Below are 144,179 nucleotides of genomic sequence, written 5' to 3' on the forward strand. Positions count from 1 at the left end.
TTCTGATCCCAATTTTCTGATGGTTTATCTCACTGATCCTAATGCTCTGTAGTATATGTCTAGGCATGTTCGAAAGCATCTCATACTCTGCTCATTGTTGGCTACCATTGCATTTGTGTCATTTGCAAACATTTGAGTACAAAGTTATTTGCCACTGGGGAGGGTGTTAACCCATGACAGACATTGAGACGTACTATGTTTTACGTCATTAATTTAAATATTCTGAGTCATGGGCCGGGCTTGTCGGCACCATATGTTAAGGATAAAAGGATTGGGTGATCGCCGATGAGAAGCGCACCTTGAATATCAGCAGGGTAAGGGTTAGGATCGGCCGGCCATGTATGGGCGCCCATGTGTGAACGGCCAAGTCACCTATAAGAGTCAAATGTAACCCTAAAACCCTCATTCTCATGTGTTGTGAATACAAGAGTGCTCTTGCCTTATCTCCTTGGTTTCCTTCTCCTGCGTGTGAGAGAGAGAGAGAGAGAGAGAGAGTGAGAGAGCGATCGAGCACTGTGTAGCGGCACGGCGGCGGTGGAGAGGCGGTAGAGCGACGACGGCGGCTCTTTCACTGCGACGCGGGAATCCTTCAAGGCGGCGGTTGAGCGGTGAGTGACACACCTTTTGCATTCTGTTTGAGCTTGCTTCCCTGGTTGTATGCTTGTAGCCATTCGTGGCTCGCATACGGTGTTCGGTAAGTCCCCAGCTCTACGACCTGTGCGGCAAAAGCGCATATTTTTGGCGCCGCTGCCGGGGAGATGCCCTGCACCAAGCTCCAGTTTGCAGCTCGGGCTGCTGCGTGAAGTTTAATTTACACTATAGGAAAGCGACTGTGTGTTTGTTGTTGAGGTGTTTTCGTGTTTTGCAATCTGTTTCTGCAATTTGTCTTCTGTATTTCTGTTTCTTTTGTTATTTTTTCGCTCCGCGTGTGGGCGTGCATTCTGTTAGCTGGTTTTCTGCGTGCGAGGGGGGATTTCTGAATCCCCAGGCCTGGCGCTGTGTGCGAACTGCGCCGCGGCAAAGTCTGAACCCCAAAAAGAAACCCTAGAAAACTTATCCCAAACAAAAAAGGAAAAAAAATGAAAAAATAATAAAAATAATAAAAATTAATTTTTTTAAAAGAAAAAAACCAAACGTGTGGAGAGGAAAGATTTTTCAATTGGAAAAAAATTTTGAAAAGAAAAAACCCCCAATTGACCCTGACCCCGGCCTCGATCTCGGTCTTTTGATATATATATATATATAGGAGAGTGAGCCTCCATAGCTTTCTGTCAAGTGAGAGCTTATGGAAAGTTGTGCCCTATATGTAGCCCACTCCCCAAGGAGTAAAGTGAGCATGTGGGATAAAGCCCTCACCCTTTCCTCCACAAGCAAATAGGCTTTCGCCCCTTCCCCCACAAGGAAACGGACTGTTTTGAGGACCACGAGAGCTCCGGATAGGCAAACACTAGGACCCTTTGAACGATACGCTCGTTTCAAGCTATCACACGCCCTAGTCCAAGTTCGACCGTAAGTAAGGGGGTCAAAAACAGGTTAAAAACAATACAAAAACAAGTAAAAACGGGGTGTGAAACACCTAAGAAACCACTTGTGTGGACTTCAAGGGTAGTTACCAACGCCGTAGAGTACCCACGTCACATGCATCTACGCTCTGGTCGGGTACTAGAGCCTGAGCCACTAGAAAGCGTTTCAGTTTAGGCAGGCTCACACCATCCCTCCACGTTGGCATCTTGGCCTTCGGCTGGAACCCAAGGGAATGCAACCCAAGATCCACGAATAGTGGATAGTGACTCGTCCTCTGACTCAGAAGCCATGGAAGGGCACCTTACCAAGAACCCTGGGGAGACAAGCCAAAACATGCCAGTTTGGGCTCCACAACCCGGATCTAGCATGTTTAGTCGTCTAATAAAGACCTTTAGTAGAGCTACACGCTCTGAACATGCGACAAGCGAAGTAAATGAAGAAGGAGGGGTAGTGGATTCGCCATTCACATCTCATGTAGACCCTACCTTCCCAAAGAGTGTCCATGTGGATATTCTACCCACTTCGTTTAATGAGGGCCCTACTGAGCTACCACCTTCCGACGCGCCTCCTAAAGTAGAGGTCCCTAGAAGCCAATCCATAAGAAGTGACATTGCGTCCACTTCAAGAGAACCGTTTGGCACACCAAGTCTGGATGGGATATTTCTCAATGAAAATTGCCAATATGATCTACACACAGAGACTCTAACTGACCTATACACGGGCTACACATACCATGTAGGTTGGTTAGAAGTCCTACGATCTACATCTAGCACCACTAATCTAGAGGAGCAACAACAAATGATATGTGAGGTTATTCATAGAATTATTCAAATTGAGAGGCAAAATAGGGGAGTGAACTTAGGTTCCACTGGCCCTATGAGATTTTTGGATACAGGCAAGGCCAAACAACCAACCCTATCACAATTGGAGACTCCCTCGATGAGTCCCATAGACCCTTCATATGTTGTTTCGCATGGAGTCTCAATGCAGGTTGAGCCCACGAGCAGTAACTTTAGCTTCCCAACCTTGGCTCAACTTTCCATTAAGGAATCCACACTGCCTACCCCAATGATGAGCGCCGCTACCTAGTGGAACAGTACATACAACAGTGCGTGCCAGTGCCTATCAACCATATGTGCCTATCGCTACTCATGCTCATGTAGCTCCTACGCCTCTTAGTATGCCAATGGCGTATGCTCCACGAACGCTTTATCATAACCATTATCCAAGAGGAGCTAGGCCTAGTCACATATCATATCCTACGTCATTTGCCAACATACTTAGACCAACGCCAACTCCTATCAGCCAGGCTATCCCAGAAGTACCTCCACCAGCTATGCCTGCTCACCTAGGTGATCTCGCAGCGTTCGCTCAAACGATCGGACGATCTATTGCGGAAAACATGCGGGGTATACCTGAGAGAGAACCTAGAAGCAAGGCAGTACAAGTGGCTAAGCTCACTCAAAACTTCAGTGGTAACGAGGATGTTAGGAAGCACATTGAAGTCTTTGAACACATGTGTGATTCCTTGGAAGAGAACAATGAGCTGCATAAGTGTAAAGCCTTAGGCTTAACCTTGAGTGGGAAGGTCGGAGATTGGTATCGAACCTTAAGGGTTGAAGAGCGCACTCACTACCCCACTCTCAAGAGATTGTTCTTGAAAGAATACATACGTGAGGGTGTGCTTTGGGGAGTAGCATCTCAACTCCAAAAAGCTGAACGCGAGGAAGGGGAGTCAGTGAGAGACTTTATAAGTCGATTGAAGTATCTAAATTCTCGCTGCACTCCCGATGAGCGCTTCAATAATAACCAACTGCTCGATAGATTCATCCGAGGATTGCGCCACGAGGACATATACAATGGCCTAGTCATTAGAGGTCTTACAACGTGGGAAGCCAATGCAATCCAGTTAGAAGACAACTTGATGATTGCAGGTAAAAAGGTGTCTTCGGAGACAAAATCCGTTAGTTCGCAAGTATCTGGGCACGAGCCAATGACGGTGAAACCTATTGCCAAGGAGCCCAAGATATCTGAAATGTCTGTGATGACCGACCTTACTAAGGCTCTCCAAGAATACTTTAGGGGTAATCGAGTTCCTCAGAATAGCCATATGTACCCAAGGAGAGAGCAACAATGGTGTTTGGTTTGCTTAGGACCACATAGCACGAGTGAATGTCCCACATTCAGAGTCAAATTCAATGGGAATTGCAATGCATGTGGTAAGTATGGCCATCAATCTAAAGATTGCCTAGTACTTAAGCGAATGTTGGCAAATCAGGCACCACTAGCCTGGTCAAACACACCTCAAGTACCTACGCTAATGCCTGCACAACTTGTCGAGCAACCGTCACAGTAAATAGTTCCAAGGAATCCGAATGTAGTCCAGTCTGTGCCGTTACCACCGCCAGTGCTAGGACCACAACCTCCACATCCAAGGATTACTCCTATAAACCAGATGGGTTGTGAGTCACATAGTGCGTGTGGGGATTATGAAGAGGAGATAGACCCCACTGCTCCATATGGGATTGATACGTTTGAAATGATTCCCCAGTACTACATGGAGGATCATTTCAGGCAAGTCAAGCCTGTATATCAAGCGGCTGCTCTAGCCACCACAAGAGGGCAAAACCTTAATACCATGGCAAGGAGACCACCTCTTCAATGCTACGATTGTGGTGGACCGCATCGTGTAGCGGAGTGTCCTAATAGGCTACAGAAGATCGCTACTCAGATGCAACCAAATCAAGGGAGCACATCGGGAATGCCGGTACTTACATGTAATCGTTGTGGCATAGATCATTTGATCGCTCAATGTCCACATAATCCTAATGCACCCAAGATTACGCCATTGAATTTGGTTGAGGTCACCAACCACGCACGAGGAACCATACCTGTTGTACCCGCGAATGTAGTTACACGGTCAATGCTTCAAAATCAAAACTACATTCTCGAAGAGAGGGATACTGCATCAATCGCTCAGGAAAAGAAAAAGAAAACACGGCGGAAGAGATCGCTTAATGCCACGAGTTCCAAGCCTAGTTCAAAGACTAACATAGGGACAGGAGACGACCCCGTGTATATGAATGATCCTGAAGATGATTCTGATTCAATAGAAACCATGGGGACCAAAGCCACTACCTTAAGGGAGGAACCAAAACGGGAGCTCAATGAAGGCGAGTACATAAATAAGGGGAAACAGAAGGAAACTTCCTCGGTCCCACAACCAAGTCAGTTAATGCCCTCTCGACCACCCAAACTGACTGAGACTCCCCAAGACAAGCCTTGTGGGCCAAAAACCCTTAAGAAAAAGATTGGAACTTACCCAAACCCAGTTGAGGAGATTGAACAAGTGCAACACTTAAGGGGTTTGGTGGAAGAAACACAAAGAGAACTGGAGCCAAACCCGAGAAAAATCAAAATTCCAGACACAGTGTTTCCTACGCAAGTTTAGTCTCACAGGAACCATAAACCGTTAGCTATACCTAGTATCATTCGGGAAGAAAGTGAGGATAGGACATCAGGAAGTGGGCAAACACCCTTTTTTCTTGAAAGAATGTTTAGTGAGGGAATGCCTGACCCCATCGAAGAGGAAGTGATTCCATCTTCGCCAGTCCCTAGTCAAGGGGCGATATCTCGAAAAGTACCGTTGAATGTGTCCAAGCTAATGGATTTCATGTCCTCTGAAATCAGAACCACGATCATATCCAAATTATACGGAGATCCTGAGCTATTCTTAGCTCTTCGGGCATTTCTCAATGGAGAACTAAAGGCGGGGCTGCCACAATTTGCAAATATGGATAGACCCGACACGCTTCAAGATGAAGGGGAACATTGGGATCTACAACCCAACCTAGATGAAAACTCGATCGTGGAAATACCTGTTAACAAGTTGGGACAGTACTTTGAAGGGGATGAATCTAATGCCACCCTCCCCATTACTACCAAGGGATTAACTCTAAAGGGAATCCTTGATGGTGGTGCTGGCGTGAGCATTGTGACTAAAAACTGTTGGGAATCTATGGGAAGACCTCACCTTGAAGTCACAAACATAGTGGTTAAGATGGCAAACGGAACCATAGCTAAACCTATTGGAATGTTAAGGGACCTTAAGATCAAGGTCCTGGGATACAAGGTAAAACATACCTTCATTGTAATGGATTTCTCCAAGCATCCTATGTCATATCAAATGATCTTAGGACGTCCTTTCATGAGGGAAGCACAAATGGTGCATGACTGGTCGAAAAACCATGTCTACCTACAATTCCAGGACTCTGTCATTCGAGTTGATCTTGAGAATGGTCGTGCACATCCTTTAGGAAGCAAAGTTATCATTGATAATCGATCGGATACCACTATTCACTCCGCCCCATTAAGGTATTACTATACATGCAAAAAAGAGACTGATGATGGGAAAGATTCTCCTTATATGGATGTCCTACTGGGTATGACTGAGTCGGATAACGTGGATTGGGTACACCTAGCGGCAACCATAGACACATGGGGAAATAGAGGCACAAGTTGGGTAACACCTGAGGGGCAAGATATGCCACCGTTAGTGCCAATAAACATGATAGGTGTTATGCACTTGACTCCTGATGGCGAGAAAGTGGCAAACTCCACTGACACTGAAAGTAGCGAAGACTCTGACCAATGCAGCTCTGAGTATGAATCTCAAGAAGAAACTGACTCTGAGCCTGATGGGGGGGATGAATCAAATATTCACCCAAATGTGGAAGCAAGGTGCTCAAGGCCTAGGACAGTGACCTCCTGCAGTTCATCCGAAAGTGAAGATCGACCAAGTGAGTCCGAATCTGATAGAAACAAAAATCAAAAACTTGGTAAGAAGAAAACGAGATCTAAGCGCCAACGCTATCGAGCTAATGTACGCACTGCAATAAACAAGGAAAGATCCACTGCAGAATGGCTTAGTTATGTAGGAGCCATTGATGCTCATCGGAAGTTAGCGGATAATTTGGGACAATACCTCCAAAGTGTCATGTGGTGTATTCTGCAACCTCATGACGTTGCCCAATTAGAAATCGAAGAGAAGCCGAAACTAAGTCGTACTGCAAGAAGGCGGCAAAACCAAGAGTTGGCTCAGCAACAAAAGGAAGCGGAATTGAAAGAAAAAAGCCTGGCACAACAAGAACCAGTAGACTTACACCCCGCGCCCGAGCATTTCAAATCATTCACCACATGGGAACGTAAAGTGGTCTACAAAAAAGCCCAACGAACGTCTACCAATGGGAGTAGCGGTGTCTACGATGGCCCTGCGGTAGTTAAGGAGATAGACTTAGCAGATCCGGGTGAGGAGTCTAAACCAGTTTTTATTGCTCAAGACCTCACCAAGGCGGAAGAAGCTGCACTTACGAAGCTTCTTAAAGAATTCAAGGACATATTTGCTTGGACATATCATGATATGAAGGGTGTTCCACCCTCGGTGGTGCAACACATGATTCCAATGATTAGCACTGCTAAACCAGTCCAGCAACGTCCCTACCCAATGAATCCTAAGTACGCAAAGATTGTACAAGAGGAAATTGAAAAGCTTGTAAAATGTGGATTCATATACCCTATTGAGCACTCAGAATGGGTTTCTCCGATAGTCATTGTACCAAAAAAGAATGGGAAACTCAGAGTGTGCGTTGATCTCAAAAAGGTTAATTGCAGCCACCAGAAGGGATCATTACCCCTTGCCATATTCTGAACATGTGCTTGAAAGAGTGGCAGGCAAGGAGGCATATAGCTTTTTAGATGGGTACTCAGGTTACAATTAGATCACAATTGCAGTCTAGGACCAAGCTAAAAGAGCATTTATCACAGAGTTTGGAGTGTTTGCCTTTCGCGTCATGGCCTTTGGCTTGACCAATGCACCTGCAACATTCCAACGATTGATAAACATGGCCTTTAAGGAATATCTAAGGGACTTCTGTGAAGCTTTCTTAGATGATCTTTGTGTTCATTCCTCTTGGGATGAGCACTTGATGTGTTTACGAAAAATATTTGAAAGGTGTAGATTATATCGCATCTCATTGAATCCTTTCAAATGCCAATTCTGGGTTAAACACAGAGTTATCTTAGGGCATATAGTGTCCAAAAATAGGATTTCCACTGACGAGAGTAAAATCAAGGTCATTCTGGAATTGCCCCCACCCACCAACTATAAGGGAGTCCAACGCTTTATGGGCCACGTTGGTTATTATCGAAGATTTATTCTATTCTTCGCCGAGATAGCTCGACCATTGTATAAGCTTCTCATCGAGTTTATTTGGACCGAAGAATGTGACCGTGCCTATGAGCTATTAAAGAAGGCCTTAGCGAGTGCTCCAATCTTGCGAATGCCTAACTGGGATTTAATCTTCCATGTGCATATTGATGCATCAAACTTTGCTATTGGGTGTGTGTTAACTCAACCTGGGGAACACAAGCTAGACTACCCCATTAGCTTTGCCAGTCGCCAGTTGAATGATGCTGAGATGAACTACACCACTACGGAGCGAGAAGGGTTGGCAATGATATATGCAATAAGGAAATTTCGTTATTACCTCCTTGCCACCAAGTTTGTTTTCTATGTGGATCATCAAGCATTGTTGTATCTGGTAAACAAACCATGCTCCACAGGAAGAATCACACGATGGCTATTGATTCTTCTTGAGTTTGATTTCACTGTTGTTGTGAGACCTGGCAAGAAACATGTTATGGCTGATCATTTGTCTCGCATACCTAATGGTGAGGGTCCTACGGGGGTTGATGATGACTTACCGGACACTTCCCTGTTCATGGTGGAGACAATGCCTGAATGGAGTGAGAAGATTGTTAACTTTTTGGTTAATGGCTTTCCACCCAAGGAGCTTCGTAAAGATCTAGCTCGAAAGCTGATCAAAGAATGCGAACCCTATTGCCTGATAGCCGAGACTCTTTATAAAAGAGGAAAGGATGACGTTCTTAGGCGTTGTGCCCGAGAGGATGAGTACCTATACATTTTGCAAGAGGCACATATGGGTGTAGCCGGTGGTCACTTCTCAGGAGACTTAACTGCGCGAAAGATCTTACAATCGGGGTATTGGTGGCCCACTATGTTCCAAGATGCATCACTCTTTATGAAGGGTTGCGATGAATGCCAACGATACAAGAAACCCCAGCGGAAAGATCAGATGCCCCTACATCCGATCAAAGTAAACCAACCATTTGAAAAGTGGGGTTTAGACTTTGTAGGTCCAATTAGCCCAGCGGCCCGCAACACACAATCTCGCTATATTATTGTGGCCACTGACTATATGACCAAATGGGCTGAAGCGAAAGCAACACGTAAGGCAGATGCAAGGACAACAGCCAAGTTCCTCTTTGAAAATATACTCACATGCTTCGGTTGTCCTTTTGAACTTGTGAGCGACAATGGTACGCATTTTATAAATGAAGTGATTAAGGAGCTCACAACAAATTTCATGATATCCCATCATAAATCTACTCCTTACTATCCGCAAGCGAATGGCCCCAAGCCGAGAGTACCAACAAGACTTGACAAAGACAGTTGAAGCTCATCGCACAGATTGGGATCTAAAGCTTACGACAGCTTTATGGGCCTATCGTATTGCGTTTAATTGCACACCATTCAAAATGGTATATGGCCAAGAAGCAGTCATGCCGTGGGAATTTGTCATTCCTAGTCTTCGTGTTGCTACTCAAGAGGGTTGGGATGGTAATCCCTTAGTAGAGCGACTGTATATCCTTGAGCGACTAAACGAAGAAAGACAATTGGTTGTATACAATGCCCTTGTGGAGAAGGATAGAAGGAAAAAATGGTTTGATCGCCACCTGAAGGACAAGGACATCAATCTTGGGGATAAAGTCCTGATGTATGGAGTGCGAAACGAAAAGAAGAAGCTCAAATATGTTGGTAAGGGACCGTATAGAGTATGTGAAATTACCCCGCAAGGTACCATCAGAGTGGAGACTCTCGACGGAGTTGAAACCATTGGATTCCTTAATGGGAGTAAATTCAAAAGGTACTATGACTCCCTGAGCCAAGAGGAGTTACATGCAATCCATCAAAAGAAGGCAGCTAAAGAACAAGTTGAGCTTAAAAAGATACAAGCGAGAGTCGAAGCCAAAGAACGTCAACAGCGTGCTAGGCGACAACGAGAAGCCAACTTGGGAATTACGCAAGTATTTTTCGAGGAAGCAGAGGAGGATGCACTGGAATCTGACCCACCTCTAAGATACCCAATTGAGTTACAGAGTCCTTACGGGGAGGTGTTGTATAATGCATTATTGGATACAGGAGCTCAACACAATTTGTTATCATATGGCGTGTGGTGTCAACTTGGAAAACCACCTTTATCCAAGAGTGCTATCCAAGTTCAAGGAATTAACAAGAAGAAAACCCCTGTCTCAGGAATTCTGCACACTCCGGTTGCCTATGACAAGGGGACCATAATTCAAAGTTTTTTGGTTATGCCTGCGGGTACCATGGAAGGGACTGTAAACTTAGGGCGCAAATGGATGATGGCCACCAAGTGCAATATTGATTGGGCAACTAGACGAGTCACAACGCAAGAACCAACACTAGGTCTGACCGCTCAAAATCTCGCACCTAAGTCATCCACTCAAATGCTAGATAATGAAAAATCACAAAGTCCAGTGGCAAAACCATCTTTGATTGTTTGCCACCCCTCTAACGCTTCAACGCCAAGAGTGGAAACATGCAGGGTGGTCTCTAAAGCTCCGCTTACTATGCCAAAAAACACATACAAATGCGTCCCAAAAGCTTCGTTAATAGCTACATCCCCTGCTCAATCTCGTTCACCAAGAAGCCTCGTAAAAGGAAAGTAGCTACCCACCCGAGAAAGGGCAATGTAACATCGCGATGGATCCCTAAAAAATTATTAGTAGCCCAAGGGTACTATGAGGGGAATGACCAGATTTGGGTCCCTATGAATCCCTCTACATCACCTGTAAAACCTTGCAAACCAATTGTTGCCACCCCAATGACAATTCAAGACCGTGGTAAGGGAAAGGTAACAGAGTGCTCCGCACCACTTCTTCCAGAGTTAGTTTGGATTCCTAAACGATATCGATCATTACCACCTAGCTCAGGAAGGGGGGAGCCACATGAAGCTTCTAGCTCCTCATGCTAGCCAGGCACACACTCATATAGAAGTTTCTACATGCTCTATACCTACTCTTGTCAACACCCAACAAAAAAACGATGAGTCTACGTCTCCCCTTGTAATAGTATCGTCGGAAACCATTTCCTCCATTCGTCAATGGGAGCGTACACTACCATCTCTGCAATTGGATGTGGCCACAAGGGTCATAAAAAGCTATCTGCCCACATCACAACCTATGACCCGCTGGACAAATTTGGTCCAAGAGGCTGCAACATCATTGCAAATAATATGATCTACCCAAGGAAAGGGAGAGCATGTACTCACGCTCGACATTCTAATGCTTCCTCCTTATAACCTTCTCCCCTAACCATGTAATTGCCAAATTCAAGGGGATGTATATATATATAGCTTCATACATAAAAAAAACAAAGAAAAGAAAAACAAAAAATAGTAAAAAGAGCAAGAGCACAAAAAGAGGACAAATATCCGTATATAATCAAGAACTAGATTGACCGGTCATAAACCTACTGATGCTATATCTGTGTTTGCAGATATGGCAGATGCACGATCATCATACACTTCATCCACTCCCACCTTTGATGAGAGGTATCATCTGTACCTTTCTCAAATATTTCACATGTGCTATCCTGTAATTGAAACTGAATGGGATCATATAGATGTACTAGCCAGAGAGGAAAGTGTTGAGGAATTAGAATGGCTAATTCGCCTATTGACCATGACTGACCCCTACTCCGTAGAGGAAATATCTCCGATAGCCCAATGCTTTCCTTTTCCACAAGATGACTATCCTCGCATGGTTACATTCTTGATGAGTTTATGTGGATGGGAAAATGAAAAGGAAATATCTGACAATGATGAATGGATGGATGAAACTCATGGCACTACTGAGGTTGACTTTATTTATTTGGATGATGCAGATAGAGGCTTAGCCTTAGGGCTAGAGCCAGGACTCTACAACATCCTCTTACCGTATCCTCAGTAGTAGTGTGGTGACTGGTAGGTAGGTTAGTGTTTTCAAGTTTTTTCTAGTTTGGATTCCTTAAACGAGTCTTTAATTTTTCACACTGATGTGCCTCTTGAGGTATAGTGCTTGTTAGTTGATTGTACAGGTTAAAAAGTTTGAGGTGGGTTCGCTTTCAAGTCCTGAGACTGCCGCAACGTTCATCAAAATATATCTACATCAAATTGCAAGCTGTCTCGTCAAATCAAGGAGATCTCCAATTTCAGGTGTAATTCTTCCATGCCCACTCTCTTTAATTTTTTACTGTTCAATTAATTGCATGAACTATAATGCATGACCACATGAAAATTGTCAATGTACTACTTAGTTTTTGAAGTTGCTTGACGTGCTAGTGTGAATCATTAATGAGTTTAACCTTATTGGATATATTCTTGAGAATGCATGCAGTCTTTAGTTAACCTTGAAATACGATTGTCTTAGGTCTAGGGTCAAACCATCTTAATGTTTGACACCTGGCCATGTATGTGTTGACCTCTAGGACATAGCTTTTACCCCTTTGTCGAAAGGATGCAAGACAAATTATAGTTCAGGAGCGAAGATCAAAAGAAATTATTAAAAAAAAAGAGCCTACAATAAATGGCAATATAAGTCTATGATGTGCTTTAATGTTGGCCTATCGCCTTATTGATACTTGGTAGGCGATTCTACTCCACACCGATGCCTTGGTTGATAGGGGGTAGCCTTGCCTAAAGTGAGCTAATAGATTCCTGGATAATGCCTTGTGTTAAACATGGTACCAGGATCGATGTTAGTTTTGCCTTAGGAAGGTCGCCATTGTGTATAAAAATTGTCACGTGTGTAAAGAAATAAAGGCAAAAGGCTCCTGTAACCATGATGTTTCTTGTGTCCCTAGGCTCGTGGTATTAACTTGTTCTTAGAGTAGACATAGTGTGGTCATCTGTTTATTTATTAAGCTTGGTTATTTTCCTTGACTTAAGCTAGTTATAAACCTTGATTAACCTTTGACACCTTGCTAACTCTTGATTTACTTTCAATAATTTTAAACTCCTGTTAATTTGCTACACTAGCTCATTCATGTGACCCTTAAACTAAGTTCTCATAGCAACATCCATTGTGGTCTAACATGCTTGAGTTTATACACTTTATATCTTTTGAATTCCAGCATACTTTCACTCTACTTCCCTGTTTTGCAGACGGTCCACCACAACAATCCTATCGAGCTTACCATACCATAGCTTCCGAGGACGAAATCTACATCAGGAAGGGGGGCATGTTAACCCATGACAGACATTGAGACGTACTATGTTTTCCGAGGACGGAATCTACATCAGGAAGGGGGGCATGTTAACCCATGACAGACATTGAGACGTACTATGTTTTACGTCATTAATTTAAATATTCTGAGTCATGGGCCGGGCTTGTCGCCACCATATGTTAAGGATAAAAGGATTGGGTGATCGCCGATGAGAGGCGCACCTTGAATATCAGCAGGGTAAGGGTTAGGATCGGTCGGCCATGTATGGGCGCCCATGTGTGAACGGCCAAGTCACCTATAAGAGTCAAATGTAACCCTAAAACCCTCATTCTCATGTGTTGTGAATACAAGAGTGCTCTTGCCTTATCTCCTTGGTTTCCTTCTCCTGCGTGAGAGAGAGAGAGAGAGAGAGTGAGAGAGCGATCGAGCACTGTGTAGCGGCATGGCGGCGGAGAGGCGGTAGAGCGACGACGGCGGCTCCTTCTTCACCGCGACGTGGGAATCCTTCAAGGCGGCGGTTGAGTGGTGAGTGACACACCTTTTGCATTCTGTTTGAGCTTGCTTCCCTGGTTGTATGCTTGCAGCCATTCGTGGCTCGCATACGGTGTTCGGTAAGTCCCCAGCTCTACGACCTGTGCGGCAAAAGCGCACAGAGGGCAATTCCCTGCATCTCCCCTTTCTTCATCATGTCTTTAATTAGGCAGCTCAATCCATCTACAACAATGGCATAGAGTAGCGGGGCCAGAGGACAGCCTTGCCTAATGGACTTGGTTAGAGGGAGGGCCCCATTAACATTAACCCTTGCTATGGCATTACCAAAAAGGGTCCCCACCATCTGGATAAAGTGCTTGCCTGCCCCCATGTGTGTGAGAGACTCCAAAACATAGTGCCAACTTAGTCTATCATAAGCTTTGTCAAAATCTATTTTGAAAAATATATTCCTCAACAAATTCCATGCCCTCCTAGAGAGTAATAATAACATCCAGGATGTATTGACCCTTCTGTTCCCATCTAATCCAGCTTTTCATGTGGCAGGAGAGCCTCATAGCAAAGGATTTTGCATAGATTTTATAAGCACTTGTGAGCATAGTGATGGGTCCCCACCATCTGGATAAAGTGCTTGCCTGCCCCCATGTGTGTGAGAGACTCCAAAACATAGTGCCAACTTAGTATCATAGGCTTGTCAAATTCTATTTTCCTGATTTGTTTCCTCAACAAATTCCATGCCCTCCTAGAGAGTAATAATAGCATCCAGGATGTATCGACCCTTTTGTTCCTGTTTAATCCAGCTTTTCATGTGGCATTACCAAAAAGGGTCCCCACCATCTGGATAAAGTGCTTGCTTGCCCCCATGTGTGTGAGAGACTCCAAAACATAGTGCCAACTTAGTCTATCATAGGCTTTGTCAAAATCAATTTTGAAAAAGATATAATCCTGATTGGTTTCCTCAACAAATTCCATGCCCTCCTAGAGAGTAATAATAGCATCCAGGATGTATCGACCCTTCTGTTCCTGTCTAATCCAGCTTTTCATGTGGCAGGAGAGCCTCATAGCAAAGGCTTTTGCATAGATTTTATAAGCACTTGTGGGCATAGTGATGGGTCTCCAGTTGCTCGGGTTACCTTTCTCTCCCTTCTTGTGAATAAGTTTGATCCATCCTTCATTGATTGAGAGGGGGAGAGCTCCATATGACAGAGCTTCTTGCCAAACATCTAGTAGGGGGCCCACCAAGGTCTCTTTGAAGGTTTTGAAGAATTCTGAGGGCAAGCCATCCACCCCTGGGCTTTTCTTCCCCTTAAGGTTGTCTATTGCCCTATTGATTTCTTCCTTTGACAGTTTGTATTCCATAGTTTTTGAGATGCCTTCCATTGTTATCTTTGAGGAAGGGAAGTTTATCCTTGCTTTGTTTTACCTTCAGCATTTTGAGCATTTCAGGGCTGGGGAGATCACTTTTTCTTGCCCACCAGTCTCTAAAGAAGAGATTGGCATGCTGTAGGGAGATCTCTTCCTCCTTTCTGATCTGAGCTCGAGTTCTACACACCTCCTCCTGCACACTGAGGGGTATTTCTTATTGGCCAATTCCTCCATGTTGTTTAGCTTTAGGCAAAGCTGATCTTTCCTTGACTTCCTAATTCTAGTCATTTCCTTCCTGATGCAAATCAAAAGGGATTGGGTAGGTTTGGTGGTAAGGCTCCAGGCCTTGGCTGGGGTGAGGAGACCCCTTCCAAAGAAGTCTTCCCATATTTTTTTTAACCTCTTCCTGGACTATGAGTAGTTTGAACAAAGGAGAGTCAGTGTGAAACCATTGATTGAGGAACTTTTTGTCATAGTTGTCCAGTTGTAAGGTAATGGGGTAGTGATCAGATAGGCATGTGGAAAAGTCAGTTCTACATTCAGTCCTCACAAATGTGTTACATAGACTTTTGCTAACATAACCCCTATCCAGTTTGGCCTTTCTGGCTAGTTCCCCCACAACATAGTTATGCCAGGTGAAGTCACATGAGTTCCCACAGTCACATAGTTCAAAGAAATCTGAGGTACTCAGGATTGTAGCTCAACACCTTTGAGAATCTGTCCAGCACCTCTAAACCTGTCCTCTCTAGTCTTAACCTTATTAAAGTCCGCCATTAGGATGATAGGATATGGAACTAGTCTTAGGGTCCTCCAAGTTCTGACCCTATTAGACTGTGGGCCTATAGCATAAATGTCTATGAAGGAGAAGGTAGTCATCTCAAAGGCTTCCCACTGGTCATACACATCTAGTTGAACATCCTTTAGGTCTTCTTGGTGGTCCTTGTGCATTCCTATTGCCACTCCAGAACCTTGAGAGTGGGCAGTGTATATCCAGATGTAGTCTTTGGAAATGGCTTGTAGCCTTTTTTCCAGCTCCAAACCACTAACTTTTTAGTGAGGGCTATAAAATCAAGCTTGCCTTGTTTTTTGAGCCATTGTCTAACCATCTCAGCCTTGGAAGGGTGTGTTAACCCCTTGACATTCAAGGATGAGCACTTCATTTACTTTTTTCTTTGGGAGTTGGGCTTCTTAGTTCCCCCTTTAGTTGTTGATTGAGGAGTAATGGAGCCCACCAGTGCGTGGACCCTTTTCAGCCCTTTCACTACCTCCATTTGATTGGGAGTTCCGTTTTCTATGTCTAGCTAGGTTAGGTTAACCCTGTTTATATCCTCATTCTGGTTCATCTCCTCTAATGGTTGGTAGTAGGGATTGAGAAGGTCATGGTCCATCTGATTGACTTCTGAATTGATCATGTTCCTATCTAGAGGGGTGGAATGAATGAACTCTTGGGAATCCTCACTATCTTTTGGATCAGAGGGGTTATCTGGTAGAGCATATGTGTTAGCATATGCACTTTGCTAGCCTAGTCTGTGTTGTCGTACTGTTTTCCTCCTGGTAGGAAGAATAAACCCATCTCCTTTCTCTTTTACAAGGCCAGGGGCATTAGGAGGGGGACCTTGTTGGACATTGCCACCGGAGTGTTGGCTTCTGCTGTCAGGGGGTTGCGGGGAAGGGGGACTAGGAGCTCCTAGATTTGGGTTCTTGATAGGGCAGTTCCTAATAACATGACCCTGCCCCAGCACAATGGAAGTAAGCATTGGGAAGGTGCTTGTAGAGGACCTTCTGATGAAGGGTGTATTCCCCACAATTAATTTCAATTTCTTCAATTAGAGGTTTGTGTAGGTCAACTTCAACAAGAATTTGGGGATGCCACGCTGGATAATAGTTGTTCTTAGGCCCAAGGCCGAGGGTTTTGCCTATAGGGGATACAATCTTTTTAATCCATGGGTAAAGGTAAAAGGGGAGACTGGGCAATTCCACCCACACCGAGCAGGCAGAAGGCTTAGGGCCATTAGGGTTAAATTCTTTGGACCATCTAAAAAAGCAGAAGGAGAGGTCCCTGTACATCCACTGGCCAAATCCCATGACCTTGAGAGTCCTTGAAGAGGAAAATGTAATACTCGTTGGGGAGGGCTTGGATGACCTCAACATCAATCCCAATTCTAACCCAGTTATCCCTTACCCAGCTCCTTAAAAATTCAACAGGGGGACGGGGGCCAAACAGGAGACCTACTAGGCACCTGGCTGAGTAATCCATTTCCAATGCAAGCACCGTGTCTGGGGGCAAGCAGACGTGAGGGGTATTGGAAGGAGGATTACCTGATACTGGAGTAGAGGGAGCCTTGGGGGGCACATGATTGGATAGCTCTTCTTTCTCTTTAATTTGTTTCTGGAGCAGGAGAAGGTTCAGTTCCTCTATTCTTGCTCTCGAGTCCTCCAACTGCTTCTTTGTGTTCATGAAATCTTCAAGCATCCTGTCTTTCCTCATTAGTGCCTTTTTGTTATGATCGGATGCTAGGGGACAAGGGGGAAATTGTTGGTAAGTCGGAAGGAGTGAAGCTCTGGGACCGTGGGGGCTCTGCACCGCACTAGCACTTGGGCTGGCCCCCTGTGCCCTCAATAGGGTCGGGGCACCCCTCCAGTTGGTGCCCATGCACCCAAGGGAGTGGCGGGGGTGTTGCTTGCCTGATCAAACAGGCGAAAAGCCTAAACATAGATAAAGGAAAGAGGATGGGAAAGAACTGCTAAACCTAGTCGCCGTAGCTTATCCAAAACTGCTGCCATTTTTGCTCTAGGCGACCTTGCTGTCTTTTTTTTGTGTGTGTGTGTGTGTGTGTGAGAACACCTTTCACATACCTCATTATTACAAACTGACTATAAATATCGAATTAAATTCATAAAGTCATAAATGCCTTTGCAAGTTTGCTCCGTTCTCTCTCTAACCTTTTCACGATAAATTACATGAATGCTTAAAGATTGACATATTTTCACTCGTCTTTTTTTTTTTTCTTTCCCGTTGCTAGATCTTCACGGTATGGAATCCGGAGACACGTCAGGTTGTTTCTCGTGGCTAATTATCGAAGCTAGTAGCTCACTTGGAATACAGCTAATTTATGCTAATCACCTGCAGTAAATCGAGCTGCTCAAACCGATGAAATGGAGGTGCTGAAGTCAATCTATGGAGAAGATTGCATACCTCACGATGATAACTCATGCGAGGTTGGTGGGTTAAGCTCATAATTAGGAGAAAACGAGATTAAGCACAGATTATGGGGGTTACGTTCTTTATCCGAAAAAAAAAAAGAAGGTCACAATTTCTAATTTGCAGATTTTGATGATGATAAACCTATGCTTCTGAATTGCAGCTTTTTGTTCATCCCATAGAGGAAGATGGGCTGCTGCCTCCTTTAAGGCTATGTGCATACTTTCCTGATTCTTACCCTTCAACTTCGGAGCCTATATTGGAGATGGAAGCCCCTTGGCTTCACCAAGAGCTGAGACAGAAGCTCAGTGTAGAATTACACAGGATATTTCACGTAAACGCCGGCAATGTCATTGTTTTCACATGGGTTGAGTGGCTCAAGGTTCTCTCTCTCTCTCTCTCTCTCATACTTAAATTGGTTGCCATACAATATCCTATGATCATGAATATTTTTTGTGTTGTGATTCGCATGACTCACATCCATAATTGGATTTTTTAAAAAGGGATTTTGTTTCACATACTTGCTTGCACACACAAGACGCACCATCAAGGGTTACACCAGCCATGGATGGAGCAGCGGCAAGTTATACCACCTACTTTATGATATTGTGACTCCAATAGTAAATGATACCCAAATAACAAGAGGGGAAGAAAGTTGCACTTCTCCTCCGGCTGGCCGCTCTATGAGGAGAAGGCTATCTCATACAAGGCGTGGGGGGGGGAATAACCACATAGGTTTTCTTTAGTGCCAAGTGGGCTCACCACCTCTATCTGTGAGAAAAGTGCCAAATCGCTTGAGCCTCAAGAAGGCTTTCCGGGAATCCCAAAGACAATGTCTCGAAGACTCCTGAGAGTGGCTACACCTCGGGCAAGCTGCTGGTCTACCACCAATTGCCAACCACGTGCCAACTGCCGAACTCATGTGTGCCAACAACCACAAGAAAAGGATGGTCTTCAGAGGTCGAAAACTAACCCAGCACGTCTTCCAAAAATCTGAGAGAAAACGCGGTGAGAGGCTTGAGACTCCCAATGTCCTGCTGTTGTCGGGGTGCCCTCGACCTCGGATATTTGGATCCTACAGCCTAACCGTGTGGTGTATGCGAAGAACGGGGTACCCAGAATCTCCTCCGTGTCTGTAGGATCACGCCAAGTCCACTCCCTCGGGTCCCACTGGAGGCACGTGAGAGAAAAACTCTCCCAGATCCATAAACACCAGAGTCTCCCTTGTGCCACTCATGTGCATGAAATCCGATCACCCTCACTCTCTGCAAGGTGCATCCACTGAAGTCATCCAGGGGGGCCTTTGATCTCTCTAATCTACCATGGGGTCCAATCGAAAAAGTGAGCAAGGCGCAGCTCTCATCCGCACCATGGATTGCCAAGAGACCTAGTAAACACTCCCAGCCACTGCAGGGGGGTCGGGTCAGGGATAGGGGTGAGCTACTCCTGAGGAATAGCAGAGTCGATGTCGAAGCTGAGTCTGTCTCTGCCCCTGAGCCTTTGGGGGAAGCCGTATGAATGCAAGCCAATCTCCAAGGAACTAGCAGGTCTTGTGCTCAACGCTCCCCAGGATACATGAGGCCGGGCCTAGCATGTGGCCACTAGGTAAACGGAATCAGGTTCTAGATCAAGGGCTGCCGAAGATGCTCCTCAGAGGCTACCGGAATTGACTACTAGAGGGCTGGCCTAAGGTGATCCCAGGCTCGTAGTGGGCTGGCGGTAAATCTGTCCTAAAGCCGCGGGTCCGCAACTTTGTGAAGATAAATCTGGTGCTCTACGGCCAAGGACCCCCTAGTCTCGGAGTACGGGCTGAAATCTTGGCCAAGAGGAAGTCCTTGCAAGGCTCACTGCGTGGGAGAAGTCCCCTAACAATCAACTTGCCAAATAGGGCACGACTCTGAATGATCACTCTCCAGGCCACCTTGGCCTGGGTAGGCCCCCCATCGCTAGCGGCCCACAAAAAATTGTGGATCAACCCGCTGTACCTAACCAATGCAATAAATATGAATCGAGGCAAGGATGACCTTGCTAGAGTAGTAGATTGCGAACCTGACTACACCATGGTTGTTATTCAAGCAACTTGCCAGGTTTGACACCCTCTTTTACTCCAGAGGCCTATGTAGGGGAGCGGAAACAAAAGACTTAGGAGATAGTTGACTCCTGGCTTCAGAAATGGGGTATGCACTTTGAGTTCCATCTTTTCCATGAGGACAAAAAGATACATATGGTATAGGGATTCTTGACAAGAAAAGCCCCGACCTGGTGGAAAGAGTTGTGAATGAAGCCCACGATGGGGGTAGTTTTTGACCAGGTTTTCTAGGAAGAGTTCGTGCAGGCCGAGACATTGTCTCCAAGTTTAAAAACTTGGAAATGAAGAATATGCCTTTTGACACATATTTGCAAAAGTTTCAAGAATTGCAAGCTCGGGCAACTCACATGAATCCTATCACTATTTTGGGATTCTTTGTGGGCGAAGGAGATGTGGTGGAATGGACCACGAGGGTTTTCGGCCAGCAATGATGGAGAGGATCTGGTGTTGGCTGCAGCAAATATGATTTATGGGTCCAAGGACCTGGCCGGCAGCAGGTCGGGCAGTCCATCCAGCTTCCAAGGCCTATTTAAGGTATTTGCATAGTTCATGTTCATCCATTTAGTCCTTCTTGGATTGAGTCATAGATTAGGGTCATAGACTAGAGTTTGGTTAGGTGTTTACCACCTTTTTGAAGGCAGCCTAGGGCTAGCCAAGATGTACCCTTTTTATACCATATGAATATACTGAAACTCAGCTCTCTCTCTTTCTCTTCTCTCCTTCTCTCTTGCTTGCGTTTTGCATCAGGTTGTTCCAAGATGCTCTTTAGGGCTGAAGAAGACTCCCAGAGCTTCTGCATGTGACGTTGGTATCAAACAATCAGGCTCAGCAAGGCTAAACACTGATTCAATCCGAGATGAAAGTGCGCAGGTCCAAGGTACATGAAAGTGCTCGGGTACGAGGCCAAGGAAAGGAACACAAGACATGGAAGAACTTCCGAGGAGGTTGGTTGGTGGTGTTCCACAACACCCAAGGGGAATGGGAATCCTGTGAGTTGGGTGCCACTTGGGGCACACCAGGAAAGGCTTTCAAGCAACGGTTCCAAGGGAGAATGATCCTCCAAGGGGTGGAGTGAAAGTGCGAGATTCAATACTCAAGAAAAGAAGACCAAAGAAAGTGTTCAGGGATAGAGCATGAAGAGAAAGGAGACAAGATGGAATAGATGGAGATTGGGCAGGGTTTCGGTGAAAAGGTTGCCAGGAAGGGAAGGATGACAGGTTTGGGACTTTGTGAATAGACAATGGGATGATGACAATCATCCAAGAACAGAAAGTTGGAATCTCGTCATCAAATTTAGCAAAGGGGAATGTCATGTGCATGCACATGTACATGCTGATCCTAGGGGTTGAACCTTGAAGGGCAACACATAAACAATAGATTAGAACCAGCTTTGGAGCTTTATGGGCAAAGGAGATGTGGTGGAATGGACCAAGAGGGCTGTTGGCCAGCAATGATGGAGAGGATCTGGTGTCGGAACTGCAGCAAATGTGATTTACGGGTTGGGTCCAAGGACCTAACCGATAGTAGGTTGGCTAGTCCACCCAAGCTTCAAAGCCCTATTTAAGGCATTTGCATAGTTCATGTTCATCCATTTAGTCCTTCTTGGATTGAGTCATAGATTAGGGTAATAGACTAGAGTTTGATTACGTGTTTTACCACCTTTTTGAAGGCAGCCTAGGGCTAGCCAAGATGTACCCTTTTTGTACCATATGAATGTACTGAAACTCAGCTATCTCTCTCTTCTCTCCTTCTCTCTTGCTTGCGTTTTGCATCAGGTTGTTCCAGGATGGTGTTTAGGGCTGAAAGAAGACTCCCAGAGCTTCCGCATGTGACATTGCCTGATGGATATCAGCTCCAGATCAGAAATAATCGCAATAAAACATTGGATGATGCTATTCGATATGCAAAGATTTTTTTATGAGACCGTGGTGAAAAGTAGTCGAAGCAACCCCAACAACCCTCACTAACAGACCAAGGAGGATCCTAGGCTCTAGCATAAACAGAAGTTTAAGCATGGGAAGACTTCTCCTGCAGAGACCCAAAGTCAGTCATAGACTACGAGTGACCCCAATTCAAAGAAATCAAAGAAAGCGGAGCAGACTCTTCAGTTCATCAAGGAGTCACTTGTGGTCAGCAAGGGCACATGAAGACGAATTGCCCGCAAATGAAGGGCAAGCCAAAGTCACGATCACCGGGCGTCCACGCTTGGTGCTTGCCCATTAGGGCATCCCCACTTGGGCACCGGCCCGTCAATCCATCCATAGCCCAGCTCGCCAATCAGCCTGCCTAGCTCCAAGCTACCCCAAGCCTCGAAGCGAGTCTTGTGTGCGTGCTGCACATGGTAGATACACTCTGTGCACATGACAGGTTGTAGCTTTAATATGAAAGTTTTCAGTCCTATGGACCTGATACGGATGTATGGGTCAGTCGTTTTGGGGAAAACTGTGCACATTCTTTTTGACCTTGAAGTACTCACAACTTTATGAATGCCAAGCTTGTGCAGAAGTTGGGAGTGGAGACACATCCAAGTGATCACCAATATCACAGTTTTGGGATCAGCGAGTGTCTTAGTTGTCTATAACTATATAGAGCTACTTAGAGCCGCTAGAGTAGATGCTATTATAGGTAAAGAGTGGTTTCATACCCATGGTGTACAGATAGATGTGATTTTCCTCAAGAAAAGTGTCCAGTTTTTTCTACTGGGTGATTTTGATGTCCCATCCTCTACACTTGTAAACTCAGTTGAGCTTCGTAATATAGTAAAGCATTCTAATTATGAAGTGTTCCAATGTGTTCTAGATTCCATGACATCTGATGCTAATTGTGAGTTTAATTCAGTTAGTCTTGATGTATGGGAGACGTAGGCTTTAGAGAACATCAGGGTAGAGTTTGCGGATGTTTTCCCAGCTAAGTTACCTCATGGTCTTCTGCCCAATCAGTCGGTTGATCCTAAGATTGATTTAATTCCAGGGTCTCAGCCTGTGAGCATTGCGCTGTACATGATGAGCCAGCTGCAAGAGGATGAGATTGCCCGACAGTTGTCAGAATATCTTAGAATGGGATAGATTCAATCTCCTTGGAAGGCACGAGTACTTCTGAACCACAAGAAGGACAGAAGTTGGAGAATGTGTGTCAACTATAAAAAGTTGAATAAAGTTACGATCAAGAATAGATATCCCCTTCCCAAAGCAGATGATCTGATTGATAGGTTCCAGGGGAGCTTCCTATTTTTCGAAGATTGACCTTTGTACTGGTTATCACCAAATATACAGATAGCTGAGGAAGACGTCTTTAAGACGAGATTCTGCACGTGGTATGGCCATTACGAGTTTCTCGTGTTACCTTTTGGGCTCACGAATGCTCCCGTTACTTTCCGGTAGATGATGAATGAGATTATTTAGAAAAATTTGTTGTTGTGTTTCTAGATGATATCTTGATATTAATACAGTCGTACTCTGTATACAAAGCTTGAGTTCTTCAAAAGAGAGCTCATATATCTAGGACATTGGATTTCTCGAGATGGGATGAGCATAGACCTTGAGCAGATACATAAGGTTTTGGATTGGCGAGTTCCTCAGACTGTTCACCGTCTTTCTTAAGAAGTCGGTAAGAGATTATTCATAGTTAACTGCACCGTTCATAGTTAGGGGTAGAGGATGTAAGTCCAATAGCCTGATCTCTTGGGACGAGAAGCTTGATGCCGCTTTTCAAGCTCTCAAGCTTAAGGTAAGGAAAGCACCTGTATTGGCCTTGCCAAATCTTAGCAGAGCCTTTGTGGTTGAGACAGATGCTCATGATTTCGCGGTAGGCGCGTCATTGTTCCGAGATGGCCGAGACTTGTGGCATTTGAAATTTGATGATACCTAGGTCAGATGGCACACTTAGTAGAAGGACTTGTATGCCGTTATACATGCACTGAAAACTTGGCAACATTATCTTTATGGAACCAAGTTTGTTGTGTTGACTGACCATGAGTCAATTAAGTACATATGTGATAAACTTGAGTTGAGGGGGAGGAAGGCATGGTGGGATGAGCTGATGCAAGATTTTGATATGGAGATAAATTACCAGAAGAGTAGCCTGAAAAGAGTGGCGGATGCCTTGAGTAGAATTGGGGAGGTGAACTCTTTGAGTTTCACTGAGATTAGGGTTGACCACTAATCTATGGATTAGGAAACTAATCTTGCGGGGTTAAGGGGGCCTTGGGATTAGGGATTAATAGGCTGATACTTGGCTAGGGTTCTTGGATTGATAAAACAAGCTTAATGGCCTTTTATAGCGAGTTAGCTATTTATGGTGTAGTTATCACTATATAAGTGAGAGCTTGGGTTATTATTAGACATAGTTGTGTGGATGCACCACTAACTGGCTTAGACCAGGAGAGCAGACATGCTCATGCCATGCCAATGGTGAGTACGTAGGTTGGTGTGTCAAAGGCCTATGGGCAGGCTTTGGTGGTATGGGATGCCGGACTTAAACACGGACCTATGGGATTGTGTCACCAATTGGCCGACCATTTGGTCCATCTCGAGATTTGTCTCTCGTTCACTTGAGGCCAGACCGGTGTCTCATGTGAAGGGGCCAATATTTTTGCATAACATGGACGGGAGCCAGAGGTGCCACCCGTGTGTTAGCAGGACAGTGTCGTATGGACGGGAGCCAAACTGGTGCCACCCGTGTATGACCTAGACTGTGTTCTATCCATAGGATTGTCACGCCATGGAAGAGCTAGTTTTTGTGCCGTGTTTTGCCTATGGGACTGTCACTCCATAGGGAGACTCGTGCCTGGATCTGTGTCTTACCTATGGGACTGTCACTCCATAGGAAGACCGGGATTTATGTTTTCTGTCGTGCCATCATTGTGCCCGACAGATGTATTGTACTTGTTCCATGAACGGGAGATATGTCCATGATACTATTTGCACATGCATTCATGTTTTGCATGTTTGGAATTGTTTTCGCATGACTTGTATTCCTGTGTTTGCCTGTTTGACGTGCCACTTACTAAGCGGGGACGCCTGCCAGTGAGTCGTGAAGTTTGCTCTGTCTTCTAACGAGTTTTGTTGCATGTGAACAGGTGGTAAGTGTATTGCACTTGTTTGTTTAATAGCTTTCTTTCTAACCTTTATTTTTATAAGGTTGTAAGTTCACATTCATTTAAAAGTGGGCACCCACGTATGGGCCAAGGTGGGGAGGGAAACCCCACTCTTAACCCTTTATGTGTGGGGGTGGATGCATGTTCACCTACCCACACCCCACCTTGAAACTGGCCGCCCCCATGCAAGCTAGGGGAGCCGGCCAGCTGTGGTCGTGTTCTCTCTCTCCAACATCTACAAAGGAGTTCTCAAACAGCTGCACACAGGGCATCTCTCCGCCTTCCTCAGATTGCTGCACATTGGTGGGCTGCTCTCTCTAGACAGGTGGCTGTCGCCTCTCCACTGCAGGCGGCTGCGCCTCCTTTCCACAGGCGGCCACAGCAGGCGGTTGCGCGCTCTCTCCAGCAGGCGGTGGCGTGCTCTCTCCAGCAGGCGGTGGCTGTGCCTTCTGCAGGCGGCTGTGCCTTCTGCAGGCGGCTGCGCTTGCTCTCCAGCAGGCTGCGCTTTCTCTCTAGCAGGCGGCTGTGCCTTCTGCAGGCGGCTGCGCTTGCTCTCCAGCAGGTTGCGCTCTCCACAGCAGGCGGTTGTGCCCTCCATTGGTGGCTGCGCCTCCTCCTCCTCCCTTGCAGGCGGCTGCACCTTCTCCACAACAGGCCGCTATGCCTCTCTCAGGCGGTTGTGCTCTTCAGCTGGTGCTCCCTCTACCCCTCAGGCGGTTGTGCACGCCTCCCACAGGCTGCTACTGGTGGCTGCTCCTCCTCCTCCTCCACAGCAGGCGGCTGCGCCCTGCACAACAGGTGGTTGTGCTTCCTTGCAGGCGATTGCGCCTCCCTTCCATAGGCGGCTACAGGCGGCTCTGCGCCTCCCCTCTTCAGGCGGCTACACTTTCTACACAGGCAGCTGCTGCTGCTCCTCCTCGACAGGCTGCTGCGCCCTGGTGTCCATCTCTAGTAGCTGCACATAGACGCCTCGGGTATTTGTCTTCCACTAGCAAGCTACAAGTAAGTGGATTCAGATTTAAGTAAAGGATTTTGTTGTAAATCTGATAAAGGATTCTCTCTACCGCTAACACCCGTTCGGTGCCGGGTAGTCCAAGCTTTTGGAGAACCACGGTCCATGGGTGCTGAGATCGGGAGAGCCAGGCGTTAGTACGGGAGCGCCTGTTTGTGCGTGGTCCTGGAACACCAGTGGGGCGCTCTCCGCGGATTCCAGTGAAGGCACAGGACCGTAGAGACTTGACCACTCAAGTGGGTCGCTCTCCTTTGAACGTCTACTTCGAGTCTCTTGTTTGGTACTGTATTCCTCCTCCTCGACAGGCTGCTGCGCCTTGGTGTCCATCTCTAGTAGCTGCACATAGACGCCTCGGGTATTTGTCTTCCACTAGCGAGCTACAAGTAAGTGGATTCAGATTTAAGTAAAGGATTTTGTTGTAAAGCTGATAAAGGATTCTCTCTACCGCTAACACCCGTTCGGTGCCGTGTAGTCGGTCCATGGGTGCCGAGATCGGGAGAGCCAGGCGTTAGTACGGGAGCGCCTGTTTGTGCGTGGTCCTGGAACACCAGTGGGGCGCGCTCTGCGGATTCCAGTGAAGGCACAGGACCGTAGAGACTTGACCACTCAAGTGGGTCACTCTCCTTTGAACGTCTACTTCGAGTCTCTTGTTTGGCACAGGACCATAGAGACTTGACCACTCAAGTGGGTCCCTCTCCTTTGAATGTCTACTTCGAGTCTCTTGTTTGGTATTGTATTCATCTCAGTTGTACATGGACATCATGTGGTTCTTTGAACCCATGGAGCATTGTATTTGTTAAATACTCCCAATAATATATCATATATTGAGGGGGGGGGGTCGGCCCGTTCCGGCCCCAGTGCTGGTGTCCATTGATCAACATTTCATTTCATTTCAATTTTCAGTTGTTTTTAAGTTGTCCATTCAAATTGTGATATTTAAGTTGTGCTATTACGCGTGTGGGTGTCCAACGGAGTCTATTCCCACTTGACGGGATCGGTTTCATTGGTATCAGAGCACGGTTATTTCCCTCTTCTTAGTGGGGAAACGAACCTGTGTATTGGACACCTCGCTTCTAGCACACTTAACACAATGGACAGCCAAGGGAACCCTTTGGAAGTGCCTAATTCGAGGGGCCCATCAAGTGCTTCGCGTGGTTTTGATGCTTTACAAGGAAGGCACAAGCCCCTTGAAAGGGTAAATGATAGTGATTGAAGGGGACAACTGTCTCGAGGAAAGACAGTCATGCAAGAAGAAGAACCTGATGCAATGAGGGCTGAATTGGAGCATATGAGAAAGCTTTTGGAGGCACAAGAGCAAGAGCTGAAATTGTTGCATGAAGATCCCCATGTGCAAAGTGCCATTGAAGCAAGGAAAGCCGATGCAATGGTAGACGTGACTTTTGAGTCCATGGCACGGGAAGTGGGCAAGAAGCCAAGGGAGTTGGCACTTTCCTACCTCCTCCGCAAAGGTGACATCAAAGAGCTGAAATTCAGAAATCCACCTCGCTTGAAGCATGGAGATCCCGCATCTCAAAGGTTGAGGTCATTTATGCAAAGGGAAGAGGTGATAGTCACCTCTCGTCATGCATCTTCTCCACAAGGCACAAAGGCTGACAGGTATATGTATGCTAGTGCTCATGGAGGGCATGATGGTCACATGCATTCAAGTTATGTATCCCATGGAGGGGGTGACAGGTCTGCCACTAGAAGGGCCTTGCCTACTGAGTTGTCTCATGGAGAGACATTGCCTTATGCAGGAAGGTCACCTGCATCTGATTCTCAGGTTCATGGAGCACATGCCACCGTGCTTCATGAAACTTCCATGATGGCCCATTGTCAAATCCCCACGGATCCCCTCGTGATCGATCTTGGTTCGAAACTCGAATCCTGCAAACAAACGAACAAACAAACAAGCAAGGGGGTGCAGGCCTGACTCACCTTCCAACCATGACAGCCGTGGGCGTGCCCACAGTCTTGGCTGTCCCCACCGAGCCACGAGCTGAGCTAACTAGGTTGACGTACCGACCAATCTCCTCCTCGCGACGTCCCATACCGCCACGAAGCTGCCCTCGCGGGCCTCGAGACTGCTGCCGGCCTCGGCTGCGTAAAGCAGGTGCACGTCTGCACTAGATCCAGGTTCCAAGACCATAGAGCTCTCACAAACTCGCGAGACTCTCTATCATACAATAACTAACCTTGGCCACCCTTTTATAGGCTCTTGGCCGGTCATCGGGCGTCCACACTTGGCCGCCCGCCCGTCCATACTTGGGTGCCCGCCCGTTAGTATTTCCCTAACTCAGCTCGTCAATCAGTCTGCCTAGTTCCAAGCTTCCCCAAGCCTCGAAACTAGTCTTGCATGCGTATAGCACACTGTAGAACACACTGTGCACATGACAGATGGAAGAAGAAGGGAGGAAGGTTAACGAGAGTTTAATTTGGATGTTCAAGAGAGAAAGCGGACTTGAAAATGAAATTTTTAACTATAATGAAATTTGAGATAGATTTTTGGAGAGAAAAAATACTCCCCTTCCCAAACTCGCGAGACTCTCTATCATACAATAACTAACCTTGGCCACCCTTTTATAGGCTCTTGGCCGGTCATCGGGCGTCCACACTTGGCCGCCCGCCCGTCCATACTTGGGTGCTCGCCCGTTAGTATTTCCCTAACTCAGCTCGTCAGTCAGCCTGCCTAGTTCCAAGCTTCCCCAAGCCTCGAAACTAGTCTTGCATGCGTATAGCACACAGTAGATACACACTGTGCACATGACACCCATGGAGCCCATGCAGATAGGGTTGCCCCATTGGATAAAGGGAAAAGAAAAAGAGAGGACCATGAGCCTCATGCCAGAAAGCTCAAGGAATTTAAAGCCGTGACAAGTCCGTTAAGTTTGATGTTTTTCATGGAGAGCATGATGCTTCCAAAGTGTTAGCATTTGTGGCACAGTTTGTGTCACCATTTGGCCACCCGAATGGTTCACTCTTGCTTTCACACTATGTACATATTGGATTGGTGTCCATGGCTTATGGAATGTGCCTATGCATGTGATTGACACGTGTCATGCTGTATAGTTGGATATGATATTCCGCTGGGACTTGATGTTATCATGCTCGGAATATCTGGAGGACTTGGCTTTCCGCTGGGACTTGTGCCTTTGTATACATGCCCGGAAACGCCTGGAGGATTGGCTTTCCACTAGGTCTGGTATCGCATATACTTGCCTGGAAACGCCTGGTCTTATATGGTTTCATGAACAGAAATTGCTCATGCCAATGCTGCATTGCATAGCATCTTTATGTGCTTGCCTGCAAATGAAATTGCATGCTGTTTTCATGCATGCATGACCTATGTGTAGTTCCGGGCTAGGGGACACCCGCCCGTGAACCGTGCATGTGAAACTGTCTGCTGACATGGTTGTGTGGCATGTGAACAGGTGGTAAGTATTACCCAATCTAGGCTCAAACAACCCTTAGGACTCGGCCAATATTTATAAGTGAGTGTGTTCTCACTTCATTAAAGTTTGGGTGCCCAAAAGTCACTTATAAATTATGACCGCTTCCAAGTTCACACTCACTGAAGTCCCGAGGCGGACAAGACTTAATGTCCAGGACCTGATCCTCCCTTTTTACTCATAAATGGGCATCTCCCCATGTCCCCTCACCTGATTGGACCCCAATTCACTTACTTATTAAGAGAAAATTCGTGTTTTCTCTTCATGAGGATTTTTGGAGGCTGAAAACTCTGTTTTTCCACCATTTCTCTCCATTTCCAAGCTCTCCATAGCCATACCCAACTTGCTAGGGTGTTTTCCAAGCTTCCAAGAGTGTTTCCAAGTGCTAATCACTCTCCTACTCACTCCCAATGACTGAAATTCAGCAAAACAGCTCTCATTTTTGCTGTAATTTCTGGTCTTTTTGCTGAAAACCCTAATTTCAGCCTTCCTTTCTCAACTTGAACCATAGGGGAAGCTTTTCCAGGGTTCCCTTCATCCTCTTGAAGACTTTTGTCGCGAAGGATTGCGGCAAACCGAAGATATCAACACTTCTAAAGCTTCCAACGCGAAGGCTTCCGCTTGCAACAACTTCTATGAAGACTGGTAAGCTAATTGGACAATGTGTTGTCATTACTTATTCAGTAGAAGGGCAAGACTCCTTGTTTAGCCGCCCTGTGTAGTATTTCTCTTGTCCTGTGTGCTCTTGAAGATGTTGCTACCTTGCTTGGTAGAACATAGAGCCAATGGTAGAGAATATGGGCACTGAAGTCGGGCCGGGCATCAAGGCAGCTCCTTGGTGATCTACATCGACATACCATTGTTTTCTAAATGCTGAATTTCATATGCATTGGCATGGAGGATTTGGCAATGGATGCCCGTGAAGCTATGTATTGAATTTCTCCAATAGTAATACAATTTACTCAAGGGAGGGGTCGGCCGTTCCGGCTCATTGTGTGTCTCTTGTCAATTCAGCAATTTACTTCTTGTATTTGAGCAAGTGTCCTTCAAATCTTAGTGTATTTAAGTGTATTGATTAGCATTGTGTTCAACCAAGTCACAGTTTGACATTGCTTTTAGCAATGAGGACTTCACTGAGAAGTCTAAAGTACGCCATGCTAGCATGTTTTTGAAGGGGACCGCTGCTCATTGGTGGATCACTGAAAAGATCACCAAAGACCCCATTTGCACCTGGAAAGAGTTTAAGGACAAATTTTATACTCAGTTCTTGCCACCAAATGCGGAGCAAACTCTCACCCAAAAGTGGGATAGACTTGAGCAAAGAGATAATGAAAGTGTGCAACAGTATGTCAATAAGTTTTGGAAAGTGTTGCTTGAGGTAACTCCTTTTATGCAAATCACTGAGGATGAAAGAAAGAGGAAGTTTCGCTCCGGGTTTGGGCATTGAATTGCACCCGAAACATACTTTGCAACAGCTTACAGCCTCTGCTCTTGCTACGGAGCAATTGGTGCTCAAAATCAAGCAAGATCAAGGCGGTTCAAAGGGCAAAGACAAGGCTGTCCCAAATCTACAAAAAGGTGGACAGCCACCTAAAAAGAACTTCCGGGAGACCAAGAAGGGAGGTAAAGCTGAAAATACCTCATCTAAAGATCAGGGCCCAAAGAAGAACAAATTTGGCTTGACCCCTGAGCAAAGGGAGCAATATGCCAAGGAGGGAAAATGTTTTTCTTGTGGCAGCAAAGAGCACATGTTTCGATAATGCCTTGACCGCAAACCAAAGCATGAAGATAAGCAAACCAAGGCTAATGTACATGCAGTTTCCGATGTGCAGGGAAACACAAAACATGATGCAAAAGAGCGGATGGTATGCAAAGCTTGGGATCAAATCAAGGATCAGCCCACCTTATTCATGTTTGATGATTGTGCAACCGATAACTTCATCTCTATACAAACGGCAGCTGCCTTGGGTATTGAGGTTGAGAACATGGGACCTCATATTGAAGCAGAAGCTGCCTTTGTTGGTAAAGAGATGCAAGTTACCCCACTGATAGGGAAGTTGCGCATTCATATCCAGGGCTACCTTGATAATGAGCATTTCTTAGTTGCACCACTAAATGGATGTGATGAATTGCTGGGCAAGCCATGGCATCATAGGCTTGAGCCCCGTAAAGAGTACAAGACCAACATGATTTCTTTTATGCATAGAGGCCGCATGCATTTCATTGATGCTGGCAAAGAAGGGGATTCCATTCCACTTGTATCTCACATCCAGATTAATAAAGCAATGAAAAAGAGTCTTTCTGGATACTTGGTTTTTCTTCGTGATAGCATTGTACCAAGTCATCAAAATGTGGATGCTATGACTTACGATAGGTTGAATTTTCTTCATGCATTCAACGATTGTTTTGCTGATGCATTGCCAGGTGAATTACCTCCCCAAAGGCCCGAGGATCATTATATAGATCTTGTGCCAGGTAGTTCTCCACCTAGCAAACCCGCATACCGTGTGAGTGCTGCACAACAAGAAGAGATCATGAAGTAGGTAAATGAGCTTTTAGAGAAAGGTTTGGTTCAGCCTAGTTCCTCACCTTATTGCTCTCCTGTGCTTCGTGTTCAAAAGAAAGACGGATCATTCCGCATGTGTGTGGACTATAGAGCTTTAAACAAGCTTACCATCAAGAATAGATTCCCAATTCCGCGTATTGATGACATTTTGGATAAGCTTGATGGTTCGGCTTGTTTCAGCTGTCTTGATTTGAAGAGTGGTTATCACCAAATACGAGTGGTGCCACAAGATGTCCATAAAACTGCATTCAGGACAGCTTTTGGATTATATGAATTTTTGGTGATGCCTTTTGGTCTCACCAATGCTCCTGCCACGTTTAATCGTATGATGGATAGGATATTCTGACCCCATCGCAAATTCACAGGTGTATTCTTTGATGACATCTTGGTTTTCTCCAAGAATGAGCAGGAACATAGAACTCATTTGGTCACCGTGTTCGAAGAGTTGCGGAAGCATAAACTTTTCATTAATGCCAAGAAAAGTGAGTTTTTTCTTTCAGAGATACATTATTTGGGTCACATTGTATCCAAGGATGGAGTAACAATGGATCCTGCAAAGATAGAAACCATTCAGAATTGGCCAGAATTGCAAAACATACATCAAGTACGTAGTTTTCTGGGATTATGTTCATATTATAGGCGTTTCATAAGGCATTTTGCTATGATAGCCACCCCTCTACATGATCTCACAAAGAAGAAAACCACTTTCAAATGGACTCCAAGAACAGGATGCCTTCTTCCAGCTCAAGCATGATATCATATGTGGACCCATATTGATTGTTCTTGACTTGCAAAGGTCATTCGTAGTAGAATGTGATGCTTGTGGCGATTGTATAGGGGCTATCCTAAATCAAGAAGGGCATGTAGTTGCATAAGAGAGCCGTCGTTTGCATGATACTAAGCTTCATATGGATATCTATGAGAAAGAGCTCTTGGCTATAATTGATGCCTTAAAGATATGGAAACATTATCTTCTTGGGGCTGAATTTGTAGTCAAGACAGATCATCAAAGCTTGAGATACTTTCTATCTCAAACAAAGCTTTCGGAGAAGCAGATGAGAATGGCAAACTTTCTTTCCATGTTTCATTTTCAGATTGTGCATACTCCGGGAAAGAAAAATGTGGTGGCAGATGCATTATCCAGGAGGCCTTATGTGGCTGCAGTTTCAGTGGCCTCTCATGGAGACTTATCTGCTATGCGAGATTTGTATCATTTGGATGCTGATTTTTGCCATATATGGACTGATTTGATGGCTGGTCACTCACATGCCTCTTATGTTATCAACGAGGGTTATCTTATGAAGGATAACTGCCTATGTGTGGTGAAGGATTTGCGTCCAAAGGTTATGGAGGAATGTCACGCTCCACCTTATGCTGGTCATAGAGGTATCATGCCCACTACATGCATGATTGAGAGATATTTCTTTTGGCCAAGCATGCGTAAAGACATTGAGGCATATGTACGTGCATGTATTACTTGCCAAAAGGTGAAATTTGACAGGCAAAAACCTCCAGGTTTGCTTCAGCCATTGCCTATTCCCTCGTAACCTTGGGATGCTAAATTTGTGCCTAGATGGTTGAAACTGATAGCAAAATTCCACTGACAGGAAGAACAAGGACTAGTTCTAGCCATGCATTGAATGTATAACATGGGAGTTTGCATTTACCATGCGGGGTCTCTATGGTTCAAAAGAGCCTTCTTCTTATGAAGAAGCACAAGAGAATGAGCACTGGGTGCAAGCCATGCAGGATGAGATTTCTTCTATCATGAAGAATCATACATGGGATCTAGTGGATTGGCCAAAAGGCAAGATGTCATTGGAACAAAGTGGGTGTTGTCATGTGCATGATCAATGCCATGTACCTTCTCAGGGCTAATCCAGAAGGGGGCAGCCAGTAAAAGATCAGTAGAACTAGGATTTAGGAGCATTTGGTGCAGCAGAGGCCAGTGTGGGAAGGATAAGGTTGAGCTGTCGGCTGCTTGCAAAGGTGGCTGGACCAGTTCAGAGGCGGCTGGACCAGATCAGAGGCTGGTCCAGATCTGACACAAGACACAAACGCAGGTTTTTGTATGGATTATGCCCACAACTGCTGGCCGACCAGCAGTCGGCCAGTTCTACAATTATTCCAAGGCCTATAAATAGGCACACATGCTCATTGTAAAGGCCATTCAACCCTCTAGGGGTTTGGGTCAGTAGGAGTCCCATAGGGGGACAGTTTTGGGTGTTATTCACCTTTTATTCAAGGCAGCCTAGGGCTATGTGTAAGAGTACCTTTTTGTACTATAGCAGTATACTGAATTTCCAGCATATCTCTCTCTCTCTCTCTCTCTCTCTCTCTCTCTCTCTCTACTCTCTCTCTATATCTGCGTTTTGCATCAGCATGTTGCCAAGAGTGTTTAGGAAAGAAGACTCCTAGAGCTTCCGCGCGTTACATTGGTATCAGAGCATCAGGCTCAGCAAAGCTAAACACTGATTTAGTCCCATATGATGGTGTACAGGTCCAAGGTACAGGAAAGTACATGGATACGAAGCCCAAGGCAAGGAACACAGAATCGGGAAGAGCTCCCAGGAGGTTTGTTGGTGGTGTTCCACAGAGTCAGAGGGGATGGCAGTCCTATGAGCCAGATAGGTTCTCGGGCAACGGTCCCAAGGGAGGTTTATCCTCCAAGGGTGATGTGAGAGTGCCAGACTCATTTCTTAGGAATGAAGACCAAGACGGTGTTCAGAGTCGGGTTGCAGGAATGGATTCTGGACTAGATGGAACAGATGCATAGATCTTCGTTTGAGAGACAGAGTGGTTTGGAGAACAGGCCGGGCTTTCAGAGAAAAAGGGTTGCCAGGGATGGACGGATGACAGAGGGACTTCGGGAAAAGATTTGGGATGATGACAGTCATCCAAGAGCAGGTTGGAATCCCGTCATCAAGTTTAGCAGAGGGGGAGGTCATGTGCATGATCAATGCCATGTACCTTCTCAGGGCTAATCCAGAGGGGGATGTCATGTGCATGATCAATGCCATGTATCTTCTCAGGGCTAATCTAGAAGGGGGCAGCCAGTAAAAGATCAGTAGAACTAGGATTTAGGAGCGTCTGGTGCAGTAGAGGCCAGTGTGGACTGGTAGCAGGGGCCTGGAAGGATAAGGTTGAGCTGTCGGCTGCTTGCAAAGGTGGCTGGACCAGTTTAGAGGCGGCTGGACCAGATCAGAGGCGGCTGGTCAGATCTGACACAAGACACAAACGCAGGTTTTTGTATGGATTATGCCCATGACTGCTGGCCGACCAGCAGTCGGCCAGTTCTACAATTATTCCAAGGCCTATAAATAGGCACACATGCTCATTGTAAAGGCCATTCAACCCTCTAGGGGTTTGGGTCAGTAGGAGTCCCATAGGGGGACAGTTTTGGGTGTTATTCACCTTTTATTCAAGGCAGCTTAGGGCTGTGTGTAAGAGTACCTTTTTGTACTATAGCAATATACTGAATTTCCAGCATCTCTCTCTCTCTCTCTCTCTACTCTCTCTCTATATCTGCGTTTTGCATCAGCATGTTGCCAAGAGTGTTTAGGGCTGAAAGAAGACTCCTAGAGTTTCAGCGCGTTACATTGGTATCAGAGCATCAGGCTCAGCAAAGCTAAACACTGATTCAGTCCCATATGATGGTGTACAGGTCCAAGGTACAGGAAAGTACACGGATACGAAGCCCAAGGCAAGGAACATAGAATCGGGAAGAGCTCCCAGGAGGTTTGTTGGTGGTGTTCCACAGAGCCAGAGGGGATGGCAGTCCTGTGAGCCAGATAGGTTCTCGGGCAACGGTCCCAAGGGAGGTTTATCCTCCAAGGGTGATGTGAGAGTGCCAGACTCATTTCTTAGGAATGAAGACCAAGACGGTGTTCAGAGTCAGGGCAGGAATGGATTGTGGACTAGATGGAACAGATGCATAGATCTTCGTCTGAGAGACAGAGTGGTTTGAAGAACAGGCCGGGCTTTCAGAGAAAAAGGGTTGCCAGGGATGGACGGATGACAGAGGGACTTCGGGAAAAGATTTGGAATGATGACAGTCATCCAACAGTAGGTTGGAATCCCGTCATCAAGTTTAGCAGAGGGGGAGGTCATGTGCATGATCAATGCCATGTACCTTCTCAGGGCTAATCTAGAAGGGGGCAGCCAGTAAAAGATCAGTAGAACTAGGATTTAGGAGCATCTGGTGTAGCAGAGGCCAGTGTGGACTGGTAGCAAGGGCATGGAAGGATATGGTTGAGCTGTCGGCTGCTTGCAAACGTGGTTGGACTAGTTCAGAGGCGGCCGGACCAAATCAGAGGCGGCTGGTCCAGATCTGACACAAGACACAAACACAGGTTTTTGTATGGATTATGCCCACGACTGCTGGCTGACCAGCAGTCGGCCAGTTCTACAATTATTCCAAGGCCTATAAATAGGCACACATGCTCATTGTAAAGGCCATTCAACCCTCTAGGGGTTTGGGTCAGTAGGAGTCCCATAAGGGGACAGTTTTGGGTGTTATTCACCTTTTATTCAAGGCAGCCTAGGACTGTGTGTAAGAGTACCTTTTTGTACTATAGCAATATATCAGCGTTACACGCAGAAGCTCTGTTGGACCAGCCGCCTCTGATTTGGTCCAACCGCCTCTGAACTGGTCCAGCCACCTTTGCAAGCAGCCGACAGCTCAACCATATCCTTCCATGCCCCTGCTACCAATCCACACTGGCATCTGCTGCACCAGATGCTCCTAAATCCTAGTTCTACTGATCTTTTACTGGCTGCCCCCTTTTGGATTAGCCCTGAGAAGGTACATGGCATTGATCATGCACATGATAGGTGTATAAAGTCAAAAGAAAGTCTGATGGTCCCAGATCTGACACAAGACACAAACGCAGGTTTTTGTATGGATTATGCCCACGACTGCTGGCCGACCAGCAGTCGGCCACAGTTCTACAATTATTCCAAGGCCTATAAATAGCATCGGGCGTCCACACTTGGGCGCTCGCCCATCCATACTTGGGTGCCCGCCCGTTAGTCTATCCCTAGCCCAGCTCGCCAATTAGCCTGCCTAGCTCCAAGCTTCTCCAAACCTCGAAGCTAGTCTTGTGTGCGTGTAGCACACGGTAGATACACACTGTGCACATGACATAATCCCCTTCCTCTAAGACCTCTTGCAGCCTAAATGGTAGGCTGCTCAGTCATTTGAGTCTTGGTCAATCAATGAGCTCCCGTCCTAGATCTTCTGCCAAAATGGACCAAAATAACTATCAGTCTTGCAAAGCCCTCTGAATGACTGAAATAAGTCAGTAGAAATCTCGGTGAACGACAAAGTATTCACCTCTCTAATCCGACTAAGCGCATTTGCGACACTATTTATGGACCTCTTTCGATAACGAATCTCAAAATCAAAATCTTGCATTAACTCAAGCCATCGAGCTTTCCTTCCTCTCAAATCATCTGCATCACACACATACTTGATTGACTGATGATCAGTCAATACCACAAACTTGGAGCCATATAAATAATGTCTCCAAACCTTGAGAGCGTGAATGACAACATAACGCTCCTTCTCAAGGGTTGGCCAACGAGATTGAGTGTCGTCTAGCTTTTTACTCTCAAAAGCAACAGGTCTACCATCTTGAAATAGAGCAGCCCCGATTGCATAGTCACTGACATCAGTCTCAAGAACATAAGGCCTACTAGGATTGGGTAGTTCTAAGATAGGTGCTTCCTTGACTTTATCTTTCAAAAGTATGAAGGTTATATCTAGATCGTTATTCCAAGTGATAGGCTGATTGAACTTACGTCCTCGACCTTTCAACAAGTCGGTCATTCGGTATTGTGAGCTGAGAGTACTCCCGCACAGATTTCCGAAGAAAAACAACGAAACCGAGAAAAGAATGAAGTTGTTTCACTGTTTGCGGTATAGGCCAGGCCACAATCTTTTGAACTCGGTCATAGTCAATGCTCAATCCATCTCTAGTGATCTTGTGTCCCAAGTAAATGATTTCTGTTATAAAAAACTCACATTTACCTAATTTAGTATACAGTCGATTCTATCTTAAAATAGTTAAGACAACCGTGAGGTGCCTAACGTGATCCTCAAGAGTACGACTATATATTAAAATATCATCTAGGAACACAACCACAAATTTTCACAAATGTTCACGAAAAAGATCGTTCATCATTTGTTGGAAAGTGGCTGGAGCATTGGTTAACCCAAAAGGTAATACGAGAAACTAGTAATGGCCATATCTAGTCCGAAAGGCGGTTCTTTCGACATGCCTTTTATGAATACGTATCTGGTAATAGCGAGTACGTAAATCTATCTTTGTGAAATACTTCGCTCCGGCTAACCGGTCAATCAGGTCATCTGATCTAGGGAGAGGATAACGGGTCTTGATTGTTAGCTTGTTCAATCTCTTGTAATCTATACACATTCTCCAGGTGTTGTCTTTCTTTCTCCTAAGTAACATAGGTGCACCCCAAGGTGATTTACTTGGACGGATCTAGCCCATCCTCAAATAATCTTCAAGTTGCTTGACTCATCCCATAAGGTGGAATACTAACAGGGTGAGCACCAGGGACCAGGTCAATACGATGATCTACTGTCCTTTCGTGAAGCCCGATGGCAGTTTCTTAGGAAATACATCTTGAAACAAATCAAGTATCTTCTTTAATTCGTTGCTTTCAAACACACTTAATTTATTAACATCCATAGTAGGTATGAGAAATGAAGAAAGTGGAATCAAAACACAATGGAAATCATTATACAAAGAAGAATCCATTATATTTCCAAAATCAACTGTATTTACAAGAGGTCCCTGAGAGGGATGTATACAATCACCTAAGATACTATACTGGGTGTTCCTATGTCCAAAAGAAAAAGTATGACTAGACCAATCTATCTGGACTTGAAGAGTCTTAAACCACTCAATCCCTAATAACAAGTCTACATGCTCTAGATGCATAATATAGCACTCCAGAGTATCTTCGTAGTCCTCAATCCGGATCGGTAGCTTCTCCACCTTTCGAACCCATACTTGTCGACCGCAGGTAGGCGTGCCTCATAGGTATGATCGCTAGGTGTGGTTTCAAGACCCAATTTCTGCACAAGTTTGTAATTAACAAAGTTGTGTGAGCTGCCAGGGTCTAGAAGAATGTGGATTCTATGGCCATTCACTTTTCTATAAACTCGGAGAAGATCATGCAAGCCAAAAACTCAAGAGTTGAATAGACAATCAGAACATGAACTAGGGCGAGAAAGTACAGTAACTGACGTACGTGTCAAAGACAACTGGTTAGCTGCCTTTGGCTTGGGTCCTGCGTTGGTCTTGGCACCCTTCTGCTTTGGGCACTCGTTATGCATATGTCCTTTTTCTTCGTAGATGAAGCAACGTCCTTCCTTCTTGAGCTTCAAAGCCTTGAGACGTTTTTTCTTTGCTGGGGTCGAAGTAGAATTCTTCGAAGGTTGGTCCGAAGAGGTTCCTTCTATCGTGCTAGCCATCGGTGCGGAGAACTTCCTTTTGTGCTTGTTCCCTTGCTCGGTCACGGGTTTAGACTTGGAAGAGACCATTGTATCATCATAGATACGAGCGGAATGAATGGTTTCGTCCAAAGTTTTGCATTTTTTGTTTTTAACCTGTAAACAGTAGGAGTCGGGTAAACCGGCTACGAAGAAACCCAAAAGAGTAGTGGAATCCATCTTCGTAGCTTCTGCAAGTCCCTAAATTTCTGGAGGTAGACTTCATAAGTGAGGTTCTACGAGGTCATGTTCAAAGTAGCAAACTGGCAACAATATCATAGTCATCCTCTTTCTTGAGGAATTCCTTCTTAAAGACTTCTTCTTCGAACTTTGCCCAAGTCGTTGGTTTAGGTTTGAGTTCTTTCCACCAAAGAAAAGCTTTGCTTGAGAGGAAACCTACTGCTAACTGGATCTTTTTGCCATTGTCATATGGATGAAACTGGAAATGGACCTGCCACTTATGTAGCCAAGTGTCCACTATCTCCTTGGTACGCTGCTTTTGCGCACCTCCAAACTGTTCCAGAGTAATATTGGGGCCTAAAGCAGATGCCAAAGTATCCATACCGGAAAGAGTAGATAGGGTAGTGGTCTGGAGTTCTGTAAAGCCTGCATCTGCGTGGCGACTTGTGCTTGACGTTTCGAGAAAGAAGCTTCGAGAGCAACTTTAAACTCTTGGAAATCTGATTTTGAAACAAAATCGTCGAAAAGATCGCCATCGGTGGCTTCCGTAGCCGGCAGGTCTTCACGTTCAGGAATGGGTTCCAACTCAGATTCTTGGGTTGACATCTTGAAGAGGGCAAGATGAGAGAAAAGATTGATCTCGCACAAGGAAGAGTGCTAGAGAGCTTGAGAGATGTGTGGCAAGAAGTCTCCTTGAGGGAAATTTATAGGCTTCCCCAAAAGCTTATGTAGCTTTTGCTTATATATATATATATATATATATATATATATATTCCTTAAAAAAAACACATATAAAACAAGGCATGGGTTTTTAAACCCTTTAGCGCAGGTTTAAAACGCTGAAAGCAAGCGTGGAGGTTTTTTTTTAAACGAAAGCTAAATTTATCCAAAAAAAACACTCCACTCGGCAATTGCTTTTGGTGTTTTTTCTGCAGCAAGCCTTAGCGCCGCCTGCGCCTGCCTATAAATGGTGCACCTGCACCTGCCTGCGCATACCAGCCCGACTGCAAGGCCCGCCTGCCTACGTGCGCATGTCCACTCGCGTGCCTGCCTGTGTGTACCAGCCCGCCTACGTGCACCACCTGTCCACCTGTGTGTACCACCCACCTGACTGGTGCAATGTTCTTGCGGATGGCGTCACACAGCTTATGTCTTGGCTCATGTGGGCTGCGCAGCCATTCAGGCCCCACACAGCTACAAGCACACAGGCATCAACAGCCATCGCTACTCTCTCTCTCTCTCTCTCTCTCTCTTTCTTACTGATTTACAGCCGACAGGCTTTTATCTCTTCTCTCTCTTTCTCAATCTGTTCACACAGTTGAAAAACACACAGCCCTTCTTCTTGCAAAGCAAAACAACTCTTACAAGACCAAAACCGTCATCATGGGTTACTACGATGCAAAAGCAACTTGCCGAATTTGAAAAAACAGCAGTATGAATAGAAAAACAGCAATCTTCTCGAACTCATACCTTTTCTTTGACCTCCTTTTCTCTACCTACCGACTTGCTCGTTCTCGAGGCTTGCTCTGATACCACTGTCAAATCCCCAAATGATCACCTCGTAGAACGCTCCTAGTACAAGGCTCGAAACCTGCAAACAAACCAAGCAAACGTGAAGGGGGTGCAGGCCTGACTCACCTCCCAGCCTTGACAGCTGTGGGCAAGCCCACAAGTCTTGCTTGTCCCCACTGAGCCACGAACTAAGCTAACTAGTTGGACGTGCCGACCAATCTCTATCTCGTGATGTTCCATACCGCCACGAAGCTACCCTTGCGGGCCTCGAGACTGCTGCCGGCCTTGGCTGCATAAAGCAGGTGCACGTCTGCACTAGATCCAGGCTCCTGACCATAGAGCTCTCACAAAGACACGCGAGACTCTATGAACTAATGACTAACCTTGGCCACCCTTTTATAGGCTTTTGGCCGGTCATCGGGCATCCACACTTGGGCACCCGCCCGTCCATACTTGGGTGCTTGCCCGTTAGTCTATCCCTAGCCCAACTCGCCAATCAGCCTGCCTAGCTCCAAGCCTCGAAGATAGTCTTGTGTGCGTGTAGCACACGGTAGATACACACTATGCACATGACACTCTGTATATCACTCCATCCATTAGCCATCAAAGAGACCCCGTAGTTACTCCATTTCTCCTTCACAGGTGCAACGGCTTCATTAATGGATGTAATCTCATTCTCTAAAAATTTCTGTCTCAAGGCATCATAAGGGGGTGGGGTGTAAGTTGCACCAAATGCTGCAATACCATCTCTTTGAAAAATGGAGAGCGGGCAACATTGAATCAAATGCCACATGGGTTTAAAAAAACGTGCTACAACAGCATCAACCTGTGCCTTCCTTTGTGGATGCCATGCTAAATGCAAAGTGGACTGCCTTCCGTGTGCTTTGGAAGGAGCATGTGATGGCTCAAATGAGCTTCCACTATGCAACATGAAAAGGAGAACATGCATGACTAGAAGTAGCACTGATGGGCATGGCAGAAGAAGTTGAATTTTGTGTTGGTGGTGTACTCTTGCGCCTAAGAAGTGAAGCTTCCCAGTCCATCCTTGCTTGCTCCTCAGCTGGAATCTTCAAGCATTTACCAATGCCACCAAGCAAATGAGCCTTGACTCGACTCGGACAGCCACCTCTATCCAAGCCATACAGTCAGCATCGAAATCTTCTTGCTCCGCCTCTCTTTGTAATTGTACTTGGCTACAATATCAACCTGCTTCCACCAATAATCACTTTGGGTGAACTCTTTTTAGTGCTCTCTCTCAAGAAGAGACTCAGCCATGGAGTATGAGGCAAAGAGCAAGAAAAGGGGAAGAAAAAAAACTAAGAAAAAGGGGGCTGCACAGTGCAAAGGAAAAGGGGGATATGCTTGCAAGCAAGGAAAAAGAGGGGAAAATTGCAAAAAATAGGGAACCTAGCGAGGCATTGGGAAGGGAAAGGCTTGCAGGCAAGATTCAAAGCCCACAAGAAGCCTAAACAAGGGCGATTCAAAGCTCACATGAAGAGGGCATGTTTTTTTTCTCCACGATTCCACGTTTCAAATTGGGGCTTTTTTATTGTATTTCAAAGTTTTTTTTAAATGCATAGAAATGGCCAGCACCCACGATTTGGGCGGTTTTTTCGAAATGGTCAAAGAAGGCCCAAAATCAGCCCACGATTTGGGCATTTTGCCTTGGATTCACCTGAGAAACGGCTTCTCACTTGAGAAATGTTTCTCAGATGCAAGAAACATGAAGTTTCCTGCCACAAGAAACGTTTCCCCCTGAGAAACACATTTCCCCTTGTGTGCCTGCCCAAAACAGTGTTTCGTCCCGGTCTGGCTGCCGTTTCCAGTGTTTCCCATAACTATGCTATAAATAGGTCCTCAAATCCCTCATTCATCGTTTTCCAATCCTGTCTTAAAGCCGTTAGAAGCACCTCTAGGAGCACCCTACAACAGTCGAGGGCAGCAAGAAGATAAGATGCAGCTGGATCAAGTTGCCCTTCTTGCAGACAGAACCAGACAGGAAGTGAAGAACAGAACCAAGCAGAGTTAAGGTGACAGAAATCAACCCAAGTTCTTGCTTTGTGAAACACAGGTATGAGGTAATGTAGTTGTTCTCAGCCACCACAACTGTACTTCTATTCTCTTATCCAGTAAAGTGAATACTCCACAACAAGGAGAAGAGGGGGCCGGGGGGGGGGGGGGGTGGAGGGGTGTTCCTGGCCATTGTCCAGATCATCAAAAATTCCATTTAATTGCCTTAATTAAATAAGGCTTACTAGAAAAATCTCGTATGCTCCCCTTTTTAAGTTTGAGATGTAAATATAACTTTTTATTGTGTGCATGTGCGCATGCACCAAAGATTCCAATGTTATTTGGTAAATTATGTAGCCCTTATGTCATATCCTTTGAAGTTCTATGCTTGTTTGATGAAATGAGCTGCATCATTTTTTATAAACTCAGTAGCTTTAGCTGTTTTTTAAAGCTCTCGAATAAAGTATACACTTCTTAAACTAACATCAGCAAACATTGGCATTTTGAAGGAGCAAATTTGGCTATGGGAAGAAGCAAGAAATTGGACTATGCTCAAAAGTGGTTCTGATGCTACCAAAGTGGGATGCGAAGTCATGGGCCCAGTTGCCAATCTAGGTATCAAACATGTGCCTTATCCCTACTCTAAAGAAGGAGATATCAGTCACATTTTCATTATAGTATGAAAATAAGACAGTTAGGTTGTCGTTGGGCCCAATTTTTCTCTGTGGGATTAGAAGTGTTGTAATTCTTTTTCTCTACTTACAACAGATGAAGTTGAAGGAGATGCTCATGGTTGGGAGGATGCATCATCTCAATTGTATGTTTCAGCTTCAGATGCCTTCTTTCATTTATTTAGATACATAGGTTAACAATAGTGAATGGATGAACATAAATTTTTTTACTTATGTCTCAATGGTTAAAAAAGCATGAGCTCACACATGCAATACACACACTCACACCCCCACACACAACATATGGGCGTACATAGATTTTAAACGCATGCTTCTTCTAATGGAGCAGCTAAGACACTAGGAAATTGTGGGAGGGGGGCCCTTAACTGGGTAGATCATTACCCAATCTAGTGTCGACTCTTCATATTCTCTCTCTATGGCTGTATCTCTTGTGAATAAAGATTAAAGTGGATTGCTTCATGCTCACTAACATAAAGGTATAAAGAAGGCCTTGTTGTGTGTTACATAATCATACAGTTGCAAAGCCTTTGCACTGGACGCAAAGTGGTCTCACATTGTTCGGGAGTGGCAACCTTTTCACTGAAAATCCTTGTCACGATTGTGACTTAGTTCATTAAATGATTACAGAGGACCCCTACACTCGGATGGTCACAACTATTCGCTCTAGAGACATGCCTCTTCATCAAGAGCCACACTCCTTCGACGACTGGTCACACCCCTTCGCTCTAGGGTTGCAACTCTTCACCCAATGGTTGCAGCTATTCGTCCAAAGGATGTGTCTCTTCACCTAGAGTCATGACTATTGGTCATGGGATGTGTCTTTTCATTCGTGTCTCTTGGACTCCTATATAAGGAGCCTGTTGTATCACAATTTCAATCAATCAATCAAACATCTGTGTTCAAGTCTACTTTCAGTTTCAGTCTTAAATACACAGATAAGTGGATGAAATACTAAGTAATAACAGTAATCCTCACAGTGGTATCAGAGCAAAAAAAATTTCCCGGGCCTACGGTTGTGAGCCTCTCACCCTCTCCGCTCTACTCCCCTACACGGCGTTGTATGGAAGCAGAAGAAAGATGGAACCTACATCTACGAGTATGAGGTAACCTAAACCTTCTTTCTCAATTCACATATAGAAGACAGATGCACAGATGTGTGTGTGGCGTACCCGGTGAGTGTGCAGAGATTTCCTGCTGGTAGCCCTTCGTGTGCCTCTTCATCGGGTTGTGCCCTTTCGTGCATGGGTTCGCATCCCTTCACACGAACGGTCATCAAGTCAGCCGGCAGGTACCCCTTCACCTTGGCGGCACTCCTTCCCCAAGCGATGGCACCTCTTCGCTATTGGCCGCTCGTGCAATAAGCGCCACGATTCGGCCAGCGCAGCCCTTCGTGGGTTTAATAAAACGACCAGTCGATTCAGCCAGCGCAGCCCTTCATGGGTTTAATAAAACGACCAGTCGGCCAGCCCATTAATTAACTTGGGCGGCCCTTTTTTTTATTAACCCACGTACCCTTTTGATACATCAAAAAAAAAAAAGAGCGAATAGGGGGCCAGCGCAACGAATTCGTCCGCCGGCCAGCCCATTCGCTTCTCTCGCACGCTGTTCCAAGGAAGGTGCGCTCCTCTCCCACGCTGCCACGCGAGGGACTTCTCTCCACTCTGGCACACATTCCCCTTCTCAACCAGGCGTCCAATGGAACCTAACAGCAATCAGCCAGCGCCTTACATCTCATACATAGACGAGGTCCCGGAAGCTATATTGCCCGAAAATCCTCGCCCAGCCCCGGAAATAATTATTATACCCGATACACCCACACCGGAGCCCGCCCCATTACCCGAACCCGAACCTGTTCCGGCTCCAGTTCATGTACCAGGTCCCCTGGACTTTTTATTATACGTCAGTCACCGCCACGCCACTTAGTTCCAGGCGTGGGTGATCTGGCATATTTACTTGACATGTCCAGCACACCATCTTGCTCATTACGAGTTTATTTTGGGACGGTACCCACATCTTGCATATTTCCTGGACGAGTGCCGTGTGGATGCAGTAAACCGGATCATCTCGCTTCAGCCCTTGGTTCGAGTATACAGCGAGCTCATTGTGCCAGATTACACTCCCTTAACCCCTGCAAAGACACCTCCTCTCGACGAGGTGGAAGACTTCGAGCCTTTGGAGTTAGGCTCCACTTTCTTAGCAGAATTGGGAGACGATTCACTGTCACTCTCTCCTCCAGCAGTACCACATATTTCACCAGCTTCTCCGCGCTACTCACTCTAGCAGATCCAACATGCCATCTATCTCAGAGGAAGAGGGCCAGCAACAAGACGAGCAAATGCAGGCCATTACATCATTACGCGAGCAGATGGAGACACTTCAGCAGACTTTTTCGACAAGTCTCTCTACCATCAGCAGACGACTCGACCAGTTGCAGCGGCCCCATCCAGCGCGCACACCAGCCAGTGATCCACAACCATCTTCTTCAGAGACTTCGGTAGCAGAAAATGAAGATGAACCAGATCCAACTGCCAAGGTAAACAATGCAGAACTCCAACTTCTTTATAAAATATTAACTGCTGCACAAAAAAAGAAACTCGATGTCAAACTGCCTGCCCCTTATAATGGTCGCCGCGACAAGCGCGTGCTTGACCAATGGATATTCAAAATGGCGGTATATTTGACCAATACCGATTTGGTCGAAAGCAAGAAGGTTGCTTTAGCCAGTTCACTACTCAAGGATACAGCACTTCTATGGTGGCAACGACGTGTTGCAGATGGTAAGCACACTCCTACTTGGGATAAATTCCGGCGCGCCCTCCGCAAGGCCTTTGAACCTGCCAGTGCTGACTACCATGCCCGATCTGCTCTCCGCTGCCTGAGGCAAACAGGATCCTCAGCCGCATATATCACAGAGTTCCAACGTTTAACTCTGGAAATTGAGAGCCTCAGTCCCGCTGACAAGCTACACAGCTTCATCGATGGGCTTGAACCCAACTTACAGGAAGATGTGCAGAAGTTTAACCCTCTCACCATAGATGCCGCCATTGCCTATGTAGAGCGCCTTGGAGATCTACGACGACAACCCAGGACATCCTTCTTTGGCAATCGGTCCTCAAACAGTGCTCGTTTCTCCCAGCACAATCGCAGAGGAAATTTATCTCAACCTGAGTCTCAATATTCCCAATCCTCTGGTCAGCAATCTACTCGGCAACAGCCCTTTCGGCCTAGATTTTCAGGTCAGGCAGCAGCCTCACAAACAGGATCCTCTTCCAACAACAACAATCGGAATCGAGGACGCAACTGGCAAGGTCGCCGACCCAACAATCGCCGCAATTTTCGCCGCGATACCTCAGCAGGTCAGCAAGCCTCTACATCGGCACCTTCAACCTCTCAAGCCAACCCTTCAGGTCTTTGCACAATTTGCAATGGACCACACAGGTGGTATGAGTGCCCAAAGCGTAATTCTCGCCAGAATTCCAACATGGAATGTTTCCCAGAAGGTGAACATGGACATCATCATCCTTCTGCGCCAGAAAAAGGCAAGCAGGTGGTTCATGCAGTGCGAGTTTCTAAAGTTGTGAGTGCTTTAATGTTGAATGCCCACAACCATACTTCAGTGCCTGTTAACCTTTCCAATCAAGTTTTGAGCTTATTGGGATTCATTAGCCAGCATCCTATCAATGTTCTTGTTGATAGTGGATGCTCAACTAATTTTGTGGGAACTACTCTCGTCAGCAAGTTGCGATTACCTACTCAGCAGAGTGCGGAAGTTTTCCAAGTGGAACTTGCAGATGGTTCTTTCTTGCACTGCAGTAAACGGATTCAGCAGTTGCATTTTCAGATTCAGGACTATCAGGATCAGCTGAATTTCTCTATTATGCCTTTGTCACACTATGACATGATCCTTGGACAGTCTTGGTTATATGAGTATGATCCTTTGATCAGCTTTCGAGATCATTCCATTCGACTTTATCATAATCATCGAGAAATGGAATTACGAGGTCTGTTTAATTCTAAGCCGATTACTGTGGTTTCTGCTATGCAAGTCAAACGCTTAGTGCGTAAACGCGATAGCACTTCTGCCGTAGTTATGTTGCGAGAAGCAGAAGACAATACAGTTGACCAATCGGAATACTCGCCATCAGATATTTCTTATTTACAGCAGCCCTTCTTTCAACCTTATATGGATTTATTTCCTGACGAGCTGCCAACGACATTGCCTCCTCGACGTTCTGTAGATCATACGATTGATCTAATTCCTGGACAACCACCGCCAGTTCAAGCTCCTTATCGAGTTTCTTATTCAGAATCTCAAGAAATTCAGAGACAATTGGCAGAGTTGTTGGATAAAGGTCATATACGTCCAAGCAAAAGTCCTTTTGGTGCTCCAGTTTTATTGGTCAAGAAGAAGGATGGATCTATGCGACTTTGCATTGATTATCGTGCCCTTAATAAGCAGACAATCAAGAATAAGTTTCCTTTGCCTCGCATCGATGAGCTCTTTGATCAGTTGCTTGGTGCGAAGGTATTTTCGAAGATTGATCTGAAGTCAGGCTATCATCAAATCAGGATTCGAATAGGAGATGAGTATAAGACAGCTTTCAGAACAAAGTATGGACATTATGAATTTTTGGTCATTCCTTTTGGGTTAACCAATGCCCCAGCTACTTTCATGACTTTGATGAATGACATCTTTGGTCCTTACTTGGATAAGTTTGTCATCGTTTATCTGGATGACATTTTGGTCTTCAGTAAGACTTTAGCAGATCACAAGCAGCATTTGCAGATTGTCTTCGAAGTACTCCGTACGAATGTCTTGTACATCAACAAGAAGAAGAGTCAGTTTTTCAAAGATCATGTGGAATATCTTGGACACATCATCTCTGGACATGGTATTGCAGTTGATCCTAAGAAGATAAAGGTCATTGTTGATTGGCCTTTGCCACTTACAATTTCAGATGTGCGATCTTTCTTGGGATTAGCAAATTTTTACCACACCAAGGTTCACAAGTTCTCAGATATTGCTGCTCCTTTGACGGCCCTTACAAAGTTAGACAAATTGCAATGGTCACTTGAAGCTGAAAAGTCCTTTAATGATCTTAAGCATGCGTTGATAACTACGCCTGTTTTGGCTATTGCGGATCCAACTCAGCCGTTTGACGTCATGACCGATGCTTCGGATAGAGCATCTGGAGGCGTTCTTATGCAGAATGATCGTGTTATTGCTTTTGATAGTCATAAATTTTCGGCTATTCAAATGCGATATCCCGTTTATGACAAGGAATTTTTGGCAATTGTTCATGCTTATAGAACGTGGAAGCATTATCTTCTTGGTGCAGATTCAGTGGTTAAGACAGATCATTAGTCTTTGACTTACATCTTTACTCAGCCAGTGATGAATCCTCGTCAAGGACGATGGGTTGAATTTTTGGCGAATTTTCACATGGCGATACTCTATGTTCCTGGATTACAGAATGTGGTAGCAGATGCTTTGAGCCGCATGCCTCGAGCTACGAACTTTGCTATCTCAAATGTGCAGATGGAGATTCCTGCATGTTTTAAGCATGAGTATTTGACAGATAGAGACTTTGGAGTTGTCTTTCGAGCTCTCAAATCTCTTCATCCTACTGTTGCAGAAATGAATATGTTTGCCGCATATACAATTGCAGATGATTTACTTTATTACTTAGATTGCATTTGTGTTCCTCACAATGCATCTTTGCGGAAACTCCTTATTCAAGAGCATCATGAAGTACCCTTTGCAGCTCATCCTGGAATTAACAAGACATATCGTCTATTATCAGCAACATACTTTTGGCCTCAGATGCAACAGGATGTTATTAAGTTTGTTAAAGCTTGTCACTCTTGTCAAATTATGAAAGCTTCACAACAACTTCCTCAAGGATTGCTTCAGCCTTTGCCAGTTCCTTAGGAAAGATGGGAAAGCATAAGCATGGATTTCATCACTACTTTGCCACGTTCGCAGAAAGGCAATGCTCAAATTTTAGTAGTGGTTGATCGGTTTTCCAAAATGGCACATTTTATTCCTTGCAAGAAGACAGTTTCTGCTCCAGATCTTGCAGCGTTGTTCGTACAGCATATTTTCAGAATTCATGGATTGCCAAGATCTATTGTTTCTGACAGAGATCCAAAGTTTACTGGACATTTTTGGACTTCCTTATTCAAATCTCTTGGTACGAATCTCTTGTTCAGTTCTACTTATCATCCTCAGACAGACGAACAGACAGAAAGAGTAAATCAAATTTTGGAAGAAATGCTTAGACACTATATTCAGACAAGATTAGCTTCTTGGGAAGAATATTTGCCTCTTGTGGAGTTTGCTTACAATAATTCTCCGCATTCAGTCACTGGAATGACTCCTTTTCAAGCAGCATATGGTCACACTCCGCTTGTGCCTACAAACTTTGTTCTTCAACACAAGGTGGCATTAGCAGATCAGTTGATTCAAGAAATGCAAGATATTCTTGTGCAAGTTCGAGACAGACTGGTTCATGTTCAGCAGAAGTATCAAAAGTATGCGAATAAGCACAGAAGGCATACTGAGTTTCAAGAAGGTGACTTGGTTTTGCTTTACGTTGCACCACATCGATATAAGACAGTAAAGTCAGTCTTTCCGAAGTTACGACCGTGTTTCTATGGTCCATTTAAAGTTATAAAGAAGATTTCAGTTGTCAGTTATAAGTTGGATCTTCCACCATCTTGGGGAAAAATTCATCCGACATTTCACATCTCTTGGCTCAAGGAATACATACAAGGAGATTCATCTATTCCGGAGTTATCTTCTTATGTTCCTGAGATTGAAGATGATCACATTATTCTTGTTCCTGAGAAGATCCTTGACGTTCGTCAGAAAGAAACAAGACGGAAGATTACTACAGAATTTCTTGTTAAGTGGATGGACTTGGATGAGTCAGATTCTACTTGGCAGACAGATGAAGAAATGCAACAATATCCTCAACTCCTCCAAGAATTCTTTGGCAGACGACCGACTCTCATTTAATCACATGGGTTTTATTTTAAATGGGAGGGAATGTCACGATTGTGACTTAGTTCATTATACACAGTCTCCTCATGGTTACAGATACTGAAGTGACATGATTACAGAGGACCCCTACACTCGGATGGTCACAACTATTCGCTCTAGAGACATGCCTCTTCATCAAGAGCCACACTCCTTCGACGACTGGTCACACCCCTTCGCTTTAGGGTTGCAACTCTTCACCCAATGGTTGCAGCTATTCGTCCAAAGGATGTGTCTCTTCACCTAGAGTCATGACTATTGGTCATGGGATGTGTCTTTTCATTCGTGTCTCTTGGACTCCTATATAAGGAGCCTGTTGTATCACAATTTCAATCAATCAATCAAACATCTGTGTTCAAGTCTACTTGCAGTTTCAGTCTTAAATACACAGATAAGTGGATGAAATACTAAGTAATAACAGTAATCCTCACAATCCTGCTCGGTCTCCAAATCCACTCTTAACTCTAATGAAGATCTGTGCATCTGTTCCATCTTGTCCCCTTTCCCTTCATGCCCTGTTCTTGAACACTTTCTTTGGTCTTCTTTTCCTGAGTATTGAGTCTGGCACTCTCACTCCACCCCTTGGAGGAGCATTCTTCCTTGGAACTGTTGCCTGTTTCAGCCTTTCCTGGTTTGTCCCAAGTGGCACCTGACTCACAAGACTGCCATTCCCCTTGGGCCTTGTGGAACACCACCAACCAACCTCCTGGGAATTTCTTGTGTTGTGTTCCTTTCCTTGGACTGTGCACTTTCAGCTGGGACTGAATTAGTGTTTAGCCTTGCTGAGCTCGATGCTCTAATACCAATGTCACGTGCAAAAGCTTTGGGAGTCTTTTTTCAGCCCTAAACACCATCCTAGAACATGTTGATGCAAAATGCAAGTAGAAGATAGAGAGAAGAGAGAGAGATAGCTGAGTATTGAGTATATTCATAATGTACGAAAAGGTGTACAAGTCTTGCAACCATAGGTTGCCATCAAAAAGGTGGAAACACCTAAGCTAAACCTAAATCTATGACTCAACCCCCTAGTGGACTGAAGGAGTGACAAGACACATAGCCTTGCCTACTTATAGGCCTTGAAGGCCTTGGCGGCGGGCTGGCCGACCTGCTGTCAACCAGGTCCCTTGGATAAAGTCCCCGACTTGTTGTAGCCGAAGAGATCTCTCCTCATACACACTGGTCGACAGCCTCCTGGATAGTCCCACCGCCTTCCTACCCATGCCTTAGCTACTATAGCTCCAAAGTCAAGTCAAAAATTGGTTCTTATCTGGTTATTTATCTTTTTGCCCTTAAAGGAAATAGCTCTGGGATTAGCGTGCACATGTCTTGCACATGACACCATGCCGATGAGGACAACTACAATGCAAGTGAGAGAATTGTAGCCATATTTGGTAGTGATATGTGTGAACACACTAGGATCAGCTAGGACACTTTTTGCCTCTTAAGGAGGTTTTTTTCCCATGGTAGTATACACACATCTTGGGATATACTTATCATCTTTCTACAACACACGTTCATTATCTATCTATCATCACATTGTGTGCTCCCTTGAGCCTCTCCACTATGTGTGTGTGTGTGCATGCGCATTCATGCAACCTTGTTTCCAACATTTGATATCATAGCATAGGCTCCTTGTCCTTGTTGTGCTGGTAGCTATCCTTCACCCCGAGTCGCCTATATTCTTGAATCGGATCAAGAAGAAGAAAGAGGACCTTGAAGTATGTAGTATATTATACTGAAATTTTCGTTCCGGGTACATTTTGGGGGCCATTCGCACTATTTTTTATTTTTTGCAAACATCTTCGGGGACCAGATTTGCACTATTCTTCGTCGGTAGTATTATCAAATCTACTACACATGGGTGTACAGATACACGTGAAAGTATCATCAGACACTCACAGCACCGGATCTTGTCTACGAGCTACACTTCAGCGACATCAATCTCTACATCTTATGAGTAAAATTTTTACTCACTTTACTTTCCATTTCTTTCATACATCTTGTAGGTCTCCATTGTTAGTAGTCTTACTAGCTGCATCAAAGGATCACTTAGTACTTGTTGCAGGTTGCGTAATTACTTGCTTGGGTATTATCAAAAAATGGCAGACAGTGATGTATTTCGAATGTTATCCCCGCTGAGGATAAGCTTGACGAGAGTAATCCGAATGGTTAATTGATTATGCTAATATATTTCTTGAGGACTTGACTAAAATGCCTCCAACTTCGAGAAATAGATCATGAGATTGAGTTAATACTTAGATCTTAGCCAACTGCAAGGAGGGTGTATAAGATGGTTGTTCCAGAAGCGATTAAACTCAAGAACCAATTAAGTAACTTTTGAAACATGGCTTTGTTTAACCTAGTGTATCCCCATGGGGTACACCCATACTTTTTTAAAAGTAGAAGGATAGATTTTGCATTGATTATTGAGGATTGAAGAAGTTAAGCCATCAAGAATAAGTATATTCCATTTTCATGATTTCTGGCTAGAAGCAGTCATGTGTGCAAAATATGTTTTGAACAGGTGTCCTACAAAGGCTTTGCATACAATCACACCTTTTGAAGCTTGGAATGGTAAAAAGCCCTTTGTGGCTTAACGCATTTTTGGTTGTCTTGCTCAGGTACTTGTGCTTGAGAAAATTCGTAGCAAGCTTGACGATAAGCCTGTTAAATGTATTTTTGTGGGATATAGCTCGGGAAGTAAAGGTTATCGTCTCATCTTACTCCAAGTGGATTCTTGTGAGTAGAGATGTTGTATTTGTGAAAGATGCAATTCAGCCCTTGCTTTTATGTAAAAAATAGCAAAATGTATGTTCGCAGTACATATTCAACACTCTCGTTCCATTGTTCAATGCAGGATAACATTGATGTAGAGCATTTGGGTACTCAAAAGAATGCTGAAAATCAGTCCATCCAGGTTAAAAGTCAGCATGTTTTTTAACCCACAGATCAACCTATTGATGAGGCAAATGTCGATGATGCAGTTGATGAGGAAAGAAAGGAAATTGAACAGTCAAAAAGTATGCCAAAATGACTGGTGCAAACACTACGTGACAACAAATTGGCCACTTTTTTGCCTAGCAGAATACGTGTAGGTTCTCATCACACCTCTCATGTTGACGTAGGTCATGCTCTTATTGCCAGTTTATGTAATGAAGAGGAACTGGTCTCCTTTGATGAAGCAAAGGAATCGGAACAATGGATGAGTACTATTCAATCTAAATATGATGCTTTATTCAAAAATGGTACTTAGGAGTTGTTTGATTTGGCACGAAATGGGTTTATAAGCTTAAACGTAAAGCTGACGGTAATGTCAAGCAATACAAAGCAAGGCTTGTTGCAAAGGGTTATGCACAGGAAAAAGGCATTGACTATGGTGAGAACTTTGCACCCACATGTCGTATGACTATCATGCGGAGTATCATTGCATTAGCAGCACATAAAGGTTGGGAACCTAGTTTACAACCTAGTCTTGAAGATGCAAGTGACCCTTTTATCCCAAGGGAGGTAAATCACAGCTGCATGCATTTACAGACTCAGACTGGGTTGGATGTTACGACACACGAGCATCCACGAGGGATTTTCGCTTTCGCCTTGGTGATTCACGTATATCATGGCTCAGCAAGGGGCAACCCACTGTGGCCACTTCTAGCTGTGAAGCTGAGTACATGGCAGCATTTACAGCCACAGTTGAGTGTGTTTGGCTCAAATGCCTTACTGTTGATTTGGGTATTAGCGAGTCCTTATGTAACCGAATCCGGCGTGGGGGACGGGTCTTCAACACACTTTTGTATGACCATCAATCAACTTAAACACTTAAACATAAACCACAGAAAAATAGAAAATAAATCATGTGCACAGGGCACCACACTGGGACCAGAACGGCCGGCTCCCCTTCGACTGAATTCTCTATTCCTTAGGAGAAGATGTACAACAAAGAATGCAGGTTCTTCAACACCGGAATTTTCGAAGTACATAAGATAAATAATTGTCCATGCACACTACTTCCCACAAAAATAAACTTTCAGCTTCATGGCCAAGCTATGTCGACACCTCTAGGCTCACCCTATGGACACCCTTGGTCTTCACATGAATCCTACTAGCTGCCCACATTTTTTACATGCTGAAAATAGTCCTAAAAACAACAAAAACAATCTTCAACTGTCTTCCAAGTGTCTGTAGAATCTTTCCCTTTGCGTACATGCACTGTATGCAATTAGGGTTTTTTGTCCACACAGCCCGAGGGCTGAAAAACCCTACTAGCCTCGGGATGCTATAAAAGCAAGTTGACCAGCCTTGGGGAGCTTAAAACAGCAGTCGACCAGCCCCAAAGAGAGAGAGAAGAACAAGTCGACCAGCCTTGGGAATGGCTATATGCAGAAAATCAGCCATGAAATCAAGTTCTCACGGCAGAATTGCTCCAAAATCAGAAATCAGTCCTAGAACTGACACTTCGCGACAAAAGTGCTCTAAATACACCATAGAGTAGCTACAAGCTTTGGAACACAACTGGCATCAAGAACCATGCGTTGGAAACAAAAGAGAAGAAGTCGTGCAACTTTGTAGCTTCAAAATCAGCCACTAACTCTCAATTTTGAGCAAAAGAGCCATTTAAAGCACACATTGAGTGCTAGGCAAGCGAGGGTTTGCTTCTTTTAGCTAGGCACCCTCTACAAGGGGCCTCTAGACCCAGAATAGCAACACGTTTTTCTATAAGGGGCTTGTCCGGGTGCCCATAATTGAGTTTTGGCGTCAGTACATTAACCAACTTGGTGTGTATTCACTAAGTGTGTACACATACACTTAACCGTATAAACCATATAAATGATTAAATCCTTGGAATCCAAGACTTTAAACCATAATTTTGGGATGTCCATGCCAACATAATTCACCTTGAAGCTCTTGCTTCAGTTTCTGACCATCCATAGTCTTTCCAAGCCTTGTATGCAATCCACATATCCTGTGTAAGAGCCACGTATGAGCCACGTATCCTGTGTAAGAGCCACGTATGAGCAAATCCACGATCCATATGAGTTCAAGAGTGTCTGGCAACCCATCATAACTTGGAAAAATTCCTCGTTCACATCCTTTGTGTAATAAGTCTGGCCTCACTGGACACTATCCAAAACATGAGGGTGGACCAATTGTTGACACCTTCCACTACCATCTTTACTGATAGTCAGAGCGCTATGGAAGTGAGAAATCTAATTTTTCATGCTCGTACAAAGCACATTGAGGTGCATTAACATTATGCCAGGGAGAGATGCTCCACAGGGGAAATCAACTTGGCTTATGTGCCTACACAAGACAACATGGCATATTTATTCACAAAGGCTCTCTCATGAGAGAAGTTTAAGGCTTTTCGCAAATCTTTGAACTTACTTCCCTTTGGGGATTAGTCTGGGCTCCCTCTCATAGTCCAAAGAGCATAGCACATCTCTATACTTTTTAGTGCCAGCTCACCCCTTGTACATACCATCACTCCTAGGGGAGATTTGTAGTGTTCTATATACAATGCCCATTACAATTCGAGCTGGCCATGTGCATTGCATCGTGGTTCCATAGACCCCATACCCCTTTGTGTGGTGTCTCTTTGTGATCATAACACGACTATCTCTGTAGATGGCCCGTTTGCAAGCCTTCCTTGCGTCCATGACTTGACCATACCAAGTGTCACGTGCATCCCGCACTTGGATGCCACGTAGACATATTTGTATAGAAGGTGCAGGACCTGGGATGGTAAACTGCCATGTCAGCCCAGTCCGGGACGAGTCAGCCAGGGATCCATCTCAGTCGTCCGAGGTCAGGTGTGCATTTTCCTGCACATGAGTCCAAGGTCAAGTGTGCACTGTCCTGCGCATGAAATAGTGCCAGTCCGCGCTGTGAGTCTCCCTCTGGAATGATGTCAATGATTCTGTGTATCTGGTATGGTACCGGATGCCAGATCATTGTGTAGATAGTTAGGGTTTGCTTTTAGGAATAGGGGCCAGCCCATAGGGCTACCCCAAGTCTTAGTGTGGGCATGGGGATAGTGTGAAACCACCCCCATGAGGGCCAAGAAGGCCCTGGCAGAACCCACCAGCCATGGAGGGGCTGTAGAACAGCCCCAGGGGCAGCCAACAGTACATGAAGCATTTATAGGGTTGTAGGGCAAGTTTGGGGCAGCCCATAGAGGCTGTCCAGTCCCCAAGGCAGTCTAGATTCAATGCCCAGCCCATCTAGATTCAAGCGCATGATGCCCAGCCTACAAGGGGAAAAGGCGGAGACTTTTGTGTGTTTTTTTCAGCATTTAATGCTGATTTAACAGTCGTGGACAAGGACTGATGCTGACCGACTGCTAGTTATGGAATAGTATAAATAGGAGGCCCACAATCGCATTGAGTTATCTCATATTTCACCAAGTGCTCGAGCAAGCCAAGGGGCCAAGACAGCCAAGGGCTTGCTAACGCAAAGGAGTGAAGGACTGCAGGTCAAGGGCAGAGATTTCTCAGCCCAGAAAGGTCAAGGTTTTTCTGTATTTTCTTTTCAAATTTACATCATTCTAATAAAGCAAATACACCATCCGTGGTGGGGGCCCTACAAAGGGTATTTGGGACCCAATACTATGTCCTCAAAATGAAGAGATGGTTGGGTATTTGGGATTTTGTTACAGTGGTATCAGAGCCTACTTCAAGTGCAAAGATTCAACAAATACCCAACCATCTCTTCATTTTGTTGGGATGACAGAGGATACCCCATATAGGTACACCGATTTGTCTCATAGGCCGAGTTCGGTCTTTTGGAAGCTGCTAGTTACAGTGGTATCAGAGCCTACTTCAAGTGCAAAGATTCAACAAAGAAACCAGATTTTTTTCTCGCTCGTGTGGTTGGTTTTTAGATGCCGGTGGACTACCCCTTTCGGAGTGACTCCTGTCCCTCGAAGGACGGTTGGTTTTCAGCCTCCGGAAGCCTCCGGAAGTCTCCCACACACATAGTGGATGGTCAGATTGCGCTCCGGAAAGGAAGTGCGTTTTCCTGCTATGGCGAGCTTCGACGACGAGAGAGACCAAGAACCATGGGACCAGAGTGCACCAGGCAGCCGAGCAAGGGCACAAGGCTTGAGTGTTGCAAAGATGTTCCAGCAGATGATGCGAGCAATCGCAGACCAGACGACCAAGTTAGAAGAGCAAAAGGCGCAGATTGAGGCTCTGGAAGAACGTACCCATTCTCTAGCATCTCCTCCTCCTGTGGCATGTCCTCTGTAATGACATAGGAGGATCCTGATGGAGGAAAGTAAATAGGGCTATGTATGTAACCGTGTCCTGTGAGAGCTGTAAGCTGATCCACATGTATCTGGTCCTATGCTACCACTCTCAGTCTCCCGTGTAGCTCCCGTCTGAATAGAACTGCTACTCCCCCCGACCCTCTCGAGGTACCCTAGCGTGTGGTCCTCCTGTATGTTGACTCCCACTGGAATCCCTCTACTCGAGGTAGCCCTCTCTCTGGGCTTTGATGTGTCTCTGTCAGAAGTATGATGTCTCTCCCCACCATAACATGCTCCAGTCGTCCAGGCTGCACCCATAGTGAACCATTACAGTTCCATACTGCCATGTGTATCTCTGTCAGTGGCCTGGTCTGTGTCCCATAGGCCCCAAACCGCTAATCCATGGGCCGGCCATCAATGATGACCCGACCATCTCGATAGAAGGCCTTCTTGCCTTCTCTCCTCGTGTGTAAGACTCGTGGCATGCAAGCTCTCCTATGCTCTAGCTGCATCCTCGTGAGATCATCATCCAAGAAAATAGGAGCTCCCTCTAAGCCTCTTAGTATGACCCTCTTCCTCATGAAGGTGACCCTCTCTGTCTCTCCTGCAAACTGTAGGATGAGGGCTCACTTGCGTGTTGAGTCTTTCCCGGCTCTCCATGCTTTGGTGAAGGGGAGAGGGTCCTCTTCCCTGTAGCCTAGCTTCATGCATAGAAGCTGTCCATCTTTCTCGGGAGTGGAGTTGGGTGTCTCGGCTATACCTGTGACTCGGCTATACATGTGACTCGAATGTTGAGGCGGCGGGCATGCCTCATCTTCTCCTCCTCAATGGTGGTGTGAATGATTTGATGTTCTTCCCTTTGAGTCTCCTCCTTCACTTCTTTGCGGATGTTCTTCTTCACCACCTCAACCCATCCTGACTGCTTGGCTTCGAGTTTTCCCTCCATGTCCTTTGTGATCTCCTTGGAGATCTCTTCTTTGATGGCCGTGAGAGTGTTCTCATTGATCTCGCCTTCTTCCTTCTCGGTGTTCTTGACGGCTACCAGTTCCACTTTCAATGCACTCACCTCCTCGAGTGCTGTGTTCTCTTGTTCAAGGCCTATGACCCGTGCTTCGAGGGCCATGATGTGCCGGTGTAGTTTGTTCTGCACCTCATTGAGGTTGGAGTCGGATGTCTTCTTGTTCTCCTTGATTAGTGCCTTCATTGCCGTCTCGAGGGCCTCGAGTTTCTCTTGGAGACTTGGGGCCATTCCTCAAGATTACTCTGCAGCCCTTCCCACAGGCAAGGAGGAGAGAGAGAGAGAGAGAGTTATGTTGCTGCCTTGGGGGCCTGAGCAAGGGTGGCTGGGGAAAGCGCGGCACAAGGCCTACCGGACAGGCAGGCGGGCCAGCATAGCGCCAGTGAAGCGAAAGGGCTACTGGGCAGCAATAGCGAACAGGGAACAGAAGCGGCGAAGCGGGCGGCAGTTGGCGGCTACGCACAGAGGCGCGAAGCAAGCAGGGAACAGAAGCGGCGAAGCGGGCGGCAGTGGGCGGCTACGCACAGAGGCACGAAGCGAGCAGGGAACAGAAGCGGCAAAGCGGGCGGTAGTGAGAGAGAGAGAGAGAGAGAGAGAGAGAGAGAGAGAGAGAGAGATTATTGTCTACAAAAGACCCGAAGGCCCTATGAGATCATGAATAGTACAATGATGCACCATGGGTATACAGTGCCATGGAGAGAAAGAAAGAAAGAAAGAAAACTATATTAACGTCCTTTAGAGGCCACATCTGACCTATAGGACTAATCAGATACATCCATGTGATTACATGCCACTTCGGGCGCAACAAAATGAAAATAGAGATAAAACTAAAAATAGTTCAAATTCCCTACATGACCGTAGGAGAATCCTAGATAACATGAAGGATTTCTCTAGCAGCTACTCTTCATTACTACCATGTTTGGTTGTCCTGAGAGAGAAAGAAAGAAAGAAAGAAAGAAAGATTTTATTAACGTCTTCCAAAAGACCGAACTCGGCCTATGAGACAAATCGGAGTACATGTATGGGGTATCCTCTGTCATCCCAACAAAATGAAAAAGTACTGAATAAAAAAGCTGAATCTGGGTGTGCAGGGGATGGAGCTCTATTACTAGGAGAATGCAAAGCTATATGCATGGAGTATACAATCATGATATGCAACCTAGCTAGCTCCATCCTGTACCATACTGGGAGAGAGAGAGAGAGAGAGAGAGAGAGAGAGAGGAGCCTTATCCATGCTTGCAAATACAGACTTCGCAAGGATGCAAAAGGAAAAAATGTGCCAACTGAAAAGATTGAGGAGAAAAATCTAGAAGAGCTCGATACCAAGAACTTGGAAGAGCTTGACACAATTTTAGGCATCACTCATGGTGATCCTTTCACAGAAAAGAGAAGTAATCAATTACATCATAAGCCCAATGTATTTCATTCTTATATCAATATCAATATAAATGTAAACATAAGCGTGACTTTTAATTTTAATATAAATATAAGTGAATGTTTTCATTGGATGTTTTGTGTATCTTTTTCATGCAACTTTTTTCTCAGGTACCTTTCAGGCGCACCTTGCTTATGTAAACAGTGTAGATCAGGTGGAGACTGTGATGGAAGCTTTATTGCGCAACCGAAAGATTGCCGGGGCGACGCACAATATCATGGCTTATCGTATCAGCATCCCTGAGAAGAGCACAGTTAATTTGCAGCTTACCTTATTATTCAAAATTGTGCCATAAGTTATGCTTGTGATTAATTTGTTGGTTTTGTTGCGAAACTAGCAACAAGCAGGTTCTGCAAGATTATGATGATGATGGAGAGACTGCGGCAGGAGGGCGGCTTCTCCATCTTTTACAGATAGTAGATGCAATCAATGTGGTAATTTTCTTGGCCTTTATATTGTGTTTGGGTGTGTATGCACAGGCTGTTCCTTGTATGCGAGTCCTTTCTTTTCTCTCTTCACATCAGCAAGACAATCTGTAAATAATCCCTCTCTCTCTCTCTCTCTCTCTCTCTCTCTCTGTGTGTGTGTGTGGATTCTGAGCCCCCCTAACGGACTAGACACAGCACACACAAGCAGCACCACAGGTACCGCCTGGGGCTACTGTGGAAAGAGCACATCAGCTGCAGTGCATTAGATGCCCCCACCTACAGGCCCTCGCCTCCAGGACAAGAATCATTTGGCACAAATTGTATGGCATCTGGATATGTGCCTTCCCACACCCCCCCCCCCCCCCCCCCCGGCGCCGCCGGACGACTTGGGAGGCCAGTGGAGGTCTTTTAGTGGATCCTTAGGGCACCTTAGTGTGGTCATTGGTGCCTAGAGTGCCATATGGATATCAGCAACACCCAAGAACAGCAAATTCCCCCCTCCTTGTGAGCATTCGCCAGAAGCTTCTGCACTAGAGGCTCGTCTTTCTCTGGAAGGATGGGCTGTGGTGGCCAACCAGGTTGTTCCTGCCTCCATGTGGTATGGTCACACTGGTCCTTCTCACGCTCATGCATAGGACAGGTTCAACGGCTCATCCGCAACTTCTTTTGGGGAAAAACGATGGCCACACAGCCCTGGCCAAGGTGGTTTGGAACATGAGCCCCCCCACAAGGCACGACTAGGCAACATTGATCAAGCGATCCAGGGCAGGGTCCTTTTTTACAAATTCCGTGTTTGTGGTCTTCAAACCAGGGGGTAGCCATGAAAGCACTTCTCACTATCCCGCATCGAAAAGGGCACTCCTATCTGTGGTGGCCCGACTGAAGCCTATTCAAGAACAATTTTGCAGCCAGCCTCTTCGGAGCCTATGCCAGGTTTCACCCGGCACTCTTTTAGTCTTGGCCCAATGTGGATGAAGAGCACCTGCGAAACCCAATGCTGTAATTCATTAACCTGGCTTTCCCTACACTCCCTAAGGCCGCTTCAGACCAGCACATTCCCTGGGCTCTTTGTTCCACTTCTTGCAGCTGCCCCTTCCTGTGTAGACAGCTCACCTTGCTAGAGTTAGTTTTGTTTTGTTTTGTTTTTTTCTTTTTTAAAAGGGGGGGGGGGGGGGGGGGGGGGGGGGGGGCATATCCTTGACATCAACATGGCCATTCCCCGGGAGTTATGGAGTCATATGGACATTGATCGACTCTTCCCCACCCCCAGTATGGGTAGTTATCTTCTCTTATCATGACATCCCCCCCTTAATCCGCAGCCTCAGAAAGGGCCTCCTATAGGCCCCCCATGTGAGGACTTCCCCCTCAAGCGAGTCCAGGTAGTAGGCTTCTAGAGGCAGGTGTAGCATATGGATCCCTCTCCTCGGTCGCAGTTGATCTACCCTGGCATCTGCTGGCTTTTGGAAAGCGTCCTCCTTGTCCAGGTACAGTGGGATCTAGATGACTGGCTTCAGATTAATCACGACCCCCTCTGAGCTACCCTTTCTTCTTCCAGTCTGCCCGATAGGGAAGGAGAATTCAGCTTTTTGGGGTCGGGGGCATATCGGCTGCCGCCGCCCATTGTTTCAACTCTGGCTGGTAGCCCACAGGAGTCTAGCTGTGGGCACCTGGTTAGCAATTGCAGGGGCGCTCTGCCACCTGCAGTGGATACGACACTCTCCAAGAGTCTCAGTAACACTGCCTTTGGGATTGCCTGAAGGCACAACAGGTTTTTTTTTTTTTTTTCCAGAAAGGAGACTTCTATTAAGTATGAAAAATTTTACAAAATGGAGATTTCACACCAAGCAAGGTGGAAATCTCAACCAATCAGGAGCCCTGTGCCGCCAATAGGGTCCCGAATGAGAGGATGTGAAAAAGATACCAATGTCCCACTCTCTCATAAACTGGGCGCGCTTCCTCGCCCCGCAGCCCTCGAAGATCCCTGGATTCTGGCCCAGGTAGCCATAATGGTGTGAGAAATATCACTCCAAATCCTGCAAAGACACTGAGAAACAAGAACGAGAGTATCCTCAATGGCCTCAGTGCATCTAGCCTTCCAGATATTCCAAGCTGAGATGCTAGCAATAATCTCCCCTAACCTCTGTGCCAGAGGGACAAAGTGTGAAAGCGGCAAATCCTGAAGACAACACTGCCGAGCAACTCCTTGCCTAGCCAAGCTCCTGTCAGTCCCCTTGAACCTTAGCTGAGGCCCAGACTGTGTCAACCAAATGATAGAACCAAAAGAAATGATAGCATCCCTCTTAATCCTACCAAAGAGGTGTGCAATCGTAGACCAAACCCTCTGTGCTTCCCTGCATTTCCATAAACAATGGTAAACTAACTCCGAAACTCCTACACATCTAGGGCATGGTGGGCAAGCACCAATAACAGACCTCCACTGATTGGTGGCCAGACCACCATGAAGGGAAACCCAGATAAAGGAGGAAATCTGTGGCTTCCTATAAGAATGCCACAATCTCTGCCAAAATACCCTCTGAATGTCAATCGAAATGCTGTAAGACTCCCAATGGGGTCTAAGAGTAGGGACACTCTGAATGTGTCCCAAGATAAGATGTTTGGCATTCCGCACCGTATAACTGGAAAAAGGCATGCTTTTCAAAGGGTTACAAGCATCCTTCTACTCCCAGTCACCGGGGTCCCAATGCAAAAGTCTAATAGGGCAGCCACCATACAACCAAAGGCTAACACTCTCTGTGATCATCCCTTGGGGGGGGGGGGGGGGTCAACAAAGACGTGCTTCCCTAACCTGCCAACAACTCTAACTGGACGAATCTGGAGGTCCTCAATAAGGTCCTGCACATCACATCTCTTTAGCTGCCATCCATCATGTACAGAAAAAAAGACCGGTACATCATCCTCCCTAGGCAAGGAGATTCCCATAACCTGAAGAGGAACACCTGTCCTAGAGAAAACCCCAAACCAAGAATGATAACGACCTTCCAAAAAAGATCCAGTAATCCAGTGGTTGGGAATGGCTGCATCAAACTGTGCAATCCTCCGACTAGAACCTCTCAAATGCTGCGTGACATCCAATCTCTGTAGCTCGATAAGGCTCTGAAACCTCTTCCAAGCCAGCACTGTGGGGCATAAGGTCTCCCAGCTAGCCCATAGAATATGCATATATGCCCCAAGAGGCCTACCATGCACATCTAAGATCAAACCATTCCACAGAATGGGCTGCCGGTTAGCTTCCTTCGCTGAACGCGGGGGGATGTGTACCAAAAAACTCCTCAGGCAGTCCCAGGCCCGTAGGAGGGACCTAACCAGGGGGGGTGAAGGGGAGCAGTGAACTGCATCTAAAAAAATAAAGCATGAGCTGGGAGTCCAGTCACCTCCGCAAACAGGGACAACAAAGACGTGCTTCCCTAACCTGCCAACAACTCTGACTGGACGAATCTAGGGGTCCTCAATAAGGTCCTGCACATCACATCTCTCTAGCTGTGCCATCCATCATGTACAGAAAAAAAAGACCGGTACATCATCCTCCCTAGGCAAGGAGATACCCATAACCTGAAGTGGAACACCTATCCTAGAGAAAACCCCAAACCAAGAATGATAACGACCTTCCAAAAAAGATCCAGTAATCCAGTGGTTGGGAATGGCTGCATCAATCTGTGCAATCCTCCGACTAGAACCTCTCAAATGCTACGTGACATCCAATCTCTGCACCTCGATAAAGCTCTGAAACCTCTTCCAAGCCAGCACTGTGGGGCATAAGGTCTCCCAGCTAGCCCAGAGAATATGCATAGCTGCCCCAAGAGGCCTACCATGCACATCTAAGATCAAACCATTCCACAGAATGGGCTGCCGGTTAGCTTCCTTCGCTGAACGCGGGGGGATGTGTACCAAAAAACTCCTTAGGCAGTCCCAGGCCCGTAGGAGGGACCTAACCAGGGGGGATGAAGGGGAGCAGTGAACTGCATCTAAAAAAATAAAGCATGAGCTGAGAGTCCAGTCACCTCCGCAAACAGGGACAACAAAGACGTGCTTCCCTAACCTGCCAACAACTCTGACTGGACGAATCTAGGGGTCCTCAATAAGGTCCTGCACATCACATCTCTCTAGCTGCCATCCATCATGTACAGAAAAAAAGACCGGTACATCATCCTCCCTAGGCAAGGAGATACCCATAACCTGAAGTGGAACACCTATCCTAGAGAAAACCCCAAACCAAGAATGATAACGACCTTCCAAAAAAGATCCAGTAATCCAGTGGTTGGGAATGGCTGCATCAATCTGTGCAATCCTCCGACTAGAACCTCTCAAATGCTACGTGACATCCAATCTCTGCACCTCGATAAGGCTCTGAAACCTCTTCCAAGCCAGCACTGTGGGGCATAAGGTCTCCCAGCTAGCCCAGAGAATATGCATAGCTTCCCCAAGAGGCCTACCATGCACATCTAAGATCAAACCATTCCACAGAATGGGCTGCCGGTTAGCTTCCTCCGCTGAACGCGGGGGAGTGTGTACCAAAAAACTCCCCAGGCAGTCCCAGGCCCGTAGGAGGGACCTAACCAGGGGGGGCGAAGGGGAGCGGTGAACTACATCTAAAAAAATAAAGCATGAGCTGAGAGTCCAGTCACCTCCGCGAACAGGGACACACTTCGTGATCTGCTGCATAAGAAAGTCCTTCCACGGCTCAGTGCCTGGAAGAAAGCCCCTAACAATAAGCTTACAGAGCAAAGCCTCACATTGCACCTCGCGGTCAATGATATTCAATCCCCCTTCCTGCTTAGGCCTGATAATGGTTTCCTAAGCAACTCTGGCTCTGGTGTGTGCATTTCCATCAAGCCCTGACCAAAGAAAGTTCCGAATAAGGCGACGAAGCTGGCCAATGCAACCCTTATAAAAAATCCAACACAAAGCAATAAACTAAGTCGTGGCTAGCAAAACTTAACCACCAAAGGTCTAGAGGCCAAGTCGAGCTTCCTCCTACTCCAGTGAGGAAGTTTGCTTTTAATGCTTAAGAGCACTGGAGCAAATTGTTGTGCAGGGGAGATGTCAACGCCCACCTGACAACCAAGGTATCTGGCAGAGCATCCTCTCTCAATCCAAGTAAAACCAACATCTGTACCCCAATCTGCAAGAGGAGAATCACTGATCCAAAAACCAACTGATTTATGCCAATTGATAGTGCTGCCAAACAAAAGGCCTCCAAGGCTGTCCGGAAAGCACATAAACAAGCATGTGAAGCCTCAAGGAACAATGCCGTATCATCTGCTAACTCAAAGTCTAAAAACTCTTCCTCCATGGATAAAGGCAGCCTGAGACCCACAACACCAAGGGCAGCTCGAAGAAACCTGCTCATAGCCTCAGCTACAATGAGGTACTGTAAAGGGGCGAGGGGACAGCCCTGTCTCACCGAACGGGAAATTTGAAAACGCTCTCTGCGCCCCCTACAAGCTAAAACAGTGCTATGAGCCTCCCTGTATAGGCAGGACACCCCTCGAATCCTTTTTTGGGAAAACCCCATATGTGCCATAGTGCCCTCCAAAAAATCCCAATCCACTCTGTCATAAGCTTTTTCAAAATCAAGCAAAATAATGGCAAGAGGCTGCTGACTAGACTTTGCCCACTTGACAGCTTCCCAGAAAGAAAAGATGTTATACTCCTTCCTTGGAGGAACCCATTTTGTGTATCATGGATAGTCCTTTGGAGAATCAGCTGCAACCTTATACTCAAGGCTTTAGCTAAGATCTTATTGCAGATCCAAGGAGAGTGATGGGCCTCCATTGTTTAATGTCAGTCTTGTCCCCACTCTTGGGGATAAGGTGAATCAGCCCCTCCGTGAGGTATGGCGGCATCATACCCGACAACCACATTTCCTGAAGGGCAACAGTGATAGCATCTCCAATATGATCCCAAAAAAGAATAAAGTAGGTGGGAGACAGACCATCATCCCCTGGGCATGAACCACTAGAAAGAGCATGTAGTGCGTGAAGGAATTCATCCTTCGAGAAAGGGGCATCCAGGGAAGAACACATAGCATCTGTAATGAGCTTGGGCATGCACTCCCAAACTTTCTATCGTGCCACATCTCTCGGAGGAGAGGGCACCTCTGCAGTCAACAAAGACCGATAAAAATTTGAAGCAATACCCCTTACCTTGTCAAGCTCAATCTGAACCTCACCCTGTGAATCCTGCAAATACCTCACAGAATCCCTGCTATGGGAAGGCCTGTGCGCTGAAAAAAACTCTTTGTTGCATCTGCCACCCATCTGAGTCCAAAAAGCTTCGTTCGCATGAAACGCGAACTCAGCCCTCCTGTCCATGGCCAACTGCAGCTCTGCTCTAACTGTGGTCAAGAGGTCTGTAATCCAAGACGCATGTGGATGCTTTTCATGTTCCCTCTGCAGAGCAGCAATCCTATGCCTAATAGCTCTCTCCTTGTCCAGAGCCTCCTTCTTCTTGGACAAGGCAGCGCTATGATAATAGCTCTCTCCTTGTCCAGAGCCTCCTTCTTGGACAAGGCAGCACTATGATAATGATGGCTGGTCCTCTCAAGATCCAGCGCAATATTATGAGGAGGATCAGGACCATCACAAGATCTCCATATCTCTCTGATCTCAAGGGAGATGTCAGCATCTAGATACAGAGAGTTAGGGATACGGACACGGGGAGAGGCCGAGTGAGCCCCAGGCTCCCTGAGACACAAAACAACGGGGCAACGATCGGATTTGGTGGTGCTAGGCATAATAGCAATAGTGCCTTCTCTGTCCAGGGACCAATCATCCCCACAAAATCTGTCCAGACATGCAAAGATGCTCTCATCCCCGCTCCTGCGGTTATGCCAAGAGAAAGATAAGGAATTTGGCTTTCTTTGGAAGTCATCCTCAGTCCAACAATCCCTGCCAAAGAAAGAGAGCGTGAACCTCTCCCATGAGGCTCGCTCCAAAGGGTGTAAACCCCCTTCGCGTCCACCATTCTTGTCAGAAGGTTAAGCAACCATATGGAAGTCTCCTCCCACTATCCAATGATCAACCTGGGGAATGACATTTGTAATGGTGTCCCAAAAGGCCACCCTTTCACCTCTCACGTTAGGTGCATAGATATTCAAGATTCCCAATTTCTGCCCCTCATGCATGATCAAGATCCACTGCACTCTAGCAGGGATGATAACATCGTGCCCAATAACATGAGGCATAACAGATGCTGCCACTGAAATGCAAACACCCCCTCTAGTCCCAACAACCGAGGACCAGAAGGTGTGGCCAGAAAGCATCTTACCAGTTTTGCCACACTGAGATCTATCCAATTTGTGTTCCTGCAACAAAAGTATATCCATAGATCCTCCTGTAACAGCAGGGTGAAGCTGGTCCTTCAGAAGGCGCTTCCTACCATGGGTGGGAAGCCCTCCAAGGCCCTGAACATTCCATGAGACAATTCTCATGGAAGAGAAGAGGGTTTGACCCCCGATCTAAGAAGACGATTGAGAGCCCGAGGACGCCTCTCATAATGCTGGAGGACGGGATAATCCACAGGGCAAAGTCCACTGACATGCCCTTGTCCGGGGCCCTGCATAGTACTTGCATATGTACGAGAAACCTGTGCTCCCTGCGGGGCATCAAGGGCAATGGCATCATGCTGAAAATCCTGCAATACATGATCCCCACTATGCTGATCATCCTGCATATTGCCCCCTCCAAGTAGAGAGGACTCAACAAAATCATCCTAATCTGATATATCATCTCCCTGCAAAGAAGCATGAGCTGATACATCCCTCTGCCCAAAACTGAGGTACAAGATCTGAGGAGGTCTTCCCATCAATCGCACGAGGGGGGCGGGCGTGAGAGACAGCTCGCCACACCTGGCGAACTGTAGGAGGGGAAGGATCCAAGGGAGGTGGCGGCTGAGAAGCACGCTTGCGAGGCCTCTTGCGACCCCGAGCCCGAGGGCAATCTCGAGCAAAGTGACCCTATTGGTGACAAACCCGGCACTGATCGGGTTTACCTACAATCTCCATACGTTGCTTCAAAAGACCACTAGGGCCCGGAAGCAAAACATAGTCCTCAAAAAGCTCTCAGTCACGGGCAAGAACCATGACCCTAGGGACAGCATTCGCTGAGGCAGTGACCACCTGGGCAGAAGATGTTGTCAAAGCGTGGAGGGGGGGCACTTGAAGAACCAGCCCAAAGGCGGACCCGATGGCCTCTAGCATAGGCCAATATGCGGGAGGAAGACCTGGGAATCTGAGAGTAATCTGGAAACGGTTCCGGTCTTCCTCAACAGGGTCAAAATAGCTGGAGTCGGGAAGAAAAAAAACCTTCCTCGGGCCCAATGGCAAAGGGCTGCCCTTCAAAACCTCTGAGGCTGCGTCCTCGGAATCAAAATCCACCTAGAAGAAACCTCTTCCAAGCAACTTGACATCTCGAAAGTGTGGAGCGAGGTCGGAAGGCAGAGCCACCAGGACCCAATCCCGAGCCTGGAGACGGGAAGGGTGATATCCAAAGATTCTGGCAATGAGGGTCATTTTGGAGTCTTTCTCGATTTTGGCGAAGAGGACCGCGAGCTTGGCTTCAGAAAAAACAATGGTTTGCCCGGCCGAGGGAGAATGATTAGCCATGATGCTAATCGAAGAAGAAGGCCAACTTGAACCCGGATGAGGAGCAATCTGAACCCAAGCACAACAGGTTTGGTGGTGGATTGTGTGTTTATTCATGATGGACCGAGCGGTGGAGTGGTTAAGTACTTGGGGAACCATTTCTTGGGCCATGGAGGCTTGGCCAGCACTCTGCCTCAAGGAGGATGCTGAGGGTTGCACGCTCAAATTCAAATGTCCCTGGATTTTCACCATTGCTGCCACCAAGGTCCTGGTGTTTTCTTGGTCCCCACTGACCACTGCAGTTCAGAGCTGGGAGCTCATCAGCAGTATTACTACTTGGCACATCTGGTGGGCGTGTTGCAGCAAATTCATAGAGGGCATGATAACAACACCCCCGCTGCAAAGACCATTTTTTTCATTTGGATAGAGATTATCCACACCCTCCTGGGACGCTGGGAGCCGTTGCTGGGCGACTCAAAAGACAATGCAGCACAGACCCGCAGCCTTCCTATGCACATGGAGCTGGGCCCCTTTTTCATCTGGGATGATGATGGCCTTTTCTGGCTTTACAGGCCCCCAATGCAGTTTTTTCCCCCTTCCCCAATGTAGTCTCCCTCCAAGAGTGGACAGCCATGGAGGGAGCCTCCCCCCATTTTTCCTCTAGTGTCTTACCTCCTTGGAGGGTTGTAATCTGCCTACAGGAAGATGCTTCTTTTTCTATGAACTGAAGGATCTTTTCTTGGAAGATGGAGCTGGCTGACACTGTAGGACTAGTACTTAATCTTGATGTTAGTGAAAACGATTAATCTTTGTCTGGCCAATGCCGCACATGCATTGCACATTAATCTTGGTTTAGTACCATGTGTGTATGTGTGCGCATGTAGTGCGTGAGAGTGGGTGTGGGCATGCACGAGCATGTGTGTGGCACATGCTTGTATGTGGGGCATTTCAATTGCATTCCAAAGTTTTGAAGCAACCACTAAATACTTACTACGACTGCTGTGATTGGGATGTGAACAGGTGGTAGTGGTCTCTCGATGGTTTGGAGGCATTCTTCTTGGACCCGACAGGTTCAAGCACATAAACAACTCTGCACGTTCTCTTTTGAACAGTTGTGGGTATATCAAAGGCTCCGGACAATCTGGTTCTCACAACGACAAGCAGAAATCACTATCAAAAGTAGCAGCACACAAAGGTATGGTTTTGTTTACAGGTTTGATTACCTATCTGAAGCTATGGGTGGAATGTTGTATTTTTATGGTCGGATTATACTTATTTTCAAGCCTAAGCCTTGCCAATAATTGGTGCTGTTATGCAGGCAGACGGCGGTGATGTTAAATACATACACATACTAGCCCTATCTTGCATAATGCAGGCAGACAGCGGTGATGTTAAATACATAGACACATACTAGCCCTATCTTGCATAAGCCTCTTACCAAAAGAGACTCCTATTCCATTCTTGGAGTTCTTTGACATGATGGTCATCTATGTAAACCACCTGAATTGGTGGATGCTTACATCTCTCTCTCTCTCTCTCTCTCTCTCTCTCTCTCTCTCCATAGCTAGTCATGCATGATTTTGTGTTTAGCTCTTATTGTCTTCTATACTTGTGTCCATGATTACAATCATATTGTTTCACCATAATCACATAAGACTTTTGCAAGAAATTAGATCTCTCCCTCTCTCTCCCGGCCAGTAAATGCATGCCCCTTATAATCATTCTCTTCATAAAAGAAAATTAATATAGTTTATTGTTCGTGTCTTATTTATCATTTTTTGTGATATTAGAAATCACTTATTTCTATTTGTACAACTATGATAAAATCTATTGCTTTATTTCATAAACAAATTCTTAACTAAGAGCATGTTCTTGGAGAAGCTATTTTTATTATATTGTACCCTGTTATCAAAGAACATATCATTATAAGCTTTTACATGCAAAAGATTTTGTCATTTTATCACACTCATTAAATTTTTATTCTAAAATAAGTGATAAGGTCAGTTGTCCACACTTAATAAAACATATTTCTTTGATTTGGATGCCCATTTGATTGGGGCAAGATGGAGGACATCTTCATGAGTTTGTGCGTGCCAGGCACGGATGGAAGGCTAGTAGGCTTTGTGAGAGCGCAGATGTCAGAATGGTGATTTATGGCTGGAAAGATTGCAATTTGGATGCCCACTTCATGAAGTTCATGCGTGCCATGCTTGGATGGAGGGCTAGTAGCCATTGTGAGAATGTTGGAATGGCGATTTATGGCTGGAAGAGGATCGGAACTCAGCAAAAATGATAAAGAGAATTAAACAAGACAACTGGATTAAAGGTAAGCATCAAAGTGTTGGCATGGGACATGGATTTGGCCTACCAAATTGGGAACCATCAATGTTAAAGTGGCTAGAAAAGGTGCGGTTCAAACCATTGGGTGTGAGCCCGACGGGAGGCATGGGTGACTGGATTGATACTGGATAGACCACACAGCAGGACGGAATGCATGTTCTATGGATGTAAGTGTCAGTGGCGATATGATGTGTGTGAAGAAGGTTGAATGCAAATTAGAAACTCGCGAGGGTCTAGTGGTAAGTGGAAGGTGATTTGGGTTTGGGCTTAGCGTGATTTGCTTTTGGACTCGCAAGTTTTTTAGCTTTTGGACTTTTTTGGGCAATGTACTAGCTCTACTCTCCGTGGAGAACACTCTTCCCACTCAATGGGGAGCCAAAATAAGCAGTTTAAAAAAAAAAAGAAGGGCTTAGAAATTTTACCACACTTACCAATTTGTCGATATCTTGATGGATCGCTTGTCGAAAGTGGTTCACCTATGGCAGTGTTTAGACACCTTGCGTTTGAGGTGGACTTGCTGGTTGCTTTTGCTTTTTTGATGTCTTGCTTGGCCTGGCTAGTGTACTTGTTGGTGTGGTGCTTCTCTCTCTCTCTCTCTCTCTCTCTCTCTCATCCTCCAGAAGCACAGCAAAGAGTTCTTATCTCGCTCGTGTGCTCGGTCTGTCACTCTTTTTACTCTGTCTTGCTGGCTCTCGCAACCATGTGCTTTGCAAGCTCCTTTAGTTCTCACGCTCGCTATACCTGACTCGCTCTTGCTGGCTTGCTCTTTCTTGTGAGTGCTCTCTCGTGCTCTCTTTCTTACACGAGCTCTCTCTCTTGCTACTTATCTTTCTTTGCGAGCACTTATTTCTTGTTCTCACTTTTTTTTTCTTCTCATTAGTTTTTCTTGCTACGTCTCTTTATTTACAAGCGTTTGTTGCTTGTTCTCACATTTTTTTTCTTCTCTAATTCCTTCGTGAGTTCTCATCTCGCAAGCTTAAACCACAAGGTTTGTGCCTCGAGGAGTGGGCTTTTCAAGCCTGCCAATAATAATGCTTGGTGATTATGTTGACACCAGCACCACCATCCAAGATTGTTGAGACTATGATTCTTTCTTCATAAATGACAAATAACACGGCATTCATTTGATCGCTTTCAAAATAGAGACCCAGCTTGTTCATGGGCACTTTTGGCTATCTTTCGGTCTTGGGTATGGAAGGGAAATGTTGAATGTGGAACGGATCATCATCCTCCTCTTGAAGTTCAGGTGTGTGGACTCAGGTTTTAATCATCCAGTCAGAGTAGTCCCTCCAAAGTTGAGAGCTACCTTGTAAAAGAAAACTTATTAGAACTCGGACCTCCCAATGATAAGAAGGTAGTGAGGTCTACTATGTCTCTCGGGCAATATTCACACTCACTTGGTTTGTGCTCATTTTGAGGTGGGCTTGGGCCTACCAATGTGTAAGGGGTGTACACTGGTCCTTCCCTCCTAGGAGGCAATGCCTTTGAAGGGTCGAAATGAAGTCATCTCGCCAATCACCTCGAAGAAATTGTGATTGAGACTATGATGATCCATGGAAGGTCAACTTTCACCTTCCACTGAGTCCTCCTTCATTGCATCTAGTAATGTGGGATTTGGGTGAACTAGTTTCAAAGGCAAAGGCGTCAAAATTGGCTCTTTTGTGGCCTCTTAAGAATGGTTGAGTTTGATTAAGGCTGTTGGCATACTCTTAGGCTATGATTGGCTCTCGAATAGGGTAGGTTAGTCAACCACTTGTTCAAGGACAAGCTCTAACTCAACTTGCATAAGGTGGCTTGTTTCACATGCTCCTTATACTTACAAGCTCTTGGTGTCTTATTTCATATTTTCCTTCTATAACATAGAATTGGGGTTCTCTTGAGTCTCTTTGGAAGGTTTTCGTAGTCAGTTGGCTTCTTTTTTTTAGGAAGAGCGGGTGGAGTGGGAGGGCGCTTGTCTCTCCAAGGGAGGAAATTTTGGAGCTCTCGTCGTCCAAAGCGCCCACTTTCAATAGTCATGATGTTATTATCCTTGACAAGTGATCATACGTTACCTTTGATGTTTTCTTCTTAAAGACCTTTGGTCCAGGTTTTTTAGCCTTAATTTAGGGGCTACTGCAACCTTTGGGGCTTGTACCTCATGCTCTTTAACTACTGGCTTCGAGGTTGAAGCTTGAGTTTTTCGTTTCTTAGCTACCTTGGATGTTTTTTTTTTGTAACCGTCCTCATCATGGTCTAGAGCCTTGTGATGATATATTGAGGGACTATTGTTTCTTCATTGGAGATTTGCCTAAAGATAGGGCAGTTTAATGCCTTTTTTATGAACTTTATGGCGTTTATAGAGTCAATTACTGAATTTGGAGCTCCAAGGACCGTGGGCAGCTTCTATTTCTAGGTGTTTCATTGTTCCTCCGCTCATGTCTGCATGGCTCATTTCTTCCCAAATCTCCTCAATTATTTCTTGTTGGTTATACATTCTTTTAAGCTACAATAATGCTTGAAAAAATATGAAATAACTATGAAACAAAATTAACTATCCCACTCTAATCCACACCTAATGTAGCTTAATGCTTATGTTTGCGGAGTGGATTCCACTCCTAATCACAATTGGTAAGCTATTTCTTGATTCAATGCAATGAAATCTAAGCCTTGTGAGTCTCCAAAATTATCAAAATCACCAAGAAACCAAGGTTTCCCCTTCTAAGATATGAAGCTAGAATGCCCTAATACAGATAAACTTCAAAATATAAAAAACAACAAACTAAACACATCCAAAGCTCTAAAACCATATGTTTTTCGGAGTGTGCCTCCTAATCAACACCAGGAAATATTGGGTGGTCCCAATAGTTTGGAATGGATGGAAGAACGAAGCTAAGCCTGAGGTCCTTGGCAATGGTGCCAAATATGTTTAAGTCAAGAGCTTACCTTAGCCTTGTCAAATCATGTATCGTTATGTCTTGCCTTTAAGCTTTCAAGCCGTAATAATGCAACTCCATGATGTGGGTACACTAGCTCATTCGGTCGCATCCTCACTCCATTGAGGGGGTAAGATAGAGAGCTCTCTATGTCTAGATGGAGACAAAAAGAGAATGTCCTCCATGGTGGGGGAAGGGAGAAGAAGCTGATGGAATGGAGCAATCTACAAGCAAGCAACCATCTAGCATGCAAGAATCCAATCGAACACATGCAAACAAGAATAGAGAAGAAGAGCTCCATTGCAAGAAAATGAACGTGTATTGCTTAGTGTCAAAATTAACTTATATACAAGTGACTAGTTTTCACACTAGGTTAGCCAAACTTAAAAATGGTCGGTAGTATTACTATAGCAAGTATATATATGAAGTCCTTAGACTTTTCCCATTGGACATTAAGCTCATAATAAGGCTGCTTTATATGTTCCAGCTCCGTCTTATAAAAGATAAGTACCTATTGTTTGAGTGGATAAGATGGCAAAGGGCCTTACGATAGGTCGGGCGGGTGAAACCATGTTAACCTACAAAGTGATTAATAAGGTGCTAGCTATTATGAGTTACTTGACATTAAGCTTATAATAAGGTTACTTTATATGTTCCAACGTCATCTTACAAAAGATAAGTGCTTGTTCAAGTAGGTAAGATGGCAAAGGGCCTTACGGGTGTAGGTCATGTAGGTGAAACCATGTTAACCTACAAAGTGTACAAAGTGATTAACAAGGTGCTAGCTATTGTGAGCACCTGTATATGCAATATATGCTTGTGAAGTGCAATTGTAAAGTGCATAGCCCTTGTGCCTATATACCTACATTACTCACAAGTTCAAAGCCCTTGTGCCTATATACCTACATTACTCACAAGTTCAAAGCCCTTGTGAGTAATGAAGGTGTTATCTTGCATAGGCTGTGAGGGTTGAAGGTGTGCCCATGGGTGTGGTTCTCCTTCATGTGAAATATCCAACTCTCTTCTTTGTTCAACTCTTATTGTTGCTTTCCTACATATTTTTTCACTTCGGGTTGAGAGAAGATTGAGAGGTTCAGTCATGAGGAGGTTGGTGTTTGAAGGAGTTGGTTTCCATCGCCGAGGTTAGATTGTCAAAAATAATGGTAGAATAACCACTTTTGTGTGCACCTTTTAAGAGAATCCAGGTGATGGGTCGTACCATGGACTAGGCCGTTGCTCACCATGGTCACCCTATCCAAAGATGTACTTGGAAGGATGTCAAAGGTGTTGGACGTAGCAATTCGCATATCTACTCTTGGGTTTTCACATGACTGGAAGTTGTGGTGGATTATTCCATATGCAAGAGCATGGGAAGTCAAAGAGCCATATATAGGGTGTGGTGGCACCTTGTCATAGATATCTCCTTTGCTCGAGTTTTGGGGGGAAGCAATGGCTTAGAGATGGGAGCCCAGCAACCGACGTTGCCCAGTGACCTAGAGTGGTGTGTGTGCTGCTACTACGTGACTTTGACATGGTATCAGAGCTCGAGAATGTGTGGTCTTGGGTGGTCGTAACCTCTGTTAATTGAGGTGCTTGAATTGAAGGAGGGTGTTGGAGAAAGAAATTCGCGTAGCTACTCTCAAGTTGTCGCATGACTAGAAGTTGTGGTGGATTATCCCATATGCAAGCATGGGAAGTTGAAGAGCCATATATAGGGTGTGGTGGCACCTTGTCATAGATATCTCCTCCAGCCGGGTTTTTGGGGGGAGCAACGACTGGGAAATGGGAGCCCAACCTGTCGATGTTACTTAGTGCCTTGGGGTGGTGTGTGTGCTGCTACTACTGCGTGACTCTGATAGAGGGGAGGGTATGGTGGATACATACTTTGTAGTACATGAGCTACCATGCTCATTAGTTGGTCTAATTACTTCAACTATTTGATCAAAGAGAACTGTGAGCTTCTTCATTGAAGTGTGTTTGGCTGAAAAGCTTCTGACGTTATGGGTGTACTTGCATTCCTTGTGCGAGGGTTATGTCCTCAAGTTTTAAGGGACGGTGCGCATATGCTTTGTGTGAAGTACTCAATTGACTCAAGCATAACCAAGGACTCTATCAATGGATAAGAGTAAAAACAAGGGAAAGAGCCATAGGCTTCTATAAGATTTTTGAATTTCGTAGAAGAACTTGACATTGGGGTATGGTGTCAGAGAAAAAACCCCAAGTTATGAAAATGAGGATAAGAGTAAGGCATGAGATTAGGGATCCAAAATTTGTGACGGTGGTGCTTGGTGAGACATGGGTTCCATGTAAGGCCAGCTCATGGAAAAATTTGAGTCGAAGCAGTTACCGTCATGTGTTGGATGACTCAGCTACCTTATGTAATAGTGCTCCATCTTTTTTGTCATCTTTCTTCCTCTCTTCTCACTTTTTGCTTTTTTCTTCTCTTCTTTGTCTTCTATTGTGTTCTTCATGCTTCTTTCCTTTTCTTTTGATTTTTCATCCTCTCTCTCTCTCTCTCTCTCTCTCTCTCTCTCTCTCTCTCTCTCTCTCTCTCTCTCTCTCTCTGGCCTCCTCTTCTTCCTCTCGTCTCCTCATGTTCCCTTCTCTTCTTCCTCACTGCCTTCTTTTTTTCTTCTCCCTCCCATTATCCTTTTCAATTGTCTTCTGTCGTGCCCATGCGCTACTGCTTATCACCATTTTGTGTTTACATGATACAGCGGGGTAAAAATTAAAAACAAAAAAGGGGGGATTTTTAAATTTTAGAGGGGGTTGGGAGGAGGGATATTCTTGTATTTTTTGTTTTATTTTTTTAAATTTAAGTTTTCAATCATTTCCATATATATGTGTCTGTACAATTGATCGGACAAGTGTTGCGTTACATATGTACAAATGTGATGTTTAAGGCTTTTGGCTTACTTTGTGAGCTTAGTGGGCAAGGGAGGAAAGTCGCTTGCCCATCCATAACGAAAGCTTTAATGCCACAGTTGTCGGCTTTTCCTAGTGCACTTAATTTAGAGTGGATGTTGCAATGTGGTGTATGGGGTTATTATGGGACCGTGATGCTCCCTTTGAGCCTTAGGGTTGCTTGGCAATGACACATACATTGGTGCATGGCTCTCTCAAGGGCTTGGCACCATGAGTGGCTCTACTTTGACGTGAATCAAAAAGGGGGTACAATTGCCACCACACATGGACTTGGTGTTGCCTCTTATTGCTCAGTGTACCCACACAGAGTCCTTTGACTCTTTTAGAGAGGTAGTGTCAGAGGTGGTGTTGTCTCTTGAGTTGAGGTGGTATAGCCACTACTCTTCTCCATTCCTAGTGGTTAAGCTTTTGGGGGTGGCGTCAGAGAGGCACTCCATTAGATCACCACTCCACGTTTGGTTTAGAATCGGATGGCATGGTTGCAACTTTATCCTCAAGACCCAAATGGAGGGGTTCCCCTTCTAGAAGCCTTGAGCTTCTAGCAACTTTATTTGGATCTAGCAGGGTGCTAATGATTGTTTTGTTGGTGGGATGGAATGGGGTTTGGGGCCATTGCTTTTTGACTCTTTGATTAGGAGATTGTGGTGCAAATGGTGAGGCCTTGCGGACCCAGATGGAAGGGTTTGAGCTAGGTGGGTATGATAACCATTCTGTGTGGTGGGGACTTAAGTGCAAGTGTGCAAGTGTGGAGATTCTTCTTTGCTAAATGATTATGCAATCAAGGGAGAAATTATCCATCCCCATGCTCTCTTTCATGTGATGCAAGTTTAGTTACAATGTAAAATTCTATTTTGAAATAACTAACGATTATAAACAGAGATTCATTTAACGCAGTGAGGGTAGTTGCACGTGGATGGTGTAAGGGGTGGGTGGCCTAGTGAGGTCCATGTCTTCCAAGACATTATGTTGTGCATGTTAGCCAAGGCTAACTATGTAGCTAGGTGGTCTTTTTGGGGGGACTCTAGCTTAAGCTGAGCAGGTTCTGTTTTAGATTCACCACATGAAGGTCAGCTATATGTACAAAGATTTGTTCACTTCAAGGTATACGGCCTCTTTGGTTCTTGCAATCGTCTGAAGGGGTGTGTCCTCATTTATTGTTTTATTGCCTCTTGTTTCTCCTCCTTTTTCTTGTGGATTTGATAAAGCATATCATGGGTGCGAGAGATGTCCATAGTAGTGTTTTAGCTTGCTACCATTAAAGTATCCTTCCATTTCAACTTCATCTAGGGTCTCCATCTTTGTTTTGCCTTAAGTAGTAGTTTATATGACTCGTTATAACAGCCTCTATACTTGAGTTTCTATTTGGTGTTCTTGACACTATACGTGAGTACAATGTCCTTAACATTGTACAGTTCCTATTTATTGGTGTTCTTGACACTATACATGAGTACACCATGTCCCCTACCTTTATGCATATGTTCTTAAGTTGGTAATCAAACCACCCACTGCTTGTGATGTAGCTTTTTTCAAATATCAATCCGTAAATGGATATCATGACCTTTGCTCACTTAGCAACTAACCTCTTTATGAGAGGGTTTCCTTTAATATTATATCATTTAATTATAATTTGGAGGCATGTTCCATTGGCATGAGTGCACCATGTTCTCTACCTTCATGCATGTGTCCTTAAGTTGGTCGTCAAAGCACCCATTGCTTGCACCATAGTTTTTCAAATATCGATCTGTAAACGGATCACAATCTTTGCTCACTCAGTTTCTCTAAGGCAACTAGCCTCTCAGTGAGCGAGTATTTTTGTTAAGATTATCACTTCAATTCAAAGGGTCGGAAATAAATGTTCCATTATTAGCATGACTACATCAAGCCCAATGCAAGCTGGAAAGGTGTGTTATAGAGTAGAGTGAAACTTATACTGCCAATTGCTCTTGGGTGTCTCTACCATCTTGGAAGAGAGAATGACACACAATGTCTTGTTTTGTGCTCTTAGCTTGGTCATTTGCTTAAGGTGTTGATTTTCTATGTACCACAAGGAATCCTTTAAGCAAGAAATACACTTCCTTTATGAAGTACGTATACTGTTTTTAGTGGGCTACCAAAGTGAGTAAACACATTTTTATAGAGGAACTTGGCAATAGATCTCACGTCCATTTAAGGAGAAGCTTGCTAGTGTGGATGAGATATATCCTGATAGTACATTGATGCCCACAGTTCTCAATGCATTGCTGGATTCTTATCAGAGTTTTGTCTCTACCCTTAGACTCATGATGATGAAGGAAAATCCAAATGTCCTTACATTTGATGAGCTAGTTTTAGTACTCTTGCAAGAAGAGCAGTCCAGGCAAAACATATCTGTTATGCGAGTTGGTGACCAAGCTTTTGTTGCCAATCAGAAAGGTAAAGCTCTTTCGCATGGTGGCTAAGCCAAAATCAGAATCCTCAGGTAAGGATGCAAAGAAAGAAGGTGATAAGCTTAAAAAGAAGGGGAAGTGTCACTATTACAGGAAACCAGGGCACTACATAAATGAGTGCAAGAAAAGGCAAGAGAAGGAGAAAAAGAAAGAATTGGGCATGGCTGTGGTGGCTGATGCATCTGCACCAAGTGCAGAGAAGAAGGAATCTACAAGTTTTTCTCAAGATGATTGGGCATTATGATTGGGCATGGACTGTACATTTTAGTTATGACCTTTCTGTTCATGATGTATGCATGTTGGCAGAATCGGATGCTTGGTACTTTGACAGTGGTGCTAATAAGCACATTACTTCACAAAAACATTTATTCTCATCTTTGGAATCTGTCCCAAGTGAAGGAACCTTCACATGTGCAAATGGTTCCTCATATCCTATCAAAGGAGTTGGTATAGTTGTGCTCACTCTGCTGCAAATGGGGGCGCATTTACTTTTCTGAAGTTTTATATATGCCAAGCATTAAAGAAGAACTTGCTATCAGTTTTAGCCTTAGCCTTGTCAGGCTTGACGGTGAAATTTGTGGATGACAGATGTACAGTTCTTCAAGATAGAAATGATGGTTATTCTATCATTGCCTCAGGTACCTTGTTTCATGGCCTATACAAGATGGATGTATTTGAGAAGTTGCAGCATGATGCTTGCTCAGTCTCTACGACTCATGCTATGAGTGATGTAAAATTATGGCATGCATGATTTGGTCATTTGAATTATAGCAATTTGTTATGCCTTCAAGGCATGATATGGTGTCTAAGTTGCCAACTCTTGAGACTCCTACTAGACATGTATATGAGGGGTGTATTATTGGTAAAATGAATCTGGCATCATTTCCAAAGGATGGATCTGTGAGAACTTAAGAAATTACATCTTGTACATAGTGATGTATGTGGTCATATGAGGACACCATCTATTGGGGGATATCTCTACTTCGTCACTTTTATTGATGATTACTCCAGATAGAGCTGGGTGTATCCATTAAAGTAGAAGTCAGACGTTTTTATGTGCTTTAGGCACTTTGTTTCCATGGCTGAGCAATAGCGCAGTAAGCTTGATGATAAGGCAATTAAAGGCTTATTTGTGGGATATAGTTTAGAAAGCAAGGGATATAGACTCTACCATCCGGCCTCAAAGCGGATTTTGATAAGTAGAGATGTTTTTCTTGTCGAAAACTCACTTCAGACCATGCTTTCATGCAAAAAAACAATAGAATGTATGCTCACAGGACATGTTTGATTTGCTCCTACCTTTGTTTAATGGAGGGCAGCCATATGTAGAGCAATTGAATGCTCAACCAAGTGCTGAAATTCAGCCTTTGCAGGTGCAAAATCAGCCTGCAAATCAGCCTTTTAATGAGGCAATTATTGAGGATGTAGTGGATGAGGAGAGAGTAGCCATAGAAGAATCTAGGTGTATGCCAAAATGGCTTGTGCAAACATTGAGGGATAGCAAGTTGACAGCTCCTTTACCTAGCAGAACTCGTGCAGGTTCTCATCATGCAGATTATTCTCATGTGGATCATGTTCTTATTGCTACTTTATGTAATGAGGAGGAATCTGTTTCCTTTGAGGAAGCATAGGATGATGATCATTGGATGCATGCTATTGTAGGATGAGTATAACTCTATACTCAAGAATGACACTTGGTATTTGACAGATCTACCTCATGGCAAGAAGGCCATTGGGCAAGAAGGCCATTGGTACTAAGTGGGTTTATAAGTTAAAATACAAAGCAGACGGTAGCATTGATTGCTACAAGGCCAGACTTGTTACAAAGGGGTATGCCCAACAAAAAGGTATTGACTACTATTTATTTTATGCAGCGCAATGATAGCATTGTTATGCTACAGTTTAAAAATATACAAAAGCTCTTGAAGAGGTTTAATCTTGAAGATTGTAAACCTATGGCTACACTTATGGAGACAGGTACTCGACTTAGTCTTCAAGATGCAGGAGACTCTTTTGATGCTAGTTTGTATCAGCATGCTATTGGATCCCTTCTTTATGTATGCAACATGAGGCCATACATATAGTATGCAGCTTAGAGTTGAGCAGATTTATGCATAACCTAGGTACGAAGCATTGGCAGGCTGTTAAGCGGGCTTTTTCACTATGTACATGGCACTCAGTATTTTGGATTATTTTATCCAAAGGGCACAGGTGTATGCTTTTAGTGATTTAGATTGGGGCTGGATGTTATGACACATGAGTGTCCACTAGTGGGTTTTGCTTTCGCCTTGGTGATTCATGTATATCATGGCTCAGCAAGAAGTAGCCCACAGTGGCCACTTCCAGCTGTGAGGTTGAGTACAGGGCAGCTTTTACAGCTGCAGTTTAGTGTGTGTGGCTCAGACGTCTTATGGCTGATTTGGGTGTTGGACAGTCATCTAGCACTACGATTTTCACTTATAGCCTGAGCACATTAGCAGTTGCGAGGAACCCAGTGTTTTATGCTCGCACTAAGCACATGGAGGTGAATTACCACTATGTCAGGGAAAGACTCTCTGCCTCAGCAGAGATCAGCTTGGTCTATGTGCCTACACATGACAACATGGCAGATTTATTCACGAGGAAGCTTTTAGTCAACTCAATGATATTAAATGCAATCACACCATAGAGAGAGAGTTTAACACTATAAAAAGTAGTAACATTACCCTTGACTACCAAATTTGTTTACTTTATTGACCACTAAGCCTAATTTGGTGATAAGCCTTTGCACCATGGGGTGTATCACTAGATGGTTGCTTATTCTTTTAAGTTTGACTTCATTATCACCATGATAAAGCAATTAATACATGTAAAATCAATCACCTTTCTAGAATTATAATTCAATTTTGAACCCCCTCTACAAGTGGAAGATGATCTTCCCGATGCTCCTTTGATCCCCACTTATGCTCAAGAAGAAATGAAATGAAAACACGAAAAGAAAACGTAAAGGCAAGGTACAAGCTCCCACCTCAAACCCGGATATGTCGATCTTGCAGGCAGGCAGATAGATAGAAACCAAAATCGATGAGATCCAAGCTTGAGGGTTGTGCACACGATGAAGGACAACGAATGCAAAATGCACAAAAAAGGAAAGAAAATCAATTTTATGGAACAGTCGTTGAACTGGGCGGCTGCCTTAATGAAGAATGCCACGTAGCTTCTCATGATTGGTCGAGAAAATCAATGCGCGTTTGCATTTAACATCATTGTCCATAGGGAAATCTAACCATACCATGATAGAATCTTCAAGTGAAACCACAAACGTTACAAATCCCATTTCCGTTTCATATTCCCATTCACTTTCATTCTCTTCATGGCTCTTAGCTTTTTCAAGAGTTCCCAATGTGTACAATGGCACACTTGGTCCTCTGATATTTAACTAAGGTCTATCTAGAAACTTGCGAATCCTCGCAGTCCTATTTTATGTAGCTCTTGATGTCTTGTATAACTCATGTTTAGCCTTTAAAGGCGTAAGTGTTAACACTATGCTGGCTTCACCATGAGAGAAAAGAACTCCTCCAAATGAGGATTTAAGAGCATTCTTTAATTTTGTAAGGTAGTCATCAAATTCCTCACATGCTTTTTCAATCGCACTCTTGCTTAAGGCGAGGGGTTCCACCATCGTTGAATTTGTTTCAAATGAATTGAGCATGGACACAGATGTGATTTCGGCACCATCCCCTCCTTGCCAAGTCTCTCCTCACCGATGCGAAAATGGGCATGCTCAAGAATGGCCATGAAGTCATCTTCATGGCTACATTTCCTCACATGATGCCATCTTGACCCTCCTTGTAAAGCATTCTTGCTATCAACTGATAGGGATCAACCTTCCTAATGAGGTGTATAGCTCCATGATAGTGGGTACCACTATTCAATCTCTTTCAAATTATTGAGCACAAGAAGAATGTGATTTCAGCACCATCTGTTAGCAAAGGTCTTTGTGGTCCTATTTGCATAGTCACAAGCATGATTTATTATAGTTCCCAATGACTTTCACCAAGTGGGTTGAGGCCACATCTACACCAAGCTATCCATTGAATCTCCCTCATTCATGAGATATGCAACACGTGCTTCATTGCACACCTAGTATAACGTAGCAAGTGCATCCCATGCCTATTTTAAAGTCTTATAAGACTGAATATGAGGAATAATGCTTCACTTCACAGAAAGTGCAAGCAATGCATGTGCTTGTGCATCTCTTCCATCCCATCTCATTTGAGCAGCAGTGGGAGGTACTAGTGGTGCATGTGGAGGAGCCACATCTGTATTATATTATACTTCAGATTACCTATAGCACTTGCTTGCACTGGCAATTGTGAAACAGGACAAGTTTCACTACCCTTGACCACATTCCAAAGGCCTTTAGCAACCAGTACATGCCTCATCATATAGGACCACAATGGGTAGTTAGTCCCATCAAGTTTATCCTCAGCAAACAACATTTTGAATACATCACTACTGTCAGCCATGACTTTCTACCAATGCAAAATCTTTTAACACACTCTGCAAGTATTCAGTATTCACACTAAATGCAACCCTGGATGGCTGCCAACTGACTGAATCACCTGCAAAGTGTATGAAAATGCAGACTGTGTTCCAAGCTTTTGGTGGAGAGTGTCCATGGTTCAATCAAATCCTCAAAGTCGTCACAAGATCTAGAAGATGCTCAAAGTCCAAGTTCTCATCTTCACTATCCAATAACCTATTTTACATTTACAAATGTTGACTAAAGCAGTAGTTTGAATAGTACCCAGCTCGTTTTGGCCATAATATCTCGAGCCATGGGATGAGTCTACCTTTAAGGATTGGTTACCCTTGCGTATATAAATGTTATTAGTTCCCAATCATGATCCTTAAAACAAGGTGCTTCCTATAGTGGGTGGGAAGCCTCCCTAAACCCTACACATTCCATGAGATAATCCTCATGGTAAAAAGAAGTGGTTTTGATTAAGCAACCAGGGGCAACCGCTTAGCTAGAGTCTAAACCCAGCTTACATAATGCTAGAGGAGGGAGTAATCCTCTAAGCAAAGTCCAATGTCAGCATGTTCACTTTGTCATGAACTCTTCTTAGTATCTACATTTGTGCATAATGCATAGGTGCCTCGCAAGACATCATGACATATATCCTGTTATGCATCTTGCAAGACCTCATAAGATGTCAATGTGTCTAGTGCATCCATACAATGTGCATCCTGCATATTGTCCATCCCAAGCAAGGAGGACTCAATATAGTCATTTTGCCCTAATGCAACATCCTTTTGCAAAATCATCACTCTAACCCAATACATAATTATGTACATTGATGGAGGGTTTTATATCAACTTTGGGCCAATAAACAAACGGAATGATGGCGGTGAAACTTACCAACCTGACATTGGTGCCACAGATATTGTCTTACTCATATAGAAGGAAGTGATGAAGGGCTTACGAGTAGCCACAGATTGAACTATTTGAAATGTGAAATTCATGTATTAGGAGTTTGGTTTATTTGTGTGCTTTAGCCTAAGGTTGAGTTTGCCAATTAGGGAGTGTATAGCTTAATGACATGTGGTAGAACACATGGCTAACATGCATAAGTCTTATCTTTCTATTATACCCTCGTTATATGGTGTGAGGGAGTCTTTCCAATATTGCAAGCCTTATTGGGTGCCAAATTTTGTGCTCACATGATGCTTCTCTCTCCTCCTTCATCCACACATGGGTTATCTCTTTATGACTTCATTGTCATAAGCTATGGTTCCATGTGAGTGTAGCTTCTTAGAAGCTTTATGGTTTAAGCCTTTATACCAAATTTTATCTTGGTATCAAAGCGGCCTTCTTAGAGACCTATGTAAGTAATGCAAAATCCCTCTATGTATGCACATGACTAAAAGGATTAGCCTAATGGATTTTAGTCTAGGTTATGCTGCTAAAATTTGCAACATATGATATCATATGCTAGAATGAGTGTAGAGACTTCAACAAGAAGAAGCAATGGTGGTTTTCTACAATAAAAAAAGTTTGGAGGAGTTCACAACAAAATCAACATTCTATAAATCTAGTTTGAGAAATCACTTTTCAATTTAATAAGCATTATTTACATTTTTTGTTATTTCTAGTGATTTTCTTGCTCATGTGCTTTAGTCTATGCTAGTTTTTTAACAAGATCTAGTCTCTCTTTGGCATAACCTGTCTGCTGCTGCCTACCATAAGGTGTAACTATATGCTTTTTCCATACACAAATTTCCCATCACTTTGGGCATCTAAAAACACATCATGCCCTCTCATTAAAGCATCAAACTCTCCAGATATCTTAACATAAATTGCCTACTCTCTCAAGGCATCCAAATTATAACCAAAAATTTTGAATAATGATTACTAAATAACCAATTTTTTTGAATATAATGATTACTATAATAATGGTTATAAATAACCAAAAAATTGAAGATAATGATTACTAAATAATGTTGAGATATCGAGCTCAACTAGTGCTATGGTAGACATTGATGACCCGCCTGGGTGATAGCTTCCACACTTATACCATTGGCATGGTTGGTGAGATTATGGTCGATATGTCATCAGTGGATGACAAGATATGTGATAGCCACTTTGGAGTACTAGAGTTATGGCATAATTATAGCACTAGCTCATATAGTCAGGCTCACACTATGGATCGACCATTGTATGTTATTGTAAGAGACTACTTTCCCTTTATGTATGTACTCTTATCTTTTAGTTATATAGTTGTAGAGAAGAGAAGAAGATAGAAGAAAAATTCAACCATCCATCTCTCTCTTGTGTCTTGCACTCTCTTGTGAGTGTGTTTTCTTGCAAGGAACTCAAGCTCTCCCTCTCCCCCACATTCTCTTTATGGTCTTAGAGCTCCAGTTTGTGTGAGAGCTAAGGAGGCAAGCAAGAGGCAAGAACAAGCAAGGAGTACACGAGTAAGAGCATCATCATCTCTTTCTCTTCTTGTTTAGGTACAACACCCCCTCGGTAGCTCTGGAAGCTACACATCCCCATTTAGGAGCTGTCTTTGTAAGCTTGGAGGTGCTTGTGTGGTGCGCAATACTTCAAATACTATAGTTTTGTGGCCAGAACCGTGTTTCAGGCATGTTTCGGTCTCCATTCGGTCACTGCAAGGTATTTTCGAGGGCAATTTTGAGAAGTTCAGGTGGAGAACTATCTCTGGTTGAAATCTGGTTATTGTAGTGCAACAGTGCATTTTGGGAGTGTAGACAGTGTTTACACATATATTATTGATATTGGGTGTATGTATTCTAGTCAAATCTGGTGACATAAAGGTTGTGTTGAAGTACTATTGCAGTTACTATTGTGTTACAGGTTGTATATAGAAACTGTCTGTTTGCAGGTTTCTAATCGTTGCATGCAAAAATGTTTAACAGACTTAATTAAATTGTTAGTGAGAAGCTAGACAAGAAAAACTTCCATGCATGGAAGTTCAAAATGACCAATTTCTTTATGGGTAAAGGGAGACAATGAGGAACCTCCAAAGTTGTCTAAGAATGCCACTCCAGTAGATATAAAGGCATTCAAGGATTGGAATCAGGGTGCAAGGAAAGTCATGTTTTGCTTTCAAGTAGTGTCACAAACACAATGACAGGATACATACAAGATGCCAACACTCTAGCAGTTGCATGGAAGATGTTCCAAACCAATACAAAGGTAAGAAAACTGCAACTAAAACAAGAGCTGCATACTGTGGAAAAGAAAATCAATGAATATACTTTAAAGATCAAGGGCATTATTGAATCCCTTGGGTCTATCAATGTATTAGTGAAAGATGATGATTTGGTGAGTGTCTATGTGAATGGGCTTAGCAAAGAGTAGAAGCAATTCAAGACCTCCATTACAGTCCGAGAGAATATTCCCAACTTTCGAGACTTGGTGTCTATGTTGATCATAGAAGAAAAGTCTCTAGGTGTGAGGACTCTTCTTCACAAAGCAAAAACACATCAGAATAGGCCTTCTACTCTAATTCAGGTAGAGGTAGAGGTAAAGGTCGTGGTCGAGGCCAAGGTGGTGGGTGGCCGATAAGGAAACCAAAATTCTGGACAACAATAGTCCAATGATTCATAGGTGGAAGAGACCAATCGAGAGGTAGGGGAAGGCAAAGAGACCGAGGTAGTTAACAAAGAAATCAGAGTGCAAATAGCATAGAGTGCTATTATTGTGTTAAACTAGGACACATGGCAAAGGATTGCTATAAAAAGGAGAATGACATTAAAAGTGGAAAGTTGTAGCAAGGCAACTATGCGTCATCTAGTAAACACGATGGTGATGACAGAAGTGAGCGGCTGTTTGTGATGCAATACATGCTAAGTTACACAACAGGAGATACGTCAAGATCTCAAGATATATGGCATGTGGATTTTGACACCTCTAACCACATGACCAGTCATGGTGAGTAGTTTAGAGACATGCAAAAAATGGAAAAAACAAGTTATGTAGAAACAGGTGATGATAGTGTGCATTCCATCCATTGCACATGTTGGTAAAGTGCCATTGTCTATGCAAGATCGCAAAATAAAGTACTTGGCAGATATACTTCATGCTTCAAATATTATAAATAACCTGGTTTCTGTTGAAAAGATGGTTGAGCAGGTTGTAAGTGAGATTTAATCCTTAGGGATGTTTTGTGGAAGACTTCAAAAATCAGTGTTGCTTGGTTGCAAAGGATAACAGAAACAACAGGATGTTTACTTTGGATGTGAACATGCCTGAGGTAAAGTCAACCATGTTTCCGCATGAAATAGGTGTCATTCTTACTATAGATATTGACATATAACACAAGCGCATTGGTCATGTGAATATACAGCGGGGCTAGAGTCTATGCAGGTAGGTTTGCCAAAGTTTAAGGTTGATGGTATGCATAAAGTATGAAGCATGCTCGCTTGGTAAGCAGGACAAACAGGATTTTCCACATGAAAAGCATGTCAGTGCAAGGCCATTAGATGTTATACATTTAGATGTATGGGGACTGACCAAGACTACAACAATTGTAGGTTCAAGGTATTATGTTACATTCATTGATGACCACACTAAAAAAGTGTGGTTTACTTCATAAAGGAGAAACGTGAGGTATTTGCTCACTTTCAGAGATTTGAAGTCTTGGTCGAGAAGGAAAAAGGCATGCAAATAAAATGCCTGCAATTAGATGGTGGGGGAGAATATTTCTTGAGAAAGCAGGGAATCAAGAGACATATTACATGCAGGTGCACACAGAATGGTGTTACAAAAAGAAAAAATAAGCACATTATAGAAGTGGCACTTGTCTTGATGGGGCTGAAAAGAATATGCCACATTATTTTTGGGCATAAGCAATAGCAACTGCTGTATACATTATGAACAAGACACCCACTACAACATGGTTACTGCAACATGGGATGACACCTGAACAAAAGTTTACAGGCATAAGACCGGATGTGTCTCACTTGTTGAAAGTGTTTGGGTATATTGCATATGTGCATGTCCTTGATGAAGTAAGAACAAGGTTGGATCCAAAGGCAAAGAAATTCATTCGGCTAGTGGTCACATGCATTAAATGTGACCAGCCAATCAAGATGCCTTAGATTAGAGAGAGGATTGCGGCTAGGATGGATTCTCAGGTACATAAAGTCCACAGTTGATTATGGACTTTTCTATGAGACTGGTATAGAGATACAACTACATGGGTACACGGATGCTAATTGGGCTAGTAGTGTTGCAGACAAGAGACCTACCAATGGTTTTATGTTCTCATTTGGGAGTTCTGCTATGAGTTGGAGCAATAAGAAGCAGCCAGCAACTGCTTTGTTGAGAGTACAGAGGCAAGGTACAGGGGTATTGTGCTATGGCAGCTTATGAGGTGGCTTGGTTTCAGAAGCTACTTGGTGATATGGGTGAGCCCGTGGATAGGGCAGTTGTCATTTATTATGGTAACATGAGTAGCATACAGTTAGCCAAAAACCCAGTATACCATGCTAAAACAAAGCACATTGAGGTACACTATCACTTTGCGAGGTAGAAGGTTTTAGCAGGCGATGTAGATTGGTATATATCAGTAGGGAGAAGGTTTGAGCAGGTGATGTAGATTGGTATATGTCAGCACAGAGGATCAGGTGGCTGACATCTTCACGAAGGCATTGGGCATAAAGAAGCTTCACAGGTTGAGCTTACTTGGAGTGCACTGTGTGGAGTTGAGCTTGAGGAAGAGTGTTGAGATATCGAGCTCAACTAGTGCTACGGTGGACATTGATGACATGCTTGAGTGATAGCTTTTGCACTTATACCACTAGCATGGCTGGTGAGATTATGGTTGATTTGCGACACTAGTGGATGACATGCTATGTGATAGCCACTTTGGAGCACTAGAGTTATGGCATAGTTATAGCGCCATAGTTGGGTTCACACTATGGGCCGACCCATTGTATGTTATCGTAGGAGAGTACTTTCCCTTTATGTATGTACTCTTATCTTTTAGTTATATGGTTGTAGAGAAGATAAGAAGATAGAAGAAAATTCAGCCATCCATCTCTCTCTCTTGTGTCTTACACTCTCTTGTGTGTGTGTGTTTGCTTGCAAGGAACTCAAGCTCTCCCTCTCCCCTGTATTCTCTTTAAATAAACACTGTGTAATATTGTTGGTCAAGAGGGAAATAGCCTTGAGGCACTTTCACCAATAGGAAGAGTGCATAAATATCAATGTAAAAATAGCTCAATAATATGTAGATGAAAATGTAAAGAATAAGAATGGACCGAAAAATTTGATGCCCAAAGTGATGGTAGCTCTAGATAATGAAGGCATGCATAAGAAAATTAAAAATCACTAAGGGAAGTTCACTCTATAGATGCCGGCCAAAACTAGCTCAACAAAAATTGAGGAGAAGGCGGCTTGAAGGAGAAAGGGCACAAGAAGAGCCGAAAATTCTATCGAGTAAGCAATATATCGGCAAAAGATAAGTGTGCAACCATGGTAGAAGCTTCACATCAACTACTACTTTAGGAAGCCATGGAGAAGGTAGAGAAAGAATGTGTAGCCCACAATAGAGCTCAAGATCTATGTGACAAAGCATTTGAAGTATACAAAGATACAGAGCCCATACTAGCATGCAACCCCTCTAGGAGGCGACTTTGAGCAATAGTAAGAGGTAGCAACCATGATGGCAGTAGAGGAAAAAGGACTTGCTCCATGATAGTGATGAGGGGAAATTGCCTCAAGCTCACCAACCAATAGCTCACAAGCACATACAAACACACGATGACATGTAGCTGTCATAGCCAACAAATTAGCATAGAGAGATAGAGTCGAGGCCTCATGTTATCTTTGAAAAAAGATAACGATATGGTTAGGATTAGGGTTAGATGCATTGAACAAAATGGTTGGGCATATGGCCTAGTGCATGATGATGGAGAAAATGAGTACATTTATGATGACAGTCGCTATGATGACCCAATTTGGCTATATGATTTTGATGATGATTATGTAGATAAGGATGCACTTACATATGCAACATGGGAAGATGCACCCAAACTGAGTAAGGATTTTTTTTTTAAATACACCTTCAATTGTTAAAATAATTAAAAGACATCAAGTGGAAGATCACCAATGATGGTGATATAAAAATTACTTAGGTTATGATGCCTTATGTGGTGATAATGTAAGTGATGTAGCTACCATCAGCTGTTGGTGGTCATCAGAAAGGTGACCACTTGATTGGCACTTATGTGATGCAAGAAGATGAAAATGTAGCTACCATCAGTTGTTGGTGTTCGTAAGAAAGGCGACCACTTGATTGGAACTTATGTTGATAATGTAAGTGATGTAGCTACCATCAGTTGTTGGTGGTCAACAAGATGACCACTTGATTGACACTTATGTGATGTAGCTATCATCAGTTGCTGGTCATCAGACAGAGGTGACCACTTGATTGGCACTTATGTGATGCAAGAAGGTGAAAATTTAGCTACCATTGGTTATTGGTGGTTGTCTAAAAATGCAAGATATGTAAATGATGTCATTGTTTGTGATGATCATACAAGTAAGACACAATGCATACAATGTGTCTGATAGCAGTAAAACATGATAGACAACATGCATACCATGGAGTATGAGTTTGCCTTGCTGGTGATTTCATAGCTTAAGAGCAATACATACACCCCTGTGCAACTCATTGTGGTGGTGTGGATTACACCATCTTTGGACAAAGACTCGTGTGAGGGGGGGAATACCCTTAATCTTTGGACAAAGACTCGTGAGGGGGGGAATACCCTTAATCTTTGATTCTCCATCAACATATGGATCGACATCAACATTGGATCTATCCACATTTGTGGATTTCTATCCCTTAGCACATAATCTCCCACTATACTATCAATGGATGCTCCATCAGCGAGCAACTCTTTGCCTTGTAACCACACTAGTCATGAGGTTGTCAGCTTGAGAGACTAGGCATAAGCTGGGGGGGGGATTTCAATGATTTAGTAATACATGTATTTGGATGTGATACATGTATCTCAGGGGAGGTGTTGAAATGTGAAATTCATATATTAGGTGTTTGGTTTATTTGTGTACTTTAACCTGAGGTTAAGTTTGCCTAGGGAGTGTGGATTAGTGATATGTGGTAGGGGACATGGATCACATGCAAGAGATTTGTCTTTCTATATAAGAGTGCCCTCATTGTATGGTGAGAGAGAGTCTTTGAGATAATGTAACTTTTATTGGGTGCCACATCTTGTATTCATGATGCTTCTCTCTCCCTCCTTCCTCCACATCTTGGTATCTCGTTGTGAGTTCATTGTCATGATTTATGGTTCCATGTGAGTGTAGCTTCTTGGAGGCTTTGTGGTTTAAGCCCTTCTCCCAAATTTTCTTTGGACCATTAGATGATGTTAAAGGTTTTCCAAAACCCACGTCTTTGATCATCCGTAGAGGTTTATCTACTGGCAAAAATTAAGGCCTTCATTAAGGTCAAAGACTAGGCATTCTTTATTTGTCCATTGGTCCTTTGGCACCTCCTTGAGGATGAGAATGCGGATGATGAGCTAAAAGAAATGGCATGTGACAGCTATAGCTGCTGTGGGTCGGGAACCTTTGTCTGTAGTAGAAATGATTGAAAATTTTCATTTGGAGCCACATCTATGTGGTAGTGATGTGGGTCCATCAATGTAAGGAAATTATAGACGGGTCTTTTTCCTTCCATGTGTGAGAACTTGCACCAAGACCACCTTCTTTTGATTGGCATAAACCTTGGGTCGATGTGGACTTCTCTTGGTGTGGCCATGTACTCTCACCATATTTGGTGGTTATTTAGGAGATAATGCTTACACCACTCAAGTTGTACTTCAAAATTACTTATGGCACGGCTATGTACTCCCTTGGATCAATAAATTGACAGTCTCCTTTGGTGCAATAAATTGATAGTCTCCAAAATGACATGCGCAGTTGTGTAGTCCCTTGGATTAGTAAATTGAGTCTCCTATGGTGCACCATGAGTGGTTGATCCTCTACTAGGGCACATAGTGAAAAGATGCAGGGGAAAAGAGAGCTTGAGCTCTTGCAAGCACACACACACTCACAAAACCCTAAAAGAGAACACACAAGGTGAGAGGTTGAAAATCTTATTCTTCTTCACACAACACTCAGCACACCATATACAAAGATAAGAGTACACTCATATGAAAATGGGCCTATCCCCCAGGTGGGTAATCACAGTGTCCACCGCCTCACTAGATGAGCTCGATATCTCAACACTCTCCCTCGAGCTCAACTGCATCTCATGTACACCAAGCGAGGCCCTGAATCTGCGAAGCTTCTCTGTATACCCAATGCTTTGGTGAAGATATCAGCGACCTGATCCTGTGTGCTGACATAAAAAAGGTCAACGTCTCCTGCCAAAAACTTCTCTCTGACAAAATGGTAGTGGACCTCTATATACTTCGTGCGAGCATAAAAAACTGGGTTCCTGGCCAACTGTATACTGCTAATGTTGTCACAAAAAATGATAACTTGTCTATCCACTGATAGACCCAAATCTGCAAGTAGCTTTCTCAACCAAGCTACCTCACATGCTGCCATAGCAGCACCTCTGTACTCGGCCTCTCTACTAGATAGAGCAACCGTAGGTTGCTTCTTGCTGCTCCAAGTCACAGCAGCACTCCCCAAAGAAAACATGAAGCCACTAGTAGATCTTCTATCTGAGATATTACCAGCCCAATCAGCATCTGTGTACCCATGTACACATATCTCTGTCCCAGTTTCATAAAATAGTCCACAATGCAAAGTAGACCTCACATACCTCAGTATGTGTCTCAATGCATCCAAATACGGCTTCTGAGGGACCTGCATAAACTGACTCACCAACCCAACAGCATAGCTCAAATCTGGCCTGGTGATCGTCATGCAAATTAAGCTTCCTACTATGCGCCTATACATAGTAGGATCCTCCAAAATCTCTCCTGAATCTACACTCAACTTGCCATTCTGATCCAATGGCACTGAGATAGGCTTACAGCTTGTCATACCATACTTGGACAACATGTCTAAGCCATACTGTCTCTGCAGTAATCCAATACCATGTGGTGACCTAATCACCTCAATGCCCAAGAAATATCTGAGCTCCCCCAGATCCTTCACCTCAAACTTCTGTCTAAGCAAGATCTTTACATCAAAGATCTCTGCATCATGGTCCCCCCTAATGATCAAGTCATCTACATAGATGACAACAAGCACAACCCCTCTATCACTGTGTCTCACATACAGCGAGAAATCTGCATTGGCTACATGAAAGCCAATAGTGACAAGATATTCAAAAATCTTATCAGACCATGCTCTTGGTGCTTGTTTTAAGCCATATAAGGCTTTCTTCAACCTGCAAACATGCTCGGGGTGACTCACATCCTCATAACCAGGTGGCTGCAACATATACACCTCTTCCTGCAAATCCCCATGCAAGAATGCATTCTTTGCATCCATCTGATGTAAAGACCATTGCTTTGACGCAGCCACTGCTATCACAACTCTCACTGTTGCCATCTTGGCAACTGGGCTGAAAGTTTCCTCATAATCAATGCCATATGTCTGCGCATATCCTTTGGCTACCAATCTAGCCTTGTATCTGCTTATGCTTCCATCAGTGTTATGTTTTACTTTGTACACCCACTTACATCCAATGGCTTTCTTGCCTTCGAGCAATTGCACTAAATCCCAAGTCTCATTTCCATATAGTGCACCCATCTCCTCATCCATAGCTTTCTCCCAACACACATTTCCAAAGGGCCTCATCAATGCATGTGGGCTCTACAACCTGCACAACTTTTGCCATGTATGCATAGTGATGTGCCACATAACCATCATAGGTAAATCACTGCACAGGATTCGTCACTCTCCCAGATCTTCGCAGCTTTGCATTCATGGCTTCCATAGCCTTCTTTACACCTAGTGTTCTCATCCCAAGTTCCTTATCAAGGCTCATCTCTGAGCCACTAGAATCTCCATCAACATGAGAATGCCCTGCAAAAATGTCAGGCATACTAAGGGGCTCAACCACTTTCTCTTTGCCTTTATGTGATGTACTAATCACATTTGCAAGACTAGTATTATGACGTAGCCTGCCACTCCATGGTCTATCAACTGAACCACTAGATGAGGACACACCTGGTCCACTAGATGAGGACTCACCTGGTCCACTCAAAGACTGTGATTGCTGACTTGCATTCTGTGCAACCACATTTCCACTCACAATCAGCCCCAACAACTTCTTTTTTAGTAGCATACCAGCTGCTCATCTCATCAAAAACAATATCCTTGCTTACCCTCAACTCATGTGTACCAGGGTTATAACACATGTATCCCTTTTGCTCAAGGGAATATCCAATAAACACACATTTTTCAGCTTTTGGATCCAGCTTAGTTCTCAGCTCATCTGGCACATGCACATATGCAATGCATCCAAAGACTTTCAGATGAGACAAATCAGGTTTTCTGCCAGTAAACCTCTCCTCTGGAATTACATCATGTATGGCTGCAGTTGGAGTCATGTTCATGATGTAAACTACTGTAAAAACAGCCTCAGCCCAATAGCTATGCGGCATATTCTTCTCTTCCATTAATGCTCGTGCAATCTCAACAATGTGCCTGTTTTTCCGCTCTCAGCAACTCCATTTTGCTGCGGAGTGTATCTGCATGTAAACTGTCTCCGAATACCATTCTTCTTCAAAAATTCAAAGAACTCATTGGAGAAGTACTCTCCCCCTCCATCTGACCTTAGGCACTTTACATATTTCCCTGTTTGCTTTTCAACCATAACTCTGAAATTCTGAAAGTGAGTGAACACCTCACCCTTCTCCTTCATGAAATATACCCACACTTTCCTTGTGTGGTCATCAATAAATGTCACATAATACCTGCAGCCTCCCATAGACATGGTCTTCATAGGACCCCATACATCTGAATGCGTGCATTGTTAATGTGAAAATACATGCTTTTTTTGCTTTCCAAATTGGCATGCTTCACATATTTTATGCATACCTTCAACTTTAAACTTTGGCAGCCCTGTCACCATTCCTTTAGTCTGCATAGACTTCATTCTCTGCACATTCACATGTTCAATTCTTTTATGCCAAATGTCTATGTCTGCAACAATTCCTGAACCATTTGCAAACATCGCAGCACTCACTTCAGGCATGTTTACATTCAATGTAAACATTATGCCCACTCTGTTGCCTTTTGCAACCAACCTGCACTTGTCTTTAAAGTCTTCAACATAACAACCATCAGGGTTAAACTGAACCTGCAAACCCTACTTAATCATCTGGCCAACTAAAACCAGATTCTTTGTTATATTCAAAACATGAAGTACATCTGCAAGGTACTTCACTTTGCCATCCTGCATAGACAATGGCACATCTCCAACATGGGCAATTGGATGAGCAGTGTCATCCCCTGTTTCCACAAAACCTGGTCTTTCAAGGTTTTTCATCTCCTTGAACCACTCCCCACCATGACTCGTCATGTGGTTCGAAGCACCTGAATCAACGTACCATACATCATATTTATGTGCTGCTTCAACATTTTCACATGGCATTAACAACATGCTGCATAACAAAACAACCTTTCATTATCCTCATTGTTTCTGCTCGAGAATGCATAGTTGTTTTGCTGCAATTTTCCATTTTGCATGTCAGCCTGCTTCTTATAACAATCTACCTGCACATGTCCAGGCTTACCATAATAAAAGCATCCACATGTATCATTATACTTCCTTTGTCAATTTCCACGACCTCTTTGACTCCCCCTGCCTCTGAATTGGCCTCTTCCACCTGCGTGTTGTTGTTGTTTGAATTCTGGGACTATTGTTGTTGCTGTTGCTGGCCATAATTCTGATTACCTGTTCGGCCACCTCCTTGGCCGCGTCCACGGCCTCCTCTACCTCGTCCTCTTCCTGAACTTGTGTAGAAGGCCTGTTGCTCTGAACTGTTTTTGTTTTGTGAAGGTTGTTGGTCTTCACCCAAGTTCTTCTCTTCTATAATCAACAAACACCAAATCTGTGAAATTGGGGATGTTTTCCCGACTCTGAAAATAGACGTCTTGAATGCCTTGTATTGTGGCCCAAGACCATGTAGACAGAGTTCCACCTTATCATCATCATCTACTGAAACACCAATAGATGCAAGGGATTCCACAATACCCTTGATCTTCAATGCATTGTCATTCACAAACATACTCTTTTTCTCCACAGTATGAGTTCTTTCTTCAACTATATCTCTTCATGCTCACCTTCTATATAGTCCCAGTCACAATTTCCCATCAGGAAATTTATCAGCCTGAACCTCCAAGCATGGAAGTTGTTCTTATCAAGCTTCTCAACAACAATCTGGTTTATGCCATCATTTGACATCTTGCCAGACACACAAATTTACCAGAAACAGCACTCTGGTTTGTCCTGCACAAACTGCTGTATTTTCTGTAGCGGTACTGTAGTACACTCAAATGTCACAACCAGTGACCTCAATGTGCATACATACACCCAACGGCAACTGTTGACCTCCTTGCAGCACACACAGTGTCTGCACAACCAATCTGTCTTCCTACAGTTCTTAAAAGTGAGTTTTGCAGAGAATCGATAACTTACTTGCAGTGCTCGAAATCGCCTGCTTTCTGAAAAACGGAGGTCGTAAGGCACCCGAAACGCGTTTTCGGCCCAAAAATGTGGTTCAATAGGACAATATAGTTGCCCTATAGCTTTACTCCCGCGAAGAAAGCTCCTCAATCAGAGATCGTTTGCCGGTGCCTCCCGTAGAGCTCCCGACAAGGGGGTATAGTCGCCAACACAAATAGGGAAGAGTAGATGAAGCTCTTACCCTCGTACCGCTTCCTGTGCTTCTCTTACTTGCAGCTCAGCCCTTAGCAGCATGAACCAGGCTCTGATACTATGAAAAGATGCAGGGGAGAAGAGAGCTTGAGCTCTTGCAAAGCACACACACACTCACAAAACCCTAAAAGAGAACACACAAGGTGAGAGGCTGAAAATCTTCTTCTTCTTCACACAACACTCAACACACCATATACAAAGATAAGAGTACACTCATATGAAAAGGTGCTCAACCAAATACATACTAGGGTTCTCTATAGTGTGAACCCAACTAAAATGAGCTGGCGCTATAACTATGCCAGTCTCTAGAATGGCTGTCACACAGCCTGTCATCCCACTGGCCACATATCACCTATGATCTCACCAACCATGCCAGTGGTGTAAGTGTGGGGCCTATCCCCCAGGCGGGTCATCAGTGTCCACCGCCTCACTAGATGAGCTCGATATCTCAACAAGGTTGTCCATTGGTTGATTCACCCAGTCAAAATTTGGCCATATCAATGTCATGGGAGTGCCTTAGAAGATGAGGTCCCGAACATGGGGAGGATAAGTGAGTTGCTAGTAAGCAAGAACATCCCTTCATGTGTGCTTACATTGAGGTCAAGCCCCTCGTGGAATAGTTTGATGATTGGGTGCTCATGGATCCGAGTAATGAGATGAGGAAGAAGCTCAAGAATGAGGAGTTGAAATATGGATGAAACCAATAATCTTATGGATGATGATACAGGTGGAATGATGGGAGGGTTTTGAGTAGGGTGCTTGTTTGAATAGGGCGGAGTGGTTGGTGGGGTGGCTTTGAATTTCTCATTGCCAAAGGTTTGGGTTTTTCTCTTTAGAATCTTCTTTGTCACCCAAACTACCAATAGAGTGCACCTCATCAGCTTGCGGATATTATTTCCTTGCATCCTTGTCATTTACATGTTTGTGGCTTCTGAAAAAGGCATAGGCATCCTGTGTCTCATCAATGGAGAGGCCTTGCAAGTAGGCCACATGAATGGTTTGTTGATGAATGATTGCATCTTTGGTTGCAAGGGATTGTTTGAGGTATGTATAGATTATTTGATATAATTAGTGGATGCCCTATGTGCTGTATTAGCTGTTGGGCATGCAACAAATCTAGCAATAGGTTGAACTACACTCCTCAATGAGACAAACAAGGGTTTGGAAGTGTAATTAGAAAGCAGTGATGAAAGTTAAGGTACTTCTTTCTATTACCCTTCTAGATTATTCCCTAAGATATTTCATAACCACAAGCTAAAACCCTTATAAATATGGTTAAGATACCACACACCATAATCATCCTTGAGGCCATGTTCACACTTGTGACCAAAAGTTTGAAGCATTTATATGATATCCATCCCTCAGAAGATTTTATCCCCAAAATGAGTTAATGGGACATAATATTAATCTAACCCATAAGAGACGGTTTTGAACAAAAACAAAAAGATGTATTAATAGGGTGTTGGACACTTCAAAACACTTCAATCTTGAACTAATAGTAGCCATGTGTGATCCTTCATTCTTTGATTGCTAAAAAGTCTCTTTCATTGGGTGGTCCTTTCCACTTAATCATATATTTATTAGTGGTTCTATTCCTAAGAATACTCTCTGTGATTCCCAAAACTTCTGTTGAATCTTTCCCCATCCCATGGGGTGGTAGTTCATCAATCACATGCTTGCTAGAAATACCTTTCAAATCAGAGACACAAGTTATATTATGTATTCTAGATTCAAGGGATAGTTGCAATTGTTGATAAGCAATTTCTCTAACTCTTGTCACCACATTGTATAACTTGTCACCATATTGGAGGGATTATAATACATGTATGCTAGCTTAGTATTGGTGTATCTTTGAAGGAGGCATACCTAGACTTACGTATTCTAAGAAAGACATTCCTTGAAATCCAAATGCCTCCTAGACACATATCAACATTCCCCTTCACCTTGAGTTGAGCCTTCAACATGTTTCTTTTCATTATTGCAATATTCCTTGCATCTTTTCAAACTCGTCCTTGGCATGGGGAATCAAACTTGTCCTCATGGAATACCATTGAAGGTCTATGGATTTTGTGTCCATACATAGCCTCAAATGGAGACATGCTAATACTATAGCGTTTAGTACTAGTAGAACTCTACCAAACAAAGCCACATATCCCAAGCTAATTGGGTGTCATAATAGTAGTGCCTTAAATATTCTTCATGCCACCTATTGATCTTCTCATTTTAGCCATCGATTTAGGGGTGATACTAGGGATAAGTTTTGTGCCCATGATGGCATCAAACAAACTCCTCCAAAAATGTCCCATAAACTGTGAATTCCTATCACTCACAAGTTGTTGTGGCATACCATTAATTTGAAGACACTTTCCATGAATTGTCACCCATTAGGGTTGAATATAGACTTTGGTTGGCATGGAATGGGCAAATTTACTCAACCTTTCCCACTACCACAAACATGTTTTTTCATCTCCTCCCTTCAATAGAGAGGAAACCTAGTGATTAAGTCTATAGAGATACTTTTTCATCCTTCTTAGTAGAGGGAGCCATAATGATGAAGTTTGTAGATAATTTTATTAATTTGCCTACAAGTGTGGGTAGTAAAGTATTTACATCACACTAGAATCTTTATTTTGTGGACATGGCAAAGAACACCCTGACATAAAGTTATATATGGTCCTTTCGCAACCCTTTCCAGAAGAAACTTTGTCTCACCTTGTCAAAGGTCTTGAAAAATCCCAAATGGCCTACCATAATTGACGAGAGCAACTCTTGTATACCCAAATTTTTAAAGCTTTCTCTCTCTCTCTCTCTCTCTCTCTCTCTCTCTCTCTCTCTCTCTCTCTCTCTCTCTCATCAGACCTTAAAGTAAGTGAACAGAATATTGAAACCATAGTCTCCTAATTCAAAGCTTATAATATCTTACTAAGACCAACCCCTAGGAGGCTCTGATACCATGTGGAAGTTCTAGGAATCTAGGGAGGCTTATAGCAAGTAATTAATTCTATAATTAAGAAATCTAATCAAAGATTAAGAGGTAAACAAGACTTGTGCAAAATGAAGGATAATTTAATCACACAATAGATATTTTCATTGCATTGCTCTATTAATAGCATTGGGAAAAGGTCCATTTTCCCCTTAGACTCTCTAAAAGCTATGCCTCTTTGCTAGCATGAAGAGGTATGCTAGCAAAGAGCTATGACCCTTTGCTAGCACGAAGACGTGTGACCCTTTCTATCACAAGAGCCACCATTGATTAAATTCAATTCATCCAAGATTTCATGTGGAATCTCCACTTTTACATTCTTCCTTTTACATTTGAATTATGAACTTTTCATAATATTACTAACGTTACATGCTCCCCTAACAATGGACAAGTGAGGACACCCATGAGTCCTTCCCATTAGCTTCACTGGCTTCTTCTTGAGTGATTGTTGGTGCGATGGTGCCGTATTGAGGTCCAACTCCTCATGTCATGGTGGTGAATGCAGGTGATTAAGTGGTTACGTTGAGGGAGAAGCTCAAGGATGGGGTTTGGACTATGGATGAAGCAGGTACTCCTGTGGAGGATGATGTAGATGGATTGATGGGAGGGTTGTGGGTGGGGTGTGGGTTTGGGCACGGCATAGTGGTGGGTGGGGTGGCTTCGAGATTGCTCATAACTAGGGTTGGATTTTTCTCCTAAAGATTTTATCGCCCAAAGTGCCTGAAGTGTGTGCCTCGTCAACTTGCGGCTCTTCTTCTTTAGAAGGTGGGTCCCACCTTGTTTGCCTAAGGAATCATCAAGGTCATCCTCTTCATCTGCAAGCTTGTGGCTTCTAAAAAAGCCATAGGCCATCGATGGAGACGTCTTATGGGTAAGCCACATGGACAGTATGAATGGTGGCATCTCCAGTTTTGCGAGGGCTTGCTTGAGGTATGTGTACACTGTTTAATATAGTCAAAGGATGCTGCCTACAAGATACACCAAACCTAGCGGTATGTTCACTTCACTCCTCAGCGAATGAGGGTCTTCATGGCTACCATGGCAGATTGAAGTAGCTCTTCATTGATGGGGTAGTTGAGGCCGGGTGGTGCCGAGAGTTCGAGTAAGTGAATTTCCTTGGTAAAGAGTGTAGAATTGACAAAAAAGTGGCACTATGTGGCAAGGTTGGACATAACTCGATGGGATTCAATGGAGTACAAAAGTGTGGTGTCCAAGAAAGAGATGGGTTGGTCACAGAAGAAGAGGTGACAAGGGTTGGTTTTATCACACGATGTCTCACAAATGGTAGATGGGGAAGTAGCTAATGGAAGAGAGAAGCCTATAAGCAACCTATCTAGCATGCATCCATTAAAGCAAGCAAGATTCAATAACATATAAGCAAGAAAGAGTAGAGGAAACCAGAGCTCACAAGTATTTTATTGCAAGGGAATGAATGTGTATTGCTTATTGTCAAAATTGACTTATATGACATTAAGCTCATGTAAGGCCGCTTTGTATGTTCTAGCACCATCTTACAAAAGATAAGTGCCTGTTCAGGTGGGTAAGATGGCAAAGCACCTTACGATAGGACATGAAACCATGTTAACTAGTGAAGTGGTACTATGGAGTCTTGGGAAGGAGAAAGCAAGGAGGAGAAGGCAATGAAAGCTTAAAAATCTAAAAACACAAAGATGGAACAAGAAATCAGGGAAGAAAGACTAGGAAAGAGAATAAAAGGAAGAAAACATAGATTGTATCTTGGTAGATTATTATTATGGATATAGAGGCCAAAAAGACTCCTTTTGATCATAGGTAGGTACATGGGGGTTATGATAGCTTTTTGGGAAAAAACTAAAATTTAAAAAAGTTATGTCACTTTTTGGCCAAAACTACTGATGTGGGGGGTCTTACTAAGATAGTGATTTAAAAAGGTAGGTAGATGGAGTGAAAAAGACAAAGTAGAGCTAGGGGGTGGAGGAGGAGGAAGGGGAGGGGTGGTCGGGACGTGGGGGCTAGAGAGACAAAATCTTACACTTCAAGATTATAGGGGACATGCCTATGATTCGAGCCGATGAGATTTGAGGAATTTGCAGTACTACTGGATAAAATGTGCACTTTACCTTCCCTCCCATTAGTCTACCTCATCAGGAAAGGGATTAGGAACTAAGCAAAGAGGTGCTTTCTTGGTCCAATGTTGGGCTATATAGTTGGGATTATGGCTCATTTGTGCAAGAGTTTGTGTGTGAAACTCTACCTTGGAAGAGGGGCCTCCCAAGGGACCCATCAACTTGTGGTTAGCCCACTGGTTAGCTGTACCAGTGATAGTCATGGCGGATTGGGGGTGCATGGTATGGGACTTACATGCCTTTGAGGGTGTGGGCTTGCTAGGGTTATGCTGGTATCTAGATTAGGTCACAACTCTTATAGGTCACAACTCTTATAACTCTTATAACTCAACATCTTATAACTTTTTTCGTATATAGGTCACAACTCTTATAACTCAACATCTCTAGATATGCACCTATCTTTGATTTTTGCACCTTAGATGCACACTTGCATTCCACCATCAACATGAATGTTTACATGTAGCAACCTACTTGTGCTACGTGCATTGCACAATCAAATGCTGTGTATTTGGGTAGTTGTTGGTTAAAATCTTAATATAAATGTTTAACCATGGAAGACTTTATGGGCCTTTATTACAAGATACATGTTGTTAGCCCTAAATCACAATGTATGCACACAAATGAACATAATGCACCTACAAGCATGTCTTATAAGGGCACCATTCTCAAACATGTTATAATTGAGATTCAAACATGTTATACTTGAGATGAGATTTTAAGGGGATGATTGCTTGATGGTTCCATTAGGCGGAGCTTAATGTTTGATTAATGCCATCGATGGGGCTTGATGGTTCCATTAGGTGTCACAAAAATAGCAATGCATAATATTCTCTCCCTTTTTTTCACCTATGTGTGTGCTTGGCTACCTCCCATGTTGTGCAGATGATCTTTGCATGGGAAGGTGAGTCATATACATAACCATGAAGTTTGCCAAAGTACATCTTGATTTGGGCTTAATTAGGGGATAAACAACCATTCACAAATGAAATCTTGCTGTTGTTGTTATGACAAAATTTCATGAATTGGCATGGTGCGTGCGACGGGTCTATTGTATTCACATAGTCCACACCTGATTTCCTTGGAGGTCCACCTTGTGCGCCATGTCACGAATACACAAAACTTGATCAATATAGACACGGTAGACAAGCAACGATCATCACAGAGGAGGCTTGTTGCCAAGGACCTTAGCCTATCACATTGGTTGTTTTGTTGCGGAGTGTTAAGTTGTGTAGGGTATGTAGTGTGAAAGCCCTTCGAGGTCAGACACACCCGAGAGGGTGTCCGCGGTCGCATGTGAATCCCCCTATGTCTGCATAGCATTCCGGCCTTGGGTTAGGTTATGCAGGCTGTCACTGTAGTGGCCCAAATGCCCCGAGATCCTCCACCTGATGTTACTTTGTACCAACAACCTGACTATTGGTGTGTCTCTCATGGCGCCTCATCCATATTTCGAGTTTCTTAAAATTACTCGCATGCTTTAACCTGCAATTCTTCATTTTTTTTCTTTTTTGTTTTTGGGTTTTGGACCCAGGAACAAACGCTTTGCAGAAGAGGAGCACTACGAGTGGTTCAAAGATTACTCGCATTTCAGGCACTTAATTCTTGAAAATGTGCGATCAAGCGATCGAGTAAGGGGCCAATTCTTACTCCTCTTATCAAATCATCCCAAAAGTGATCAAATTTTAAATAGAACGAATATATATATTCATTTTTCATTTCTCTTAACAATGGCTGCAACACCAGGTTTTGGAACTTGGGTGCGGGAATTCTCGGCTGAGCATTGACATGTTTCGTGATGGGATCACCCACATCACTTGCAGTGACCTTTCTCCTGTTGCCATCCAGCAAATGCAGAAACGTCTAGAGGCAGAGAGATGCACAGGTGCAAATTGCTTCTTTTCTTCGTTTTTCACTGTTTATAGGCACCCTACTCCCTGTTCGCCCTTCTCTCTCTTTGGCCGGTGTATTCTCTTTGAAGATAGCTTCATAGTCGCCTACAGCTTATGCACAATTTAGCTTGGCGTTTGGTCACTTTGACCTTGCGTTTGGCGGTTAGTCAGTCAGTTTGTCCGCTCAGTCTTGTGGACACAGTTTAGCTTGTATTCAGTTCTCCAGAAGAAATAAAGCAAATACTCTTGCTTGAGGGGGGGCTCTTTAGTAGGTAACTTTGGACCCCATCTTGTGTGTCAGCTCGGCTACATCTTTTAGATTCATGTATGCTATTTAAAGGATTGATAAAGACTCACTAAACTCAGGTTTAAAGAAGCCCTCGCTTTTTCACACGGTCCTAGCTTAGCGTATGCTACATTGGTGTCAGGACGTGATTCAACATGGCAACCTAGGGTGAGAGCATCCTGTGGATGGTAAAGCTGAGATCGGGAAAAACCACTTGCCTATCCACCATGGCATCAAGCTCCGAAGACATCACTAAAGAAGAATCATTCGAAGAAACACTTCCGCAAAAAAGTTAAAGTAGCAGAGCAACTCCAGGTTCAATTCGAAAGAGTCCAAATGGAAAATAAAACTGATAGAATTACAGGCAACCTTGGCCCAACAAGAGCCACCCAATAAACAAAGTTCCTCAATGGAGCAGTGGTGTCGATGGATGATTGAAAAAGAAGAGTGAGACTGGGAAGCAAGATTGGCCGAATAGCTGGCAAAGAAAGCCAAACGCAAGGCCAAAGAGAAGCGACTACGGGCAGAGCTCGAAGCGAAGGCGAACCACGAGCGACAGGCCCGATAAGACTTGAGGGACCAGATGCACGACGTCTTCCACGTCTCTTGGTTAAAACCTTATATCAGACCTTCATTACTGAATGTTTCAGAAGAGCAGCAGCCAAAAATGGTTGATGAAGCAGAAGTGATAGCGCCCGAGCAAATCCTGTCGGAATGGACAACGAAAATGACAAACTGCTGTGAAAACGCAGAGCTGTAGGAGAGAGAGAAGCTGTATAAACTCTACTATATACAAAGGATCTGGTACAAAACGGTGTGGGGAGCAAGGCATGCAATATATACTACTTGGGGTAGCCAGTAGACTAGTAGCAACTGGGCCGACAGTCCCTAGATGGGCCCACGATTGGAATATGTCTAGTTGGCCAGCATAATAGCAGTCGGCCAGAGACAAGATCAAGTCGGCCAGCAACACATCAGTTGGCTAGTGAGGTAGGCCAACAGAAAACAATTCCCCACGACCAGAAAAAACAGGGAAAAATACGAACAATGAGAAAAAATGGAGAAAGCTCCTAACCGGACGGGCACACCCACAACAGAGGCCCTCACTCCCTACTTAGTAGACAGGAGATGACTGCTAACACCCCCTCTCAGCTCTTGGATGTGGAACTAACCCTAGTGAGCTAGAGTGCTGACGGAGCATCTGCTGAGTTAGAGGCTTCGTGAAAAGGTCCGCGGCATTGTACGCCGTCGAACAAAAGATGAGCAAGATGTCACCAGCCAAAATCTTCTCACGAACAGTGATATTGTATCTCTATGTGCTTGGTCCGGACTTTTGGCATGGAATATTGCACTGGATGATTGTGGGTTCCTTTTGTGGAAACCCAATCACGCCAAGTAATCTCCGCAGCCACACCACCTTGCAAGCGACCCGGTACTCTGCCTTAGTAGAAGACAAGGCAATAGTTGGCTGCCTCTTGCTGGTCCAAGAAATAGCTCCTGAGCCAAGGGTAAATCCGTAGCCTAATGTAGATCTCCTCGTGTCTGGATCTCCTCCCCAATCAGAGTCACTCTAACCTTCTTGGAGACTGACTCGGTCCTTCGTGTTAAGACATCATCCCCTTGCTGTTGGCTTCCTGTGTGGTGTCTTTCTTAACCTTTAGGGCTGACCATGTTAGCTAGAGGGGCTGGTCACTCCTCACACCATTTATCCATATTTTTTTCCATTTTATGGAATCTTGGACATTTATCATAGTCGTGGGATGCTAGTTGGCTGCCTCTACATAGGCATATATATAGCCGGGCATACCCTCACTCATAGTCGTGGGATGCTAGTTGGCTGCCTCTACATAGGCATATATATAGCCGGGCATACCCTCACTCATATTCATTGCTTAGCATTGTTTGTTGCAGTCCCTCACATACGAGGCCTTCTCCTCTCTTTCTTGGGACTTGTATCCTTGGTTGGTGATATTGAGAGCAAGTCTATACCTGTGTTTCCTCTCCATCTCTCTCTCACTCTCTCTCCTGCGTTTCCACTTTCCATCTTTCGCTATGCATTCTATCATGGTATCCGACTCTTCTCTACTGCACCTCGTCGTCTTCCATCGCTGGTTATCAATCTAGGATAAGTCAGGCACGAGCTACGTAGGTCATTCCTCAGCCATAGTGAGTGAGTGAGTCAGAGTGTCAGTCAAGTCCCTTAACCAACTTGAAGAGATTCATTCATGCATATAGATTCATCTAGGTATATAATTTAGCCGCATTAGCAGATATGCAAATTTCACATTGTGAAGTTTTTGTCCGAGTTGCGGCCAGTTGATATTGTGCTTATTCTTTCTATCTTTAGCGGTGCATTTGCCCTATTAACTACTTATTTGCTGTACTAATTCTTTCTATTTGCTACTTCCCTTAGTGCTAGGCTTCATTATGGTTGAGTGCCCTACATCTCCGGAGGTTTGACAGAAACTTAGTTCGAAGGGCTTTGTGTGAATATATGCTCTTATGTGTGTGTGTGTGGGTGTGTGGGTGTGTATGTGTGAAGTGCGTGTGTGAGAGCATATCTTGATACATAGTTCTACACCCACTATTGGGCACTGATGACGTTAGTGGAGATGTCGTAGTATCTAGTCCATACTATGCATAATGGAGTTGATAGTTATATAGTCTTGTGGGTTGATTACCATGAGTATATAACATGCACGCTCCTAAAAGGTGAATTTAGGCATGTTCTTGGATTCATCTAGGTATACAATTTAGCCTTATTAATGGACATGCCGATTTCACATTGTGAAGTTTTCGTCCGAGTTGCGGTCAGTTGCGGTGCGTTTGCCCTATCAACTACTTATTTGCTGTACTTATTCTTTCTATTTGCTACTTCCCTTAGTGCTAGGCTTCATTATGGCTGAGTCTGCCTTGCATCTTCGAAGGTTTGACAGAAACTCAGTTCGAAGGGCTTTGTGTGAATCATAGTTGTTTCTCGTACCAGTACGAATCCATTCGTACCGTATGGTTCGTACGGTACGATGCCATACGATATCGTACGTACGAGCTTCCCCCCCCCCCCCCCCCCCTCTCCAAAAAAAACTTTGGAAAAAGATTTCCAAATGCTTAAAAAAAATATAGAAACCCTGCTTAACAAAGATCCCAAATGCGTGCAATACTTCGCAACTTTCGTGTCCACTCAGTATTCCATATGGGGTTGTTGAGAGACGTAAAAAATCTGGCAAGGTAGGCTGGTAGTGCACACTTGATTGGTAGGATGAGAGAATCTTGCTACATTACTTGGAGATCCCTAGTATAGGTAGGCTAGACAGTTAGATTCTCAAGTTATGTATGAGGGAGAAGATTTGGACATGGCCATTTTGATCTAGAGAAGTGTCCCTAAACCTTTCACCCTAGATGCACTGCTCGTATTTGTGCAAGGACGGTCCCTTAGTCATAAACGCTACACTGGGAGACCTTTGGTATTGCATTACCCATCCAGGTTTTTTTTTGGAGACTACTGGGAGATCCAACTGGGAGAGACACATATCCATGTTCTAAGCGCTGTAGACTCCTCCCTCCCCAACCTTTCCTCACATTCAAGCTTGAAGCTCCATAGGTTGTAAGTGTTAAAAAAAAAATTGTATTCTATCGTACGGTATCCGAAAATTTCATATCTTACCAAAAATTCCCGTACGGTATCATATTTTCATACCGTGACAACTATGGTGTGAATATATGCTTATGTGTGTGTGTGTGTGTGTGTGTGTGTGAAGTGCGTGTGTGAGAGCATTTCTTGATACAGAGTTCTACACCCACTATTGGGCAGTGATGACGTTAGTGGAGATGTAGTATCTAGTCCATACTATGCATAATGGAGTTGATAGTTATATAGTCTTGTGGGTTGACTACCATGAGTATATAACTGTTAGCAGTCATCTCCTATCTGTACACTATGTCAGGGCCTCTGTTGTGGGTGTGCCCGCCCAGTTTTGGTGTTTCCCCATTTTTTCTCACATCCATGTATTTTTTCCATTTTTTGCTACGTGTGGGACCCTGTCTTCTTCCTGTCAGCTGTTCCATTTGCTAGCCAGCTGGATCCTGGGCCCCGACCTGCTGTCCAGCCCTGGCCGACTAGCTTTATGCTGGACGACTGGGTTTTGTGCTGGTCGTGGACAGATGGGCTGCTATCGGCTGTTTTAGTGCTGGCTGACCAGCAGCTTGGGGCCATATAAAATGGCCCCTTGCCCCCCACACTTGTCATTCTGTATTTTCGGGATTTATTAGTGTATATATAACAGAGTTACACTAGCTTCTCTCTCTTGCATCTGTGTATTACTCTCTACAGCAATTGTCTCCATTGCCGTTGTGCATTTTGACAATAATATGCATGTTTCTAAAAGGTGAATTTGGGCATGTTCCTAGATTCATCTAGGTATATATATAGAGTCAGTAGAAACCTTAGGGTTTGCATTAGAAAGCACTATGCAAATTGAGGTCATTGGTTGTGACAGTTTGGGTGCAGTATAGTACCACTGTAGAGAATACAACAGTTTGTGTGCAGGTCAAACAAAGTGTTGTTTTTGGTGAGTTTGTTTGTAGTCAAGATGTCGAATGATGGAATTAACCAAATTGTTGTAAAGAAGCTTGATAAGAACAACTTCCATGCTTGGAGGTTTAGATTGACAAATTTTCTAATGGGAAAAGGCTATTGGGACTACATTGAAGGTGAACATGAGGAGGCACTAGAGATTGCATATCATTCATCCATTGCACATAGATCATTGCAGAAGCCTTGGAATAGCATCTAGTATTTTTAGGATATTTATTAGCATTTATCTGGCATTTTTTCCATTATTTCTAGCATTTAATACCATTTATCATCATGGACAAGTCGTGTAGCAAATTAGCCACAACCGACCAGCCCTAGCACTCATATAAATAGGCTTGCTTTTGCACCCTTCATTCAATCATATCATAATTCAGCTGGATCAATTCATTCGTGGATTAGATCCTAATATCCGGTTCACAGTTCGTAACTTTGAACCCAGTACATATGACCAAGCTTTGACTCTGGCTCAAAATGAAGAAATGAAGATGAACGAAGGCAAGCCCAAGTAGTCATCGCAGTCTAGTACCAAACCCCAGCAGCAACAATCTACTGCGCAGCCAGGGAAAGGCAATGCATCTTCTAAAGATGCTAAGAAGGATGACAGTAATAGCTCTAGTTCAGGGGGTAAGAAGGATAAGGAATCCAAGCCTAAGAAAACCCCCTGAGGAAAAGGCTAAAGCAGGCATCACTGGAGGTTATCTTTCTCCAGAGGAGCAAAGCAAATACCAGTCAGAAAACATATGCTTTTTCTGTCATACCATCGGGCATGGTAAGAAGAATTGCTACAAATGGCAAGCGGAGCAAGCCTCCAAAGCTTCTTCTTCCACAGTTGTCACAGCATCTCCAACTCCTCCAGCCCCGCCTACTAACACAAATGTCGTTCAACTTTTACCTTCTATGCATCCTATGCCATCCGTGGTATTTGATGCTAAGTAGGAGGTTGAGAGGATGCTGCACAGAAAAGCCTAATCCGAGCTTATGGCTCTGCCAAGGGCCGACAGTTTGTAGTCCTATTCGACATGGGTAGTTCTGAGGACGCCATCTCTCCCTAGTTGGCTAACAAGATGAGCTGCACATTAGTGCCATATCATTTGGATGTGGACGGGTTCCGGTCTCCACACCCACATATCTCAGAAGGCACAACAATTTCTCTTTGAAGTTCAAAAGGCCTAAGAGAATGATTGGGTATTGCTGAAATTTGAGAAAGCAAGACTTGTAAAGAGGCCTGGCAAAGAGGGTGCATATCCTAAGCTTGCAACCAGGTACTATGGGCCTTTTCGAGTGATTGAGAAGATCAATGAAGTGGCTTTCAGATTGGCATTACCTAGTGATTGGCACATACACAATGCTTTTCATGTGAGTCTCCTTCGCAAGTATGTAGGGCCGGAGCCCAGTGAAACGGTCATTGAGGATCCACCAGAAGTGGATGAGCTTGAGGAGATCTTGTAGCCAGAGCAGATTGTGTATTACAAGGAACGCAAGCTTGCTACAGGCAAAGTTGTGAGACGTTACCTTGTGAAGTTTAAGAACTATCTTCCCATTGATGCTAAAGGGGTAGATTAAGAGTTCTTCTTCAGAGATTGCCCGCATGTGCTTCAGACATATTTGGATGCTTTTCACTTGTGGACAACTATTTAGAAGCCGGGGGGGGATGTCACCATTTGGATGCTTTTCACTTGTGGACAACTGTTTAGAAGCCGGGGGGGATGTCACCATTTGGCCACCCAATTGGTCCACCCGTGCTTTCTTATCATGTATGTACATTGGACTGGTGTCCATGGTAGTTGTATATGCCGGGGATTGATGCCACTCATGTGATACTGTGGACTTTGCTTTCCGTTGGGACTTGTGCCTCTGTGTACATGCCGGAAACGCCTGGTGGATTAGTGTTCCATTGGGTCTGGTACTTCATGTACTTGCCTGGAGCATGTCTATTTTGGTTCTCATGAACGGGGATTGTTCATACCAATGTTGCATTGCATAGCATCTTTATGTGCTTTCTTGCAATTGAAATTGCATGCTGTTTTCATGCTTGCTTGACCAATGTGTAGTTCTGGATAAGGGGACGCCCGCCCGCAAACCGTGCGTGTGAAACTGTCTGCTGACATGGTTATGTGGCATGTGACAAGTGGTAAGTATTGGTCATAAACCTAGCCTTAGGAGTTGGCACTAATTTATAAGTGAGTGTGTACACACTTCATTAAGTTTTGGGCGACCAAAACTCACTTATAAATTATGACCAGCCCGGCGTTCACACATTGATGTCTCGAGGTGGACATAACCCAATGTCCACCACCCAGACCTTATCCCCTTTGTACAAAGGGACTAACCAGCCATGTGTCCACTCTAGCTTGCTCCACAAAGCACCTGCCTGCCACCTACACTGGACAACTCACCACCTCACTCCTCTCTCTAGAGATAGGCGCCTCCTTCATGAGGGCTGTTGGGATGCATTTTCTGCACTTTCTCCTTCCCAACTCCATTTCCAAGCTTGCTAAGGTGTTTCTCAAGCTTCCAAGAGTGTTTCCGGATGCTAATCACTCTCCTATACACTCCCAATGACTGAAATTCAGCAAAACAACTCTCTTTATTGCTGTAATTTCTGGTCTTTTTGCTTAAAACCCTAATTTCAGCCTCCTTTCTCAAGTTGAACCATAGGGAAAGCTTTCCCAAGGTTCCCTTCATCCTCTTGAAGACTTTTGTCACAAAGAAATGCGACAAATGGAAGATCTCATCACTCCAAGGACTTCCATCGCGAAGACTTACGATGTCATCGACTCTATTTGCAATTGGTAAGCTTTTATGCTTAAATATGGAAGCAAGTAGGAGGAGGGAGGAACCGGATTACAAGATCACATACCCTGTGTAGTGTTCTCTTGTCCTACGTGCTCTCTTGCAGATTGTTGCTACCATGTATTGGTGGAACAATAGAGAGCAGATGGTAGGGAACATGGGCACTTGAGAGGGTAGTGTGAGTTGCAAGTCTACATCGACAACCACTTGTTTACAATACTGTATTTATATGCATTGGTATGGAAATCTGGTCAGAAATGCCCATGACACTATGTACTTGATTCTCCCAAGATCAATATACTTTATTTAAGGGAAGGGTCGGCCGTTCCGGCTCATTGCGTCTCTCTTGTCAATTCAACAAATTACTTCTTTAATTTGAGCAAGTGTCCATCAAATCTTAGTGTATTTAAGTGTATTGATTAGCATTGTGTTCAACCAAGTTACACAGTCAGTCTAAGTCTCTTAACCCACTTAAAGAGACGCATTCATGCATATACAGTCAGTAGAAACCTTAGGGTTTGCATCAAAAAGCATCCTGCATATTGCACATCATTCATGCATAGCATCTAGACTATTGCAGGAACCGCAGATAGCTTCTAGGAATTATCTAGGATTTATCTAGGATTTTTTGGTATTTTTTCCATCATTTTCAACATTTATACATCATCATTAAGCATTTAATGTTTATGGAGCAGTTGGCCAGCATCTAGTGCCAACCGACTAGCTATATAGCTAGTATAAATAGGAGGGTTTGACCCATTCCCTCATTCATCTCATAATTCAGTCAAGGAGCATTCAGGCGCATACCATTGAGCCTTGCATCCACCTCAGATCCATGCGTTTTGGAGGAGCGTAGCATCCTTTAGCAAGAGGAGCATCAACACTTGTGCATTCAGCCCTCCTACAGCAAATGCATCAGTCCTCAGCATTCAGCCATCAGTTCATAGCATTCAACCATCAGTAATCCTTGCGTTTTCTGCATCCATGCAGTTTTCAGCATTCATTCATTCATCGTTTTGCTCCAGCCACTTGGTGAAGGTAAAACGTAGCATTCTCATTCATTTACAGCATTCATATACAGTCTAGAATAGTCCCAAACAGCCCCTCTCTCAGCCCTAGGTTTGCATCCCTCCCTCATACCATTGGGAAGAGTGCATAGGCTCGAGATTGGACATCTTTGGTGCTTCTACAACAATGCACAGTTCAGCCCAACACTTGGTCTTCAGAGGTCTTGCGTTTGGCTTATCGTCAATCACACCGTCAGTCTCTTTAAAGATAATAAAGCAAATACTATCTCGGTAACGGGATAGGGGCCCCTTCAGTGGTCAATTCGGGACCCCATACGGTGTACAGTTCTCATATCTCTCTAAAGTTTGAAGTATTAAAGTGGATTGCTAAACTCACGAAACTCAGGATACAGATAACGGTGTGAGCATGTGTTACAGGATCCTCCAATATGAAGACTTCCGCTGCATGTTAATTGGTATTAGATTCAACTTGTCCACACACACCGTATCCTAGCATGAGGGCATCCTTGGATGGTCAGATTGCGTTCCGGGATGACCACCGACTTCAGCATCATGTCTACAAAGGAGAGTACCCATCAATCGGAAGAAGTCTCCCGTGAAGGAGACCTTGCGCTTCCGACTACAGCAGACACCATAGCTTTTCTTAGAGCTCAGAACCAGCTGCTCATGGAGCGTCTCCAGCTCTTGGAGGCAGCAGCAACACGTCCTCCTCCGCCTCCAGCAGCACCCGACTACATCTCCCTCTTCTTTCAGATGGAACAACAAAGGAGAGAGGATGAGGCCCGAAGGAGAGAAGAAGCAGCAGAAGTAGAAGCAGAAGCAGAAGTAGAAGCTAGAAAGCAACAAGAAAAAGCAGAGACGGGACTACGAGGAAGCCCAACATAGGATCGACGCCGGCGTCAGGTTGAACTCACCGCACAGGAGCACCAACGAGAGCTCGATCGAGAACGTATGTTACTCGAGCACCAAAGGGAAAAGGAGGCCATTCATCTTAGATACCAGCACCTCTCTTTAGCATTCCTAGTCTCAGGTGCCACCAGCCAGTAGTCCGCAGCATCAACTACCGTCATTCAAAGTCAACCTAATTTCAGTAAGTATGATGGTAAGTGTGATCATTTAGCAGTAAATCAATTTATTCATCAATTTACTGCTCATTTTCCATTAGCTAGGATCACAGATCCTCAGGATAGAGTCCACGTAGCGGCTGCCCATCTCACTGGTGAGGCAGTCACTTGGTGGCAGGATTGGTCTAATCTTTATACAGACCAAACCACATGTGTCACAGCTTTTAGCTGGGATACCTTTGTCCCTGACCTGAAGACCAGATTTCTCTCGCCCCAGTAGATGACCGGTCTGGTAGATGAGTTCTATGGACTCCAACAGAACGGATCCCTAGTGCTTCAATTTTCCGAAAAGGTTATCACTTTAGCACAGCAGTTAGGGTTATCTGCGCAAGCCAAGATAGAGCAATTCATTCGTGGATTGGATCCTAACATTCGGTTCACAGTTCGTAACTTTGAATCCAATACGTATGACCGGGCTTTGACTCTCGCTCAGAATGAAGAAATGAAGATGAATAGAGGCAAGCCCAAGCAGTCATCTCAGTCCAGTACCAAACCCCAGCAGCAGCAATCCACTGCACAGCCAGGGAAAGGTAACACATCTTCTAAAGATGCTAAGAAGGATGGCAGTAATAGCTCCAGTTCAGGGGGTAAGAAAGACGAAGAATCTAAGTCTAAGAAAACCCTCGATAAAAAGGCTAAAGCAGGCATTACTAGAGGTTATCTTCCTCCAGAGGAGCAAAAGAAGTATCAGTCAAAAAATAGATGTTTTTTCTATCACATCATAGGGCATGGTAAGAAGGATTGCCACAAATGGCAAGCGGAACAAGCCGCTAAAGTCCCTTCTGCCATAGTTGCCACAGCCTCCCCAGCTCCTCCAGCCCTGCCTACTACCACTAATGCGGTTCAACTTTTACCTTCTATGCATCCTATGCCATCAGTGGCATTTGATGCTAAGCAGGAGGGTGAGAGCGATGCTGCACAGAAGAGCCTCATCTGAGCTTATGGCTCTGCCAAGGGCCGCCAGTTCGTAGTCCTTTTCGATATGGGTAGTTTTGAAGACGCCATCTCTCCCCAGTTGTTCGTGCTCAAACACCCTCTACCTCATTGGTAGCATCCATTTCTTCTTCAGTCCCTCAGTTAGCAGACCTCCTATCCAGACATCAGGACATTATGCTTAGGGACGATCTCCCGCCCAGTCTCCCACCCTCTCGCCCTGAGGACCATCACATTGATTTGGTCCCTGGATAAGATCCTCCTAGCAGGTTTCCCTATCGTCTTTCCAAGACTTTAGAGGGCGAGTTAGAAAAGCAGTTATCTGAGCTTCTTCGAGCCGGATTTGTTTGGCGTTCTTCGTCACCATTTACTACACCTATCCTACTTGTCCAAAAGAAGGACAAGTCTGCACGCCTTTGTGCAGATTACAGGGCATTAAACAAACTCACCATCAAGAATAAGTTTCCTATGCCAAGGATAGAGTACATTTTGGAGCGTTTAGACAGTGCTAAATTTTTCACTAAGATCGACCTCAAGAGTGGTTACCATGAGGTCCGCATTTTTGAAGCTGACATTCAAAAAACAGCTTTTCGGACAGAGCGTGGTCACTACAAGTTCGTAGTCATGCCTTTTGGGCTTATAAATGCACCCGCAACCTTCAATAAGATGATGTCTAGGATTTTCGCAATCCACATTGGGAAGTGTGTTTTCATATTCCTTGATGACATACTAGACTTCTTAGCCACTGCGGAGCAGCATGAGAAAGATGTGGAGAAAGTCTTGCAACTTTTGCGAGATAATCAGCTCTACATAAACGCCAGAAAGTCTGTCTTTGGTGTTAAGGAAGTTCAGTATTTGGGCTATATCATCAGTTCCGATGGGATTAGACTGGATCCATCAAAGGTTCAGGAAATCGTAGATTGGTACATTCCTAAGACCGCCCAAGAAATCCACTCTTTCGTAGGTCTTTGTCAGGCCTATAGTACCCATGTCCATCAGTTTTTCAACCTTGCAGCACCTCTTACCGACTTGCTCAAGGGGGTGAAGACTCGCAAGCAGAAAGTCTCAGTTACAGGCAAGGCACTTGATGCATTCCGTGCACTCCAGAAAGCTGCCTCAGAAGCACGTGTATTAAAGTTAACATCTTAGTATGAACCTTTTGAGGTCATTACTAGGTCATTATTGATGCAAGCAATGTAGCCATAGGTGCAGTTCTCCCACAAGATAATAGACCCGTGGCATATTACAATAGAAAGTTGGATGTCGCCGAAAAGAATTATTCGGTATATGACAAAGAGCTTTTGGGTGTGATCACAACGCTCAAACATTGGAAGCCTTTTCTTTATGGACAGGTCTTCACAGTAAAAACAGACCACCAAGCACTTAAGTGGCTTTAAACTATGCCAAGTGCCCAATGGAGTGATCGTCAGGCCAGGTGGAGTCAACTCTTCCAACAGTTTGGAGGAATAATTGAATATATCCGTGGTAAGCATAACCCAATAGCAGATGCTCTTAGTCGAAAGGCTAGCATCGAGGCAGTCCAAGAATCTACCATTCTTGAAATCACGGGGAAGGACTTAGATAGTATGAAAGACCAATATGTCGACTCCCCTGAGTTTGGTACTCAGTACAGTTTGGCTCTCAATTCTGAGCCGGGCCATTATTCCATCCAGAACAATTGGTTGTTCTTCAAGAACCGCCTCTGTGTCATTCGGGAAAAGCGTTCCGCTCTTCTCCATGATGCCCATGAGTCCTTAGTTGGAGGACATAGGGGTATCAACAGCATCCTCTAGAAATTAGAACGGTCCTTTTATTGGCCAAAGATGAGGCGTGATGTCTATTCACATGTACAAGCCTGTAAGATTTGTCAAAAAGTAAAGGTTGCACATACAAAGAAGGCTGGTTTACTTCAACCTTTGCCTATTCCCGACGGACCTTTCATCGACATATTTATGGACTTTGTAGGGCCTCTACCAGCATCCACCGGATCCCGTAACACTCAGTGTTTCACCATTGTGGATCGCTTTAGTAAATTCTGCATGCTCATCCCATGTAAGCTACGGCCACAGCCGAGGACGTAGCCCGTCTATTTTGGTACCCAATTGGTTTGCCTAGCACCATTACATCAGATAGAGATTCCAAGTTTACCTTGCATTTTTGGAGGGCATTATTTGAAAACTTCAGAACTAAGCTACAGTTGTCTAGTGCATTCCATCCACAGACAGATGGCCAAAAAGAAATTTATAACCAGTTGGCCTTTGATGTTCTAAAGTCATATTGTCATGACCAGATGGGAACATTATCTTCCATTGGTCCAAGCTATCTTGAACGACACTTATTCATCCAGTGTCGGACGGACTCCATATGGCACAGCCTTTGGTCGCCGTTTCTCTTCTCTTTTGACGAGATTGGTGTCTCCATCTCTAGAGGCTGATAAAACCACGGAAGCATTTTCCTAGATCATTGAGTCAGTCAAGGACCGCTTGACCAAAGCACAGGAAGCATATAGCAGACATGCGAATAAGTCTAGACGAGATGTCCACTTCAAGGAAGGGGATTGGGTCTATCTGTGTATCATGAAACAAAGGTTGAAACAAGTGGGCAAACGTTGTCCCAAGTGTTCATTCCGTAGTTTTGGCCCTTTTCCAATAGTTAAGAAGTTAAGTGATGTCTCCATGAAGTTAAAGTTGCCTACCAGTTGGATAGTGCATGATGTTTTCCATGTTTCTTGGCTAAAACCATATGTTGGTCCAGAAGTGTTTGATGTTTCAGATGAACAGCAGCCAGACGTGATAGACGAAGCAGAAGTCATTAAGCCTGAGCAGATCCTTCTTCATCGTTGGAAGCATGGTTCCGGTCGACGGATACGTCACTTCTATACGAAACTCTGAGATCGAGGTACCCACGAAGCCGTATGACTAGACGAGGAGTTCTTTCAAGAGTACCCCCAGTTGTTGGTGGACTACTTGGAAGCCATGAACCTGCCGCCAAGCTAAGTAGGAGGGAATGTCACATGCACTCTGCATTGTAGTGCATGGTGACAAACTGGCTCATCATCAGCAGTGCAACATCTGTACATTATTAGAACCCAGTAGGATGATATTTGTCGTATGCCGTGATCCCATTGTATATCCTCAGTCCAGGATAAGTCAGGCACGAGCTACGTAGGTCATTCCAGCCATAGTCAGTCAGTCAATCTAAGTCCCTTAACCCACTTAAAGAGACGCATTCATGCATATACATTCAAAAGAAACCTTAGGGTTTGCATTGCATCAGAAAGCATCTTGCATATTGCACATCATTCATGCATAACATCTAGACCATTGCAAGAACCTTAGATAGCATCTAGGAATTATCCAAGATTTATCTAGGATTTTTTGGTATTTTTTCCATCATTTTCAGCATTTATACATCATCATTAAGAATTTAATGTTTATGGAGCAGTCGGCCAGCATCTAGTGCCAACCGACTGGCTATATAGCTAGTATAAATAGGAGGGCTTGACCCATTCATCTCATAATTCAGTCAAGGAGCATTCAGGCGCATACCATTCAGCCTTGCATCCACCTCAGATCCATGCGTTTTGGAGAAGCGTAGCATCCTTCAGCAAGAGGAGCATCAACGCTTGTGCATTCAGCCCTCCTACAGCAAACGCATCAGTCCTCAGCATTCAGCCATCAGTTCACAGCATTCAGCCATCAGTAATCCTTGCGTTTTCTGCATCCATGCAGTTTTCAGCATTCATTCATTCATCGTTTTGCTCCAGCCACTTGGTGAAGGTAAAACGCAACATTCTCATTCATTTACAGCATTCATATACAGTCTAGAACAGTCCCAAACAGCCCCTCTCTCAGCCCTAGGTTTGCATCCCTCCCTCATACCATTGGGAGGCGTGCATAGGTTCGAGATTGGACATCTTTGGTGCTTCTACAGTAGTGCATAGTTCAGCCCAACACTTGGCTTCAGAGGTCTTGCTTTTGGCTTATCGTCAGTCACACCGTTAGTCTCTTTAAAGATAATAAAGCAAATACTATCTCGGTAACGGGATAGGGGCCCTTCAGTGGGTAATTCGGGACCCCATACAGTGTACAGTTCTCATATTTCTCTAAAGTTTGAAGTATTAAAGTGGATTACTAAACTCGCGAAACTCGGGATACAGAAGATGGTGTGAGCATTTGTGTGACAGGAACCTCCAATACGAAGACTTCCGTTGCATGTTACGGCCCTGAAGGGATTAGCATGTCCATGTGCATGCACATGACAAAGATAAGGTATTTTGCCCCTATAAAAGCATTGTACCTTGTGAACTTTGTACCAATCAATACAAGCATTACATTGTACTGGGCAATCATCAGCATTCAGTTTGCTACATCACACACTCCCTCTCTCTTCTGCACATACACCATGGAGGTCCATCATCCTCCATAGCTCCCACAAATAGTACTAGAGCGAGTTCACCTTCCTGTCGTCACTATGGAGCGCTTGCCCCGCCGCCATTTTCGGGCAGCACTAGTCTTGGGCGCACTGTCATTTCCTAGCTCATCAGCGGTGTTGCCAGTTGCGCTGGCTTTTCCAGGCGGTGTGAGTGCTCAGGCAACCACCAACGCTGGCGTTTTTGCCTCTGCTCTGCCAGTTGCACGGCCTCTTGCTGGTTGTTGCGGCCACCTGACTGGTTGTCGCCTCTAGCCCGTTGTTTGAGAGCTTACCTGCCTACATCGGCTCCTCTTCTACTCTTTGCAGCTATAGCTGCCTCTGTTGACTTCCACGCATGTCTTTTTCTCCACAAGCTCACTTGCGCTTTGCCTCGCTCCCATCGACTATCACCTTCCAGCTGCTATTGCCTTGTGTGGCCACCATCTCTTTTTTGAGAATCAAGTATTCTGACATTATTTTCTCTTCCTCTCTTTCTTTTTTGTAACTTTTGTGATTCAAAGTTGTTTAAAGAACCACACTTTCGCCACTGTACCTTTACATTTCCTCTTGTTTTAGACCATGTTTTCATGTATGTTAAGATTAACATAACTTTAGGGTTTGAAAAGCTTCTAACTTGGACATTGTGATTCTTGCAGATGTGACAGTAGCTGTTGCTGACATGTTAGACTTGCCCTTTGAAGATAACTCTTTTGATGTGGTGATTGAAAAAGGAACAATGGTAAGCACAACACCTTAACACACATCTAGCACACTATAATTGTTAGCACATTCATCCCCAGTTTCTGCCCATTTTTGGTGTCCTTTTGGTCCCTTTTGCATGGCCCTTGATTGTGGGCTGGCTACCCGTTTTTTCCATATTTCTTTGGGATTTTTCCCAGCCCATTTGGTATTTTACCAGTCGGCCAGCTTATTCAGCTCCAGTTGGCCAGCCCTCCTCACCTATAAATAGGTGGGGCTGGCCTCTCACTTTTCATCCAGTCTTGTACATATTTTACTCCCTCAATTATGAGACTTCTTGTGTCTCTTGCTTGGGACTATTTTGCTTCAGTATATTCAGCATAGTTGCTTCATATCTCTCTCTCTCTTGCACTCTCTATTCAGCACACTGTAGTGCCCCTTTGCTTCCACTCTGTGCACTCTTTTAGTAATGTGTTTCGCTGGTTAATCAACCATTGGGGATGTCTTGACAGATTCTTTCTTGTTTTGGAAGGCCTAAACTGAAACATTATAGCACCATATAATCTTCTCCTTTAACTTGAAATTTTTAGGCTTCTGACCAAAATTATAAATTTTAGTCACATTCGGAGGCTCCAATATCATCCCTTTCTTGGTTGAGTTTCTCTTCAACATGATGTAGGGGTTGTGCTTATTTTGTGGTATTTTATGGTTCAAAGATTTTGTTTTAAGTGCTTTGAAATTTAGCAGTGCAAGACCATGTTTACCCCATCATATGGCTCGCGAAGTCATCTTGTCAAAAGAGACCAAGGATGGTACTGTAGACGCATACATAGGCTATATTCGTAAACCAAGAAAGGTATCAACACCTTGGCATGTGGGACAACCGTCATGTGTTCCCCCATCATATGGGTTGCGAAACCATCTTGTCAGAAGAGCCCAAGGATGGAAGACAATGCTAGAGAGAGAGTGTTTGCAGGACTCAATGATAATGATATTGATTGATGTAAAATGCTTCACCAAGTACAATAATTTTATAGGTTTTGGAACCTTATCTTTTGATCCAAACAAACACAACCATACAATAGTTAGGTGCCACCTGGCATACTGATCTTATCCACCCATAAGAGGTGGTTCACACACAAGTACACACAAACACATAAGTGAGTTCTTTTTTTAGTAGTGATATATTACTAGTGGGAAACCTTAGTGCAAGGTGAAAACCCACGAAGAAATATGCATTGTACAATGGTGAGTCCGAAAAGGACCCATACTAGAGTTCTTCAGAAACAATCAAAGAAAAGTGAGAAAGTTTGCAAATCAACATCTTGCCTTGCATAACAACAATGCAGTGTCTGTCGCAAGGAGAGCTTGAAGAAGGATGTGTGACATATGCTGTCTGAACATGAATCGGTTCTGGCTGGTCCAAATTGTCCACAGAGCCCAAAACCGTACCTAGGAGAAGAACACAGCATAAGGCCAGAGTGCAACTGTCAGCACTCCAAATATCAAGAATTGTTTTCCAGAAAAGTGTGCGGGAAATCTAATGCGCAAGCAAGTTGAAACCCTTTCTAGGAGTAGTCTAGAATGTGGACAAGACCAAAGAAGGTGCAACACCGTCTCAGTCTGTGTACCACAGCGACGGCATTACGAGGCATAGATATGCCGTGAGTGCAAAAGCACACCCAGTGGGAGAACTCCAAGCATGCATCTCCAAAGGAACAAGCGTTCTTTCAATGGCAAACCGCTCCTCCAAGTCCCTCTTAAACATTTCCTCCACCATAGTAATGGTTTTTGTAAGTGCCATAGATCATTACATACATGCGTAATCCATGGCAGTGGCTGCAACCTCACATATAAATTCTTAGCCGATATAATATCCAAAGGCACCCCCAAAACTTTCTAGTCAGCCAGGCGGTCATGCATACAAAGCGGTGGTATTGGTGCAAAGGGGGACATCAACTCATATATCTCACGCCACAAAGGTCTATAATGCAGACCCAATCCAAAACTACGTCGAGCCATAGGGAAGGACTTAATGTTTCCAACTTGGTCCACCACATCATGGATCTCAACTATACCCTTTTTTGCCAAGAAGAAAGCTTTCCTTGGCTGTGTGAAAGCCAATGGGCGGGCAAGAGCCGCAGTCCAACGTATGCTTTCAGCCCTCAGCGAATTCCCTTGCACCATACGGCCATTCCATGTTACATGTAGGAAAACTTTCTTCCAATCTTGAATAAGGTGCGTGCTATATGGGAAGCCAGGTATCTTTCCAACAAAATGACTAAACACGACCTCCCAGTGTGTAGTAGTCCAGTCACCAAAGCCCGAGGATCTCATTCTAATAACACACATGGCCGCTAGCATCCGTGACCAAGGCTACCACTGTGCTGCAAAGTCTGACAACAAAGTACCTTTCCGTGCGCAAGCTTCAATTTTAAGTGGCAAGAGTTTGGATTTCCTAAAATTGACTTTGAGGCCTGCCGCACATTACAACCTGCTAAGGAGAAGTTCTTTGTATTGCTAAAGAACAATTGGCTGCAAATGACGAGAGAAAACTAGAAAAATGGAAAGTGAGAGCCATGGGAGAAATGCTTGGGAGATAAGGGCTACTCCTCTAAACAATTCTTTCGACAACTTCATCATGCCCGACAAAAAGATAACATTAAGAGGGTTAAAATGAACACAGGAAGATGGACATCCACAAAACAAGAACTTGCAGATGCATATGCAGCTCACTTTGGTGCCCTGCAGTCCCCTTTGTTGCAACTGCAGGCTGCTAGGGAAGCCTTATTGACAAGGGAGGCTGCCGGTGGTGGTAGGGAAGTGGGTAGTGCAAGGCCTTCTATAACATTATAGGTTGCTGAGTTTGAGGTGGAAGGAATATCAAGGCCCAGGTATGTTTGGAGAGGGTCCTGGGGCTCCATGAATTGGTCAATTTTATTCTTGCCCTTTGCAAGGTTTGTGTCGAGGGTTGCTGTGTGGCTTGGAACCTTGGGTTGCCATTGCCATCACTCCGTGCTTTTTGTTGTGCCTGAAGAGATTGGGGGAATCGATGGTGTGGCCTTAGGGACCCAAATGCTTCTGTTACCTTCATAATACCCTTGGGCCACTAGAAGTGTGTCATGCACTCACCATCTTTGTGGAGCACATTTTCGTGCACCCTACGTTGGATTCAATCGGACCCAACCGACCACATCACGTCACGTGATTGGGATAATGTTAGAATAAACAAAAGGCCGTAGGTTTTGGCTCAGCTTTTAGACCCATCCAAGATCATTTGGGTGCCTGTTCTGGCCCGCAATCCAAGGGCAATGTGTCTCGCGAAGAGCCTTCTCTACTCTTGGTGTGGAATATCAGCTTGCACTTGTATGTTGTTTATTTTGTGTGATGCCAAACCGTCTCTTAATTGTCTGGTCATATGTTAGCCACATATGGTCCCTCCCCAGTGCGGAAACCGGGATCCATGGGCTTACATGTTACACAAACACAAAGGGGCTTCTTCTCATAAAGGGGACTTTATAAACTAGAACTAGCCGGTATTCGTGTAGTCACAATGACAAGAGTGGAGCATAGATTTTCAACACCCCCTCAATGTCCATCTGTAAGTGAACTTGCCTTTTTGGCCCAACGTCAAGTTGATTAAGACATCCTTCCAAAATCTCTCTCCTAAGAGCCTTTGTAAATGCACAATGAAACGCAGGAGACCCAGTGAAGAGCAGGCATGACAAAAAGGCAGGCAGTTGCATGCGTTTGGGCAGCCCATGATTTGCATAAATGTAGCCAACCAGCCCACGACTGGCCTGACCAGCCAATCAGGGCCAAATTGCCCTACTGAAGGTCCCTTCTCTTCCCCCTCAAATCATCCAAGACAATTGAAGGCGATTCAGCAATCTCCTTCCACAAGGGAGCACATGCAAACTAGTGTTTTGCTTCAGCCCTACAAAACAGAAATCTAGAAGCCCAACTAAGGGAAGGCAGCCTACACCATGGCATGGTTTCTGCTCGGATTAGCTCAGGTTCACAGGTCATCTCTCAACTGAGAGAGGGAGTAGGTATTTTTAGGTCAAGGATCAAACCTGAATTGTACTCAATTCAATATCATAAAAAAGCAAACACTGCAAGATGGGGGCCTTAAGTGTGTTACACGGGTGATGACATGTTGTCACCAAGCCGTACCACTTGAGAGTAGCGAATCAAGCGCCCAGGGGGGGTATTGGAGTTACAAATCTCACATCCAACCACCTTGCAGTAGCCTAAGAATATGGCACCAAGGGGGGGTGTCGAGAAATATGGTGCCATGGAGCACAAGGAAGGTAGGGAGTGAGTGTAAGTCTAGCAAGCTACCACATGATCAAGCAGGAATTGTCCCACATGAGCCAACAAAGCCAAGATGTCACCAAGCCGTACCACTTGAGAGTAGCGAATCAAGCGCCCAGGGGGGGTATTGGAGTTACAAATCTCACATCCAACCACCTTGCAGTAGCCTAAGAATATGGCACCAAGGGGGGGTGTCGAGAAATATGGTGCCATGGAGCACAAGGAAGGTAGGGAGTGAGTGTAAGTCTAGCAAGCTACCACATGATCAAGCAGGAATTGTCCCACATGAGCCAACAAAGCCAAGATGTACCCACCTCATATAAAAGGGGTCACTTTCAAGCAATGAAATCAAGCAAGCTCTCAAGTCCTTCTATGAGTACAAGTCTCAATCTTGTATGCTAATCGAACTCAAGTCTAAAGCTTAATTAGTTTAGCTTTTCATCATTATGTGTGTACTTAGGTAGCATCCACCTTAGCTTAGGGCATAGTTGTCACGGTATGAAAATACGATACCGTACGGGAATTTTTGGTACAATATGAAATTTTCGGATATCGTACGATAAAATACGGTTTTTTTAATACTTATAAACTATGGAGCTTCAAGCTTGAATGTGAGGGAAGGTTGGGGAGGGAGGAGTCTACAGCGCTTGAGGAACCAGAACATGGAGATGTGTCTCTCCTAGTTGGATCTCCCAATTGTCTCCAAAAAAGAGCCTGCATGGGTAATGCGCTACCAAAGGTCTCCCAGTGTAGCGTTTATGGCTAAGGGACCGTCCTTGCACAAATACGAGCAATGCATCTAGGGTGATAGGTTTAGGGACTCCTCTCTAGATCAAAATGGCCTTGTCCAAATCTTCTCCCTCGTACATAACTTGAGGATCTGACTGTCTAGCCTACTTATACCAGGGATCTCCAAGTGATGTAGCAAGATTCTCTCATCCTACCAATCAAGTGTACACTACCAGTCTACCTTGCCAGATTTTTTAGGTCTCTCAGCAACCCCGTATAGAATACTGAGTGGACACGAAGGTTGCGAAGTATTGCAGGCATTTGGGATCATCGTTGATCAGGATTTCTAATTTTTTTTTAGCATTTGGAAATTTTATTTTTTTTTTGGGGGGGGGGGGGGGGGCGTACCGTACGATATCATACGGCACCATACCGTACGAACCGTGCGGTACAAATAGGTTCGTACCGGTACAAGAAACAACCTTGGCTTACCATCTCTTTACAAAAGCATTTCAAATTCCGAAGTGCCTAAATGTAGGCATATGGTGAACCCTTCGCTTGTTTTTATTTAGAGCCTATCTCATAGGGCAATCTTTTCTAAAAAATTTTGGTGTAAGTACTCCTTTTTAGGAAGTAATCATGTGGTCGAGGCTAGGGAGTGGAGTGTCAAGGTCCTATTTTCTATTTCAAGTGAAGAAATCTGCTACACGAATGATTCTCTATAATTGATTTGTGCTTTACGCATTGTGATGCAGGATGTACTCTTTGTAAATAGTGGTGATCCATGGGATCCTAAGCCTGAGACCAAAAAGTTGGTGTCTTCAATGCTGGAAAGTGTTCATAGGGTTTTGTCACCCAATGGTGTTTTCATATCCATTAGCTTCAGCCAGGTTATTTTTTAAAAACTTCACTGATTTATATACGAGTTTCAATTTTTGGGTTGGTTTATCTTCTTGTGAGTTATGCATTATATTTAGATGTTGGGGTTTGAACTCATACCCCTTGCTGGGAAGCATGGTGCAATAGCCACTTGGGCAAGGGCTGGCCAGCTGTTTTTTCTTCAGAGTTGTATATATTATACTTAGATGTTTGGGCTCGAACTCACACCCTTGCTGGGAAGTGTGGTGCGATAGCCACTCGGGCAAGGGCCGGCTGACCCTTTTTTTTGGGAGGGGAGGGTTTTTTACAAATGAAGTTGTGGAGTATGTATTTCAAACATCAACATATGTTTTGTTTTGTAGCCGCATTTCAGGCGCCTTGTATTCGAGGATGAGAAATATTCATGGTCAATGAAATGGAACACATTTGGAGATGGGTTTCACTATTTCTTTTATATTTTGAGGAAGGTAAACTTTTGATTATGTTTCTTATCATGTAATATTTGGGGCTTTACAGACAACCACTCACTGCCTGCCAAAACTGACCTGCCTGTCATTCATGGGCGGAGGGTCACCCTGGTCCAACCCCTACCTGATGGTTGGGGATCTTTGTACGAAGACTCTTAAGAGGGGAAAATTCCTTGTAGTATGCTTAAGTATGGAGATAATACCTGGATGTATGCCATTTTTTTTCTGTAGTGGGTTATTATATATTCAGGTGTCAGATGTATGCCATTTTAAATACATATTACTCTTTTGAACTTTTCCAGGGTACACACAAGAAATTGTCAGAGTCCAATTCTTTGAGGAGCATGGAGTTGGATCTTGTTCAAGAACATATGAACAAAGAGGACTATCTTCTACAATCATTACTGGACGACTGATATGACAAATGCTTTTCCAACCGATTTCACGTCACAAAAAGATGGTTATTTTAGATAAAACATGGTGCTCCTCCCTGTGAATCCACGTATGAAAGGGGAACCCTTGATAGATGAGGCAATCATTTCAAAGCTTGGATGGTTCTTGCTATCCAAATATGTTATTGGGTTTCTGAAATGTGTACAACATTAGCCTTATTGATTGCATTAACAAATAAGTGCACTCTTTTATTTTTAGTATTGTGTTTGGTTTCTCTCCATGTTCCCTGTTGTCTCTTGTTGTGCATAGGGATTGGGAGCTGAAGGTGTGGAAACAATATACCAACTCCTCTGACCTTAGTGAAACTCATCAATGGCCATCCTCGATCTGCTTAGAGAGTCGGGCCTTCCCATTACGTGACAATGTGAAGTCCTGAGCAATGAGTGCTGTAGATTGAACTTTAATAGTTGATATCTACTTGTAAATAGAGTAGGGGTCTCCCAATGTGCAAGAGGAAGGCGTGAGTTCTGAGTAAGATAGCATAGAGGAGGCATTAGTTCAATTATTTATGGTGTGAGTTGAGTAAGATAGCTGAGAAGAGGCATCAGTTCAATCATTAAGGTTGAATCAAGAGGAAGGGGTGAGTTCTAAGTAGAATAGCTGAGAAGAGACATTAGTTCGATTCTGTGAAGTTGAGTCTTTTAAGCCTTTTGACAAGGTTGAGAGGGTCAGTGAATTAAGTAATTGAAATGTGAGCAGCAAGAGAAGGAAATGATAAAAGTTGATTTGGGAATGATTTGGCATGCTCATGTGAGTAACTACTTGTATGATGTTATCAAAGCACGTCCCTAGGCAGTGGGATTCCCAATTTTTAGTCATTTAATTTGTGTGTCTTTGGACTTAAGAAGAGCTACATGAAGCAAGGAGCTAATTTAGCTGCCAGAACCCTAATCTAGCGATTAGGGTTTTGGCAACGAAAATGTCAACTCCAAGAAGCAAGTTTTTCTTAAGGATTTATGGGAGAGTAAAGTTTGAAATGTCAATTTTTTGTGAAGTTGCAAATCTTTAAATAACATGCGGAACTCGGAATCGTGTGTGGGATCACTTGACTAGAAGATTGATTAAGTCAACTCAAAATTGCTCCTTAGTGATGGGCTTGAGCAGATTGAGAGTTGTGACCATATGTGACGTTTTTTTTAATTGAAGAAGTCTTAGAATTCCACAAGTCATCACAGGAAAAGTGAAGAATGGAAGTGAGAAACTATTAAGTAGTGAGTCTAGTCCATGCAATTCAATTTTTGAGTGTAGAAGCTCTTTCTATCATGATTATGCTAGTTCCTGTGGTTTCATACTAAACAGCTTGGTTATTATTTGAACAAAGTTAACTCACAATGCATTTTGGGAGAAGCCAATTCCGTGTCCACATAGCTAAGCTAGTGTTTATCTCCAAAAGAGGTAAAGTACCAAAATTTTTGGGGAGTCCTAGAATTTCACTTGTAATAGAGGCATCCTTATCTTTTGCCAAAGTGAAAATTGCTCGAAAATCTGAAGAAAACAAGATTCATAGATTTGGCACGTAAGACATCTTCAACTAATGTTCTTAAGGAGATGAGCTTTTGATTCTAAGCTATTTTTTTACCATTGCCATTGTCCACCTGCTTTCAAAAAAACTTGCATGGCTAATTGAAGGTATTGCACTAGAGTTATTCTAGTAATGCAATGTATATAATAAGTCAACCCCTCTTTCTTTTCAAGCTTTCGACTTCTCTCTCTTTATAAAGACAAATTTAGAAAATTGGAGATCAAATGTAAAATCAAACATAGGTCAAACATTATATTTAGATTTGAGAAGGGTAGATGTAGAGCATTCATGAGTCGAAAAGACTTGACATTTTGATTTTTGTGGCTTGTGACCAAAAAGGATGATATTGCTTTAAAAAGGAGGAGATGTACTAAGGTTGTAAACCTTGAGAATCTCTCTTGTTGGGTTGATTTAGTATGCTATCAAATGTGCTTTTGGATGTGGTCTCTCATTTGAGTCTTGATTTACATGAGCATGGACTTGTAAAAGTCGATGGCAATCTCACACACTTGTTAGACTCCATAAAGAGGATGCCACTCATACTTCCCCACAAGATAAAGGGATTTCATTGACCATCATACCACTTGCTAGATCATGCAATGGCCCTATACACCCATGGAGGCATAACAAAAAGAGAGAGCACAATCCATCTTGAGAGCCAACAAGTGCACACCGACCACCAGGCAACGGACATCATTACACCTTTTTGCTCAAATACATGGTAAATTAAAAAAAAACTATAAAGCAAAAAAAGAAAATGTGGCAAATTCCCTTTTTGTCTCCTGCTTTTTCTCTTACTCGCAATTTCTTGATATAGCCAGTAAGGGTGTCCACACTAGATTATACCGGCATGACCATCCCGAGGCACCACATAGTGAACCATTCAAGGGTGCCACATTGGATCATCTTGAAGTTGGATCATTCCACTAGACCATCGTGGAGCATTTGGTGGACGATCCAAAAATGGAAGCGCCCCACCTAAGGATATATGAGAGGTGCACACACTGGCATTGAAGGCGTCGTACACTATCACTTCATTGGGCATCTACTAGAGATAAGAGATGCCACCAACTCCAACGCAACTCCACTGCCTTGTAGAAATCATTTAAAATGGCCCTCAGCTCATCCTTGGGGGCATCCTTTCCCATCTAGTCCCATTCATTGAGTCTTACTCATCGAGTGCTATCATCACGTCATTGCCATTTGTGTGTCATCCTACTCAATGTGGCCACTGCTAGGTGTGCACGGTATAGTGAAGGGCATGTAATGGATCCATGCATTACTCCTTGGAAGTAATGCAAGTAACGATTATGGTGTTCTTGTCATTGTGCTATGCTCTTATTATAACTTCTCCTAGTATGCTCATCGAGTGCTATAGTCACTTGTTGTCATTGTCATCTATGTGTCGTCCCACTCACTGTGACCACCGTTGGGTGTGCGCAGTATAGTGAAGGGCATGTAATGGCTTCTTGGGAGTAATGCAAATAATGATTATAGTGTTCTTGTCATTGTGCTATGAATTTATTATTTAACTTTTCTTAGTATGTTCATCTAAACATTGTGTCATGAGTATTGAGGACTTCAGACATACTATCTAGAGGAGAATCGCCACTTTAGTGTGCCAGGCAACGAACCTTGCTACTATAGGTACGTTAAAAATTTGGCACACCTTTGATGGGACACTCAAAACTTGGAGTCCCAGCCATTAGGTCAACTTCTTATCTAAGTGTCTTTTGTATGCCCAATACACACTCTTATGGCGGTCCGATCAGCCCAGCCAAGAGTTCTCAATATGCTGCTACCCGAAAGAGGTTCAATTACGTACCTCCTAGGGACCCCCTTCCACCTTTATCTATGGTGGCCCCAACCTTGGTAATCCCACCCTTGGTAACAATGCTGGAGGACCAGCCAACCCTCCTTGGTCGGAATCCATTTCCACAATGTTGGGCTAGGGCACTTTGAAAGGATCCACAATTGAAGATGTAGATGACATCATCTGGTGGTTATTTCTATGTGCAAGAGTCGATATCTTGAGTGGGAGGATGCCTTCATGGTACTTTTTTATATACTCTATAAGTCTCTATAAACCATGGTTTAGTCGGTTCCCAACTAACCACTTTGTGAAGAACATCTTCCTCTGCACCTTCCATCCTAGTAACTATGAGGATCGCCTTCTCCAAGAGCTAGGGGAACTGCAACTACTACTAGGGGAGAGTGTGTTAGAACCGATGACATGAACCATAGTGATGGTGGCCCACCTACTGAACTACCCTAGCAACTTCATGGTGTGTTAATGGGAACACATGCCTTGCCCATGACTACCCACAACAGAAGATTTGCAGTCCATCACCTACAACCATCGTGTTGGAATTTTAGGAGCTACTATCACAACTAGAAGATGCATGTCATACTCAAACATGTGACGTGCATTTTCTTGTTGGAAGGCTAGCTCCTCAAAGTTAAGGCCATTGGATGACCCGATGACTCAAGTGAAGACCGAGAGCTAGAGGAATCCAATGATGTTAACTTTGAGGCTACCTTCTCAACATTAACACCATTAGATGACCTAGTGGGGTTGAGATGAAGAGCAAGAGCTAGAGGCACTCAAAGTGAGCCAAAAATCTCAAAATGAGGAAGGCACTCTACTCCAAGTCAGGAAGGAGAGTGAGGAATTGAAGACCCCCAACAAGAAGCAAAGAAGGGGTTTGTGGTGTGCCATATGTGTCTCTGGGACACACCATCCGGTATTCAAAGAGGAGGTACTTATCCTATCGTGAAAACGGGGGACATGAAGATAAAGACTGTTACTATCTAAAGGGATTCCATCAACTTCATTCAGCAACAAGCCCCTCACCCTACCTCAATGACAACAACCCCTAACCCCACCCATTATGCTGGTGCTACCTCTCTTACGGTTCTTCCAACTTCCACACATTGCCGCATGCGAGTCTTTGGGACACACTGTCCAAGAATTCCCAAAGAGGAGGTTCTTATCCTTATGTGACAATGGGGGACATGAAGATAAAGACTGTTACTATTTGAAGGGACTTAATCAACTTCATTTAGCCAACAAGCCCCTCATCCTGCCTCAACAACAACCCCTAACCCCACCCATTATGTTGTTACCTCTCTTACGATTCTACCAACCTTCCACAGTGGCACACTTCCCATTTGCCAACCTACTCGTTAGGTAACCTACATTCAATCACTCTCATTGCCAACCCCCTTGCACTAGCCATTATGGCATGAGCCCCCATGAACCATCTGACTTGCCCTTCCCACCTTGTAAAAATCGCAATGTACTCTGCTCTCTACAGATGTGGGGAACATGGCCACTACCAAAGCCAATTCCCCCTTCCTAAGGCACACCCTATAGGCACTACCTAAGAATCCAAGGAGAATTACACTCGGGATTTCCCTAGACAATGGGCATCTACTTCAACCGACTTTACATTCCAAATAGTTTCGGTCCCCCACTTCAACCAACTTTACATTCCAAATAGTTTCGGTTCTAATAAATGTCCTAAAGTCACTTGTAAATGTCCATACATTAAAACTTGAATAAAATCCTAACTAATGAGAATGTCCTATGCATCCTATATATCATTACAAAGCTCTTGACGAGTGCCACACATCTCTCCATAGTTGATCTTCAAATCTATGAATAAATCAGGATTATATCCATCAAATCTCCCTCTTAATGATCATCTTATTCTCTCTAACACCCATCATGTCTTTGAAGAACTCAAGCTTGGCTTTTACAAGTAATTTGGTAAGAATATCTACCACTTGATCATCTCTAGAACAAGAAACCAATTCCACCCGTTTTCTTGCACTTTCTCATGAACAAAATGATAAATGAACTTTAATATGCTTTGTGCAAGCATGAAACAATAGATTCTTTGCAATAATCTGGATACAAATTTGATTGTCATAATATATAGGTATTGGTCCATTCTGAGTGGGCATCAATTTGCCAAGTAATCTTTTGAGCCATACACACATACATCATTCTTTGCTAAAATATATTCGGCCTCTATTAAAGATAATGCCACAGTTGATTTCTTCTTAATTTTCCATGAAATAACGTTGGAACCAAGATAAGATATAAGTTGAAATTGAATTTCTGTCATCCACATCTGCGTCCCAATCGGCATCACAATATCCTGACAAAACAAGATGTAGAAACATATTCAAGCCCAAAATTATATGTGCCTTTTAAGTACCTCAACATAAGTACCTCAACACACACTTGGGTGCTTGCCAATGAGAATCTTTCAGACCATAGCAATGTGTTGACTAAACTTGCCACCACACAAGCAATATTTGGTCACCACACAAGCAATATTTGGTCACCACATAAGCAATATCTGGCCGAGTGATAGTCACATAAATGAGCTGCATCCATGTGTCAACCAAGCTTTCCCACCGCATAAACAATATCTGGCTGAGTGATAGTCACATAAATGAGACTCCCAATAAGCTATCTATATAATGTTCCATCAGCATCTCCTTCATGGTGGTTGAATGCTGAAATTTTCATATTTGGCTCCATAGGTGTTGCAGTGGGCTTGCAATTATCCATATCAAACTTTTCCAACATCTCTTTCACATATTTGGATTGAGTAAGGAATAAACTATTATGTTATCTCCATAATTCAATACCAAGAAAGTAATGTAGTGATCCCAAATCCTTCATATCAAACTCATTTAGAAAGATTCACCTTCACTTGACTTATAAAGGACCTGGTGCTTCTAGTGATAAAATAAGGTCATCAACAAGCAAAGTAATATGATCTACTTAATGAAGTATATATAAATTTGGATCACACTTATATAAAGATTCACCTTCACTTGACTTATAAAGGACTTTTTCCAGTGATAATAAGATCATCCATATATACAAGAAGCAAAGTGATATGATCTACTTATTAACGAAGTATATATAAATTTTGATGGTTGAAGCATTTTGCAATAAAAACTTATTAATCTGAGAGTACCACCAAGCTCTTGGACTATTGAGACCATTAAAAGCTTTTGATAATTTGCATACATGATGCTCCTTGTTTGATAATATAACCTTCTGGCTATATACTTCCTCATCCAAATAACCATTTAAGAAAGCACTTTTGACATCCATTTGAATGACATTCCAAACATAATATGTAGCTAATGCCAAAGCAATCCTGATGGTGTTCATTTTAATCATGGGATTAAATGTTTCATCATAACTCAATACCTTCTTTTTGAACATAACCTTTTGCCCCACAAGCCTTACTTTATGTTTGCTAATACTATCATTAGCTTTATACTTGATTTTGTACACCCATTTTGTTCCAATTGCTTGCTTTCCTTTTGGAACAAGTTGCCATGTTTTGTTCTTCATGATGTTGTTGTACTCTATGATGGAGTTTGTACACCCATTTTGTTCCAATTTCTTGCTTTCCTTTTGGAACAAGTTGCCATGTTTTGTTCTTCCTGTGGAATTGTACTCAGCCCCTTCCACCATTCATTGTGGAAGCGGGCGGAGTTTATACACCCATTTTGTTCCAATTTCTTACTTTCCTTTTGAAAGTGGTACATGTTGCCACGTTTTGTTCTTCATGATGGATTTATACTCCTTCTACTTCCACCATTCATTGTGTTGATAGGCATCAAAAAACTTAGGTTCTAAATTTTGTAATACATTGACCATAAATGCAAAATTTACATACCTCTTTGGTTTTCTCTCTCTCAAGTGTCTCTTAGAGCCTTGCTCTCACTACCCTCAGGCTTGATTCATATTCTTGCTATCTTCAATGGTCTTTAGGTACCATCTTGGAAGCTTCTTCACCACTTTTTGAGCCGATTCAACTTCTGAAACATTCATCTCTTCCCTTGGACTATTTTGAGGTGTGTTGTGATGCGACAATAATACACCCTCATCATAGGCTGGATTGCATATATCATGATTATGCTCAAATTTTTCCTTTTCTTCATCATCCTATCCTGAAACCAAGAGGATGTGTTGCTCTCTTGAAATTTTTGAAGAAAAACACCACTCTTCTTCTCTTCAAAAATAACATAATAACCTTCCTATCAACTGGATCATACAACCACTATGCCTTCTTAAGAAAAACATCAATCTTCTTCTCTTCAAAAATAACATAATAACCTTCCTATCAACTCAATCATACAACCAATATTCCTTCTCATATGAAGCATAATAAAGATGCATTTATTTGCTTTGCATCAATCTTTCTCCTCAATACATGAACATATGCACCACAACCAAAAACTTTCAAGTGAAATATCTTAGGTTTAATTCTTGAGGAGTGGTACCTTCCAAGGCTTTTGTTGGAAATCTATTTTACAAGTATACAGCTCTTTGGATAGCTTCAACCCAAAAACCATCACTTAATGTACTTGCCTTCAACGTGCTTCTCGCACACTCAAGTAGAGTATGATTCTTCTCTCCGCTACTCCATTTTGTTGAGGTATAGGCTATTGTAAGTTGATGATGTATTCCATGCTCTTTGCAAAACCCATTAAATGCTTTTGAGTTACATTCTCCACCTCGATCGATTGTCAATGCCTTGACTTTTCTTCTTTGCTGATTTTCTAGCTTTGTCTTAAGCTCTTGAAAACAGTCCAAAGCCTTTGATTTATGCTTCAAAAAACACACTGCAAAGAGGCCTAGAGGAAAAATCCAAGAACATCTTCCCCCCACACCTATCACCTACCTGGACACATGGCGCTCCTATGCACGCTCACTTTCATATCCCCCATCAGCTACCTCTACCCCCACCACCTCCACCTTCTTCACAAAGGGCATGGTCCTCAAGGCCATTTGTAGAATATGTAATGGGCAAGCCTAGGATCAAGAGGAAATCACTCCCGAGTACATCTCACATGCCAATGATACCCTGTATGCTTGCGCCTTGCACCCCTACTAGCCTGCATGTTCAATAGAGCCCTTTGTAAAGGATTTCCACTTAGAAAGGTCCCCAAATGTTACTAAGAATCAAATCAAGCACTCCCCTTGCTCTGTATGCTTCATGCTTTGGAAATGGGGATCTTGATTTCTTTCTCATGATGCATGGCTCACAAACACTTGAACTTGAAGATATCTTTGGAAGTTCGATGAGACCATACCTTTCTTGTTTAAGTAGTTAAATGTCCATATCTCTCATGCCACATTTGACTTTGGTCATTTGAAGATATCTTTGGAAGTCCGATGAGACCATACCTTTCTTGTTTAAGTAGTTAAATGTCCATATCTCTCCTGCCACATTTGACTTTGGTCATCCCTCAAAGCCACCGATGCCTATTGATCCATAAAGGTGTCTAACTTATACAAATTTCCATCATCTCTTGCCGCTTGAGCCACAACTTTGAAGTTTATTTTCATGTCTTTCATCCTTCATATCTTGCTCTGCAATACATCCTACAACCTTAATATCTTGATCTACAATACATCCTTGTAGAATTCAACCTTAATATCTTGATCTGTAATGCATCCTATAGACATAAAGTTCCTTGCCAACTTGAGAATGAGAAAAGCATCCTTAATGTGTCCTCTTTCGCCTGAGGAAAGATGAATTGGGATATCACCATATCCCTCAATCCCTTGAGCACTATTATCACCAAGTATCCCTCAATCCCTTGAGCACTATTATCACCAAGTATCACACTATTTTTATAGCCCTCATTAACAAAGTCAGAGAACCAATCTTTATGTGGTGAGTCATGTGAGAAGATGCTCCAAAATCAAGAAACCATTTACCACCATCATTTGTACGTTTGTTGAGGCTCCATGAAAAGAAGATCATCCTTGGGATCTCTTTGCCCCACAAAATTTAACGTTTGCCTTCCACGATTGGGGAGGCCATGTCCTCTTCTTCCTTCATTTCCTTGAGCTTGTTGTGTGATTTGGCATTCTCTGTCGATATGCCCATCTTTGCCACAATAATTTAACATGGGATTTTGCTTTGAATTGCACTACTATTGGATGATTTGAAGTTTTCTCTACTTCTAGAGCTGAATCTTTGTTTAAACCTTTGATTTTGTGGCTATCCAAATGAGGCATTCTCACCTTGACTTTGCATAGGATGGTTGGAAGAAAATCTAAAATTTCTTCTTCTATGACCTCATCCACCTCTCTCTTTGGAAGTTTTATCCCATGTTATATGCCTCTTCACTCCCCCTTGAACCCTTTGGGGTCTTTCCTTTCTAGGTCATCTCCTCTTGAAGTAAGTTACCCAAAACTTGTTCATGGGATGGAGTAGTTTTTCCTTAACCATAAAATCTGTACGCAGACTTTGACAGCTTAGAGGAAGAGCCTTGAACACGATGCTTACCATATCCACATCATCTCCAATCCCACACAGCTCGTTGCACACCTCTCTGCTGAGGCCATCGACTCGTGCTCCATCTCCAAGTCGTGAAGCTTTTGCTTCAAGTAAAGCAACCTAGTTGTGTTCATTGCTTCATACATGCTGCAAAGGGTCTCCATAGCCTCCAAATAGGGAATTGGCAAGGTTTCTGTAGACGTTCCGAAGAGGCATCATTTTGGATATATCGGATTCTTATCAGAGCTTTTCCTCTACCCTTAGACTTATGATGAAGGAAAATCCAAATGCCCTTACATTTGATAAGCTAGTTTCAGCAAGAAGAGCAGTCTAGGCAAAATAGATCTGTTATGCGAGTTAAGCTTTTGTTGCCAGCCAGAAAGATAAAGCGTCTTTGCATGGTGGCTATAATCCAAAATAAGAATCCTCAGGTAAGAATGCAGAGAAAGAAGGTGATAAGCCTAAAAAGAAGGGCAAGTGTCACTATTGCAAGAAACCAGGGCACTACATAAATGAGTGCAAGAAAAAGCTACAGAAGGAGAAAAAGAAAGAATCAGGCATGGTTGTGGCTGATGCATCTACACCAAGTGCAGAGAAGAAGGAATCTACAAGTTTTGCTCAAGATGATTGGGCATGGACAGTACATTGCAATTATGACCCTTCTCTTCAGATCTATGCATGTCAGTGGGCAGAATCGGATGCTTGGTACTTTGATAGTGGTGCTAGTAAGCACATTACTTTACAAAAAAAATTGTTCTCATCTCTGGAATCTGTCCCAAGTGCAGGAACCATCACATGTGCAAATGGTTCCTCATATCGTGTTAAAGGAGTTGGTAGAGTTGTGCTCATCACTACTGTAAATGGGGGCGCATTTACTCTTTCTAAAGTTTTATATGTGCCAAGCATTAAGAAGAACTTGCTATCAGTTTCAGACTTAGCCTTGTCAGGCTTGACGATGAAATTTGTGGATGACAGATGTACAGTTCAGGATAGAAATGATGGTTATTCTATCATTGCCTCATGTACCTTGTTTCATGGCCTATACAAGATGGATGTATTTGAGAAGTTGCAGCATCATGATGCTTGCTCAGTCTCTACAACTCGCGCTATGAGTGATGCAGAATTATGGCATGCACGATTTGGCCATCTGAATTATGGAAGTTTGTTACGCCTTCAAAGGCATGCTATGCTGTTTGAGTTGCCAACTCTTGAGACCCCTACTAGACATGTATGTGAGGGGTGTATTCTTGTTGGTAAAATGCATCGGGCATCATTTACAAAGGATGGATCTGTGAGAGATATCAAGAAATTACAGCTTATACATAGTGATGAATGTGGTCCTATGAGGACACCATCTATTGGAGGATATCTCTACTTCATCACTTTTATTGATGATTACTCCAGATATAGTTGGGTGTATCCATTAAAGCAAAAATCAGAGGTTTTTATGTGCTTTAGGCACTTTGTATCCATGGCTAAAAATGCATGTGAATGTAAAGTTGGCACTCTTCGTTCAGATCGAGGGGGGGAGTATATGTCCAAGGAATTTCATGCATATATGGCTGAAAAAGGCATAAGGCATCAATGTACAGTGCCATACACACCTCAAAAAAATGGTGTGGCTGAGAGGAAGAACAGGTCTCTCATGGAGATGGCACGATGTATGGTAAAAGCCCAAGATTTACCTGATAGTTTTTGGGTAGAGGCAACTATCTGCGCAAACTATGTGCCTGAGCAACAACGCAGTAAGCTTGATGATAAGGAAGTTAAATGCAATTTGTGGGATACAGTTCAGAAAGCAAGGGATATAGACTCTACCATCTGGCCTCAAAGTGGATTATGGTAATAAGTAGAGATGTTTTTGTCGAAAACTCGGTTTAGCCCATGCTTTCATGCAAAAAACCGCAGAATGTATGCTCACAGGACATGTTTAATTCACTCCTACCTTTGTTTAATGGAGGGCAAGTATATGTAGAGCAATTGAATGCTCAACCAAGTGCTGAAATTCAGCCTTTATAGGTGTAAAATCAGCCTTTTGAGGATGTAGTGAATGAGGAGAGAACAGCCGTAGAAGAATCTAGGCGTATGCCAAAATGGCTTGTGCAGACATTGAGGGATAGCAAGTTGGCAGCTCCTTTACCTAGTAGAACTCGTGCAGGTTCTCATTATGCAAATTATTCTCATGTGGATCACGTTCTCATTATTACTTTATGTAATGAGGAGGAACCTGTTTCCTTTGAGGAAGCATAGGATGATGATCATTGGATGCATGCTATGTAAGATGATTATAACTCTATACTCAAGAATGACACCTGGTATTTGACAGATCTACTTGATGGCAAGAAGGCCATTGGTACTAAGTGGGTTTACAAGTTAAAACGCAAAGCAGATGGTAGCATTAATCACTACAAGGCCAGACTTGTTGCAAAGGGGTATGCCCAGCAAAAGGGCATTGATTATGATGAGACCTTTGCACCCACATCTCGTATGACTACCATTAGGTGTCTCATTCTTTGGCAGCACATCATGGGTGGAATATACATCAGTTGGACAGATCTACTTGATGGCAAGAAGGCCATTGGTACTAAGTGGGTTTACAAGTTAAAATGCAAAGCAGATGGTAGTATTAATCACTACAAGGCCAGACTTGTTGCAAAGGGGTATGCCTAGCAAAAGGGCATTGATTATGATGAGACCTTTGCACCCACATCTCGTATGACTACCATTAGGTGTCTCATTCCTTTGGCAGCACATCATGGGTGGAATATACATCAGTTGGACATTAAGACTGTATTCTTGAATGGTGATTTACATGAGGAGGTGTATGTATCGCAGCCTCCTGGTTTTGCTGTGAAAGCAGAGGAGTATAAAGTATGCAGGTTGAAAAAGGCTCTTTATGGACTTAAGCAGGCTCCTAGAGCATGGTATGAGAAGATTCATGCATACTTGGTTGCAAATGATTTTTGTAGTAGTCCAACAGAGAGTACCCTATATGTGAAGAGAAGTAGAACACATTTTTGGTCATCGTTCTCTATACGTTGATGACATGTTGCTCATGGACTCGATATAGATCAAATTTCAACGTTTAAGGCTGATTTGCAGTCATCGTTTGAGATGTTAGATTTGGGACCCTTGCATTACTATTTGGTGATTCAATTTATGTAGTGCAATGATGGCATTGTTATACTGCAGTCTAAATATAAACAGAAGCTATTGAAGAGGTTTAATCTTGAAGACTGTAAACCCGTGGTGGCTACACCTATGGAGACAGGTACTCGAATTAGTCTTCAAGATGCAAGAGACTCTTTTGATGCTAGTTTGTGTATCAGCAGGCTGTTGGATCCCTTCTTTATGTGTGCAATACAAGGCCAGGTATACAGTATGCAGTCTCACAATTGAGCAGATTTATGCATACCCAAGTACGAAGCATTGGCAGATTTATGCATACCCAAGGACGAAGCATTGGCAGGCTACTAAGAAGGTTTTTTTGCTATTTACAGGGCACTAGTATTTTGGATTATTTTATCCAAAGGGAGGTGAGTCACAGCTGCATGCTTTCAGTGATTCAGATTGGGCTGGATGTTATGACACACGAGTGTCCACTAGTGGGTTTTGCTTTCGCGCCTTGGTGATTCATGTATATCATGGCTCAGCACGAAGCAGCCTATAGTGGCCACTTCCAGCTGTGAAGCTGAGTATAGGGCAGCTTTTACAGCAGCTACAGTTGAGTGTGTGGGGCTCAGACGTCTTATGGCTGATTTGGGTATTGGACAGTCGTCTAGCACTATGATTTTCATTGACAGCCAAAGCACATTAGCAGTTACAAAAAACCCAATGTTTCATGCTCACACTAAGTACATTGAGGTGCATTACCCCTATGTCAGGGAGAAACTCTCTACAGCAGAGATCAGCTTGGTCTATGTGCCTATTCATCATGACAACATGGCGGATTTATTCACGAAGGCTCTTCCTCTCATAAAAGTTTGAAGCTTTTCGTAAAGCTTTGGGCTTACTTCCTTTTCAAGATTGATCGGCCATGCTTTGTACATGTTCACATCATCACTCCAGGGGAGATTTGTAGCATTATATGGTAGTGATGTGTGTGAACACACTTAGAACCACTGGGATACTTTTTCCCTCACTAGGAGGTTTCTCCCCCCCCCATGCGTATATACACCCTCTTATCTACTCATTTTGGGGTGTGTACTTATCTACTCATTTTGGGGTGTGTACTTATCTTTTATATCTGGCACACATTTGTTTATTCTAATAGTGAGTTTGTGTGCTCTCAGGCTTCTCTATCTTGTGTGTGTGCATTATTGTTGCAACCCTAACCCTAATTCTAATAATTTTGGCAATGTGCTTAAGAAGAGCCATGGTCTCACTCCAAACTTGAGGCTTAGTAGGGTGAAAACAAAGAGATCTAGATGGCTATTAATCTGGGCTTGTTCTTGAGGGGTTCTTTTGAGTTGTTTCCCATCTCAAGCTTGTAACTTGGGGAGAGGGGTGCTATGCTGACCTTCCCTGTTGTGCAAGGTTGAAGTGGAAACCTTATGTGAAACCCCATTTCTATTCATTTACTGGCTAAGAAAATGCCCAAAAGTAGCTCTTTGTTTGTATTTGTAGGTTTTCAGGTGCACACTCTTTAAAAATTGGCTGACTAGTCTCTTTATAAATAAGTTTGTTCTCACTTCGTTAAAAAACAGTGTCCATGGACATTTTCCTTTTTTAAAAAACTCATTGGACACCCACTTTTTTTTTCTTCTTCTCTGCTTTTTTTTTCCGTTGGCCGTCCACCGTCCCTGCTTTATGGACTACCCACAACTAGGGTTTTTTTTAACTTAGGCTTTAATATACTTTTTAAAAACTTTACTAATGTTTCATATGTACTCTCCTAAAGCCACAAAAAAAAAATCATCATCTTGCCACTTGAAGCCATTGCTAGTTACTCTATCGTTGTGCCCACATACAGCAGTGCATTGTGACCGCATTTCTAGTAAACATTCCTTGTCATTTTGTGCAAACAACACCCTATTCGATAAGGTTATGAATAAATCCCCGTGTCCACATGTTGTTTGGGCACAAAGTGAATTCTAACGTCGTAGACACACCAATAGTGTGAACATGCCTGAGGTGAAGGCAACCATGTTTGTGCATGAAACATGTGTCATTGCAGATTTTCACATATGGGAGACACATTGGTCATGTGAATATATAGCGGTTAAAGTCTATGCAAGTCCCAAAATATTATCATAGATTTGTCAAATTTTAAGGTCTATGGTATACATAAAGTATATGAAGCATGCCAGCTTGGTAAGTGCAAGGCCATTGGATGTTATACATTCAAATATATGGGGGATTGACCAAGACTGCAACAATTATAAGTTGCAGGTATTATGTTACATTCCTTATGATCACACTAGGAAAGTGTGGGTTTATTTTGTGAAGGAGAAAAGTGAGGTGTATACTCACTTTCAGGAGATTGAAAGCCTTGGCCGAGAAGGAAACAAGAAAATAAATAAAATGCTTGAGATGAGACAGTGGGGGAGGTTTTTTCTCCAATGAGTTTAGTGATTTCTTAAGAAAGCAGGGAATCAAGAGACAATTTGTGTGTAGGTATACTCTATAATAGAATGGTGTTGTAGAAAGAAAAAACAAGAACATTGTAGAAGTGGCACATGTCTTGATGTTTGAAAAGAGTATGCCAGATTATTTTCCAGCTGAAGAAGTAGCAACTAATGTTTACATTATGAGCAGGACTCCTACTACAACAATTGTTCATGGTATGATGCTTGCCTGA

At 43.8% G+C, this 144,179-nt stretch overlaps 2 protein-coding genes and 1 pseudogene across 3 annotated transcripts; all 3 read left to right on the forward strand.

Annotated features, from left to right (window-relative positions):
• The first annotated feature begins 17,671 nt into the window (after positions 1-17,671).
• Positions 17,672-71,512, forward strand: LOC147639261 (uncharacterized). The gene is made up of 10 exons (XM_086789044.1): positions 17,672-17,802; positions 17,877-17,965; positions 18,112-18,330; positions 43,893-43,998; positions 44,152-44,200; positions 60,627-60,769; positions 60,924-61,066; positions 61,161-61,247; positions 70,864-71,038; positions 71,162-71,512. The coding sequence occupies exons 1-10, from the start codon at positions 17,781-17,783 to the stop codon at positions 71,173-71,175; spliced, it is 1,047 nt and encodes a 348-aa protein (XP_086645170.1). The 5' UTR covers positions 17,672-17,780; the 3' UTR covers positions 71,176-71,512.
• LOC147639262 (uncharacterized) lies at positions 45,771-46,355 on the forward strand (annotated as a pseudogene).
• A 33,612-nt stretch (positions 71,513-105,124) lies between the features above and the next one.
• LOC147639263 (S-adenosyl-L-methionine-dependent methyltransferases superfamily protein) lies at positions 105,125-128,724 on the forward strand. 2 transcript variants are annotated; one of them, XM_086789046.1, is made up of 7 exons: positions 105,127-105,342; positions 105,455-105,551; positions 105,667-105,805; positions 121,640-121,722; positions 127,484-127,618; positions 127,970-128,074; positions 128,377-128,724. In XM_086789046.1, exons 1-7 carry the CDS (start codon positions 105,263-105,265, stop codon positions 128,488-128,490), a joined length of 753 nt encoding a protein of 250 aa, XP_086645172.1. In that variant the 5' UTR covers positions 105,127-105,262; the 3' UTR covers positions 128,491-128,724. The 2 variants fall into 2 exon arrangements, with proteins under 2 accessions (XP_086645178.1, XP_086645172.1); XM_086789052.1 differs by lacking the exon at positions 127,484-127,618 and having other exon boundaries at positions 105,125-105,342.
• Positions 128,725-144,179: the final 15,455 nt, after the last annotated feature.

Source organism: Cibotium barometz, chromosome 4 (genome assembly GCF_041138505.1).
Source record: "Cibotium barometz isolate CiBa-2024 chromosome 4, ASM4113850v1, whole genome shotgun sequence".
Taxonomy (NCBI): domain Eukaryota; kingdom Viridiplantae; phylum Streptophyta; class Polypodiopsida; order Cyatheales; family Cibotiaceae; genus Cibotium; species Cibotium barometz.

What these genes read in the sequence shown, in the direction of transcription:
- LOC147639261 (XM_086789044.1), top strand. Translation starts at nt 17,781, where the DNA reads ATGGAATCCGGAGACACGTCAG. An exon ending in GGGCCCAGTTGCCAATCTAG is followed by an intron (nt 43,999 to 44,151) that starts GTATCAAACATG and finishes TACTTACAACAG; the next exon opens with ATGAAGTTGAAGGAGATGCT. An exon ending in GAGGATGCATCATCTCAATT is followed by an intron (nt 44,201 to 60,626) that starts GTATGTTTCAGC and finishes TTGCAAATACAG; the next exon opens with ACTTCGCAAGGATGCAAAAG.
- LOC147639263 (XM_086789046.1), top strand. Translation starts at nt 105,263, where the DNA reads ATGCAGGCTGTCACTGTAGTGGCCCAAATGCCCCGAGATCCTCCACCT. An exon ending in AGAGGCAGAGAGATGCACAG is followed by an intron (nt 105,806 to 121,639) that starts GTGCAAATTGCT and finishes TGATTCTTGCAG; the next exon opens with ATGTGACAGTAGCTGTTGCT. An exon ending in TATCCATTAGCTTCAGCCAG is followed by an intron (nt 127,619 to 127,969) that starts GTTATTTTTTAA and finishes TTTGTTTTGTAG; the next exon opens with CCGCATTTCAGGCGCCTTGT.